This window comes from Dasypus novemcinctus, chromosome 26 (genome assembly GCF_030445035.2).
Source record: "Dasypus novemcinctus isolate mDasNov1 chromosome 26, mDasNov1.1.hap2, whole genome shotgun sequence".
Lineage (NCBI taxonomy): Eukaryota > Metazoa > Chordata > Mammalia > Cingulata > Dasypodidae > Dasypus > Dasypus novemcinctus.
In genome coordinates this window covers 13,051,645-13,181,432 of record NC_080698.1, presented here as the reverse complement: position 1 = coordinate 13,181,432, position 129,788 = coordinate 13,051,645, and the positions used below count along the sequence as shown (strand labels likewise).

Here is a 129,788-nt window from a genome sequence, read left to right as displayed (position 1 = left end):
CAGCCCCCCAAGGCCACAGGCTTGGTCCTTAATGTGTGCTCTTAACATGCTACCTTCCTCCCACAGAGGACACTGCCCCCCGTGCCCAGGCCGCTCTCGGGCTTCAGGTCCATACTCTTCCTCTCTCTCCCTCCTTCCTTTCTGGGACTCAGGCCTTCTCTGTCCTCAGCCACGGGGCTCAAGGAGCCCTCCTTCTCCCCGGGGCCCTACACCCTGCCTGCCCTCCCAGGTGGGGGTCTCTGGGGCACCTCTGTCCTCCTATGGGGCCCAGGTGGGGCTGGGGTAGAGGCGGCCCTGCTCTCCAGTTCTGTTTTTCTTGATCCCACTCCCTGCTTAATCCCAAATGTCTTTGGGGGAAGGTCTGGGTTGCCGTCCTCCTCCAGGAGGGGCTAGTGTGCCCACAGTCACCCCCAACGCAGTCACCCTCAGTCCCCTGGGGTCATGCCCAGCCTCCACACAGCATCAGTGCGTGATGCCCAGCCAGGCCAAGGCCACCTCTTCCTCTCCTGCCCGAACCTGGGAAGGTGGGAGGGCCGGCCCAGCCCTAGGGGGCTGCTTGAACTTGCCCTGCCTCCGGACCAGCCTGCTGCAAACCTTTAGTTTTTCCAAAAGGAGGTGAGTGGGACCTCTGACCTGGGGCTTCATGGGCACCCAAGAAGCAAGAAGCCGCGGGCGAGGTGAGCAGCTGTGACAGCAGGCACCGCCACAGCGCGGGATGTCGGCGCTGTGGCACGGCTTTCCCGGAGCTCGCAGGCCAAGTGAGTGAGGGGCGAGGAGGCCACAGGAGTTAGCCCTGCTGTGTGCAGGCTCTGGCCAGGTGCACGCCACCTGTGAGGAGGGGAGAGTCTCCCCATTTGTCACTATAAGAATTAGGGCAGTAAGCCCGAGAACTCAGCTGCAGTCCAGCCGGCGTGAGGTGCAGGGAGGGCTGGAGGCCAGGTGGGAGCCCTGCGGGGGCTTGCGGGGTCAGCCCTCGTGGTCCTGCAGGAGCAGCTGGCGGGAGTGTTGCCCGGGCCCGCTGCACCCTGCAGCTTTGCTGCAGCCTCCGGCTGTGCCCGGAATTCCAAAGCTGAGCCGCAGCATCTGCCTGCCCAGAGCCCGTGGGGACTGCAGGTGTGGCCGGGGCACAGCATCTGCTGCAGCCTCGGGGAGCCCTGTACAGAGAGGAGGGGAAGGTGGGCAGCTGCGGCCACCGGCTCCTGCCCCCGCCCCGCCAGCTCCAGAACCTGGGGCTCAGCCCTTCCCACAGGCTGGAGCTGCCCAGCTTGCCCAGGCGCGCCTGAGCCTGGTGGGGACGGCGCCGGCGCCCTGGGATGCGGCACAGGGAGCCCTGGGCAAACCACGCCGGTGGGCACAGATGCCCTCTGGGCATGAGCCCCAGCTCTGCCCCTGCAGCTGTGTGACCTTGGGCATGTGGCTGACCTCGCTAAGCTCCAGATTCCTGGTCGGGAAAATGGGGAGCGTCAGACCAGCGCCTCGGGGTTTTCCATGGGGGCAGGGCGAGGCCTGGCACGATCACGAGGAGGCCCCCCGTCCGTGCAGCCGTGCGCACAAAAGCCTCGCTCACCTGGGCATCACCGCCCTTCGTCTCACAAGGAGAAGCTGAGGCTCAGCTGGGCGGAGACGCACCCTGTTGCCAAGAGGACGTGATGAGGGTGGGGGTGTGAGAGAAGGGCACCTGGGGCCGCCCGCGGGAGCCTCGGCCCGGAGCGGGATGTGGAGGGGAGAGGGGGCCGGGGGCCTGGCCTGCGGCCCTGAGGGAGAAGGAGGGCCCCGAGCAGGGCAGGCCTCGGGCCAGCTTGTGCAGGGCCCAGAGGGGGCTGGCTCTGGACGCCCAGTGGAGGTGGCGCGCGCAGGCGCTGAGGCCCCGGGCTGTCAGCAGACGCTCCTCTTCGGCGTCCCCCCGTGGGCCCCCTGACCCTCACTGCTCATCAGCGCAGCTCAGCCTGCTCAGACCTGACACAGGCGTGACCACCCCTCGGGAGGCTGCAGGCCGACCCTTGGTTACCCCGGGGGCACCGCTGCAGCCCCCACCCCGCCCCCCTGTCTCAGCCCAACAGCTTTTCACTGGCCTGCACACTGGAGCTGGCCGGGCTGCCAGGGAAGCCACCGGACACGAGTGACTCCTTGTTCCTTTGTCCCCGTCCTCCCCAGCCCAGCAAGTGGAAAACAGCCCTCCTCCTGGGTTGTCTCCTAGATTAACCCCGGCAGCCTCCACTTAGAGAGTGGGCACCGACTCCAGCTTGGAGATCCCGACCAGAGGGCCAGCCTCACCCTGTCTCCCCCATACCCTACCAGGAAGAGTCCTGAGTGAAGGCTCAGAGAAGGCCCACACTTGCTTCCTACCCCCAACCCTTCTGATTTTCCAACCAGGAGGCACCCTCTTGGGTGCTTAGGCCAGCCGCAGCCTAGAGCCCCATCCTCAGGCACCCCAGGGGCCCCTTGTACGACAGGTGGCAGGGTTCTGGGTGCCTGAAGAGGGAGCAGTCAGGGGGGCTTCTAGGAGGAGGGTCTGGAAGGATGTGACCAGCCTCAGTTAGGGAAGGGAGGCTAACAGTAGCTCAGCCCAGCAAAGACGTGGGGGACACGTGGGGGGCGATGGGGTCTCAGCCTTTGGGGGTGCCGCTGGGACAGAGTGGTGGAGGAGGCTCAGGGGGCTGATGGGCAGCCAGGCCTCAGCAGGCTCCGTGTGAGTTTGATCATCTCCTGCGGCACCCCGAGCTGGGAGGTGCAGTCCAGCTCTGAGCATGGTGGGCCGGGCGGACACGCAGGCGGGCACGTGGGGGCTCCTCTGGCTGGCGCAGGGTTCAGGTGGCACTGACCTTGGGCCAGAGTCCGGCAGCATCTTCCTCTGCTCACCCCACAGGTTGCCCGAGAGAGGCCCCCAGCTCAAATCCTGGCACCAGCCTTCCCTGGCCGGGTGGCTTGGGGCAGGTCAGCTTTCCTCTCTGGGCCTCAGTTTCCACATCTGTCAAATGAGGGAGAAGATCAATAGTGAAAGTGTGTGTAAGGGAGGGAGACAAGGACGGGGGAGCCTGCAGTCGGTGGTAGTTGTCTGCTTGGCTCCTGATAGGTACCTGGGCCTATCACCTGCTCCCCTCACCAGTATCACCCAGCTGTTAAATGGAGCGACTGGGCCTGGCTTAAGAAAACAGAAAGCCTGTGCCAGGAGCTGCCTGACTTGCCCCCTCTGTTACAGGGATTGCAGGGCAGAGCCCAAGCCCCAGGCGCTGGGCCAGGGGCGGGGGGGGGGGAGGGGGCGCCCAGAAGCCAGCCCTGCCCCCGCTTCACCCCTTCCTCCCTTGCCCTCTCCAGCCTCGCACCCTCTCCGTCCTCTGGCGCCACGCCCGCCCTGGGCACCCCCACCGCCCCAGGAGCCTCCCTCTTGCCCCACAGCTCAACCGGGCCCCGGGCTGCTGCGGGGGGTGGGGAGGTGGAGACGCCAAGGCCAGCGGCTCCTGTTCCATCCGGCTCAAGTTCAGCCCAAGCCAGCGGAAGCAGAGCTTGAGTGGGCTGTGGCCACTGCAGGGTCAGCCTGACCCCAGGCCGGCCCGGAGGCGATGTGGGCCTCTGGGGCGTCCCGTGGGAGCGGGGGAGCGGGATGTGCCAGGTGCGGTTCACCAAGGGCTCCTGTGAGGTGAGGGGGAGGCGGGAACAAGCGAGAGAAATGGGAGAGAGAGGGAGGAAGGGTGGCAGAGAGGGGGAGAGGGAGCTACTGAGGTGGGGCCCCCGGGCAGCCCTGCCCAGGCCCGGCCCCCACTCTGTACCCCAGCCCTGGAGCCGCAGAGAGGACCCCTGCTCTGGACCTGGGCCCAGGCACCTGCAGCCCCCTCTGTCCCAGGCAGAAAGAGGGGGAGCTCGAGGGGCTCCTTGGAGGGGTCGTTCCGTGCAGGGACTGAGAGACACAGTGCAGTGGCATCCTCAGGCCCTGTGGTGGGAACCTAACAGTCTGTGTGCAGTGGACTGTCCCATCTGATGCCACCCCAGCCTCTGTATGTCCTACATAAACGGATCGAGCTGCACTGGCTATCACTACCTGCCCCTGGCCCCAGGCCTGGGACCGAGGTGTAGGCCAGCTCCCCCATCTGCCCACTGGGGTCCTGGGCCAGGCGCTCCACCCATGGCTGGGCTGGGAGCTCCGGCCCCATCCCTGAGAGCTGGGCATTTCAGGCCACCCAGTGACCCACCAGGGAGGGTTCTGCCATCACAGACCCCCTTGTGGGATGTGCACTCATGCAGGAAGGGCCAGCCCGGGAGAGTGTCCCGGCGCCCCCGTGAAGGTGTGTGCGTGGGCCGTTCAGATCCTGGTGCCAGGAAGTCACGCTCAGCCCAGGGTCTGGGGAAGCAAAGGCTCAGTGGTGTTACAACGGGGCCTCTTTCATGGTTGACCTTACGTCCCGGGCCTGGTCCATGCCAGGGGCTGCGCCTGTGAGGACGGCCCATGTGGGGTGCAGCGGTCGGCAGTGGCCGGCCCCCACCCCAGGGTGGCTTCTGGGGACGGCCAGCCGGGGCCAATCTCCGCTGGCTCAAGGGGGCAGCCAGGCCTTACCTCCTGAGGATTGGCTGCCCGGATCTCCGCTGGGGTGACCACGGGGTGACTCAGCCGTGTTCTGTGCCCACGGTCCAATAAGTGCCGCCTCGGACACAGGCCCCAGCCAGATTCCAGGGAGGGGGCCTCGGGGGCGGGGGGCGTGGACGGTGTAGGGTGGGCATGGGGGGCAGCCCCCGCAGGGCTCCCCGACACACCCCAGTGGGCTGCTTGGTGAATAGCTGTCATGCCCACTGCCCCCTTCCTTGCCATGGAGCCTGCCCTGCCCAGCCCTGACCCCGTCCCCATCCAGCCTGATCTGGGCTGAAGAGCCCTGCAGTGCCCTTGAAGGTGGCCATGGGCAGAGGCCCCAAGCCCCCCAGAAGCCACCTGGGCTCCTCCCCACCGCCACCAGATGAATTCTGAGGCTCCTGGGACCCCCGCCAGCGTCTCACCAGGAACAGAAGGGTGTGTGGCTGGCCCTGGGCCAAGCCGTCTGTCCTGAATGTGGAGGCAGGGAGGGCCAAACCGGGGAGCCGCGGAGCCAGGCCCACTCGGGGTCCCGCCGACCGGCCTTCTCCACCGCCCGGCACAGCAGCCCTTAGAGACCCTGGGGCTGCCGCGGGCCCGAGTCAGCTCCCAGCCGGGCCCCAAGGCCTGGCCTCTCCTCCCCACTCCCAGGGGCGCCCTGTCTTCTCTGAAGGGGCCTCTGTAGGGATCCAGGCAAGGAGGGGCCCGCACAGGTGCGCCCAGCCCCGGGCCAGGGCCTGGCCGAGCCCGGGGCTCGTAAAGGGGCAGCTCTGTCATTATACATGCCACGTACCTGCTCGTTATGAATTATTCATTTGTTCTGAGTGTTTATGGAGCCCTGCCGAGTACTGAGTGGGGAGTGAGAGCGGGGGCAGGGTGGCCTGGGGGCATTCTGACCGGTGCTGGGTGCAGGCCCCAGGGCTGCCCTCTACCCAGTGGGTGGATCCCAGGTCCTCCCAGGCACCTGAGACCCCTCCAGGGAGGCAGGGGCGGACCGTGGTCAGCTCAGCCGCTGGACACAGCTCTGAGGGGCCTGAGGTCTAGCCCTGGGGGGACCACTTCCAGGGGCCGCGGCCTTGGACTGGTGACTCACCAGTCCATCTGGAAAAGAGGACGAAGCCACGCAAGGTCCACAGGGTAGTGGGGACACAACGGAGGGGGTGCACGGCAGGTCCCTCTGCTTGCTCCCTCTGAAAGCAGCAGCCCCAAGCCCACCGCCTGGGCCTCAGTTTCTCCATCTGTAAGTATGTGAGGCAGAGACATACGGGTCCTACACAGAACATGAAGAAAAAAACCCTGCTGTGCCTGATGGCCGCATGATCTCCTTGTTCACCACGGACGCCGGGACGGCACGGGGAGTTTTCCTTGGGGTGGGACAGATGTGCATGGCCAGAGGGCATGGGGGCGGGTTGTAGAGCAGGTGGCCCCAGCCTGCCGGTGCCCTCAGAGCGACCCCAGGTTATCTGCTCCAGACAGCGCCTTCTGCCTGCTCTGCCTTCGGGCACTGCTTATCTCCCTGATAAACGGCACCACTGTCCTGACACAGGAAGGGCTGTCCATGTCGTTTGGAGCCCTCCCTGCCTGGGCAGGGCACAGCGGGCGAGGACGCCGGCCCCGGCACGTCCGCACGGCGGCTGAAGCTCCCAGGCCGCCTGCCCGAGCTTCTTGTCGGGTGGGGACGGGGACTCTGGCCCCCGGGAGGCTGGCTGTCTCCCTGCCGGTCACCTTCCTGGCTAAGATCCTTGGGGACTCTGGTCTGAAGGAGACAAGGCCTCGTGCTAGGGTGTCTGAGGGAGGAGGCACAGGCCTGCTGCGGGGACTCTGAGGGGGAAGCCAGGACTTCTTCTCAAAGAGCACTTGCCTTTTCCTCCCAGAGACAGCCCAGAGCCCCCAGGCCCCTTCCCCCACCACACACACACAGCCCTCGGTCACCGGGACACACCGAGCCATGAGCTGGCAGCAGCGAGGGGCTGCTTTGAGCTGCAACCTGTGCGAGACCCGAGCCTAACGCTGGGCAGAGGTGAGCCGGGGGCGGGTCCCAGGTGTAGAAGCCTGGGCTTGCTGGGGAGGTACGTGGCAGGGAAGGCCACGAGCCGCTCTCTGTGGGGCCTTTGGGCTCAGCTGCTTGGACCCTGGCCCCAGAGCCTCCGGGAGAAGCACGGCAGCCTCCAGGGCCCCAGGCTGGACTGGCCTCGGTTGGGCCTGCAGGATGGAATCGGTCTTTGCCTCTTTGCAGACAGCAGCTCTGCCCTGAAATCCCATGTCCGTTCCCTTGGGTCAGAGGGTCGAGGGTCAGGCCCACCGATCCTGTTTCTCTCCCTGGCTTCAGCCCGACGCCGATACGGGCAAAGGCAGCGTCTGCCTGCCCATGGCTGAACCCTCAGTGCCCAGCCAGCCCCTGGCACAGAGTTGGCGCTGAAGAAGCAGCTGCTGACGAATGAATCTTGGCCCCACGTACTTCGATACCCCATAGGATTCTTGCATCCAAATACAATGTTTCAATGAAAAAGTTCCTCAACATTTGGGGCTAAATTGGCTCCCAACACAGGGCCAGGCTCTCTGTGTTGATGTTAAATCACGGCTGCCCCAAACCTTCTAATTAATAGAAACACTGTGGGTTTTACATTCATTTATTCAACACTCACATTAGTTGACGAGGCCTGTGCTCTGAGCTGGCCTAAGAGCGAGGCGATGGGGTGCAGCAGCAAGCAAGGGCGACACGGCCGCTCTCTCCATAGCAGGCCAGGAAATGGGTGGGTAGCAGCTGACCCCGGATCTAAGCACAAGCTTCGTGCGTGCTCTAAGCTGGGAAGGGGGGGTGGCGAGCGACAGGCCTGGGCGCCGGGGCCCTGCCAGGGGCTAGGGCAGCTGCCCGGGACGGGGCTGGGAGGCTGGCTCTGAAGGAGGTGTAGGAGTAGCAGGTGAAACAAAGGGGAACCTGTTCCGGGCTGGGGGGGCAGCCTGAGTGCAGGTCAGGTGACTGGAGGGGCCAATCAGTGCAGGGGGAGGGAGGGAGGGAGCGGGGCTCCAGGGGACAGGCTGGAGGCTAGAGGGCCCACTGGGCCTTGGGGGCCGGCAGTGGGGAGCCACGGCAGTTCAGCCTGAGGGGCAGGAGCCCGTGGGTGATTTCAAGAGGGCCCCCTGGCCGCCTGCTGGAAGATGGATGCGGCAATTTAATATTATTTATGAATTCCCAAAAGAGATATTGATTAAGTTTGTGAACTGGTCTGTTCCTCTGGGCGTGGAACCCCTTTGCTTGTATTGAATTGAGAGGTTTCACGTTCACTTTTAAAAATCAAGATTGGGGCTTTTGATTCGACCACATCATTGGGGCGTGCAGGGTTGGGCCCCTGTCCCCTTGGTGGGCTATTTAAACGGACGCTAAATCGAGAACAAGAGGTGGATACAAGAGAAGAACACAGGGGAGAGACACCTCCATGGAAGGCCAGAGGCCCCGGGAAGAGAGATGCGCATGAGAGCTGGCAGCCGAGAAGCCCCGAGCCCAGCCGTGTGCCGCCTACAGCTGAGGGCCGAAGAAGCTGGGCCCACGGAGCTGAAGAGGAGGAGGAAGGCTGGACCCTCCCAGACCTCACCTGCCGTCTTGCTCCAACGTGGGGCAAATGACGTTGGTGAGAAATTACCTCTTACGGTACCTTGAGTTGAACCCTTAAGGCCTTGTGACTGTAAGCTTCCACTGCAAATAAACACCCTTTATAAAATCTAACAGATTTCCGGTACTTTACACCAGCACCCCAATCCCACAATGGGTTGGGTACGATTTCATTCCCCAAAGTCCAGAGCTGAGCCTGCTGGTATGGCCAGGGACACAGGCTTTTCGCTGTTTCCTGTCCCCTTCCCCAAGCCTGTCCCGACCACAGGCCCACAAGGGCACGGCTGGGGTCTGCGGCTTGTTCACGCATGAGGGTCCAGACCCCCGCCAGCGTGCTGAGGACGGGCGCGCACTGATTGGGCGTCTGCCATGCCCACGGAGCGGCTGCCTCTACTCTCCGTCGTGTCCTGAGCCAGGCCGGGCTGGGCCGAGCCAGGCAGGCCTGCAGGAAGCAGCCCCCGCGCCTCTGCTCACGCTCGCTCGCTGCCCGCCGGCTGGGGGGCTCTGGCCTGGAGACCCTCCCAGCTTCCAGGAACAGATCGCGGGCACCACCCACCGGGACAACTCAGATGGGCAACCAGGGCCATGCAGACCATCTCACCGTGGAGGGTGAGGCCAAAGGGGCGCGGGAGGCAGGGTGCAGAGGGCCTTGGGTGGGCTTGGAGGGGAGCGATGGCCTATCCAGGAAGGACCACCCAGGAAAAGTCACCACCAGCCACTGGGGGAGCAGTGAGCTCCCTGTCCCAGGAGATGTGCAAGTGAGATCAGAAGCTCCAGGTCCTGCTCCCCCCCACCCTCAGGAGAGCCCTCCACCCAGCACCCTCTAGCCCATTTGAGCCCTAAAAGCCAGCCCTCTCCTGGACCTGGGGACAATGGTGGCAGCTGTGTGGCCTTCACAGGTGCCTCCCCTTCTGACCTGACTCGCCTCTTCATAACAGGGGAGTGGGTGAGCTCAGCGAGGTGCTTTTCTTCTATTCTCTGCACTCGTGGTTGCATTTCTTCAGAAAACACAGCCCCAAACCAATTAGCTAAGACATGTGAAGGCACGTATTTAATTTCAGGACGCAAAGAAATAAAGTCATGCTGCCGTGTTTTCCTGACAGTAAACTGGATTATTTCTCCCAAGGCCAGCAGCCACCTGGAAAGGGTCTGAGGAAGGCCAACGCAGAAGGTCCCAAGATCCCCAGCTCTGCCCCCGAGTCCCCTTGTCACTTGCCAGGAGCCCTCAGGGCACGGCTCTAGGGCCAGCTCTTCTGCACACTGTACCCCCATCCTCCTCCACTCCCCTGCTCACTTCCCTCCTCCCCTCTTGTCCTCCTGATGGACAAAGCTCTAGGGTCTGGACAAACCAGTGGCCCCACCTGTTTCTTCATGCCCAGCCCCTCATCTCTGCTCCAGACCCAGGGAATTCTCTGGGCTCTGCACTCACTGGTCTTTCCTCCTGAAACCGTCTTCCCTTCTCTTCCTTGGGTAAAGGAACATTCACCGTCTGGGTCTCAGTTTATATGCCCCATCCGCTAGGAAGCCCTGATTCATCAAGAGCTTCCACGGGCCCTTGAGCTCTCCCTGCCACAGCCCTGCTCACTCTGTCCTGTACCCGCCTGATCACGCATCTGTCCCCTCCATTGCACTAGAAGTTTCACGTGACCCAGGGTTAGGGCCCCCGAGGGCCCAGCACAGTGCCTGCCACAGAGAATGTCCCAGGAAGTGTTTGCTGAGTGAATGAAGAACCCCCAAATGCCCTCAGAACTCTGGGCTGGCCTTGGCTGGACCTACTGGCTCCAAGTTCATTGTCAAACCCCATGAGGGCACAGCCATCCCCTGAGCCTTGGATAGTGGTCTGGGACCTGGGACCCAGGGATCCCGAGGGTGGGAGGGTCTGTGTGCCCAGAATTCTTTCTGAATGTAGTCCTGTTTTTGAGGATGGCTCAACCAAGGGCCCCCTGCGAGCAGGAAGCAGGGAGGAGAGCCGGGCCTCCGTTCTCCCACTCGATCCCCAATTTGGAGGAAATGCAGCCTGTAATTTGGAAGGCTAATTCGGTCTGGAGCGAGGAGGGAGCGAGGAGGGAGCACGCTGCGCGGTGGAGGAGGCCATGCTCTCCGGAAAAGGAAGCATCCTGTTCCATCCTCGGCGACCAGACCCCTTCTCTCAGCCACAGGCCATGCTTTCCAGCATCCCCCTGAGGGCTGGACACCCCGCCCTAAGAAAGGGGGTGGCGGGAGCGAGACATCCGGGGCCCAACCTCCTAGGCCCCCAGACAGGGGCTCTCTTGAAGACATCAAAACAGCGGAGGGTCCCAAGGCCTGGGGCTGTGGCCAACAGCACCCCAGGGGGCCTCAGCAGTAGGCCGTGGCCTCGCACCTGCTCCCGGACGTGGCAACAACCTGGACCGGGGATCCTCGACCCGACCCCCGGCACCCCACCCCTCCCGACTCCTGCTGTGCCCGGAGCCCAGCCACCCTGAGCCACCCAGCATCTCTCGAAGCGACAGCCGCCGTCACCGTCGTGCTGCTCCCAGCCTTTGAGCGCTTCACCCCTGCGTGCGTCTCCTCCCCTGGGAAGCCCTCTATGACCCCAGGCTGCGTGGCCCGTCGTGGGCCTGGGCACGCTGCCTCGCAGGTGCCTGGTTGTCTTCCTGTTTGCTGCCCCTCTGTGAGAGCGGGTGTGGTTGCTGTCACCTCAGGGGCCCGGATCCCTCCCAGCTGGAGCTGGTGATGGCAGAACAGGCAGAGCGGCTGCTCTACTCATCTGTGTGACCTCGGGCCAGGCCCTGCACGTCTCTGAGCCTCGGTTCACTGTCAGTGGGCCAGGCACACAGCAGTGGTTCAGAATCTGATGAACAGATGAATAAATGAATGAATGAATGCATGTGCACTTGGACTAGATGGGGTCCAAATCCCTGGCAGCACAAACCTTCGACGGTTTGTCTCTTCTCATCTGAGCTGCAAGACTCTGTGCCCGGGGTCCCGCCTGCAGGGCCTGGGGCTGGCGTGAGGGAGGGGGGCCATCGGGGCAGCCCATGCTGCGGGGTAGCTGAGAAGCTGGGGTGGGGACACCAGGACTCCCCAGGGTGAGGGGTGAAGGACGCTGTCTGAGCCTGATGGTCAAGGCCCCCACATGCCACCACCCCAGCTCACCTACACCCCAGCACCTCCTCCCGAAACTCTTGCTCTGCTCTGACAGTCTGTCGCTGGGGCTGGTGATTCACACGCTCCACTCTTCTTTCCTCTTCCCAACTAATTATAGCTCCTGCGTGTTTTTCCCTTGGAAAAATGTCTTAAAAGGAAAAAAAAAAAAAATATATATATATATATATATATATATATATATATATATACCGAAGCCAGCAGGAATTAATTGGGCGAGCACTGCTGTGCACAATTCAGGCTGACTCTGGGGACAGGGAGGTCCTAGGTGGGAGGGTGCCTGCTGTCCAGTGGAGGAGGGGTGGATGTGGGACATGGGGTAGGAGTGGGGACACTTGGGACAGGCTCGTCCATGCCCCACTCCCCCCATCATGGCTCTGGAGATCCTGGGAAATGGCGGTCATGGCAGCAGTGCAGGGGCTGATGACGGCACTGATGACGGCAGAGAGCCATGCAGGGTACAGCCAGCCCGCCGCGTTGCCTCCGGTGTTGGCCCCACTCTGCAGGAGAAGACTGAGGTTCAGGAACCTGCGCAGAGGCTCCCAGCGGTCAGGGGGCCCTAGCCGTGACCCCCGTGGCGCTGGGAGTTGGGAGCCTAGGCAGGGGCCACTAGGGCCTCCAAGGCCAGGCCAGCACACGACCCCTGGGCTCGCGCGCCCTTGCCTGCCCTCTGGGAGTTTCCTGGCCACGGGGCCAGAGTTGAGGCCACCAGTGTTGGCTGAGCTCATCGGGGGGGCCCAGGAGCCCTGGCCAGGCAGGGAGGGAAGATGCCACCAGGGGAGGGTGCAGAGAAACAGTGAGAGAGAGAGGGGCAGAGGGGGAGACAGAGACAGGGCCACCAGACCCGAGGCAGAGGCCCAGCGAAGACAGATGACCCCAGAGAGATGAGACAAAGGGGCAGGACAGAGGGCTGAGCAGGGGGCACAGCCCAGTCCCTGCGGCGTGGAGGGCGGCTGAGGTGGGGAGAGCCTGGTGGGGCAGAGGGGCTGTTGCAGAGACCTGGAGGTCTGGGGCCTGGGGCAGGCAAGGAGCATGGAGAGGAAAGCGGGAGGAGAGACACAGCCGCCCAAAGCCTTCTCGGGCTGGGCTCCGGTTCCACTGGCGGAGGCTGCAGGCCTGCTCCAGGGGGCGGGAGCATGTCCCTCCGCCCTCATCAGTCCAGGAAGACCACCGGGGGAGGGGGCCGCAGAGCAGCCAGGAGCTGGACATAGGGGCGAGGGAGCAGGTGGGAGGTGGCAGCAGCCCCGGGCATCCTGGGAGAGGGTGCCCCGGAACCCGAGGCCGGCCGTCCCCTGCCCTATTGCTGAGGCAAGGACCCTTCCCGGCACCCGGGGAAATTCCAGGCAGGGCCCAAGCCATCTTTCCATTTCCTGGGTGGAGAAGTTAAGTCTGGAGGCTGTTCAGGGGTCCCTCCGAGGCCAGAGGGCTCCTGCCTTGCCCCGTAGAGCCCCCCACCTCTCCGCTAAGGGGGAAGACACAAGCGGGGGCAGGTCCGGAGCTGCCCTCCCAGTCCATGCCAGTCGGCAGCCTCCCCTGTTGCCCGGCGGGGGCCCCACCAGCTGTCAAGAAGTATACCCTCTCCTGGTCCCCGAGACCTCGGGCTCGCCACCCTCAGCTTCCTTGGGCAGCGCCTGGGCTCTCTCCTGGGACAGGACGAGCCTATCCCTCTTGGGGCCCTCCAGGACAAGGCAGCGCTCCCGCCCCCCGGCCCGCTCGGCCTTGGCGGCCAGGTAGGTGCTGACAGCCTCGCTAACCGCAGGCAGGACCCTGGCACTGGCCATGACCTCCCCGAATCCTCTGGACACCTGGCACGGCCACCGCCTGTCCCGGGCACCCGGCCCTGGGAGCCGGGCAGCTGTCAGGACTTCCGGGGCAGGGCCTCGGGCTGAAGCCCTCTCAAGCACTTTCTCGCAGGGAATCTCCTGGCCACTGGCCACGCCTGCGCCCTTCTGGGGTCTATGTCAGGGCCCTGGAGCCTGTTGTGCAAAGGGAGGGGGCCACAGCCCTGACCAGGCAGGGAGCAAGTGGCCTCGAGTGGCCTGAAGGCCAGAAGACCCCCAGCAGTGGGGAGGAAGGCGGTGCGTGCTCCTCGGTCTTGCCAGGCCTGGGACCCTGCGGGGGCTTTTTTTTCCATAGTGACTTATCACAGGGTAGGGTTTGGAGTGGGACGAACGGTCCGCCCATCTCGGCCTCATTGTCCCCATCCATCGCCTCCTTCCTCGTCGAGCGTTGTGAACAGAGGAGATTTCGCACATGACACTGACCACGAACGGCGCTGCTCCAGGACCCTTGGTCCTCCAAACGTCTCCCCGTGGCCCGCTGTAGGCCCCTCCTGGCAGCCCCTGGCCCCCTCCCAGCCCAGGGTGGGTCACACGGAGGCCTGGGAGGCCTGGGGAGGGCCAAGGACCAGGAGACCCAGGTGGAGCCCCTCCTGCCGGGACCACCAGCCAGCCCCTCCCTCAGGCCACGCCAGGGCTCAGCCAGCCTCTGCACCCCCACCCTGGCCGGGCCCCCTCCCAGGCCGGCCTGGCTATTGGTCCCAGCTCCTCCAACAAGAAGAGAGGGAGGCGAGCTGGCCCAGCCCCATCTCAGACCTTTTTTAGCCCCCGAGGAACTCGGCGTCCTCCCAGCGGGGGTGCGTGGGTCGTGGCTGGTATTAATAGCCCAGCTGGAGGAGGGGCCAGGACTTTCACGGCCAGAACGAGAGGCCCGTCCCCCTGGGTGGGCAGGCCAGCCCTGTCACCCACCACTCCCCTGCTGGCTATAAACCCCACCGTTCCTGTCTCCCAGGGGTCCCCCCACCCCGCTCCCGGCCCTTCACACGTACCTGGTCCCCTCCTGGGTTGGAACCTCCTCTGGTCCTCCGGGGAGGGGGGCACCTCCTCGGCCAGGGCCCCAATGGTGGGTGGGTGGCCTGAGGCTGGCCTCTGCCCAGGGCCCGTGGGAGACGAGAACAGAGGGGCCTGTGACGGGGCTGCCCCCGGCCCCTTCTCCTCTGTCCACGGCCTCTCGTTCCTGCCTGCCCCACCCTGGCTCCCCCGCTGGCGGCCGTGGGGGCTTGTCCCCAAAATACTTGCCCATGCTGGAGCCAGCAAGGGGAAGAGGTGGGAAAATGCAGCCGGGAGAATGGAGGCCTGGGAAAGGGGCCCTGGACAGAGCAACCTGCACACATTTCAGGTGGGACAGCTGCGGCCTGAGGGGCTGCGGAGCCATGTGGTGGGGGAAGCTTGGGAAGTGACGGAACCCCGGGCTGTGACTGGAGCCCACGGCCCCGGCCCGGGTCTGCCCCTGAGCCCACGGAGGCAGGGAATGGGCACGGATCTGCACTGGGCTTCTCGCCTCAGCCTCGAACACGCAGCCTCATGACATTAGCTCATCGCCGCCCCCCTCCCCCCCGCCGCTACCCCGGAGCCCACAGTCTCTAGGGGAGAACTAGGCGGTGCTGACGGAGCACGGCCAGCGTGAAGCTGGGGCTCTGACCACACCTCGGAAGTGAGCGGCTGGCTCCTGGCCTGAAGGGTGTCCTGAGGGCAGGGGCCTGGGCCTGGAGGCCGGCCCCCTACCCCAGGCTTGCTGTGGCAGCTCTGGGCACAAGGTCTGGTCCCCGCGCTTTCACAGTCACCGTCAAACCCCAGCCACCCCGTCTTGTTTATCATGGCACTGCACACGCATTTACGGTCCCACTCAGGGGGCTCCAGGGGACAATTCTGCAGTCGGGGCGGCCTTTGGTCCTAGCTGACCTCTGACCCACCCCCAGCCTATTTCCTGACCCTGATCCCAGCCTGCGCTTGGAGCCCCATCCCCATCGAGTTCTGAGCCTTTGAACCTGACCCCAAGCCGAGTCTGGGCCTCTAACACTAGCCAAGACTGAAGCCCAAACCCCTGATCGCGGCTCATTTCAGACTCACCCCTGAACCCCAGGGCGAACCTGGGTCACCAATCTCTGGCTTCCGCCCTAGGCTGCACCCCCAACCCAGCTCCAGGCCCAGGGACACCGGTCCCCACTTCCCCTCCTAAGCTCCTGCCCTGGGCTCCCCCGGGCTCCCCGGCTCCCAGCTCCTCCACCCAGAGGAGCCCCTGTGTGCCCCTTGCCCTAGCTCAGCCACCCCCAGCCGTGTTTTTGAAGCAAGCTGACATGGAGACTAGGACGAGCAGAGGCTGGAAACATGCTATTTCTGGGCTGGATCTTGTTGGTTTGGGTGTGGGGGGAGGCAGAGCCCACAGCGCAAAGAAGGCAGCAGGGGCGGGTGAATCGACCCTCCCACACGCAGACTTCGGGGGGGTGCTGGGGTACAGGGACCTCCCGGGGCCAAGAGCCCACCAACGATGGTGATGGGAACTGGGGTGCAGGTCCCAGCTGGCCTCCTTACAGGCCATGAGATGCGGGGTGGTGCTCAGCCTCACCTGGCTGCAGCAGCCTCACCTGGATGGGGGGAAAGCGGTGCCCCCTTTCCCTGGGGCTTTTATGAGGGCACGATGTGCCTGCGGAGGTGGAGACCCTGTGCGCGCCTGGCACACGGGCAGGGCTGGCCGAGAGCGTTGAGACCATTTTATCAGAGCTCAAAGCAGAGCTGCTCCCGACGGGGTAGGCAGGAGCCCGCTGCCGCATCCCCACCTGACTCCTGGGGAGCAGTGTGGAAACCCTCGACCTAGATCCTGGGCTGGCAGCAGGACTGAAGCCGCGCCCGCTGCCGATTCCAGGGGCTGGTGCATCAAGGAATTAGGTCACAGCCTTCTTCATAAGCAGGCATCACAGAGGCCCCCAAAACACAGCAGCCCAGAGCTCTTGGCAAGACTGGCATGAAGGACGAAGAATGGGCAGTGCTGGATGGCGAAACGTGGGAATTCCCAGGGTGGCTGGGCGTGGCCGCGAGGGGGGGGCCCTGGGGCTCACCACGCCCACCGAGACTCCGTGTCCTGGGCCATTCCGCTTCCCTCACCCCTGCCCGGCTCAGGTGTCCCCTAGACTCTAAGAACAACCCCCCCCCAGTGGGTGCCCCCCACATCCCTTCCCAGGAATCCCCGCCTGGCTGATGAGGGCTCCTCACACGGGGACCTCAGGTCCTACCCCCCGGTTGGCACCGACTGGGAGCAGCCTGTGTGCTGGGCCCTACTGCCCACAGGTGTTGTACTTCCAGTGTCTCTGGTCCAGGACACTGAGGCTCAGACCGGGGCGCACAAGCCCAAGGCCACCCAGCGGGCAAAGGCTTTGGCCCCGAGAGGAGAGGCGCACCACGGGGCCGAGCTGTCAGGCGACACTCCTCGACGGGCAGCCGCGGAGACCACAGCCAGCGCAGCCCGCACCCCCAAGCTGGGGGGCAGCCCGGCTCCGCCACGACTGGCCAAGCCACACCCCCTGGCGCCAGTCCCACGCGGCCTTTCCGGGTGGCTGATGAGGCCCCCCCCCGGCACCGCTCAGTAATTGGCCTCATTAGGCAGCGGGGGCTGCCAGGGGATGGGGCGGCGGAGGCTCGGCCTGTGGGGACGGGCCAGACAGCCGCCCGTTAATTACCTGAAAAATCAGACAATTAAGTCTCCTGCCACCCGCCTGCCCACGTCCTGCTGGCCCCTAATTACCGAGCGGCTGCCAAGCCGGCCGGGAGTGACCTGGATTTCGACGGGGGACCAGCCACGGCTTTCGTTCCCCAGCCCCTGTTCCCAGCACAGGCCGCAGGACAGAGCTGGGGTGGGGTGTGCCTTTCGGGGGGGCTGGGCCCTTCCTCCTCTGAGAGAGGCAGCCCCAGAGGGAAGTCCGGCCCGAAGCGCTGGTGGCCCTCTCGGCAATGAAATGATGGGTGGGCTGCTGGGCTGCTGGGGGAGGGGCAAAGACCCGGGGGCGTCCGAGAGCTGGGGAGATGACGTGGCTGATCTCCCCCTTCTGTCTGGCTCCTCCAGAAAGAAGGCAGTCAAGTGGCAGAGGAGTGGCAGAGAAGAGAACTGGGAGCTCCCCCAGGGCCCTGGTCCAGGCTGGGGAACTTGGGGGAGCTGGGCCTGCCACGGGGAGTCCCCCACCCGGAAGGAGAGACAGACCTGGACAAAGCATGGCCAGCACGCCCACTGCAGTGGAGAGAGGGTCCAGGCCTGGCTGGCGGGTGGGGGGACTGGGCAGGCCCCCGGAGGCCTGTAGGCTGAGCTGGGTGGAGGGGGCGCTGGTCCAGGCAGGCATGAGCGTCTGGGGGTGGCTCCACCCCATCTGAAGGTGGGGAGATGGAGAGTGCGGGCCCCCTCCACGGGGGCTGGCGGGGTGCGCAGGGGAGCCGCGATGGGTGCGTGGAGCCCAGAGTGAGGCCCGGCGGGGTGGGCAGAGGCCGACGGGCCGCCCCTCCCTGAGTGTGCTGGGGCCACCTCCTCTTCAGGCAGGACCTCAAGGAGAAGGTCTGACCCGCGGCGTGGGGCCTCGCCCCGTGCGGGTCCCTGGCAGCCCGAGCCAGCCCAGCCTGGCATGTGTGCTGGGCTGGAAAGTCCCCTCACTCGTCTCCCTAGGAGTCTTCAAGGTCCAAAAGTGCCCGCTGCTCCGAGGGGCACCCCCAGCCCAGAGAGGCCGAAGGGGCAAGCTGAGGCCGCCCAGCCCGCTGGCGCGGTGGCTCTCGGCGAGGCCTTCGCCCTGCTCTTCCGGCGAGGCCCGGCCCAGCCAGGGATGGGGCCGTGCAGCAGGGAAGGAGAGGGCCCGGAAGGAGCGCGCTCCCAGCATTCCAGAGCTCCTTTCTCTGCGCGCCAAAATCCATGCCCGTCCCTTCCTCGCAAGCCTAACTTCAGGCCCTGTAGCCTCCAGCCCATCCCTTCCCCTGCGACACCCCTAGGAAGGAGGCGGGGGGATGAGACCAGAAGCCCAAAGAGACCCTGGCCTCGAGGGCTCCCAGCAGAGGGGGACGGGGCTCTGTGTGGCCTGCCTCCCCCCCGGCCGCTGTGAGAGGGGGTGGTGCCACGGGGAGACCCTCGGGCCTGAAGGCAGGCAGGGGTAACAGGTTCGGATTGTCCAAGCGCTCCTCCACAGAGGATCATCAGCTCCGGGCGCCACCTCTCAGAGCCTCAGTTTCCTCATCTGTGAAATGGGGCTAGGGAACACACCGGCACGCGCTCTGGGCCGGTGGAGAGTGGCTGCGCAGCTGCTCGTGGTTCGGCCCGTCTCCCCACCTGTGGAAGGGGCCTGTGGCAGTTTGAGATTATTTATGAATCCCCAAAAGAGAGATTGTTTGTCAACTGGCCTGTTCCTCTGGGTGTGATACCCTTCATTTCCATTAAATTCAAAGGTTTTTCAGTTTATTTAATAAGATCGACTTAGGGCCTTTGATTTGACCACGTGCCCCCTTGGTGGGCTGATATAAAGGGCCTCATTCAAGGAGATGCACACGGAAGAGGTCAGAAAAAGAGAGAGAGCTCCACAGGTGGCAGAGGAGAGAAGGCTCAAACAGCTAACGCCCCGGGAAGAGAGGGAGACCAGGCCGAGGGCCGCCATCTTGCTTCAGCGCGTGGCAAGAGCCTCGGGTGAGGAAGCAGCGTTGGGACGGACTTCGGGGCCTTGTAGCTATGAGCTCCCTCCCCAAATAGATACCCTTCATAAAAGCCAACCGATGGGCGCGGGGGGCGGGGAGTGGGTTATATGGGAACCACTTATGGTTTTTTAACGTAACGTTCTGTGTGATCTATTAACTTTAATTTTTTAAAAAATGTATTAAAAAAGCCAACCAAACTCTGGCACTTTACATCAGCACTCCTTTGACTAATACAGGGCCCCACAGCCCCAGAAGGTCAGAAACAACCTCCATTTCCAATGTTCTGTCTTTCTGTCCCTGGGCATCATTAAAATGTGCCAGAAATTCCAAAGTCTGGTCTTCCAAATGGCACCTCCCCGGCCGCCTGGCACCCGAGGACGTGGTGAGAGGACTCCACGAGCCCTGGGCCAGGTTTGTGGGTCAGACCGAGCCTGGCCGCAGTGGCGGAGGAGGAGGGCAGGGAGAGGCAGGGAGGGTCGTGGAGCAGAAGCGCGTGTGCGTGTGTGGCCGTGTGAGCACATGCGTGCAAGGCTTGGGGTCAGAGTGAGCTTGGGGTGGGGGGTCAGGGACAGCCGGGAGAGGGTCCCTGCAGGCGGCAAGCGGGACTTGGGCCGGCGAAGGGCACTCCTGGGGGAGGGAGCTGTGGGCAGTCGGGAAGGCAGGAAGGAAGCTGCTGTGGCCGTCACTGGCTGGAAAGCCTCCTGGCTGCCGTGGACAAGGTGACCTGACCGCCTGGGGAGAGGAGGCTGGGCGGCGGGCAGGGGTGGGGGAGCAGGAAACGACGGAGCATTGTAAGAGCGGCACGACGGGGCCGCTCTGGGCTGGGTGCTTGCACCAACGTGCGGAGTCCTCCCTGGAACCTGGGTGGCAGGTCCTGCTACTGTCCCACTTCACAGACGTGGTGGCCGAGGCTCCGCCAGACGGTCACCTCTCTGAGGCTCCACAGGGGAAGCGGCAGAGCTGGGGTTTCACTGTCCTGGGACCAGGCCCTGGGGACAAGGAGATAATCAAGGAGTCCCTGGGCTCGGCCCTCATGGAGCTCACCCTCCCGGGTGGTGTGGGCTTTGCCCGGACTTGCTGCCACCATCACCTTATGGAGGAGGCACCAGGCCTCGAACCCGGGTCTCCTGACTCCCTGGGCAGTGCTCCTTCTCCCACACCCCATGCTGAGTCTGGAGGGAAGCTGTTTTCCAAGCCAGGGAAATGGGGTTAGGCTCACTATCCAGGGCGCCCTCGGAGACAAACCCGGGTTGGGGCCAGAGGTGCTCCTTCCAGACAGGTGTCCTGGGCAGCCGCTGCCCTGAGCCCTGGCTTCCCCAACTCCTCCCTGGGGTTGTCGCGGAAGCCCCGGAGCAGTGGCCAGGCAGATTCTGTGAGCCGGAAGAGGCTTCTTTACCGTGAGCACTGGACCTTGAAACGCAATGTGGCCCGAGCCCAGAAGCCGGGGCAGGCGGGTGGAGCCTGGGAGGCAGTGTGGCCCAGCCCCCCTCCTCTCCACTGGCCTGTGCTTGCTGGCAGCCACCAGTGCAATTATCCCGCACTCCACCAGCCCCGACCGCCACGGCCACTCAAGTTTTCCTGCCAAACACATTAGTTCGCTGTGTGCCGATTACTGCAGAGATGTGGGGCCTCCAGACTCCTGCCAACTGCTCCCCAGAGGGTCAGAGCCCTGCGACACACACACACACACACACACACACCTGTAGCCCTGACCGCCTGGCCACCGCTGGGCCCAGCTCTGCCGCGTCGCCACTGTTTGGGGTCTTATTGTACAGTAGAGCAGGGTGTGCCTTGCACAACTCCAGGGGCCCCTGCTCCCACAGGCACAAGCTTCAGTGCCCTAGGGGCAGCCTGCTCATTACCTTTCTGTTCTGGTTAAATTTGGCTCCTGTTTGCACCTTTCCAAGACCCCAGGACAGGCCTGGGCCTCGCTCATTTTCACACCCGCATGGTGCCTGCCCTGGAGACCGACACAGAGCGTGCCCTCTAAATGCGTGTTGGAATGATAGGGCTGGGTAGATGGACAAACGGACAGATGAGTGACTTGTCGGAGGTCCCTTTAGCCAGTCGGTAGTGGATGTAGGACTTGAACCCGGGGCCTGGGCTCCAGCCTGCTGCCTGTCTTATCCCGGGCCCAGCCCAATCCCCCAGGCAGGACCTGCTTGGGGAGGTCAGGGTGTCTGCACAGCTAACACCGCTCTGTGCCGCAGGGCGGCAGGGGTCACCACCCCAGGCAGGCCTGGACTCTGCCCCTGCATCCTGGGAAGTGCTGCAAGTCTGAGAAAAAAGATGGCCTTGCTGGGCCGGGAGAATTCCACCATTGGATCCTGGGGTCCAGCATTGAGCAGGGAACGTGGCTGCAAGGGGAAGAGGGTAGAGCAGGGGGCTCCTCCCATCTCAACACCCCCAAGACCCAGTGAGGGAAAAACGAGTAACTGGACTTGGCGGGCAGCATTGGAAGCCAGCTTCTGAGTGAGGACGGCTGGTCCAGGGGAGGAGGGGCTGTGACCGCACAGACAAAACTGCACAGTGGTCTCCAAGCCCGAAGGCCTCCTCCCCCAGCTCAGCTCCCCTGCAGGTCAGCTGGACCAGGGGACAGCTGCCGCCCTGGTGCAGCCACTCTGTGTCCGGGCAACCTGCTTCCTCCCAAGGCCTCCATTTACCCGTCTGGAATCAGGTTAATGTTGAATGTAAAAAGCTCCTGGGCAAGCAGACGTGACTCAATGGATAGAGCATCCACCTACCATATGGAGGGTCCAGGGTTCAAACCCAGGGCCTCCTGACCCGTGTGATGAGCTGGCCCACGCCCAGTGCTGATGCGCGCAAGGAGTGCCATGCCACGCAGGGGTGTCCCTGCATAGGGGAGTCCCATGTGTAAGGGGTACACCCTGCAAGGAAAGTCACCCCATGTGAAAAAAGCGCAGCCCACCCGGGAGTGGCACTGAACACACAGAGAACTGACGCAGCAAGATGATGCAACAAAAAAGAGACACAGTTTCCCAGAGCCACCTGACAATGCAAGCAGATGCAGAAAAACACACAGTGAATGGACACAGAGAGCAGACAATGGGGGAGAAGGGGAAAGGAAAAAAAAAAAGCTCCCTGGGCACTGTGCTGGGCATTGTAGGTGGTCCAGACATGGTGGCTCCTGGGCACTGCCCCATTTTCCAGAAGGGGAAACTGAGGTTTTGGGAGGCAAATTGGCACCCAGGGACAATGGCAGGGCCAGGACAGGCACGCAGTCCCCTGACATATGGCATCCCATGGCAGGTGGCATCCTAGCCACACTGGCCCCTGGGTGGAAAGACCCTGCCCATTTGGCTGTGGACTGTTGGGTCTAAAATTCCACTCGGAGCCCTTTCTCACTGCCCCTTCTCAGGGTTTGCCCAGCGCCGCCTCCTCACCACTCCTGGTGGGGCCGGCCGCCCAGGAAGCTGTCCTGGCCGCGCTCTTGGCCTGAAAGTCTGGACATGGCCAGACACATGTCCTGCCTGTGAGGAGGCCGGGGCGGGGTAGCAGCACCTGGGGCTCTTTCTCAGAGCCATGCCAAAGTATAGGCTATTCCGGGAAATTGAGATGTGAGCCAGGCCTGGGGGCCTGTGCCCACGGCCCTTGGGGTTCTGGGCAGCCCTTGCCCAGGAACTGCAGGCCCCCCCTGTGATCAGACTCCACAGGGCCACAGCTGGGCATGTGGAGGCCTGGGCCCAGGACAGACCTGGAGACGGGTCCTCTCCTGGCAGAGGGACTGAGTACCAGCAATGCCACCCCTCACTTCGAAGCGCCACATTGACCATGTGCATATCACTTTAGAATTTGCAAAGAGTAGCAGGTTGGCATCTCCCAGGTGGTAGGGGAGGGCAGGTTCCTGCCTGCCAGGGCCCGTGCAGGGTGGTCTTGGGTGTTAGCTTTCCTGATCTTGACTCTATTCTGGAGGATGGGCTATCGTCATCCCCAGGTGAGGGCATAACCCTCAAAGTGGGGCAGTCCCTCGCCTGAGATCACATGGCCCTACGTGGACGGTCCAGGTCAGCCTGACCCTCGAGCTGGTGTTCCTCACTGCTGCCCAGAATGTAGAAGTCACGGCTCTTCCCAACTGATGGGGCAGAGGCTGCAGAGTGGGCTAGAGAGGACCTCAGAGGGCCAGGGCTCTGCAGAGGGGGTGGCAGTATGAACCTTGTGCTAGAAAGCCAGAGGTAGAAGTCGCCAAGCAGGGGACCATTCGGGGGCTGTGGACGAGCCAGCAAAGGGCAGTGGCCCCCAGAGGGCAGCCTGCAGGTGAGAGGCTGGCTACAGAGACCCCGGCTGTCCCACAGAGCTCCCTGTCCTGTTCCTGCCCCCAACAGCCTCTGAACGTGGGTACTCCCAGAAATCTTCCCAAAGGCCTTGTGTTCCACTATCCCAGTGCCCAGGACCTGGATTAAAACCCCGTGTCCCTCTCCCTCAATGGATGGGGAGCTCCAGGACCGTGGCGATTGTTCTCTTTCACTGCCTGGCTGATGACACAGAGGAGACACTCAACAAATATCTGTTTAATGGATGGATGATTAGTTGGATAGACAGACACATGGATAGACAATGGAATGGGATGTTAAATTCCTGTTGCAGTTGCAACAAATAACTACAAACTTAATGGCTTAAGACAAGTCAAGTTTATTATCTGACAGTTCTAGAGGTCAGAAATCCAAACCGGGTCTGGCTGGGTTAACTTCCGGGTGTCAGCAGGGCTGTGCTCCTTCGGGAGGCACTAAGAGAGAAGCCGCTTCCTTGCCTTTTCCAGCGTCATGAGGCTGTCCACATTCCTTGGCTTGTGGATGCATTCCTTCAGCTTCAAAGCCAGCCACGCCAGACTGCGTCCTTCTCAAGCTGCCATCTCTCCAGGTCTCTCTTCCGACAGCCTCTTCTACTTTTAAGAAGATTTGTAATTACATGGGGCCCACCCAGCTAATGGAGGATGACCTCTCTATTTTAAATTCAGCTGATGAGCAGCCTTAATTCCACCTGTAACCTTAATTTTCTTTTGCCAAATTAAGTAACACACTCACAGTTCTGGAAATGAAGGATAGCATCTTTTGGGAGTCATTATCCTGTTTATCCTTACCATAAGAAATGGTTGGAGGGATGGATGGATGGTTGGTAGGCTGGTAGGTAGGTAGGTAGGTAGGTTGGTAGGTTGGTTGGTTGGTTGGTTGGACAGACATTGCTGGATGGGTGGGTGGGCAGGCAGATGGATGGATGGATGGATGGATGGATGAACAGCACACCAAGCTCCCTGCATCCTCTTCCTCTATTAATGCAGTGCAAGAGCCTTGGGCCAGGAGAGGGATCTTTGCTAGGCCCTGCATTTCTGCCCATTGGGTTTTTTTTGTTTTTAAAAATTTATTCTTTATTTATTTCTCTCCTCTTCCCCCCCCAGCCCCCTCCCCCCCGTTGTCTGTTTTCTGTGTCCATTTGCTGTGTGTTCTTTTTTGTTTTTGTCCGCTTCTGTTGTCAGCGGCATGGGAATCTGTGTTTCTTTTTGTTGCGTCATCTTGTTGTGTCAGCTCTCCATGTGTGCAGCACCATTCTTGGGCAGGCTGCACTTTCTTTCGCGCTGGGCGGCTCTCCTTATGGAGCGCATTCCTTGTGCATGGGGCTCCCCTATTCAGGGGACACCCCTGCACGGCACAGCACTCCTTGCGCGCATCAGCGCTGCGCGTGGGCCAGCTCCATATGGGTCAAGGAGGCCCGGGGTTTGAACCGCAGACCTCCCATGTGGTAGGCGGACGCCCTACCACTGGGCCAAGTCTGCTTCCCTGCTCATTGGGTTTTATCACCCCATCTGGTCTCATGCTTCCAGAGGCAGGGTACTCTGTCCCACCTACCAGCCTGGCATGCCAAGCTTATTTGACCATTGCCTGCTGATGAATGAGAGACACCGTCCAGGTGAAATGTGACAGAAAATCAGTGAAGTTTGGGTGGGAGAGAAGCTCACCCACTTGGGAGGTTTTTTTTTTTTTCCTGCAAGACAGGTCAATTAACTTTTGGTTTATTCCTTATTTATCTGTTTAAATATAAGATTTGATTTAAATGAATAATCTGTATGTGACAATGCATAATAATGTAGGGTCACCCACCACCCACCATCCAACACGAGAAGAGGACTAAGAGCTTGCCCTGTGAGACTGTAAGCTCCAGGGGCCAGGGACTCATGTCTGTATCCCCCCAGCCCTGAATCCTGCCTGGCACCCTTGGGCCACAAGAGGTGTTCATTGGTGACTCCCCTACCCAATCCCTTCCTCCCCAGAGTTACCATTTCCTGGCCTTTTTGTAAATACTTCTATCACGTTCATATGACCCCCTAAGACCATAATGTTTTAGTTTGACTTGGCAGCGTGGGGGGCTTTGTAAAAATGGCTCTGAACGAAATGTGGGCTTCTGCAATTTGCTTTCCTCCCTCCTCCTTATGCTTTGGGATTCACCCGTGTCGCTGTGGGGGCTGCAGCTGATTTCTCAGTCTCCTGCCTCTGGGTATTCGTGCTGTTCTAGTGTCTTCTTAGGAACAGCGCTGCTAAAAATGTCCCCGGGTTGGAGGGGATTTCGTTATCGTTATTGTTATTACTTGTCTCGTTCGCGTCCAGGCAGAGCCACCACTCCCTCCTCTTCCCCCAGCCCACTGCACACACAGGCACGTCCCCGGATGCTGATGCCTCTGAAAGAGGCTCCCCGCGACCTGAGCCAACCCCGGGGGCAGCTGCAGGGGCCCCATCCCGCTCCCATGTGGACCCACACCATGCCCCCCCACCTTGAGTCACCCTCATAGGCCCATCTGGGGCTCTGCTCGGAGCAGGCAGAATGAATGGGCTCAGACGCTGCAGGTGGGCAGTCCTGAGTTCAGACGCCCAGTTCCCCAGGAAAGCTCTGTGACTGTGGACAAGCCGTTGCTCTCTGTCACAAGCACTGTGCGTTTGGGACTGGTTTGTTCACCTTTGTCCTCCCATTCCTCACGTGTGAAGCGGGGCCGAGCGTCTTCATAAGCCCGGCCTCACAAAGCCACCGGAGCATTACCAAGAGCACAGGGGGCGGTCAGGGAAGGGGAGGGGGCGCTGCTGTGGTGGTCGTCGTTGCTTTCCCTGCTCCTATCTTGGCATCTTCTACTCTCCATCCAGCCCCAGATGCTGTCAGGGGCTCTAGATCCCTGTTCTACAGATGAGGAAACTGAGGCACAGAGTTGGGAAGGCTCCTAGCCAGGTCTCGACCTGCTGTCCCTCCACCCCGGCTGCAGCTGTACGTGTCCCACTGCCTCCGCGGGGTCTGTGTGTGCTGGCCCCCTTGGCCGTGTGGCCCTGGAAGTGCCCTTGCGTCTCTTGCCGTGCCCTTCCCATGCTCTGCCCTGGCCCTGGGGCATGACGCTGGAGATGGCAGAGGGGCCGCACTGGCAGGCTGACCATCACTGGACCAGGGCCAGCGGCTTACCTGCAACCTGACCCCAGTGTCCTGCCTGGGTCCAGCAGTTACCTTCCATCCTCCCACGGTCACGGGAGCCCCCGCCCTCCCTGAGCAGCCCCCTCTGTCCTGCTTGGGTGCGGGCCTCCCCACCCCTGACACCTGGCTCTAAAGGGTGGTCGTGGGATGGGACTGCTCAGGACGGCACCAGTGGGCATGGGCCATGACAGAAAGATGAGGACACTTCCCCCGGACTGGGGGAGGCGGGAGCCGCTTCACTTGCAGCTGCACCCTGTGTTCAGAAGAGGAAGCTGGAGAGGCAGGGAAGAGAGCGAGAGGAACAAGGGCCCGGATCTGCCTCCTCTGCCTGGTTTGGCTGCGCTCAGGCCCCAGGTGGGGACCGGGTGAAGGGGGCGCCTGCCCTGAGCTGGGGGTGGGGGCTTCCCCAAATGCAGACTTAGTGCTGGAAGGAGCCCACCGCTCCCACTCTGGTCACCCTCGGTAATGCAAGTCCAGGGGTCTGGACCGGTCAGACTGCCCTGTCACCCCACTGCCCCTGCCACACGTGGGGGTGGAGCCTCCAGAGGGAGTCCTCGGGGGGTCAAGCCTGCGAGAGACGGGCGAGGAGGAGCCCGCGCCCCCGCCCAGGGCCCCCCGCTCACTTTCCCCCCATCCCCCGGCAGGGAACCCCTCCTCCAGGCTGCCGCAGCGTCCCCCCCCTGCGCCCGCGCCCGCGGCCCCCCAGGCCCCTCCTCCGCGCCGGGGTGGGAGCGCAGTAACTCGAGTTATTTTTAGCCAAGCCGCATCCTCAGGAGAAGCCAGTCAAGGGGAAGCCGCCCCCGCGCCTCCAGGAGCTGCCTGCGGAAAGCGGTCGATGGAAACCAGCGCCGCGAGGGCCGCGCGCCAGGCGGGCGGCAGGCACGAGGCCGGGCCGCGCCAGCACCGTGCGCCTCGCGGGCGCTGCCTCCCGCGCCGCGGGGCCCGTGGGACGCCGGGGTCCCCGCCGGCTCCTCGCCGTCCGCGCGCGGCTCCCGCCCCGCAGCCCGCCCTCTCCCGCCTCCCACAGGGGGGCGCGCCATCTCGGGCCACCCCCGCTGCCCTCCCCTCTCCTCCTCGGAGGGCCCCTTGGGGGTGGGCAGCCCCCACGCTACCGGGGGAGATTTGGGGACGCCCGGTTCCAGCCTTGGCGCAGGAGGCCGCTGGCTGAGGGAGACGCCCTGACCGCCACCACCTGGCCTTGAGGAGCGAAGGGCAAGCCCGGGCTGAAGGAGCACGAGGTGCGGGAGCAGGGGGGACATAGGGACTCCCGCAGAGACGGATGCAGAGCTCCTGGCTCCGGCCCACCGGCAGGGGGCGCTCTTCCCCGCCTGGCCCGGGGATTTAAGGCTGTGCTGCGGGTCCGCTCTGGGAGACCCGCTCTCAGGGAGCAGCGTCACAGGGCTGGGGGCGGGGGCAATGCCAGCCTTCGCCCTCCCCAGCCTGCCATGTCCTCCCCACCCCTCCTCACCTCTGCCTGATTTTATAGGCTCTGCCTTCCAGCCCCAGTTGCATGCTTCCTCTCCCAGGAAGCCTTCCAGGTCTTCCTCTAACTCCCTCGGGCCTGGCCCTGGTGGATCACTCTCCGCTCTACGTCTCGGGGCGCTGTGCCTGCTCCTTTCTCCCCTCCCGGGCCCCCAGGCTCTGCACACAATAGGCGCTCAGCAAATGCTGGGCCGGCCAGTGGACATGAACTAGCGTCCCGGTGACCATGGCAGGGGCCCTGGCCTGGCAGACACGAGGGGTTTCGAGCTCGGGGCCCCCACAGATCTGCTGGTGGGGCCAGGGGTCACGCGTCGTGTGACATCACAAGACTCTCCCCCAGCCTGTGTGGCTGTCTCTGCTTTCCGCCAGAGGGGGAGAGGCAGGTGACTCAGGCCCCCGGAAGGGGAGGGACTTGCTCAGTGACACACAGCTGGGTTGGGTCAGCGCTTGGGCCGGAGCCCACTGCTTGTGGCCACAAGTCCTTCCCACTCAGGAGACATCTGATGGGATCTTTGAGGTCCCCAGCCCTCCCGATCACACAGCCCTCCCGCCTCCCAGCTCCCCTCTGCTCTATCCGGTGCCCCTGGTGCCTCCCAAGTGGGGCTGGCCCTCGTTCTCTTTCACGTGACCCGTCGTGCGCTGGGGCCTGGGGGTACCGCAGACTAAATGGGAACCCAGGAAGGCCAGTGGTGGGAAGCAGGCACCTCTCAGGACGCCGCAGGCCAAGGGCCTTCCTGGGAGCCCTGGGAGGGACACCCGCAGGGCCCTGTGGGGGGCGGCCCCCGGCCCTCAGTGCCCGGCCATCCCTCAGCTCAGCAGTAGCTGTGGGGCCACCCCCACCCTGGCCCTGGAGTCTCTGGTTCCCTCCCTGGCTTTGCCCCTACTCCCTGTGTGCCCCTGGGCAAGCCTCAGTTTCCCCACCTATACCCGTGGAGAGGGGAACTAGATGATCTTAAAGGCGAGGCCCCGGGGACCCTCTAAACTCTGCCGGGGGCTCCTGGGTGGCAGGCTCTGTCTCCTGGGAGGGGAGGGCTCAGGACGAGGAGGGCGCAGTGAATGGGGGGGCCGGTGAAGGGGGGGCCAGGGGCTCGAGATCCTCTGGAGATGAGGACCCTGTGTTTATACAGGAGGATTTTCCCAAAGGTCCCGTCATCCCACCTTTTCCCTCCCTTGGAGAGTCCCCCAGCTGAGCCCCAGGGAGGAGCAGCCCCACCTGGCCAGGACTTTAGCCCCAGGGCTGGCCAGGGGAGAAGACCCCCTCCCCACCCCCAGCCTCTCCTAGGCCTGGGCCAGGAGGGAGAGGGAGGAGGAGGATGAAGCCAGCAGGGCATGCCAACAGGATGGGGGGGGGGGAGAAAGGGGGGCTGGGAAGGGCTGCGGGTGCCCGGGCAGCGAGCTGGAGCCTTTGGGAGCTGCGGGAGGAGGGGGAGGGCGGCCCCGGCCCTCACTTCGTTCCTCCTTTCCACACACTCGGCCTTAAACAGGAGTTGCCTCAGCCTTGTCTTGAGTTCTCCTCCTCAGGGGCTGGGAGCGGGAAAGGGGGAAGCCCTGGCCAGCTCGCCGCCCACCAGCTCCATCTCTTCCTCTTCCTCTTCCCAGTCAGGGGGCAGTTCGCTGCCCTGGCTTGTCCTCTGTCCTCTCCTGGACCGTCCCTGAGGTCCCTGCCCACCTCCCAGAGACGCTGGCTCCCCATTCCCCTTTCTAGGGCGGGGCGGGAGGGTCGGAGCAGAGGCAGGGGCTGCTCCCAGGTCGCCTGGCAGCTGGTGTCCCTGGGGTCCCCGCATGGCCTCCCTGGGTGTGCCTGTCCCCGCTCCTCGGGTCGCAGCAGACACTGCCCCGCGGTCGCTCTTCGTTTTGGTGGGACCTCTAGCGGGTCAGGGCCCAGGCCCCGGCTCCCCGGCTCCCCAGCTGGGAGGTGAGGCGTTGAGAACCCGCCCGGGTGCCCCCCACGGCTGCCGCGAGGTCCCGGGAGCAGAGCCCCAGGCCTTGGGAGTGCCAGCCCTGCCCCCGGCGTTTCAGACGGGGAGACTGAGGCTCGGAGAGGGGGAGTGGTAGCCAAGAGCGAGGGCCGGGGGCACTGGAACCCCAGCCTGTCTGATGCCCGGGGGTGAGGCAGGGCCCCGGGTGACTCCGAGGCGGGCTGGGAGCGTCTGATCACAGGGGTGTCACAGGCTTGGAATTCTCTGCCCTGAGCTCTCTGGGCGGGGGGGAGGCAGGGCTGGTCTGGCAGGGGGCGCGGCGGGGGGCACGCGGCAGGGAGGCAGGAGGCCTGGGAGGCTCAAAGCCCTGGGGGGCGCCGGAAGGGGGCCCGGGCCGGCCAAGGCAGGCGGCTCCGTCCGCGGTCCCACGCTGCCCCCGTGTGGGCGACGGGCTGGCGTTCCCCGTTAGGGTGCCCGATCAGCCCTGGGCCAGGGGACCCCAGAGGGAAGATGAGCGGCCTGAACTGTCCTCTCTCTTCCCGACAGCTCCTGCGCTCCAGCGGAGGGGCCCCTTTCCTTCTCCCAAGTCCTTCCAGTCCCAGACTCCGGGAGGCAAGGGAGCTCGAGCGGTCATGTCTAACCCTCCACCCCATGCTCCAACCCCAGTCCTTTAACCACTGCTTGCATACTCCTCACAGCAGGGAGCTCACCACTGCTGGGAGCCGCTCAGGATTTGAAGGGAAAAAAAATTTTTTTTTTGAGGTACCGGGGTTGGGTATTGAACCCCTGACCTCGTATGTGGGAGCCGGTGCTCAACCGCTGAGCCACATCAGCTTCCCTGAGTTGTGTTTTTTTTTCATTTGTTTATTGCTTGTTGTTTTTGTTTTGTTTTTAGGAAGCAGCGGACCGAACCTGGGACCTCCCACGTGGAAGCAGGCACTTAGCCATTTGAAGCACATCTGCTCCCCAGTAATTTGAAGGAAATTCTCGTCCATGGAGGCGGCGTTTTCCTCCCTCAGTCCTAGGTGTGCCTTCTGGGGCCACAGAACTGGGTGGCCCCTCAGTTGTGGATTTCTAAGCAGTTCCAAGACCCTATCCAGGGCTTCGGGGACTCCTCGGCCCCCGTCTTCTCTCCTGTGGACGAAACATCCTGGTTCTGATAACTGCACAGCTGCTCTTGTCTGGATACACTGGTGTGCCCTGTCCCTCTGCCCCTGCGGGGACCAAGGGGCCAGTACTCCCCCAAACGGTCACCCCCTCTCTCCTGCCCTCCTCCTTCCCACAGCCGTGGCTCCCACGTACTACTGACCTTCTTTCCCTAACCTTGCTCCCCTCCCTGAGGCCTCGTGGAAGAGAGGAACGGATGCACTAACAATGATTGGGCTCCTACTGTTTACTGGGCACAGTTTTCTGCTTTACCGGAATTGGCCAGTTTAACTCTGGGGGCAACTACTATTTTACCCGTGTTACACTGAGAACAGGCTTAGGCTGCAGGGCTCTGGACCCGTAGAAGGTCGGGCTCTTCCCTCCGAGACTTCATTCACGCAGCCGTCATCCGGGGACATCGTTCCCTGCTCATGACAATCTTGTGTAACACTTTCCAAAGAGTATTTTGTTTAACACACCTGAAAACTTATCCTGAGAAGAGTCCATGGACATCATCAGGTCCACTGGGCGATAGGCTTGCATTCCCGGTTGGGGCAGAGTCTCTGGTACAAAAAAGGTGAGAATATAATGCCTAATGCTTCCTCTAATAACACACTCCCACCATCTGTGATGAGGAAAGCTTCTCCCATCTCCAGTCCATGTGGAGGCCTGGGTGCGCTCTGTCCTCTGTGGTGTGGAAAGTGTGTATATAATAAGTTTCCATTTAGAAAGAAAGAGAGAGAGAAAGAGGGAGGGAAAGAGGGAGGAGGGAAAGAAAGAAGGAAAGAAAGAGAACGTGAGGGGAAGGGAGGGAGAGAGAGAAAGAAAGAAAGGGAAAATTATCTCTAAACACATAGCTGGCCTCAGCATCCTTCCCGCTTTACAGAGCACAGCAGGCTAGAGGCTCCAGACCATAGCCCTCTCTGGCCCTCAGACAAGTCCCTTTGGATCACAAAGACCCTCATTCTTGTCGTTGCTTTCCCCCTTGCCTGGAAGCTGGGATTTCACCCTGGGCCTATCCCGGTCACAGCCCCAGCAGTACTGAATGGTCATCGCCCATCTCTGAATCTGCCTCCCCTAACAGACTGTGGCCCTCTCTGCTCACCGCTTGCTCTGCCATTGTCATAACAACTTGGCAAAACGGGGCCCTGGCAGGTGTCACCGCTCACTGTTGAGGAGTTGCAGGAGCCACTGCCCTGGCTAGAGGGCCACATGGCTGGGCAGCCTGGTTCCTTCTGAAGGTGCCTCAGCCTCCTCTACCACTCCCTACTCTGCTGGCTTCTTTGTCTCAAGGAGGCACAGTCACACCTTCTCTTCCCCGTCCCAAGCTCTTACTCCACCTCTCCCGCTCGCCAGGCATGGAGCACGTCATTTGAGTCTGGGAAAGTGCTGTGAAGGAAGCAAACAGAATGAGAGGACATGGAGTAATTGGGAAGATGGGGCAGAGGGGTCTCTGTTTTGGATGAGGCAGTTCAGAGAGTCCTCTCCAAGAAAGAGGACACCATCCAAAGAGCAGGGGCAAAGGCTTGTCCAGGTGGAGGGCCCTGAGGTGGTAACAAGCAAGCAGGCCCTGGGTTTGGGGTGGCTACTAGGGTCAGGGGAGGCAAAGAATTTGTCTTTAATGCAAGGGAAGTCCTTGGAGACTTTAAGTGACAGGATCTGTTTTGTGTTTTTAAAAGAGCCCTTGAGGGAGCTGGTGTAGCTTAAGCGGTTGAGTGCTGGCATACCACATATGAGGTCCTGGGTTCAATTCCCAGCCCCAGGACTAAAAAATGAAAAAAAGAAAGAAAAAAAGGGAAATGGATGTGGTTCAACTAATAGAGCGTCTGTCTACCGTATGGAGGCGTATGGAGGGTCCAGGGTCAATCCCCAGGGCCTCCTGACTCGCGTGGTAAGTTAGCCCACACACAGTGCTGCCGCGCGCAAGGAGTGCCGTGCCACGCAGGGGTGCCCCCATGTAGGGGTGTCCCACATGGAAACAGTGTGCCCCGCAAGGAGAACCGCCCCTTGTGAAAAAAGCACAGCCTGCCCAGGAATGGTGCTGCAGACACAGAGAGATGACACAGCAAGATGATGCAACAAAAAAGAGACGCGGTTTCCCAGTGCTGCCGGATAATGCAAGCGGATGCAGAAGAACACACAGCGAATGGACACAGAGAGCAGACAACAGGGGAAAGGGGAGAGAAATAAATAAAATAAATCTTAAAATAAATAAATATAAAAAGAGCCCTCGGGCTACAGAGAAGAGTGTCAGAGAGGGCGACAGAGCTGTTAGGAAGCAACACGTACTCAATCTGGATGTCCAGTGGGCACCTCAAATTTAGTGCATCTCAAAAGAAACACCTGGATCATCGCCCCCTCAAAACAAAACTCCCAAAAATCCCCCTCCCCTCCCCCAATTTCCCATCTCTATAAACAGCAACACCATTCAGCCAGATGTTCAAGCCAAAAACTTGCCCCCACTCCACCTTCCAAGGCCAACCTACTCTCTTTCCTTTTCTCTCCATCTCCACTACCCCAAATAGGGCCAAGGCAGTCATCACCCTCCCATGGACTTGGTTTCATTAATAATTACTTTTTAATTGCGGTAAAACACACATAACCATTTTAAGTGTCTTTGACATTAAGTACATTGACAATATTGTGTAACTTTCACCTCTATTGCCAGACTATTATTTTCATCATATCAAACCAGAACCTATACTTACAGTAATAACTCCCCATGCCCCAAACTCCCACGCCTGGTAACCACTTTTACTTTCTGTCTTTCTAAATTTGCTTCTTTTCAGTACTTCATATTTTAAAAATCATACAGTATTTGTCCTTTTGGGCCCGGCTTATTTCACCCAAAATGATGCCCTCATGCCTGCAGCAAATGCCCTCTGCCAGCTTGGGGGTCAACTCCTCCATGCCCCTTTACCCTGAGAAGTCAGAGAGCAATGGTTCCAGGCCACGGCAGGGTCCAGCTGGTAGATTTCACCCACACAGGAGACTCTGGGATCAGGCCAAGCCAGAGAACTGGGCTCCCAAGTGCCCTCAGGAGGATGCATTCAACTCCCAGCCTTTGATTCCATGGTGGAGGAAGACCTCCAGCCCCCAAAGCCTCTCGCTCAGGTCTGGCAGGCCAAGCGGCTCCTCCTGCCCCTCACCTCCTTTCTGCCTGGAGAGATCTATGTGCAGAGCTGGCTGTGAGGTGCTGCTCCTTTTCATTTCATTTCATTTCATTTCATTTCATTTCATTTCATTTCATTTCATTTCATTTCTATGTCCCCATCTGCAAATCATCAGCTCATGCCCCTATTCCCACACGGTTCCAGGGCTTTAGGAACTCAGAGTTTACAGGTAGCCTGAGCCACTTTGGAACTGGTTTTTCTGTTCAGAGCCTGACAGATAAAGGCCCCAGCTTCCAGGAGCTTCTGGAGGTTTACACCCTGCAGTGCCATCAGGGTGTTGGCCAGGGCTTGTCCATAGGTGTCATGGCAGTGGACAGCCAGGGCCGCCAAAGGCACCTCATGCATGACAGCAGATAGCATGTCCTTCATGACCCCTGGGGTGCCCACGCCGATGGTGTCCCCCAGGGAGATCTCGTAGCAGCCCATCGAGTACAACTTCTTGGCAACCTCCGCTACTTTAGCCGGGGAGATCTTTCCTTCATAGGGGCATCCCAGCACGCAGGACACATACCTACCCTCGCACGGAAATCCCGGCGGCCTGAGCTGCCTTCAAGATTTCGTCAAACCGCTGCAAACTCTCATCGATGGAGCAATTGATGTTCTTCTTGGTGAAACGCTCCGAGGCAGCTCCGAAGATGGACACTTCCTTGGCACCAGCAGCAACCGCTGCCTCGAAACCTTTGAGATTTGGGGTCAGGACTGGGTAGTTGATGCCAGGAAACTTCTGAATGCCCTTCAAGACTTCAGCATGGTCAGCCATCTGGGGAACCCACTTGGGAGACACAAAGCTGGTGGCTTCTATAACAGGGAGTCCTGCTTCAGAAAGCATATCTATCAGCTTGATTTTCACTGGAGTCGGTACGATATTCTTTTCATTCTGCAGTCCGTCCCGGGGACCAACTTCCACAATTTTCACCTGCTTTGGGATTGTGTCCACAGATGAAATGCTGAACTTAGGCTGGCCGATGAAAAGAATAATCTGACGGGATATGACTACTCAGCAGCTGAAAACACTAAAAAAATAAAATTAAAAAGCCTGAGTCTCCTCCCCACCAAGTAACAGATGCTTCTTTGCCCTATTTCCTCTAGTCATCTTAATTCTACAATTCTTCCACCCATCGCTTTTATTTGGCATATTTTCCCCACAAACCATTCTATTATTATCTCATTGTAGTTTTAAATTGCATTTCTCTAATGGCTAGTATGTGGAGCATCTTTTCATATACTTCTTGACCATTTGAATATCTTCTTTGGAGAAATGTCTATTCAAATCTTTGGCCCATTTTTTGTTTAGATTGTCTTTTTGCTGTTGAGTTGTAGTTCTTTATGTATTTCGGATATTACATCTCATCAGATATATGGTTTAGAAGCATTTTCTCTTTTTATAGGTTGTCTTTTCACTTTCTTGATTTCTTTTTTTTTTTTTTTTTTTTTTTAGGGGGTACCGGAGATTGAATCCTGCACCTGGTACATGCGAAGTAGGCACTCAAGCACTGAGCTATACCCACTCCTGATAACGTCTTTTATGGCACAAAAGTTTTAAAAATTGATGAAGTCCATCTCCCATGGACGTTTGCACCATCCTCCTCACAGCTTCTTCTCCTCTGCCCCCTACAGTCCATTCTCCATGCAGTAGCCAGGGTACTTTTAAAAAGTCACTCTGCCGAACAGCCCTCAAGGACTCCCTTCCTTCTCAGGACCGCTAATAAGACCAAGGCCCTTTGAGCCAGGTTGGCAGCCCGGAGAGGGTGGGTCTGGCCGGTAGCACCGCCTCTCGTTCCGGCTTAAGCCCGCGTTGTTCTCGGAACTTTCCTTTCCGGCGCGTGGGGTGCCGGGGGGACTCTTACAGTAGCACCTTCCGGCCTCATCGACCGTATTTCCCGTGCTGCACCGCAGGCTCCTTTCTCTTCCGGTCCCAGGCGCTCCGGGAGCTACTGGCGCGGGTGAGAGCTGTCTGCACGGCATCCAGCGCCATCCGCGGCCCCGGGGTGGGGTGGTGGGTGCATGGGTGGCCTATCACGTGGCTGTGGGAACACAGGCCGCAGGGTGGGGAGTGGTGCCCGCCGTTCCTAATGGCATGAGGGGGAGGCGGGAGAACTCGGATTTGGGGAGGGAGGCAAATTCCGGGGGTGGGGGGGGCCTGCAGGGAGGTTTCGGACACCGTACCTGGGTTTGGGAGGCGGGTACCCGCGCTGTTCCGTGCAGAGTGAGTCGGGGCGGCGGGTGGGGGTCGCAGATCCAGCTGTCTGCTGCAGTCTCTTGGCTTCTACCTTCATTCTCTCCCAAGTCGGGGAGCAGAAGGAGGCCCAGCCCAACGAGCAGCCAGACCTGATGTCTCCTCTCATTGTCCAGGTGCAGACATGGCCAAGTCCAAGAACCACACCACGCACAACCAATGTAAGTTTTCCTGCCCCAGCCTCCAGGTCCAGGTCCCAGATCCTGGCCAGATGGAATTAGGGATGCTGGGGGTTGGGGTGTCTACAAAGGGGGGTGTTTCCACCCAGGGCCCGGAGCCGGTTTTGTTTTCAGCCAGTATTATCTTTGGGATTCTTATTTTAAAGCCAGGGATCCATTCGAGGTACCCACCATGCTTTGCATTTAGTGGTAGGGGTTACCCAGAGCTCAAGAAGACCTCCTCTGGGAAAGAGGGGGTCTCCTAGGCTTGCCATCTGTGATGGTGCATAGTCTTATCAGAGTGAATCTCCTTTGTGGTCCTAATTCCTCTTTTTCCCTGCAGCTCGAAAATGGCACAGAAATGGCATCAAGAAGCCCAGATCACAAAGATATGAATCTCTTAAAGGGGTGAGTGTGTGCGCTGAATCAAATTGAAGCTTTTCCCTTCTCACTTCCAGTTGTACAATCAGGTCCTTTCGTGGGACCTTTTTCCAGCTACTGTCTCTGGTCTTACCTGGCTTTTCACAGCCCACAATTCTTTTCTCTACCTAGGCAGCTTTTACCTTTATGTCAAGTCCTTCTCTGTCCATAATGAAGCTTTGTCTGTACACAGCACCTTTTTGACTTTTCATTCTATATTGTCCAGCCTTATCCCTTTGATCTGACCCGGTGCTGGGCTTGGGAACAGCTCCCGTCTATCAGGGTGTTCTAAGAATAAGCTGAGATCGGTGAGGCTGTAGGGCCAGGGGGAGAAAGCCTTCGCCATGGGTGAGAAGAGCTGAGTTGTTCCCAGCCTGCTCCTCCCCTGTACCTTTGCGCTCTGATCCATGGAGTGGATTGCTGGACTGCTGGGTCTCAGTTTCTCCATCTTGATCTCTCATTCTCCCTCATCTCTTGTCAGTGTGTTACACCAGACATAGTATTCATCTTACACTCCGAGGGGGTTTCAGAGAAAATGAGGCTGATACCCTTCTGTAAGAAGGTCGAGCCCTGGCAGGGAGGGCAGCTTTGTTCCTTCCTTCGGCATGCGTGTTTAACTCGGCTGTGCGTCGGATGTGGCCCTGAAATACGGTCTGTGTGCAGTATTAGCAGGGTGGAGCATGGGTTCCCTGGGGTATTCTTAACATCTTTTTCTGGAGAGAATCTCTAAAGGTTGAATGTTTGTTTGTATTTAAGGTTGACTTTTTTTTTTTAAAGATTTTATTTCTCCCGTTCTCCTGCCATTGTCCTGTGTCCATTTGCTGTGTGTTCTGTGTCTGCTTGTATTCCCATTAGGCAGCTCCGGAAACTGATCCTGGGACCTTCCAGAGTGAGAGAGAGGCAGTCATTCTCTTGCACCACCTCAGCTCCCTGGTCTGCTGTGTCTCTTATTATCTCTCCTCTGTGTCTCTCTTTTTGTTGCGGCAGTACTCCTGTGCGGGGCAGCACTCCACGTGGGCCAGCTTGCCACACGGGTCAACTTGCTCTCACCAGGAGGCCCTGGGCCTGGGCATTGAACCTTGGACCTCCTGTATGGTAGACGGGAGCCCAGTTGCTTGAGCCACATCCGCTTACCAAGGTTGACTCTTCATGCTGTCTTTAGAATGCTGAGCCTTCAGCAGACCTTGACTGGGGCCTGATTTTCTCCTGGGCATCACTGGAGAGGGATACCAGGGGTGACTTGGGGACATCCACGTCCTGCACTGAAACCCTGTATTTTTCTTGTCTTCCAGGTGGACCCCAAGTTCTTGAGGAACATGCGCTTTGCCAAGAAGCACAATAAGAAGGGCCTGAAGAAGATGCAGGCCAACAATGCCAAGGCCATGAGTGCACGTGCAGAGGCCATCAAGGCCCTCGTAAAGCCCAAGGAGGTCAAGCCCAAGATCCCAAAGAGTGGCAGCCGCAAGCTCAATCGACTTGCCTACATTGCCCACCCTAAGCTTGGGAAGCGTGCTCGTGCCCGCATTGCCAAGGGTCTCAGACTCTCCCGACCAAAGTCCAAGGCCAAGGATCAAACCAAGGCCCAGGCTGCGGCTCCAGCTCAGGCTACTGCTCCTGGTCAGGCTCCCAAAGGTGCCCAGGCCCCCACGAAGGCGCCTGAGTAGAGCCTTCTGTCTACCAGGGCGAGAGGATGGAAGGACTGGTGTGACCCCTGGGCTGCCATCTGCATGGGGCTGGGGTCCTCCTGTGCTGTTTGTACAAATAAACTTGAGGCAGGAGCTGTCAGTCTGCCTGTGTCTACAATCCTGGGGTGTAGGAGGCTCTCAAATGTTGGTTCCTCCATATATGTGGGGAGAAGAGTTGAGCTTTCTTTGATTGGGTGGTGGGTCATGGGTGGGAATCGGGAAACGGGGCCCTGGTGTTCAAGAGGGGCCCTAGTACATGGGAAGCAGTTGCCAGCTGCCCGTTTTAGGTCTGATAGTCCTCCTGCGAGGAGGGGTGTGCGTGTGTTGGAGAGCTGCACTGTGGCCCAGGGTGTTCCAGGCCGCGCTGGTCCCAGTGCTCCTGGCCAACATCTGTTGCTCTGGGTTATGCTGATCCTCCCTGAGTGCCAGGGACCCTAAAGACAGGACAGTGCTGGCCCTGCCTAACTGGGCCCAGGAGAGGCCCACAGGCATGCTCATGAAATACTGCAGAGGATAGGAGAAACCCTGCTGTACCCCCTGGACCAGCTGTGTCATCTCAGTGCAGCTGTGGGGTAGTGGGCTCTTCCATATAATCCTTAAGCCAGCCTTTGAGTCTAAAACGTGGGCACTTGGGAGGCTCAAATGGGGTGCTGTTATGCTGGTGAATAGGCACAGGTGAGGAAAAATATTCAAGGTCACATTGCTACTAAAAGTTGGAGTTAGCATTTGAACTTGGCCCATGGGGCCCAGGAGGTTTAAGGAGATCACCCAGCCAGGGCTGGGGCTGCAGTTTTGCTAGCGTTTGATTGCAATCCTGGCATACTCTGATCAACTGCCCCTCCCCAGGGGGTGTCAAATGAGGGTGGGTCTTGGAAGAGGGATGGCTTTGTTCTCTGGACGTGGCCTGGTCCACTGGCTGTTCTGGACAGCCAGAGGGAGACAGGCCTTCCTTGGCGTAGCCCTAGGTCCCCAGGCTGGGCTGGCTTCCAGAGCCAGGCCCATGTTGCGGCACCTTGGACGGGGTGTGAAGGCAGCGCTTCACAAGGCATCCTGCCCTAGGGAGGAGCGAGCCCTGTCAGGAAGCTCCGCTGTGAGTGAGGGGAGGCTAGGCCCTGGCCCCACACTCAGGGGCTTCGGCTAGGCATTCTTAAGGTCACAGCCAGCCACTGCCCTCACATCCTCCCCTGTGATGCTCGTGGATCCACTCGGGGCAGGCTTTCTGGAGGCAGGTGCCGAGATGGAGCCTGCCCTGGGTGAAGATAGGATTTTAAATTGTTTCTCAAATGCTTGAGGCTCAACCTTGATTCCTTCACTTCCAAGGTGTGTAGCCTTGGTAAGCTGTAGCTCAGCTTCAGTTTCTGCTTCTGTCAAATGGGTCAGAACCAGTGGAACCTGCTTCATTGTGCAGTTCTGAGGGCTCAGGAAAAATGAAGCCCTTGACAGGCCTGGTTTAGCAGAAGTCCATGAGCAGGGAGCGGGGAATAGTGCTGAGAGTGTTATACTAAGCCTGCAGGGCACAGGTGGCTGGCCCTGGATTTCCCCCCGGCCACCACTGGTGACTTCAAAAGCCAGCCCTCCCTGTCTCCTCTGCCCCGAGTTCATATGGAGGTCCAGACCAGCTAGAGGAGCAGGTTTGGCTCCTGGGGCCCGGCTGGCTCTTAGCACTGCCTGGGGCCCATATGCACACACTGACCCATTACCCCTGGCCTATTAGACCTCTGCCTCACTGTCGCCTGCTCTCCCAACACCAGGGCAGGGGCCACATCCCTTTTCTGTCAGCCTGAGGATTTGACAAGTGCTTGCAGTCCTGCCTTGCCAGCTGCCCTTGGTGTGTCCCACATCTGCCACAGGCCTAGCTTGGCCCCCACTTCTGTTCCTTTTGTCTCCAGGTCCTGAATGTGTCCCATGAAGCCAGGAGGGGCGCCCTCTCTAAAATGGGGATGGTATTCCTGACTTTGGGTCAGATGTGGGTCTGACGGCCGCTGAGAACAGCCCCTTGTTGCTGGTGGTACTGGATAGACGTGGTATGTTAGGGGGCCCAGAGCAGTGTGGGGTGGTGGGGCAGGACTGTTAGTCCCTCAGAGGCGGCCCTTGTCCACTCAGACTTTATTGTCGCAGAGACAGAAAGGGCATCCTTGGCACCGGTCGGTGTGGAAGCTCCAGGCTGGAGGTCAGGAAGCGTGCGGCTCAGCTGTCGCTGGGCAGGGCAGGCACGCTGGCCAGGGCACGCAGCAGGCGTGTGTATATGTCAACCCCACGGAGGAACACGGCCTCATGCAGCCGCTCGTCGTGGTCGTGCAGCAGCACGGGAGTGCGGTTCATGGGCGAGAAGCCCAAGGCTGGGACCCCTACCTGCAGGGGGCGAGGAGGAGAGCCATCAGGGGAGGGCTGGATTCAGGCCCACCCCTCTGCCCCACCCCCACCGCTTTGGCTGCGGTGCGCGGGACCCACTGCGCGCAGATAGCGGCTGTCGGTGGCAGCAGGGAAGATTTCAGGCTCCAGAGTGAGGTTCCTGTGGGGAGAAGAGCCTGTGAATGAGGGGAGATGGGGGAGGGTGGGAGCGGGCACAGAAGGGTCAGGAGCTGAGCTGGGTGAGGAGGGCACAGGTGCCAGTGCACTCACATGTCCTTGCAGACCCCGCTGAACGCGGCCCACCAGGGGTCTGAGGCATCTGTAGATGTCACTCGGGACTCCGTCCACTTCTGTGGGGAGGAAAAGGTCGAAAGGATCAGGACAGGGGCCTGGGCGTCTTGCCCTGCTCATCATGGGGCCCCAGATGGCCAGTCCAGCGCCAGGCCCTCAAAGGCCCCAGGCCTGGGACCCTCCCATGCCCTCCCATCTACTTACCTCCCGTCACCCTTCAGAACTAGCCCTGGCGCCCCTCAAGACGGGCTCTCCCAGATCCCTCTGACTTCCACTTCCAGGCTCTTGGGGGATGGGGTCACACCCTTTTCTGGACCATGTATTTGCTGTATTTTATCTAAATATTTGACTATGTCTACCTCCGCCCTTCAGGCTGTAAGGAGCACGAGGGCAAGAGCTGCGGTGCCCCTCACTTCCCACAGTATCCCCTGGCTCTCAGCCGTGCCTCCACAGCTAGGCTAGGAGCAGCAAATGTGTCTCTCATAGCTAAAGAAACACCAAGACCCGTGTGGACACATTAAGCACACACTCCTACTGTGTCACACGTGGCGAGCCAGCCCCCCAGGCTCCCTGAAGTACCCCATCCCCAGTTCTAAGCCGATACCTGAGCAAACTCGAAGGTGACCCCTTTGCCAGCCGCCTGGCACCAGCCCCGCAGCTGCTCCTCGAAAGCCTAAGAAGAGAGAGATACGCTGACCCCTCAGGCTCTCCCGAGCCTCCGGGACAGGACTGAAGACTGGGGCTCCCTCCTCCAAACCCGGGTGCGGTGGCACCTTCAGGTCCACATCAGGTGCCACGCGGAAGTCGAAGCTGGCGCTCATGGTGGCAGGTACCACATTATAGGCCACACCGCCCTCCAGCTTGGTCAGGTTCACGGAAGTCACAGCCCCCTGGGTCAGGTGGGGGTTTGACTGCAGCCTGCGGTGCGGGACGGGGGAGGAGCAGCAAGGGGTGAGCCAGGGGGAAGAAAGGGGCTCAGCCGCCCTCGTCACCTGCATAGCCTCCCCGAGCTCCCCTTTCCCAGGCTGCCTCACCTCTGCCTCTCCTTCTCCCGAAATGCCAAGATCAAGCTCACGACCTTGTGCTAGGAGAGGGTGAGCGTCGATGTGAGGGGTCCCCGATAGGGCTTCCAAATCCCCCACCCCCTTCCCGTGCCACGCACCAGCTTCTCTGCTGCCGTGTCCTCGATGAAGCGTGAGCCATGGCCCGGCTGCCCGGTGCTTGTGACCCGCACCCCTGGGGAGGTGAGGGGGCGGTCCTTCAGGCCGGGGAGGCACAGCAGCCCTGGGAGGGCCTCGGTTTCCCTCTCATCCCAAGCTCCTCTGGCAGGGCAGAGCCCCCTCAGGGCCATCAGTGGAGAGCTAGTTCTGCTTACAGTCAGGGCCTCCCTTCCAAGAAGCTCGTGACCGAGGAATCAGGAAGGAGAAACCCAGACAGGAAGGAGGCAGAGGCCCTGGGTTCAAGGCCGGCGCAGGCTCCGGCTCGCTTCGTGGCCCTCGGCAGGTCCCTCTTGCTCTGGCCTCGTCTCCCATTTGTATAGTGACCCCCCCCCCCCAGCCCATACTCACACCAGGGGCTCCGCTCGCTGTAGAAGACAGTGAAGGCGTCGGTGGGGTTGGCCAGGCCTGAGGAGGGAATGGGGGTCAGTGGGCAGAGCGGCCTGGTCTCCCAGAGCAGCCTCCTGACGTCCTGCCTGGCCTCAGCGCTGCTCACCTTCATCCAGGGCAAAGCCAGCCCTCAGCGCCTGGAACTCCGGCCGCTGCACGAACAACTCCATGCCTCGGTGACCCCCGATCTCCTCATCTGTGGAGAAGGCGGGGGCACGAGAGGGAAGGCCCTCCCCCCAACACACCCTCTGCGCTTCCTCCAGGTACCCTTCCCCCCTCCCCAAGTCACTCTTACCTGGCACAAAGGTCATATGGATGGTTCTGGGGAAACAGTGGCCCTCGTCCTTCAGCCTCCTCACAGCCTCCAGGTACCTGGGTGGGCAGTGAAGGGGACGCAGAGCCAGGTGCTGGGGGGCTGACAGGTGTTCCAGTTCACCCAGCAGGTGGCACTCCGGGCCCTGGACCCTGCTCTGCCACATCCTGGCAGGGGACTCTGGGAAGTCCCAGCCCCTATCTGGACCTCAGTGCCCCCACCCACGCAGTGGTCAGGGCAGTAATTCCTGCCCAAGGTAAGAGGTCAAGGTATACCCCAGGCCCTGGGTGGATCTCTTGGGCTGACAGTCGTTGTTGGGGACTGGGAGTGGGAGACACTCACTGGATGCTGACACACTTCATGTCCTGGGCACCCCTGGCGTAGATGTAGCCCTCAGCGTCCTTGAAGGCCTCAAAGGGGTCATGACTCCAGGACTCCTGGGGGTAGGGGTGCGAGGAGAGCCCCAAGCCCCAGATTTACTCACTGACCCACTCTGGTCAACTGTGGCTCTGCCCTAAGAGCCCACTGTAGGGGAAGGGTGACGTGCAGGGGCTGGGGGCGTAGCTGCCCCCTGCCTTCACCCCCATCCCGGGCACTGAATCGCTGCTGAGGGCAGGCAGCTTGCGTGGAGAAACGTGGGCACTCTGAGGGTGTCTGGCCGCCTCCATCCCCAGAGCCTGCACGCACACCCCGCACGTACCTCAAAGACGGGCACCACATCTGTGTGGGAGTTGAGCAGGAGGGAGGAGAGCGCGGGGTCGGTGCCTGGCCAGGTCAGCACGGTCACCACACGGCCAGGTGCCACCTGAGGAGGGTCAGGAGGGGGTGATCCGTGCAGTGAGAGGGTACTGCAGACTCCCTCCCCTCCCCGCTCGGGGCCCCAGGCTCACCTCCACTTTCTGACAGCCCAGCCCCATCTGGTGGGCTCTCTCCTCCAGGAAGGCCACGGCCGCCCCTGGGAACAGAGTCTTAGAAGAGCTAAGGGCTTCTCCTGCCCACCCATGGACCCCACAGGCCCAGGACGAACTGGGGGATGGGGGGTGGGAGGGGCACACTCAGAGGTGGGAGCAGTCCCAGCCCCAGGCTGCCACTCCCCAACACAGCTCCACATGCTTTCTGTCCCCAAGGAAGAGGAGTTTTTTGGCCAGCCAAGTGACCTTCTGTGGAAGGCCAAGCAAGAAGTCCAGGGCTGGACTTCCTTTAAAGATGGGGAAACTGAGGCAGAGAGACAACATCTGCCAGCTGGGAAATCACAGAGCAGGGATTTGGACCCATATACCAAATTCCCCGCCACCAAGCTTGATTCCCTAAGGCCTCCAGGGGCTTCTCTTTCCCTCCTTCCTGCACTATCTCCCATCTGGGAAGTGAGGTGATGAGGCTGTTCTTTAACCAACAACCAGGAGAAACTTCTGGAGCAGCACAGCCTCTGGGGAAAGGGGGGCTGCTGCAGTCCCTGGAGAAGTGGGGAGGAGTCATGTGCGGCAGAAGAGAGGGGCTCAGCTGGGTGACCCGCCTGGAGGTGGCCCTGGCTCCTCACGCCCTCACTGCAGGCTCTGGAACCACCGCGCTCTCACCATAGTCGGGCTCGGGCTGGACGGTGCGGATGCGCAGGTACTGGCGGAAGAGTGTCACAGCCGGGTGCTCGTCCTGGGGCCCCTTGCCGGCCATGCTGCTGTGCACGCGGTGAGCTGGGGACAAAGCCAGCGGCTGCCGACCCCTCCCGGGGATGTGCACCCAGCCCCTCCCCAGGGCGGGTCCCTGTAACAGCCACAGGACGAGGGCACTCTGGTATGGAGCCCCCGTTCTGTTTCAAGGGCTCTGCGGGCTGCTTTCAACACATTTTCTTGTTTAATTCCCCCCGCCTCCCCCAAAGTTGCTGCCATTTTACAGAGGAGAAAACTGAGCCTCAGAGCTTCCAGGAGAGCTAGAGAGTAGCTGAGGCAGGTTTGAACACAGACATCGAGACCCGCGCCCTCCTCAAAATCTTCCTGGCTTTTCATGCCAGGGCGCCCCAGATCCCTCTACCTTTTTCCAGGGCCCCCCCCCCCCGCCTCGCTCGGTCCGGGTCCGGAGGCCGCGCCCTCCTCTCAGCGCCCGCGAGGCCTGTGGCCCGCGCTCGGGGCCGGCGAGGTCAAGGGCTCAGGCCCGCCCAGGCCCGCCCAAGCCCGCCCACCACGTGGCCAGGCACGGGCCCGGGAGGCGGAGACCCAGGACGGCGACCAGGCCCTCCCGCGTCGGCGGGCCCCGCCCCGTCCCCGGCCAGCCGCGTTACCCGAGGCTCGGACTCCAGACCCCGCCACTCGGCCGCCGCCGCCGCCGCCAGCTCGGCCCCACGCTCCAGGGCGAGGGCGGCGGGCCCCGCCCCCTGCAGGCCCCGCCCCGCCCCCGCCCCGCCCCCTGCAGGTCCCCCTTGGGCCCCGCCGCCAGTTCGGCCACTCCCAGAGGGCGCCGTCCACGGGAGCCATCCCCTGCCTCTCCCCTCCCCCCGCCCCCGCGAGTTCCCCCCTTTTCCTGCCTCACCGCCTTAGGGAGATTCTCCCTGCCAACTCGCAGGGTTCTTCTGCCCCCATCCTGGCACAGAGCAGGTGCCCCGACAACGTGCCAGAGACGAAGACTCCAAGTCGGAAGGGAGCATATGCGACCGCGTGTGATCGAGTGAAGTGCCACTGCGTGGGCAAAACTAAGTGCATATCAGTGGATACGGCCCTGTGTGTGACAGCATGTGACAGGGTGCGTGGTGTGATGGCAGCCGTGGGACCAAGGCTGTCTCGGTGAAAGGAGGTAATCGTGACACTGTGAGAGGTGGAGTGGAGCAGGAAAACATGCACATGGCCCAGTTCACGCTTGGCTGGCCCTGTGCCAGGCTGGCTCTTCTGCAGCCACCGGAGAGGGAAGATAAACAGAGGCTCAGGTGTCCCGGGGGCAGGCCAGCAGGGGTTCAAGAGGCTGCCCGCAGCTGTGACCGCTCAACTGTGTGCCCGCTGCCCTTTGTACCCCCAGCCAGTTATGCCCTCTGCTCCAGGGGCTGAGTCAGCTTGGGGAGGTGGGTGGGTCTAAGACTTCAACCTCTGGGTCCAGGGTGGGTGAGCTGGGAGGACAGTGGACGGGGCATTCCAACCACCCGGGGATCGGCCACCCACTCATGCCCAGGGCGCAAGCAGGCTTGGGGGTTTCCTCACAGTGCTGCGTTAGTTTTTAAGCCACGTTTGCTGCCCCCACCTCTACACACCCTGCTTCCTTCAGCCAAGGTCCTGCAGTCCTGGCTCACCCAACTCAGCCAGCCAGACTTGGATTTCCCACCAATCCCACTGGCCTGGCAGCAGCAGGCACCCCCACCCCAACTCCCCTCACTCGGTCTCATCCAAATCTCACCCAGCCTCTGAGCTAGGTATTACCATCACGCCCATTTTGCAGATGAGAAAACCGAGCACCCCTTCGATCCCACGTCCCAAGCAGTCCCAGACTTGTGTCCCACTCCCGCCCCACCCTCGGTATGCCAGGAAACGGCACCTGTCACTCCCCAGGCAAGACAAACGCTTTTTTATTGTGCCCGTGAGTTGAAACAAGAGGTCCTGATGGGACCTGGCCCCTCAAACTCTGCCCTCTGGTTCCAGACCCTCCAAGTTCAGGGCAGGCCTGGGGCCTGAGCAGTCCGTGAGCTCAAGGCAGGTGGTCGAGGAAGGCAAGAAGGACGAGGTGGAAGTCCTGGGGCTTGTGGAGGTAGCAGGCATGGCCTGCGTCGCGCAGCTTCACCACGGAGTGGTTGGGCAGGTGGCGGAGCTGCCGCAGCGACTCCCATGCCAAGCTGTGATCCAGCTCCCCGTACAGGATGAGGGTCGGGGTCTGCAGGGTGGCGCAAGGGGCGATGAACCCTGGGAGCTGATGGGGACCTGACCCCCCCAAGCCAGCTCCTCAGGGAGCCTTCCCCAAACACCCCACCTCTTCCATCCAAGAACAGGGACGGGGCTCTACTCCAAGTGAGAGCTGAGCCCTGTCCCCCCTGCCCCCAGGACCCAAGCTGGGGGGGAGGGGGAGCCAGAATGTTTGGAGACCCTCCTCCCAGTACCTTCACGGCCCAGAATTGCTCCTGGGTGTAGTTCTGGGTAGAGGTGGGCGCAATGGGCACGAAGCCGTGCAGCTGATGGTGACCTCGCATCACGAAGGGCAGGGCGTAGCGGCCGCTCAGCGAGGGACTCACCAGCACAGCGTTCTGTACCTCCAGGTCTCGCAGCACCCGCCCCAGCAGCGCCGCCCGCCCTGCCTCGGTGCTTGCCTCCTGCGAGGGTGCCGAGTGCCCGAAACCTGGAGATGGCAGCAGGCACCAGCTGAGGGGCTGGAAGGGGCCAAGGCCGGCGGAGGGGGACGGGGAGCAGTGGCCCATGGCACAAATTATCCCACATTTCCCAGAGAGGAGTTAGTTTTTGTAATGTGATAGGCCTGCTAGAAAAACATGGCATCTTTCATTCATCATGTTGACAAAGCTAAAAAGAAGGGTAATACTCAAAGCCAGGGATGATGTGGGAAAATGAGCACTTTCATACCTGACAGATGGGAAGATAAATCCAGACAGCTTTTTGGAGAATAAGGTAATATTTATCAATTTTTAAGAAAAAAGTGCCAGGGGGGTAGGTGGAGGCACTCAAGGTTTTAAAGGGTAGTGTTTAGTTTTGGGTGGTGTTAATACCTGCTTTTCAACCTGAGTGGTGAGCACACGGGTTTTGTTCATGTGTTATATATAGCCCTTTTGTGTTTGTGATGCAATCCAATTCCAAACAAATGGAAGGCAACCTGCCTCGCATGAAAGGCAGGAAACAAACAAAAGCATGTGTCTCTTTTGACTCATCAACTGTCCTTAGTAAGAAATTCTAAAGGAATTCTTGCCCACATGCTCAAAGAAGCATGTCCAAAGTTGCTTCTGAGCCAACACTCACACATTTCAACTGACAATGAAAACCGAAACAATCTACATATCCACCAGTAGAGGAATGGGTGGCTAACACCTGTCCACCCTCCTCTGGCACCCACAACAGCTCTTGAGGGAGGCTTGCAGGGACTGGCATAATGTGAGACACAAGGCAGGAGGGAGAAAACCAAATCACAGGTGGATTTGCTTAGCAGGACATGTTCACGTTTATAGTTCCACTACACCATCCCCAGTGCTACCTGTATCTATGTATGGAAATGCCCGGAAAAGAAAGAGGTAAAAGGGAGAGAAACGCAGCAGCACAGGTTTCTGGGGCCTTCACTATTGTTTGATTTATTGTTTGATTTTTTTTTTTTTGAGGTACCGGGGCCAGGGATTGAACCCCCCAGACCTTGTATGTGGGAAGCCAGCGCTCAACCACTGAGCCACACTGGCTCCCTGTTTGATTTTGAATGACAAGAATGTTTGCCCAAGTCGTTTGCATAGTTAATAGAAGGTATCACTGTTTGTTAAAAAAATCCCAGTGAGCTGCACCCATGCAATCACAAATGCGAGTCACATTTGTATTTGCTCTGTGACATGCGAAACTCCACTATAGTTTTTTTTCAGGAGGTCCTCATACGTGACAAGCAGGTGCTCGACACTGAGCTACATCCATTCCCCAATGAGAGTTGGATTTTTCATTTGTTTTTAGGAGGTACCGGGGATCAAACTCAGGACCTCATATGTGGTAAGCAGCGCTCGTCCACTTGAGCTACATCTGCTCCCTCCACCCTAGTTTTCAAGGCAGAAAATAAAAACCTTTTTGTAGAGCCATCTTGTGTTGTGACCTGCCACTGCCTGTCCACACGCTGGGGTCCATATGCTCCCCCAGCCATACCTTAGGGCTTTCTTACCCCTCCAAGTCCCTTCTCTGGGAAGCTTCCCTCTGCACCCTGGACTCAGGGGTGGGGGCTCTCACCTGGGAGGTCAAGGGCCACAGCCCGGTAGCCCCTCTGTGACAGCAGCTGCAGTGTGCCCAGCTGCTCCCACGTGTGGGAGTTAAAAGCCTTTCCATGGAGCAGCACCACCTGCACCCTGCAGGCACACAGAGGAGGGGGGGTGTGATTTGGGGGGTAGGGGCTGGGGAAGCCCACCCTTCCTTCTTCTGAGGCGTCTCATTGCCCTCCCAGGTGCTCAGCATCCTGAGTCAAAATGGGGTCCCGCACAAGGACTCCCCTTGGGCCCAGTCCCTCCACCGGATCCTGGCGTCAGCACCCACCTGCGTGCCTGGTGGAGTGGTAGCACCTCACGGTAAAAGATGGGGGAGCTGCCAGGGGTGAGACCAGCCAGGATTGTGACATTGGGGTCTCCCCAGAGCCAGGAAGTCTGCTCAGGGGGCCCCGGTAGCCCCATGTACAGAAGCAGCATGAGCAGCAGGCCCAGGCCCAGCAGGGCCGCCTGGGACTGGCTCAGGGAGGCCTGTCCCAGCGTCTGGAGGAGGAGAGGAGGGAGACGAAGCTGGGGCGGAGCCCACACCAGGCCCCCTGAACCCCATCCCAAAGCCCCACCCAGAGGCTCCCGGCAGAGGCAGTGCTCCAGCCCTTGCTCGGAGCAAGGGTCTTGGGATTCATGCCCAGTTACTCCACATTCCAGGGCAAGGGCTCAGATGCCCCCAGAGGAAGGCACATCTGAGCTGTGCCCCAGCACCCTGCAGCCTCACTGACCACCGTCATCATGCCAGCTGAAACCACTTCCGTTCATGGAGCGCTTAGGGAGCCAGGCTCTGTGCTGGGCCCCTCACACACAGATGCTCACAGGACACTGGGGGGCCGCTGTGACTCTAGCTGCCTTCAGAGGAGGAAACCAAGGCCGAGTTCTCTTGCTCACAGCTGCAGAGTGGCTAGTGGGAGACCTGGGAGCTGAACCCACGGTGGGGTTCCTAAGCATCAGGCAACACTCCCGCTCACCAAGGAGGAAGCTGTGGGGCCGAGGGGTGATGGGTGAAAGGGAAACTTGCTGGTGGACAGGGCGGCAGGGGCTGCTGAAAGGAGAGCCCATGTGCACATCTACTCTCACAGGGAGTGATGGAAATGGGACTTTTATCACATTGAATGTAATGCTGCTAAAATCAGACTGGGGTTTACATCTGATGGGAATATTTAATACGTTCCCCCAGTTGTGAAATGGGAAGGAGCTCATGGAGAAATGTAGATGGAGGAAGTGCTGGGGCATGAAGGGGACATGGAGAGCGCAGGAGCGAGACTGGAGAGACGAGCGCTCCTCCCTGTCGGCTTCGTGACAAATGACCTGCCTTGTGGGCTCCTCCAGTGCTGCTGGGTCCTTTGCCAGTCCAGGGCTCTGACCGCTGGACCCCTGACCCAGACAGGGCCAGGAGCCCTTGCTTTGACATGGGGCTCCACCACTTCTTGGTCGTGTGCCTTCAGTTCGTGGGTAAAAAAAAAATGGGAAAAGGACAACCCTGTGGCTGCTCTCCCAAACCTCTGGTAAGACAAATAAGACAATGGCCTTGACTCTGGGGCTTTCTGGGTCATCATTTCTTGGGCCCAGGATGAGCACACCTGCCTCATTCCTGTACAGTCTATTTCCTGCACATACAAGTAGCCTCTCTGCACACACACTGACTCGTGTGCAATCGATCCCTTGCATATACACAAAATCACACACATACACACCGAAAAAATACACATGTAGGTATAGGAAGGCAGAAAAACGGATGTATACACACATTTTTAAAGTCACGGACTCAGGAATACACAGGCATCCACGCAACCATCCAATTATACAGGCAGGCATAGAAACACACACATTCACTGGCAGATGGGCAGACATAACACACCCTCAAAACCTACAGGCACACAATTTGAAAGACACACACCGATCCACGCACGCGGACACACCAACAGATCTCGCCACACACGCACTGGGACACACACCCCAGACAGACGAGTGGCCGTACAGACATAGGCAGGCACACCCAGACTCGCAAGGACAAGCCGTTGCGCGCGTACACACAAAGCACGCAACGGTCCACTCGAAGCTCGCCGGTCCAGCGGTGGCGCCCCCGGCAGGACTCTGCCTTCGGGCGCCAGGGCGGGGGCGGGGCAAGAAGGGCCCGCCCCCGGGTCCCCCGCGGCCCGTCTCCCAGGGGACACTCACCGGGCCGACCGGGTCGACCGGGCCGGCCACTGGGGGGCGGACCCCGCCCACGCGGAACCAGCAGCCAAACACCGCCCGCACCATGGCGCTGCCTCCGCCGCTCTGCGGGCCGCCGCGGGCACGGCGCCGCCGGGAGCGCGGCCCTCGAGGCGCGCCTGCGCACTGCGCAGGCCCGGCGCCCAGTTACCACGGCGCCCCCGCGGCGGGCGGCAGGGGGCGCTGTCCCAAAGCGCGGGGGCCCGCCCCCGCCAGGCTTTCTGGGATCTTCTCGGCGGGTGGAAAGGGTGCAAGGCCGCTCGGATTCTTCCCACCAGGCGGTTTTCACGCTCGCCCTTAGAAGCCCTTCCTGTCTGGAAGCCGCGGGTCTCCCGTCTGTGCCACGGGGCTAAGAGCCACCGCACGGTGCTGTCCTGCGGCCTGCAGGCCTCAGAAGTGCCTGCAGAGGCCTCGCCGCGGAAGGCCGGGCACGGCGACCACTGTGGTGGCTTTGCCGCCGCAGGTCTCGGCCCAGACTACTTCCGTCACCCCTTCGCGCGCGCGCGCACACACACACACACACACACACACACACGCCCGGCCGGAGCCTGGGGCGTCCGCGCTCCTTCACGTCTCCCATCCCGCTTGGCGGTGCGCCGCTTCACCCACGTCCTGCAAGGCGGGCGACATCACGCCTCTTCTCCAGGCTCGGAGACGGGCTTGGAGGCGTCGGGAAAACGATCAAGTCCACCTGGCTGGACCTTAGCGGAGCCTCGCACTCAGAGCTCAACTCCGGGCCAGACGCACCCCTCTGAGCCCAGGCGGTGGTGGCTGGGGGCGACGAGGGCTGGAGGAGGCCGCTCGTTGACACTGCGGCTCCCTGTAGAAACCCTCGTCTCCAGGCCGCGCGCCGGCCGATAGGGGTCTTAGGACCGCGCCCAGGACCGCGTTTGGGGTACGTGGGCCAAGGAACTTGGGGAAACTGAGGCGCAGTCGTTAGAAAGGTGAGGGGTTCGGTGGCTTGACGAGCCCGGCGGCGGCTGGTGGCCACCAGAGGGCGTCCCAGAACGCCCCGCCGGAGCCCGGCCCCTTCCCAGTTTTCCCGCCCCCTCAGGGACCCGCCGCCCGCACTCGGCTGCCTCCGTCTGCGCGAACGCACGCAGGCCCGCAGGTACCCGCCCCGAGCCCCCCACCCTCCTCTCTCCAGTCAGTGCCCCCTTCACCCGCTCCGAATCTCGCTCCGTCCCACCTCGGCTCTCCAGGTTCCCGCTCTCGGGTCTGCCCCACCCCTCCCCCGTGTGCCCTGCGAGGTCCGGGAACCCCAAATCGCTGTCCGCGGAGGAGGCGGAACGCACCGTGGCGGCGCCCTTGACCATGGCGTCTGGGTGTTGGTCCCCCGCGTCCATTTCGGGCCGGAACTCTAAAGCCCTTCCCCGCCCAGCGCTCCTGCTTCTGCCAGCTGATAATGGACTTTTCACTCCATTCCAGGCCCGTGCGGGCCGCGGTGCCAGCCACGACAGTGCCTTGGGGATGAAGGGGTTGATGAGCAAAATAGTCAGCTACCTACAGCTGGTTGAGCGCTGGTTGGTTATTAAGGCACCCAGTGTTTTGCTTGGGTGGTCTCAGTCAGGCACCTATGAGCGAGGTATCCGTATCCCCCTTTGCAGAAAAGGGAACAATAACTAATTGGGGTCCCATGTATTGAGTTCTTACCACGGGCAGGCACTGTCATTCGTTATTTCTTGAGCTAGACTTTATTGTAACCCATATTCCAGATGAAGAAACCGAGGCCTGAGGCCACACAATTAAGTGAGTGGCAGAAGCAGAAATAACACCAATGTCTTCATGACCCCAAATCATGCCCCTAGAGTTCTGGGGCGCCCTCTTGGACTCCTTGCTGCTCCCTGCCTAGCCCGCTGACCCCGCCCTCCCTGCGCCAGTGGCCACCCTCCACCTGGGCGGAGCGTTATGTGGCTCCGCGGACCCTGCCCTTCACCAGGCTGGCCTTGACCCTCAGGTGCCTCACCAGCTCTACAGTACAGTATGGCAGGCGTGGAGCAGCGTGAGAGCACCATCCAGGTGCAGGGCCAGAGCCTCTTCTTCCGGGAGGCCAGGCCGGGTGCCGGGCAGACCCCCCGCCTCTCCGTGCTGTTGCTGCATGGCATCCGCTTCTCGTCGGAGACCTGGCAGAACCTGGGCACGCTGCACAAGCTGGCCCAGGCTGGCTACCGGGCCGTGGCCATTGACCTGCCAGGTATTTAAGGGAGTGGGTTTCCCAGCAGGGGCTGGGCGGGGGCCCTCATCGGGACCGGACCCCTCTGTGTGAAGGCTGGAGGCTGCCAGCCTGAGAAGGTCCAGCTGGGCCCAGAGTGCTGTGCACACTGCAGGGACGTTTGCACCTCTCCTCCCCTTGGTCCGATGTGGTCCAGACACTGCCGCTGCTCTTCGCTGTGTGACCTCAGGCAGTGTCTCCGTGTCTCTGAGCCTCTACTTCCTTTTCTGTAACTGGAGAAAACCATACTCAATTTCAGGGTTGGCTGGGTGGAATGAGATAATCCACCTGAGTATGAGGCCAGTTCCTGATACAGAATAATCCATGCTCAGCAAGTGGGAAGTGAAATATTTTGAGAAAGCCCTAACCACAGCCCACAGGGGAGTCAGGCTAAGTGTCCTGGTGCCTTGGGGGCAGGGCCTGGTTATTGGCTGGGTGCCAGCCTTGATCCCACTTGCAAAGCCCCAACGTGGGCTCCGGGAGACAGGTGCAGCCCCCAGGCTGATGGTCACAACCCAGACTCCCAGCCTGCAGCCCCCAGTGCCCAGTCTGGAAGGGGCACAGGGCTGACCTCATCCCCCTGCGGGCCATGGCTAGTGTGGTTTCAGGCCAGAGCAGGGTGAGTTGGCCCTGGGGACAAGGTCTTGAGCAAATTATGCTGGGGAAGGTGGGGACTGACTGGAGGGGGAGGTGCTTGTGCAGAGCTGGCCCCCTAAGCCAGTGCCCTTGAGGCACCCACCCTGTGCCAGTCTACCACCAGGTGCCCCTTAGCTACTCACTGAATTTCACAGCCATCTAAAGTGGCACGTACTTTGGTTATCCCCTTTTAACAGATAGGGAGACCGAGGAGCAGAGAGAGCGAGCTCAGGCGACTTCCCCCAAGGGCACGGACATGGAGAACTGGGATTGGGACTCAGCCCTTTCACACTTCAGAGCCTGATCCTTTCCAGGACACTGAACTGCTGGGGGAGATGGGGCACAAACATGGAGGGAAAGGTGTCACGCTTGCCATGGATGTGCCAGATTTAGGCTGCTGTGGAGATGAACTCGGCCACACTGGGTGTTGCAGGAAACTGGACACAGTGGCACCGACCGAGGAGGGCTTCCTGGAGGAGGGGACCATCTCTTCTGGCTTTCTGGCTCACTGCCCTTGTCTCTCCCACACCCAAATCTCCGCAGGCCTGGGGCACTCCAAGGAAGCAGCAGCCCCCGTGCCAGTTGGGGAGCTGGCTCCTGGCAGCTTCCTGGCGGCCGTGGTGGCTGCCTTGGAGCTGGGTGCCCCGGTTGTGGTCAGCCCATCGCTGAGCGGCATGTACTCGCTGCCCTTCCTTACGGCTCCCGGCTCCCAGCTCCGGGGCTACGTGCCGGTGGCCCCCATCTGCACAGACAAAATCAGTGCCGCCGACTACGCCCGTGTGCAGGTACTCCTGGGTGGGAGGCTGAGAAGTGCCTGCAGGAGCAAGGATGGGCCTATCCTGGGCCCTTTTCTGATCTGGGGCTGAGTACTCAAGGGGTGGCTTCTTGGGGGGAGCTGAACCACCAAATGCCACCCTTTGTGCTCATTTAGCGGTGGATTATTGCCTCAAGTCCTGTGTTAGGCTGTGTGTGGGGGCAGACACACATCCACAGCCCTGCTCCTTGGGAGCTGGGGCCTCTTCCTTCAACCACTGGCCCAGTCCCCTGGAAGGGACCGAAGCGGTGGGGAGGTCTGGAGCTGAACTCCAGGACGTGGGCCTGGTGTGGGCAGGTTCCTGTTGACTCTGGCCCCCTCTCCTTTCTCAGACCCCGGCTTTGATTGTCTATGGAGACCAAGACCCCATGGGCCATACCTCCCTCGAGCACCTGAAGCAGCTGCCCCACCACCGGGTGCTGGTCATGGAGGGGGCGGGGCACCCTTGCTACCTGGACAAGCCCGAGGAGTGGCATAAGGGGCTGCTTGAGTTCCTGCAGGGCCTGGCATGAGGCCCAGCCCAGCTCGTGGGGGTGGGCTACCCGCCTGCCTTGGGGTCTGTCTCTCTCCTTCAGGGACGTTGGCTCATCATGCACATGCAGCAGGTGTGTGTGTGTCTGTCTGTCTACCTGTATTCTTGTCTATTGGGGTCTGTCTTTTTCTCTTCCTCTTTATCTTGCAGTGATGGACCAAGAGAAAACAAGAGAAAAAAGCTTGGGCATCGAGGGATGTAATCTGGTGGAGGGTAATCCTTTAGATCTCCTGCTTTCCTCCTTCCTCTGCTCTGCCAAGTCTCCCCCTCCCCGCTCCTCCCGTGGCAGCCCTGCAGGCCAGTCACCCCCAGGTCTTAGGCCATAGATTCACACGGCCCCACATACATGCTCACACATTTAGGGCGATCCCTGTGCCCAAGCACTGCCTTCACTTGGGAGCAACCACGCAGGTACATGCAGCTCCAGACAGACACGCTTGTTCTCATGTGCACACATACACATACATACACATACGCGTGCATACATGCGCCTCCGCACAAGCACTTGCCAGGCACATGTACGCTCCCAATTGTGCAGCACCCCACTGTCTGAAAGGATGGGACCCCAGGGGCCAGCCCTGGCAGGAAACTCTCTACTGGGTATGAAATATGGGGGGCCCTGAACTCCACTCACCCACAGGTCGCAGCTGGCTCCAACCCAGAATTGTCCCCCCAAAAGAGGAGGCCCCCCCAGATCTCCCCGCCTTTCCCCTTCTTCTGGGTTCTCCCCCCTCCCCCAGTTTATCAGGCCTGGGCCCTACGGCCCCGCCGGTTTCCTGCTCAGAGGTTTGGGGGAGGGGAGATGGCGAGTGGAGGTCGTTAGTTAGGGAAATAAAGTGATGCAATTAGACCCCACAGGCTCCTGTCGTCTCCACCGCGCCGCCCCTCCCCCACCCTGGCGGGACCAGATGGTCGCCCTGCCCTTTGTCCTCCAGGCCAGATGGAAGGGAAGGGAGGTTGGATTCTCCTCCCCACCCACACGCACCCAGGTGCCAAGAGACTCAGCTGTGGGGGGAGGTGGCGGTCAGTGGGACCGGGCTGAGCCGATTACTGAGAAGAGGAAGATTTGCTGGGGTGGGGTGGGAGGGGGCGCAGGGTGGAGGGTGGGATCAACTCAGCTCCTCCCCCAACTCTTGCCCCTTCCGCCGAAGGCTGCGCCCCATCCCTTGTTGCCCTCGTCCCCAAAGGATTTTGGGTGGGGGGGTATTGGGTAGCTTTGGGGGCATCACGGCGCTTGGTGCGCACGGGTCGCCCCGCGCTCGGGCCCCTCCCCCGGCCGGCCCGGTCACCTGTCCTAAGCCTTGGGCAAGGGCCGGGCCTCGCTTTAGTTGTGGGTGGCCGAGGGGTTCTGGGCCGGGTGGGCGGGAGCCCCGCGCGGGGGCTGGCGCAGGAGCGAGGAGGGCCGGACGCAGGGGCCGGCCCGGGAGCGAGGCGGGGCAGGGGCCGAGATGCGGGGTGCAGGGGGCTCGGCGGAGGCGCGGGGCGACGGGCCCGGGCCGGAGGGAGCGGCGGGCCGGGTGCGCGCGGGGAGGCTCGCGCCGAGGGAGGGCGCTACGGGCCGGCCTCCCCCCACGCCCGCCCCCGGGGGGCCCGGGGCGCCGCCGGGGGCAGGGTCGCCCGAGCCCTCCCGGAAGCGGCCGCCGCTCCGGGCGCGCCGCGGCGCGCGGGGCGGGGCGGGCGGCTGCGGCACTGGGGCGGCTGGGGCGGGCCCGCCGCGCTGTAATCGGATCCGGGGAGGGGGCGGGGAGGGGCCGCGCCGGGCCGGGGGGCGGGGGGGGGTGCGCGGAGCCGGGCTCCGGGCCGGCCGGGCTCGGCGCCTGTCAAACCCCTCATTGTTCGCAGCTGATGTCACTCGCAGTTGTGAGCGGACGCCTCTCCCGGGGACAATGTGGGACTGAGCGGCCCAGCCGCCGCGCCGCCGCCGCCGCCGCCGCAGGACAGCCCCAGCGAGGTAGGGCGCGGGCCGGGCGGGGCACAGCCGGCCGCGAAGTTTGGGGGTTCGGCCTGGGGGCGGGGAGCCCGCAGGCGGGTCCAAGGCCCGGGGTCCCGGCTTTGGGTGGTTGGGAGACAGGGAGGAACATGCTCACTGACCCACACGGCCGAGGCCTGAGCAAGTGGGGGGCGCTGGTCTTCCAGAGGTGCTCCCAGCATCAGGGAGGGGCTGCCTGGCGCTCAGACCCCAGACCCAAGGCCCCCATCCCAGGCGCTTCTGTCCTTTGGGCATGCTCTGCTCTTGACCTGCCCGGGCCTCTGGTTCTGCCCACCCTGCCCCATCTGTCACTCCTTGCCAGCCCCCTGGTTTGACTCATCTCCTCCTCCCATTCTCTGCAGTTCTTGGGGTTCAGACCCAGATCTCCAGGCCAGGGGCGTATGGAGATGGTCTTTGGGGGCTTGGAGTGGTCCACCGTGCCCTAGGGCTCTCCAGCCCCTCAGCTTGACCTAGCTCCTGGCCAGGAGAGGAGATGCCCGCCTCCTCACTGCCCGCCATCTTGAGACCTGTGGCACCCAGTGCCCCGCCTGGCCCCAGCACCCTGGGGAGGGGTCTTTAAGGGGATGCAGCTGGTGCCGGTTGCATCCCCTCCTCCCAGATTGCGGGACTCTGGGTCCCCACCCAGCCCAGGATGACCACCTTCATGCTAGACCAACAGAGCATGTTCTCCAGGGGTTCTCCTTCCCCCACAAAGGGCTCTCAGACCCCAGGCTCGCTCCTAGTAGCCTAAACCTGCTTCGGCCCTTGCAGTTCCCTGGGGTCACCCTCACTGCCCCAAGACCAGTGCCTGGGACCCTGTCCTCTCCCCATCTGAAGGTCCCCCAAGCCCTGAAAACCCTTCAGCCTCCAGGGTGCCCCATCCCAGCCCCCAGCCCCCAGCCTTCATCAGCATGCAGGCTCAGACTGCCCAAACACAAGGGGATTGTTCTCCTTGCATGCTCGGGGTGGGGGGCTGGGAGCAGGCGGCCCACACACCCTGGCAGGCCCAGGCCATGGTGAGGCCGGCTTGCCCCACCCTGTGTCCCCAGACAGGCGCTGTCCACCCTCCCTACTTCCATCACTCCCCTCCCCCGCAGCTTCCATCCTCATTGCCCAGCGGTGCAGTGTCCTGAGGACAGAGCCCTGAGCTGGACAAGTGGACTGCTGGGTTCTCCAGGCTCTGCCAGTTGCTTGCCAAGAGGTCTTACAAACAAGCCCCTTCCCCTCTAGGCCTCAGTTTCCCCTCTTGTTCTGAGTCCCTTCCAGCTCTGACAGGCTGAGCCTGACTGAAATCTCTGCCACTCCAGCTCTTTTTCCACAGAGACTTTCTCCAAAGAGAGACCCACCCAGCCCCCTGGAGGCCTGAAAGTACAGCCACCATCACCCTCCCCAGTGACATCCCCAGGGAGCCCCTGGACCCTGAGAACCTGCAGGAGCAGGGGCTGGGAGTGCCGAGGAAGGAGCCAGGAGCCCTGTGCAGGCAGGTCCCAGCTAGGCCCCTGTGGCTGGCCTACAACATGGGTCTTCCCACCCCATCCTCACTGCCCCTCGGGGACCCCCTAATGTCCAGAGGCCCTGTGAGCCCTATTTCTTCCCTCTGCTCACTGAGTGGGGACCTGGCTCAGACTTCCTGCCCTCTGGAGCTTTCTGAGTGGAAAGGACAGGCTCAGAAATGCCCAGGCGGGGCCTCTTTGAGGCATATCTTTGGAGGCACAGAGGCCCGAGTGATGACATCTGACTCGGAAGGTCGGGAGGGGTCCACAGAGGAGAGGGCACTTGAGAAGTTTTTTTTTTTTGATGGGTATTTCAAGCTGGGAAAAGCCTGGGCAGGGGCCTAGGGGTGCTAGGCATGCTCTGCAGTCTGCGGAGTGCAGGGGATGAGGTAGTGATGAGGTGAGAAGTTGGCAAGGGTGGATCTGGAAAGGTCTTGAGTGCCCATCTTTGGAGATGGGGCTTTATCCCTCTGGCACTGGGGAGCCACCGATGACCGTTGTGCTGCAAAGTGGCCCAGTCTTCAGCATGGAGAATGGAAACCAGATAACCTTTCTCAATTTGGGTGAGGCAGTAAGGGGGTAGGGACCAGTGGGTGGGCTGTCCCATGAGGCTTTGGGCTTTCTCCCGGCCCCCAGTCTGGCCTGGGCCTGCCTCGGTTTCCATTGGCGGTGAGGAGAAAGAAGGCAGTTGGGCAGAGGACGGATGATGTTCCAAGGAGGCTGAAGCGTCTTAGGCCCCCCTTCCTGCCGGCACTGAGTCTGAGACAGAGCTGGGTTGAGAAACCAGGGCTGGAGCTGGGGGACCCCAGGCTGCTCCCCTGCAGGCCACCCTTACCCCCAGACCAGGAACTGGGTATGGGCTGGGCACCTGGGAGGCTGGGCACCTGGCTCAGGATGCTGGGGAGACCTTGTGGGAGGCCTGGCTAGTCCGGAAGGGTGGAGGAGGGGGTGGGGAGGAAGTCAGGAGGCCTCAGTGCTGACACCCCACCCGGCGCCTGGCATCTGCCCCCTCTGCCACGCCCTGCCTTTCCTGATGCCCCGAGCCATTCCCCAGCATCACTGGGTGTGGCCAGCAGGGCTGCTTTGGGATGGAAAGTTGGAGAAGGAGCTGCTGACGGGGATGCTGGGGGATATGAGGAAGGGGGTGAAACTAAAGACTGGACCCTCCTCTCTCCTCAGCCCAGGTGCTCCCACAGACTCTGGCTGGTCCAGCCGCGCTGGCTACAGGGCTGAGGGAATCCCCCAAGGGGCGGGCCGGTCCACTGGAGTTGCCTAGCCCCAGGAGCCCTCCCTGCCCGGATTGTTCTTGCTCTAGAACAAAGCCAGGGTGGACACTTGATCCTTGCATGGGGGGGAGGGGGACGGGCTGACTAAGCCCCCGGCCCTTTGATTGGACAGCTGTCCTGGAAGAGAGACAGCTGGGGGAGAGGGGTGGGGAGGGGGCGGCCACCATAGCTTACACAGCTGTCACCCCCCCCCCCGCCCCCTCCAGCCTGTATGGCAGGAAGCCAGGGACAGAAGGAGTGGGCACTGGGTCTGGGGAGGGGCCTTGGGAACAGGAGGGGACGCCACAGGTCAGAGGCTGGCCCGAGCCTGCTGTGTTCTGCCAGGGAGTCCTGCTGGCCGGAGGGGGCTGGGCTCCCCCAGAGGTGAGCTGGAGGTCAGTGTGGCATGTCACGTGGCTGCCACGTGGGTGGCCCAGTAGGGACCCAGGACCCACCAGCCTGGAGCAGCATATAACTCAGACCCTGGCGAGGGTGGGGGTGGGGGACAGCAATGCTTAATGGGGCTGCTTGTGCTAGGGCACCTGGGAAAAGAATTTCGGGGGCTTGTGTCAGGACCCCTCATTCTTTCCCAGAGGGTCCCTCAGAACAGCAAGGGCACAGAGAGGTAAGCACCCCCCCACACACATACACATATATACATAGTACAAGTGGGTACACCGAGGTCCAGGGCAGCTGAGGTCACCCACTGAATTGGGGCATGAGGTCCTGCTGCAGCCTCGGGTGTCTTTTGGGGCAGAAGCCCCAATTCCGGTCACACTGCAGCCCTCCTGTCCTCTTTTTCTTGGAGCCTCATGCCCATAAAAGGCAATGTGGAGATGACGTGGGGACAATGTCGGGTGTCCCGCAGGTCTCCAGAACACTCTGCTGTTTGAGACTGCACCTTTGGGTACGCTGTCCTTTCCACACACGACCTTTGCCTGCTCCTGGCCAGACGGGGCCTCCAAACCCGGGGCTGCCCCCGAGGAAAGGACTGACAGGCAGGGTCTGTGACAAAACCCTGACCGGCAGCAGGCAGGACCCCGGGGTTCTTGTCCCACCAGGCCCCCTCTCCGTGTGACCCTGGGCAGGCTTCAGACCCTGCCTCCGCCCAGGCTCCCCCTCAGGGCTGTGACGCCTGCTGCTCATCCTGCCCGTGTGTTCCGAGCGCCTTTCCCGCCGGGCCCTGGTCGAGCCCCGGGAACACAAGGAGAAGGCGGCAGCCTTGGCTCCTGCTCTAAGGGGCTCCTGGGCTTGGCTGGCCCGGGAGACAGCAACCAAACACATCACCACCAGCGCTTTGATGGGGGAAGTGCAGGCAGCTGCGGGAGTGTCCAGAAAGGGCAGCCAGCACGAAGCTGGCCCGGATGCTCAGGGCGCACAGTCCCCACACCCACTGCTGACCTCTGACCTCTGGAGAACCTGTGACCAGAACACGAATGGAAGGAGGAGCAGGTGTCTAGGGAGGCAGCGTCGCTGTGTGCTTGGAGGCCCCAACCCCCCGCTGGACCTATAGATGAGGAAGCACGCTGCCCGCCACGCAGTGGGCTTGCTCTTTACTAAGAAAGGCAGGCTGCGAGCGCTTCTTCCCGCCCCAGGCCCGTGCTCTGCCTGGCAAGGGGGGCTCCTTGGAGAGCTTGGGACACAGCTTCCTGCCCCTGATCCTCAGGTCAGGATGGGGCCAGGGGAGGGGGGCAGCCGGTGGCCTCCGGAGTCCACAGAGCCGAGCCCAGTGCACTGGGCCATGGGCCCAACGCCCTCCGGGCAAAAGGAATTTGCAGGGTTAGGGCTTGGTCTAGGCGCAGGTTTGGCACCAGTTGGTCCCACTCTCTGTGCTCCTCGGTCGGGTCCCCCCGCGAGCTCCCCATCAAGGCCGAGCCTTGGCAGGAGGCAGCCGCTGGAGGAGGGATTTCCAAACAGGATTAAGGTTCAGGATTAAGTCGGGGCATGAAAAGGGGTCGGGCGGGGAGAGCTGGCTGCTGGGTTAATCCGGGTGGCTAATCTCTGGCTCTGCCTTCCTCCACGCAATTAACAGCCTTGACATTCCTGCAAGGCCCCCAGCTCCTTTTCTTGCTCATCACCTATCTCCCAGCCCCGGGGTGGGGGGAGGAATTCCCTCCATTTTATGGGGGGAGGAAGTGGAGACTTGGCCCACGTGCCTTGTTTCTGGGGACAACAGAAAGTGCTCCAGGCTTGGGAATGTGGCCAGTCTACACAGGAGAGAGGCTGGAAGCATCACCGTGCAGACTGCCAGTCTCCTACCACCTTCCTGCCCCCACCCCCTCCAGCCCCGTGGATGAGAAGAGCCTCTGAAGGTGGGGCTCTCAGGCCCCTAAGTCTTTGCCAGGAGGGGGAAGACAGGAGCAAGAGGGCCCTCCTAGAGCCTCACCACCTTCACTGCCATCCTCCCTTTAAGACCTCCCATGGCTCCCGATGGCTGCCCCAGTTTCCTCTCCAGGTGTTCCGCATACTCTTGTAGTCGGTGGAGGCTCTGGCCTCTTGTTTGAGATAACCTTTGAACCTTACTCAACCATTGAGTTCTAATCCACAGGGGCAGAGGGGACGCCCCATCTCCACCTTCCATAGGTCTCCTAGTTATTTCTTTCTTCTAAGAAAGAAGGAAAGTGAAGGATATCTGTGGAGACTGGGTACCCGCCACGTAGGTGCTTGTCTCAATTTTCATAGTCCTTTGGGGGAGGGGATTGGTGTAGCCCCCTTTGACAGATGGGGAAGCTGAGCCACAGAAGGATTCATGACCCGTCAAGGGTCACACAGGTAGTGAGTCGCACGTCAGCCCACAGCTCAGTGGGGCGTTTGGAATTCAGGGCCCACGCCATCTCTCCTCGCTGGACGTTCTGGCTGAGGGCCGGGAGCCCAGTGCCAGGGCTGCCAGGGCAGGAGAGCGGGGCTCCTCTGACACATCTTCCGCTGCTCCCCCAGAGCCCATCAGGCCGCACCGTGGACGCCCTCCCAGGCCGCTGTGGCCCCGGCCCCGCCTGACAGGATGAGCGGCTCAGACGCGGGGCTGGAGGAGGAGCCAGAGCTCAGCATCACCCTCACGCTGCGGATGCTGATGCACGGGAAGGTGAGCAGGTGCCGGGTGCGGGGCAGGTGGCGGGGCACGGGGCAGGTGGGGGCCTGGGGCAGGTGGCGAGGTGGGTAGGTGGGGGCGTGGGACAGGTGGCAGGATGTGGGGCAGGTGGCAGGACCTGGGACAGGTGGTGGAGCACAGGGCAGGTGGCGGGGCCTGGGACAGGTGGGGGCCTGGGGCAGGTGGCGGGCATGGGGCAGGTGGCGGGGCACGGGGCTGGTGGCGGGGCACGGGGCAGGTGATGGGGTGGGCAAGTGGGGGTGTGGGGCTGTTGGCGGGGCGCGGGGCACAAGGCGGGGCCTAGGGCAGATGGCGGGACCTGGGACAGGTGGCGGGGTGAAGGGTAGATGGTGGGCTGCAGGGCAGGTAGCGGGGTGTGGGGCAGGTGACAGGACCTGGGGCAGGTGGTGGGGCGCAGGGCAGGTGGCAGGGCCTGGGACAGGTGGAGGCCTGGGGCAGGTGGCGGGCGCGGGGCAGGTGGCAGGGCGCGGGGCAGGTGGCGGGGCCTGGGGCAGATGGCGGGGTCTAGGGCAGGTGGCAGGGCCTAGGGCAGGTGGTGGGACCTGGGACAGGTGGCAGGTGCGGGGCAGGTGGCAGGGCACAGGGCAGGTGGTGGGCGCAGGGCAGGTGGCAGGGCCTGGGGCAGGTGGCAGGGCCTGGGGCAGGTGGCGGCTCCTGAGAGGCCAGCCAGAGCTTGAGCGTGGGTGTCCCTTCTGCAGAGCACCTGCCCCGCCTGGGGGGTGGGCAGGTCCTGGGCCATTGGTACCCCTCTGACTCTGCTCTTGTCCTGTCTGCAGGAAGTGGGCAGTATCATCGGGAAGGTAGGTGCCTGGCGCTGCTCTGTGTGTACCCCCCAATCTGAGGCCTCAGCCCGGGGAAGGAGGCAGCGACTGCTCAGGCTAAGCGTGATTCTCTCTTGTCTCTCACAGAAGGGAGAGACGGTGAAGCGAATCCGGGAGCAGGTGAGGACAGAGTTGGGGCGAGGAGCCCAGGGGACCAGGGGTGGAGGGGAGGGATGAAGTCCCACCCACCTTCTCCCCGGCATGGTGGCGGTTCCCAGCCTTGGCTGGGGCTCAGTGAGTGGGTGGGCAGCCAGATTCCGGGTGAGGGAGTGGAGAAGGTGTCTCCACTGCCCGATGCTCGCCCCGCACCTGCAGAGCAGTGCCCGGATCACCATCTCGGAGGGCTCCTGCCCCGAGCGCATCACCACCATCACGGGGTCCACGGCGGCAGTCTTCCACGCAGTCTCCATGATCGCCTTCAAGCTGGACGAGGTCCGGAACAGCCCGGGGTGGGCGGCCAGGGGGGGTCCCCGGGGAGGAGCGTGACTGGGAGCACCGACAGTGGCTCCGGGTGGGGAGGGGAGGCTGGGGAAGGGCTCCCTCTGGAATCCCTCAGCTTGAAGGTGCTTGAGGGGTGGGGGGACAGCAGGGACGTGCCTGGCCGACCCACTGTCTCTCTACCCCAGGACCTTTGCGCAGCCCCTGCAAATGGTGGGAATGTCTCCAGGCCTCCGGTGACCCTACGCCTTGTCATCCCTGCCAGTCAGTGCGGCTCGCTGATCGGGAAGGCTGGCACCAAGATCAAGGAGATTCGGGAGGTGAGGGGAAAGGGATACCGTAGCCTGTGGGGAGGGCTCACGGCCCCCTGGAGCGCTCTGCACCTGGGCAGCCATCCTCCGGCCTGGACAAGCAGCAGAAGTTTCCTCTGTTCTTTGCCTGCAGACCACAGGTGCCCAGGTGCAGGTGGCGGGGGACCTGCTCCCCAATTCTACAGAGCGTGCGGTCACCGTGTCCGGGGTGCCTGACGCCATCATCCTGTGTGTGCGCCAGATCTGTGCTGTTATCCTGGAGGTGCTGCTCCTGGGGAGGGAGGTGGGGGCAGGAGCTGGGCCCGGGCCGGCCTTGCCGTGTGATGCGAGGTGGGCGCAGGGAAGACCCGGCAGGAGCAAGGTGGAGCTGCGGGGATGGATTGTCAGCTCCAGGGCGTTGGGGCGCATTTTCCTGGAGGACAGGGGGAAGGCCTTGGAGCCAGAGGGGCTTTGGGGAGTGTGGGGAGCCAGGGAGGGTGCCTCAGCCTCCGCATTTGTGCCTTCCAGTCCCCACCCAAAGGAGCCACTATCCCGTATCACCCGAGTCTCTCTCTAGGCACTGTCCTTCTCTCCGCCAACCAGGTGAGCCAGCACGGGGAGGGGGCAGAGAGCGCTGCTGCTGGAGGACAGGACGGAGGAGGAAGAGGAAGGGGACTGAGATGGGGGAGGGGATGGAAGAAGGAATTGGGGGTCCAGAAGAGATGGGAGGAGTGCCTGTGGCTGAGTTGCCCTGACCTGTCTCGGGAACCTTTTCACTCACTTTGTCTCACCAGGGCTTCTCTGTCCAGGGCCAGTATGGGGCCGTGACTCCAGCTGAGGTGAGTGACTTGCAGCCCAAGGCTTCCCCTTCCTGAGCCAAGCCCCCTCTGACCTCTGACCCCACTTCTCTGGCACAGGTCACCAAGCTTCAGCAGCTCTCGGGCCACACGGTCCCCTTTGCCTCGCCCAGTGTGGTGCCAGGTGAGCGCCTGCTGCAGGAGGTGGGGGGGGGGGAGACAGGGAGATGGGGGGGCGGGCGCCCCCTGGAGGGGATGGGTGGCCAGGGAAGGCCCTGGGCCATGCCCAGTAGCCCTTCTTCTCCCCTCAGGCCTGGACCCCGGTGCACAGACCAGCTCGCAGGAGTTCTTGGTTCCCAACGACGTGAGCGGGGGATGGGACTGTGGGGGTGGGTCGTGGGGCCCGGGGTCTGGGCCTCGCCAGGGTTGAATTCCGCCTTCCCCCCAGCTGATTGGCTGCGTGATCGGGCGCCAGGGCAGCAAGATCAGTGAGATCCGGCAGATGTCAGGGGCCCATATCAAGATCGGGAACCAAGCGGAGGGTGCCGGTGAGCGGCATGTGACCATCACCGGCTCGCCGGTCTCCATCGCCCTGGCCCAGTACCTCATCACTGCCTGGTGAGTGCGCTGGCCCTAAACCCATCCATGTCCCCATGGCCCTCGGCCTCCCTCCCGCCCCCCACGTCCTCCTGTCCTCTCCCCCCATCCCTGCCCCTTCGCTGGGTCTTTGGCCTTCCCATCACTCCCCTCACCCCATACTACCTACATCTGCTTGTGCTTTCGTCCCAGCCTCTCCGCCCCCCTTCTTCCGCCTTTCCCATCTTCCCCCCCGCACATCCGCCCCGTGTCACTCTTCTCCCCTCAGTTCCTGTCTCCTCCAGCCTCTCCCCCAGCATGTGCCCTCACAGCCCTTCTCTCCCACCCTTCCTTTCACCTACCCCCGTACTTCTCTCTCCAGTCTAGAGACGGCCAAGTCTACCTCTGGGGGGACACCCAGCTCGGCCCCCACAGACCTGCCCGCCCCCTTCTCACCGCCCCTGACGGCCCTGCCCACGGCACCCCCGGGCCTGCTGGGCACGCCCTATGCCATCTCCCTCTCCAACTTCATCGGCCTCAAGCCCATGCCCTTCTTGGCTCTGCCGCCCGCCTCCCCAGGGCCGCCGCCGGGCCTGGCGGCCTACACCGCCAAGATGGCAGCGGCCAATGGGAGCAAGAAAGCCGAGCGGCAGAAATTCTCCCCCTACTGAGGCTGGCTGAGGCACGGGCGGGGGCAGGCAGGACCACCGGGCACGGGGCTGCCTCTGCACCCTACCTGACTGAGGAGACTCCACCCTGGAGCCCCCCAAAGCCGCTGATGCCCAGACGCATGGATGTACCCCCCCCACCCTGGTCTGTGGGAGTTCCTCCTTCAGAGTAGGGGCCAATTTCTGGCCTGGGGTTCTGGGAGCTGCGGCAACCCCAGGGCAGGGGGCCCCGTCCCCCTCGGCTCTGTGCTGGGATGCAGGGAGCAGCCAGGGTCCTCCTTTAGTGCCCCTACTGGAGGGGGTGTCACTCAGGCACTCCTTGTCCCCTAGAGCTTCCAGCCTCCTGCCCGCCTGTAGGGACCGGGGAGGAGGGCTGGGGGAGGGTGCTGGGAGCTGTGCTTCTCTCCCTGCAGTCCCGCTGCTCCCACTCACGCCCTTTTGACTGGAATGGACTGGCTGGGCTTGGCAGGGGGGAACTCAGAAGCGTTCTGAGGAGCTGGGGGAGTGGAGCGGGGAGAGGGGCCGAGTTCTCAGCAGCCGACACTCTGTACAGTTTTTTCAGTCCCTGTTTTTGAATAAATATTCTGTGACCAGGAAGCTGTGAAACACTGTGGGGCTTGGGGAAGTAACACCTTCAGAGAAGGGGTGCGGTCAGGGCCCCCGAGGACCCCCGAGTGTGAATCCACCCGCCGCAGCCGGACCTCAGCGCCTTCTGCACGCCAGCTCTGGGGCTTCCGGGCTCTTTGGGGTCAAGTCCCCCAGCCTGCTGTCTCTGGCACCACACTGTTCCAGTTGTTCTCTGGGCATCTTAGAAGGTGACAGAGGAGTTTGCGTAGCTTTGTCCAGCCTCTTGCAAGTGCCTGGGAAGTCCTTTTAAGTGTCTTTCCACCGCTGCTTCCTCCTGAGGCTGTAACCCAGGCCGTCCAGTCCCTTGGGCTGTGAGCCCCCAGGGCCCTCTTTTCTTCTCTTGGCCTGGTCTGATACCCTGCCCACCTCCCTTAGTCTGGGGACCTTTCACGAGCCTCACGGACCACCTAAGGGCTGGAGGCGCCCTTGGAGATGGCCCAGGGTACAGGTGGGGGGCGTGCACAAGGCCGTGAGAGTGCGTCCCAGAACCAGGGTGCCTGGCTCCCAGAAGCCACCGCCAGGCATGCTTTTTCCTCCCGTTCCAGAACCGGAGGTCCAGGCAGGGCACTGCCACGGCCTGCGCAGGGGGCTGGGTGGGCCCCTCTGATGCTGCCCTCCTTTCTCTAGTCCCAGTTCCGCTTGGGAAGGAGAGAAAGGTCTTCTCAAGTAGCCTCTGCGGTGCCGAGGTCCCCCTCTCCTGTCAACTGGGGGGCCTGTTCTTGGGTCTCAGGATGGCCCAGGGCGGGGCCCTTCCGTGGGCCCTGGAGGTGCTGAAGGAGTGCCGCCAGGTGCCAGGTCTGCGGAGCGCGGGCCCGCGGCAGCCGCGGCAGCACGCGGCGGGCAAGGCGGCCTAGTGCCCGGCGCACTGGGCGTTGCATCAGGCCGTACAGGAAGGGGTGAGCCGCGAAGGCCGAGTAGGCCACCCAGGTGACGGCCGCCTCGGCCGCCGCGGCGCGCGCCGCGGGCGCCAGGCACGCGCAGCCGTAGGGCAGCCAGCAGGCTGCGAACTGGCCCACGGCCAGCGCGGGGGCCAGGGCCGCCTTGCCCCCGGGCAGGCGAGGCCGCAGCGGCGGCAGGATGGAGAGGCGGCTGTCCAAGGAGTCGGAGCGCGGCCGGGCCCCGCTTGCCGGCCGCAGGGGCCGCGGGGGCCGCAGGGCGGCCCGGCGCGCCACCCGGAAGATGCTGCCGTAGGCGCCGAGCAGGAGCAGGGCGGGCAGCGCGAAGGCCAGCAGCGCCCAGAGCGGCCGGAAGGGCGCCAGGCCCCCGGCCAGGACCGAGCAGAGCGCGGGGGCCGGCGGCGGCGCGGGCGGCGGCCCGAGCAGCGAGAGCGCGCCCAGCAGCCCGGCGGCGGCCCACACGGCGGCGAGCACGAGGGCGGGCGGCGGGCGCGCGCCGGGCCGCAGCGGGTGCACGATGAGGCGGTAGCGCGCCAGGCCGAGCGCGGCCACGCCGAGCGTGCAGGCGGGCAGCAGCGCGGCCGAGAGGAAGCGCGCGGCGCGGCACGGCGCGGGGCCCAGGCGCACGGGGCCCAGGCCCGGCGGCGGCGCGGCCACCAGGCTCAGCGGCATGATGGAGGCGGCCGCCAGCAGGTCCACGACGCACAGGTGAGCCAGGTAGCGCGCGTCGCGCAGGCCTGGCGTGCGCAGCACCACGGCCAACAGCGTGCCGTTGCCCAGCAGCGCCACAGCTTCCACGACGGCCGCCAGGACCAACCCCACCGAGCCTGCGACTTTTGTAGGGTTTGCCTCGGTTGTGTTGGCCATTCGAGCGCTCAGGAGTCACCCTGTACTGGGATGCAGAGAGCAAAATGGAGCCCCTGGCTCTGAAATTCCCATCACCCACCTGTGTCTTCTCTGGCCCCTCACCTCATAGGCTGCCCAGGAGGCCCTGGCTCCGATGCCCAGACCGCCGACCTCTTGGGGACTTGGCCAGCCCCATGGTGGATGTAAGGCTGGGCCTGCCGGCTCTTGCCCCCGCCCCAGCTCAGCTCCAGCAACCCAGCCCCTGTCGGGGATGGTACTGGCTGTCACTCTGGTGCCCTTTAGAGACACACAGAGCCTGGGAAGGAGGGGCAGGGCCTGGCACTATCTCCCTGGGTCCTAGCAGCTGTCAGCTGGAGACCCAAGGCTCTGTTGCAGAAGTGCCTTGGGGTGCCGCTGGAGGGGGTACCAGAGCAGGCCCAGGCCTAGAGTCTAGACAGAGGAGGACAGAGTATGGGCTTAGATGCAGCCAGATCCTGTTGGCCAACAAGCCTCCTTCTGGTAAGAGCACCCCGAGTTTTCTTGAAGAAACCACTCTCCCCAACTCCCAGGATGTGGTTTGGCCGAGCACTCTCCATTCTCCTGATTAGGCATATAATCCAGGTCTGGCCAATCAGTGTACAGCAGCCCCCCCTCCCCACCCAGGTGGCTGGCTCAGGAAAAGTCATCTGGCTCCATGGGGCTTCTGCCCCGGATGAAGGCTCCCAGCCCCATGACAAACCCTATCTGTGTCCTGATGGGGCTTGCATTTCTATCTGAAGTTCCTTCCTGGCCTCTGAACCCTATACTTGGGTGTCCATCGCTGCCTCATCATTTCCCCTAGTACCTTGACTAGGAGGCATCTCAAGCTTATGTTCACAACAGAACCGTGACCCTTGCCCGGTCCCCAACCTGCTCCTCCCAGAGTTTCCCCCATCTTAGTAAACTCCATCTCAGGAGTCTTCTTTGACGCTGCCCTTTCCCCACATCGAATCCATCAACATATCCAGCATCCAACCTTTTCTCACCACTGCCACTGTGCTGGTCCCAGCCGCCACCACCTCTCACCTGGACAGCACCATGTGCTGGTCATTTGCCTGTTTGCCCTCAGATCCATTCTCCACTGTTCCCCAGTGCTGCTCCTTCTTCCAGGGAACTATACTTCCCAGGCTCCTTTGCCAACCAGCTTTCGGGTATGTTTAGCCAATGGAAGCTACTGGCAGAAGACTGGAGGGTGGGAGGAGAGAAGAGGCCAGGGAGTTTCTCCTCGCATGCTTAGCCTGGGTTTCTGGGTCTACCTTGGTGGAAGAGCACCTCTCTCTCCATAGCCCTAGGTCCCTTCAGGTAACACCCCCCCCCCCACTTCTGTAATTTTGGCTTCTACAGGGTAACCCTGGCCTGAGGGCATCAGAGCGCCATTTCCTTCCACTATTCCTCCAGCCAGCTCCTGCTTGGTGGGTCAGTGCCTTCCTGGGTCAAACCCCCCTGTCTGAAATACCTAAAGTGATCTGTCCTACCTGCTGGATCCTACTGACACACCCTACAATCCACCCCCCACACTGAATCAAATCAGGGAGTAGGTGTAGCTCAGTGGTTGAGCACCTGCTTCCCATGTGCAAGGTCCCCAGTTCAATCCTTGGTACCTCCTAAGAGCATCAAATCAGGTCATGACCTGCTCCAAGCCCTCCAGGAGCATCCATCATCAGAAGAGCATCTCAGTTACGAACTGCGCCCCCCCCTCCCCCCCACCGAAGCTGCCTTCTCCTCACCTCTCGGACTTCACCCTCTGCCCCCCTCCGCCACTTCCAGCCTGTCCCCACCTCAGGTTCCTGGTCCTGCTGTTCCCTCCGTGGGACACATTTCCTTCTCATCTGCCCATGGCTTGTTCCCTCACTTAAGTCTCTGCTCCAGAGAAACCTTCCCTGACCATCTTTTCTAAAATCTTTCCATCTTCCCATCACCCTCTTACCCTGCTTAATTTTTTTAAACCCCCACCTTGCGGTTTTTTGTTTTTTTGTTTTTTGCGTGCTGTCTGCTCTGTGTCCATTCGCTGTGCATTCTTCTGTGTCTGTGATTTATTTTTTATTTAGTCCCCGCCCCCTTGCAGCTTGTTTGCTGTCTGCTCTCTGTGTCCATTCGCTGTGTGCTCTTCTGCATTTTTGCATGACTCCCTTTTTGGTGGGTCATCTTGCTGAGTAGGCTCTCCGTGGTGCTTGCCGGCCAGGGGCTCTCCACAGTACGTGGGCGAGCCTGCCTTCACAAGGAGGCCCCCGGGATGCGAACCCAAGGCCTCCCATATGGTAGAGGGGAGCCCAGCTGATTGAGCCACAGCCACTTCCCTGCCTGCTTGATTTGAATCCCAGCACTCCCCCTACCCAGGGTTACGTTCTCATCTTCACGCGGCTCGATGCGCGCTCGCTGGAGCGGAAGCCGTGACCGCAGGAGGCCGCCGCGGGCCAACGCTCAGCGCCGCACAGACGCTCGCGGAGCAGGCGGGGCCGCGGGGCCCTTTCCTGCTGGAACTGGAAGGGCCCCGGGCCAGCTTTCCACCGTTCAGGTGAGAAACCAGGCCCTGAGAGGGGAGGAGTCCCGGGTGACACAGCTGAGCCGCGGCGACCTGCTCCCTAGCGCCCTCGCGGGGCGTGGCCACAGCCTGCTGCCGGCGTCGGCCTCTAGGGGGTGGAGCGGGATCTTGTGAGGACTTTGTTCAGAAGACAGATGACCGACTCCTTCCTGTCTCCCTGCCCAGCCACGAGTGTGGCCCGAGGGAGCAGCACGCGACGTGAGGAGAGTGGACTGGGAGCCACCGGGAGCGACGGACCTGGGGGGAGGGGCGGGGGGGGCACACGCTGCCCCCGAAATCTCTCCAGTAAACACGAAAACACTGGGGAGGGGGTGGGGTGGAGGGAAATAAATAAATCTTAAAAAAACAAACAACCCCCCCCCCAAACCCACTTTGTAGTATATCTTTTGGTTTTGTTTTTGCAAAAAGAAACACGGGGAGGATAAGCCAGAAACAAATGAAATTGGCTCCCTCCAGGGGGTGGGAACCCAGTAAAAGGGTCGGGAGGAGGGCGGGTCCTCTGCTAAACACACGTTTTAATATCGTTTAAACCTTTTAGGAATATGTTAATGTCTACATATTTTTAAAAAGTACATCATCGAAGACAGGAAAATCTCTTATTCGTGAATTTAAGCAGAAACAAATGAACCTACCTATATGCAGAGTGACTAACAGAGCCCCACTGAGACATAAAGACCTGTGTGCAAACGGTTACTCTGACCACTGACTTTCAGTCTGAAGACAAAAAAATCCACGAGTAAATCTTGAGCTTTGCTTAGAAAGTTTATTTTTCACAATGATATGGGGATAGCAAGTCCGAAACTTCTCTTTGTGTAGGCTTTAGCAAATCAGTACATTTATTGATGTTGATGGAGCTTCTTACAGTCAGAAAAGAGAGAGATAAATATGGAATTGAGGACCGATGGGAGAACCCGGTGGTGTTGGACTGGAATTCGAGAACTAGAGGGAGGTGTGTGTGCTTATTGTTTACATGTGCATATTTCCCAGCTCTCTTTGCTGCAGTAAAGCAGTGACACTTCAGTGCCAAGGAAGTCAGGAACATACTGACTGCCCAGATCTTGGATTCTAAATACATTTCTTGCTCCTAGGAACCAGGGCTCCTTAGAGAAATGGCTGAGTTCAGGTTTGTGCAAGGTGAGCCTGGAACATATTGTTATGCCAGACAGGTCCTCGAAATATGACAGGGACAGAAACCTGCTTGAAGGAGCATCTACTGGCAAAATCTGGGCCATTGTGAAGATCAAAATAAATGACAGTAAGGATTATAATCCAATGAATAAAATAAGAAGCCATGAATCCATCCTAAATCCATATATCATAAGTAGATAGATAAGGATACTAATGAATAAATGGAAAAGAAATGATGGAGTTAGGTAACCATTATTTGCAAACATCTTGGTAAAAATTGATTCAGGTAACTGCAGGTAAAATCAGCAGTAGGTGTTAAAGGCAGTAGGGGCAAGTCTGATGAGGAATGGGATGTACACACACTCAAAATACTTTCCCATAGATTACTGAGAAATTACAAAGGAGAGAAAGGGTAAGTTTACAGTGGAGAAACTTGGTGGGCCACCTTCATGAACCGGACACGTCCCTCCTGATATAATGCCCCGAGGACACGTCATCTAGGTAGTATTCCTGTCTAAACTGCGATATCTGAACTCGATCATGAGGAAGCATCAGACAAATCCAAAGTGAGAGACATTCTACAGAAAAACTGGCCTGCACTGCCCAAGAGTGTTAAATGATGAAGTGATGAAGAGGGAAGACTAGGCTGAGGAACGTTCCAGATTAAAGGAGACTAAAGGCACCTGGGACTAAACGCAAATGTGTGATCCTGGACTGGACCTGGCCGGCCTCCAGCACCTGCCCCTGGCTTGTGGAAGGGCTGCTGAGTGAAGGCTGGGCTGCCCGCTGGCTGTGGAGTCCCGGCACAGCCTCCGTTCATGCCTGCAGAGCCGGGCACCACCCCTGTGCCCCCCGCCATGTGCTCAACTGGTTTATGATACTCAGAAGAGTATGGATGTCTGGCACCAAGGCAGGACCAAGCGCCTGCTTCTCCTGGCAACGGGCAGGAGTGTCTATCACAGAAGGCCATGGGCCCAGGAGAAGAAGCCACGAATCGCCAGGTGGGGCCCAAATGAAGAACAGCTCTGAGCTGACGGGGAGGGTCCTCTCTGAAGGCTCCATTACTAGAGAAGGCAGGTGGTTCTGGGGATGGACACAGACGGTGGCATCAACCCCGGCGAGGGCTCGCCCTTGGGCATGGGGCCGGGGCGGCCGCCTGGTCAGTCACCAGGGAGGGATGGGAAGCCAAGGCTGATGCCGCTGTAGCACAGACAAGCGGAGGCCGGTGGTGAGAGAACACAGCGTTTAGTAAACCCCTGTGCGCGGCCGAAGGATCGCCTGCCTCCCGGGTGCTCGGCCGGGGCCTGGCGGGCAGCCTACGGGGAGGCGGGCTCTGGCCCACTCTCGGCCTGTGCCCCTCAAACCGCAAGGCCTTGGATAGACTGCTGTGTCGGTGCCCAGGTGGTGACGCCAAGCGCCCCGCCACGCCCACAGGAGACTCCAGGCCACGAGCCAGGTAACAGGACAGAGGGAAGGGGCGGGGACCACTGAGCTGGGCAGGAAGATTGAAGAGCACGGTCTACCCCCCAGCAGGGCCTCGGGGGCAGCTCAGAGTCGCAGCTGCAGCAAGTAGCGCAGGTGGCACTGGCTCTCGCTGTAGATGAGGTACTCGCTCTGGGAGAAGCTGGAGCTGCTGAACTCCGGGCAGGGGACAGGCTGGCCCTGGGGCACTGCCACCCGCTGCCCATCCAGCTCCAGCTCTGTGTCCTGAGTTGGATCTGTAGGGCAGAGCAGGGGCCATGGGTGACCTAAGAGTCACTGATTCTTGGTCCTATCAGAGACAGGCAGGCTGAGGGAAGGCCCAGGGCCAGTCCTGTCCCCTTTGCTCCCCAATTCTGCTGCAGAGGACGCCTGCTCGGTCCCACCTCACCCACCGCCAAGCCGTTGCACAGGCTGGGCCTTCTGCTTGGAGTATCCTGCTCCACTTCTCTGCTAAGTAACTCCTCATTCATCAACACTCAGTGACACCCCTCCTTTGAAGGCCTCCAGGATGTCCCTCAGTGAGTGTCTGTTGAATGAGTATGTGAGTAACTGCAGGGAGGAAGCCTGCTTCTTAACTTTGTCCCTCCCCACAGTCCCTTCCCTACTCGCCTCCTCTCTGGCAGTGCCCCGGGGACCCCTATCCCAAGCCTCCCTCTGCCCTCAGGCCTGTCCAGCTCCCGGGGACTCACCAGGCTCTGTGTGGCCTCGGGCGATGACGCTGTGGAATCCAGGGGGCGGCGTCTTCAAGCTGGGCTCGTCCACGGTGATGTGGTGCTCCCGGCCCAGGGCCACCTCGCCCAGGAACATGTAGCCGATGTGGTCGGTCCCGCAGGACATGCCAGTGACTGGGGGACATGGGGAGGCTCAGAGGTGGGCGGCTCGGCCCCCCTGCCCGCCTCCCCGCTGTGCTGTCACCTCCTCCTGTGTCCGCAGCCCAGGACAGTGCTCGCCGTCCCTCCAGCCCTAAGGACAGGCCCTGCCCGGCTGTGCCCCGTCCCACCTCTCTCCCTCACTCCTCACCTCTGCAGGCAGGCCTCTGCCCCCACTGCTGCCCTCACCAAGGTCTGCCGTGGCCAAACCCGGGCCTTTATCGCCCTGGCCCGCTCTGCTGCCTTTCCCATTGGCGTCCTCTGCCCCCCTACCCTGAGACTCCCTCGCACTGGCTCTCCTGCCACCCCCGAGCCACCTCTTAGGCTCTTCCTCCTCTGCCCTCCTTGTGGCCCCCTTGGCCTGGGGCAACTCTGGCCACCCCGGGCCTTCCCCCCACCAGCCCTTGGATGATCCTGTTCTCTTGGCCAGGTGGGTGGACTGGGGATCTGGGTTGGGGGAGCACCTCAGTGAGCGTCCTCTTGGTGAGAAACCTGGGGCTCACCAGCGACACCTCCGGCCCTTTCCCACCTGCTGCCGTCCCACCTTGCCCCGCCCTGGGCTGGCCCCCCGCAGCTGGCTGGGGGCGAGCACAGCCTCCTTGCAGCCTCTGCTCTGACCCTCTTCCACCCTCCCCACCGCGGCAGCCATCGAGACCTGCTTTGCGCAGTCCACCCGGGCTCCCCACGGCTCCCTGGATAAGGCTCCCTCGATCCTCCCAGGCCCGGGGCCCCCTGCCCCTGCCAGGCGTTGGCTCCAAGCTTCGGGGTCAGGGCCCTCCCACCCTCTGTGCCTGTCCCCACTGCTGCTCTGCCATGAAGGCTCTGCACCCTGCCAGGTCTGGTTGACTCGCTCATCCTGACTGCATCGCCTCTTCCAGGAGGCCACCCTTGACCACCAGGCACGCCTTCTGAGTCCCGCCAAACTCCAGAAGGCCCCCTGAGCACTCCCGTCCGTGGAGAACGTGGTCGCACGCCAGGTTCCCAGAGGCGAGGACTGGGCCCGCTGACCTGAGTGTCTCCACCCCCGGTCCCCGGGCTGGCCCCAGGCCCACCTACCATCCCAGGCCCACCACTCCAGCCTGGAGCGGGCCCGAGGACCGCCCACCACCCCCGGCCTGGGGCCGGCCTGAGGACCGCCTACCACGGCTGGCCCACCAGGTGTTCTCCGAGGCGAAGTAGATGCCCTTGCCGACGCGGCCGCCAGAGTGTGGCATGATGCGGAGCCCGCTGGTGAAGATGGCGGCCACCGCGGCCATGTTGGTGCTGTGCCACAGCAGCTGCCGATTACCCAGCTTGGAGTGGGCCCGGAACCTGTCTCCCTGCGAGGGAGAGGGGCCAGGAGAGTTACCCCATCCCAGGGCTTGGGCGCCTCTGCCTGCTGCTCAGAGACCGAGGCCTGGTGGCATGTGGTCAGAGCTGCTGAGCAGGCTGGCCAAGGGGCGGACGAGCCGAGGTCACCTCCTGGGGACGGCGTGGAGGGGGGTGTGGGTCGGCGAGGTGCTCCCTTACCTCCCCTTCTCGGTTCACTTTCCAAACATGCTGAAGAACCGGGCACCTGTAGCTGTTGCCAGTCTGTTCTAAGTAGGTCTGAATCACCTGTGGGGACAGTGGCAGCTGGGGCCAAGGCTAGGGGACCCCTGAACTAAGTCCTCCCAGCCCCCCAGGTCCTAGAGACGGGGGGAGAGGTCCCGGGTAAGGGACTGCGCTGGGCACGGCGGGGGCGGGTGGGCAGAAGACAGTGCCTGCTCCTGGCTCTTGGCGGGGCCGCCCACCTTGTACTCGCGGGCCTCCGAGTCCAGCAGCTGGAGCTGGCACTTGAGGAGCTGGTAGTCTCGGTCCAGCGGGTGTGGCACCACCTCCTCCACTGTCTCCTCCTCCTCCTCAGGCGCCGCCTGCAGGGTCTGGGCCAGCTCGATGTCCGCCAGCACCTGGGATGACAGGCCCAGGCAGCGTGCCTGCCGCTAGACCCCAGGGCCCTCTCCCCTCCTGCCGACCCCCCCTCCGTCTGACCTTCCCCTCCCCTGCCTTCCGGCCTGCCCCGTGCAGTCCATCTGTCCAGGCCTCCTGGGCCCCCTACCCTCGTCTCCCTTGCCAAGTCTGCCCGCCTGCCCTCCTGCCAGCCCTCACCAGCAGCATGTCCTTCTTGGCCTGCAGAAGCTCGGGGGTGTCGATTGGGAAAGGCCGGCTGCGGCCGAAGTTGTGGGGGATGACGGTGTAGAAGCGGGAGGCCAGCTCCTCCAGGCTGCGGCCGCTCGCCGCGGGGGCGCTCAGGGCCGCCTCCAGCGCCTCCAGGGCCTCGAAGCCCCGGGCGATCTGCTGCTTGCTCAGCTTTCCCAGGGGCATCTTCTTCACATCTGGGGAACGGGCGAGCGTGACGGGCGAGCGTGGGGTCAGCCCAGCGGCCCTGCCCCCCAAGGCCCCTGCCTGGGCCTGGCCCCTCACCCAGGTGCATGAGGGCCATGGCGTTCTGGAACATCTCCTTGCTGAAGATGTTGGTGATGAGCTTCTGCGTGGCCGGGTCCAGGGAGCAGGGCAGCACCTTGAGAGCCACGGTCTTGGGTGGGCCTGCGTCCACCTGTGGCAGAGGGCGCAGGCCAGAGAGCGGGTGCCTGAGGCGCGGCTGGGCAGGGGCACAGCCCTATCAGCTCAGGGCCCCCGAGGAGCCCTCACCCTTGGCCCAGGGCTCCCCGGCCTCCCGCCACTTCACCTTCACCACGGCTTCCTGGGCCTCTTCCTCTCCCTGCACCTCGATAAGTGTGTACTTGCTGGGGTGGGCCACGAAACGGTCCTGCTCGGCCCAGCTGTTCTTGGTCTTTTCCCGAAACTTCTTCTCAAAGTCCTTCTTTGCATCCTCCAGCGACGTGAAGGGGCTGAGCTTTGACTGGCCCACCTCTCCCTGCAAGCGAGAGCCCTCAGCGGTGCACCACCACATGCCCACCATGAGCCCCGGGGCCGCGCGCCCCCGTCAGTCGGGGAGTGGGGGGACAGGCGGCAGCCCGGGCCTTGAGGCCTGGTCGACTGCGTGGACCTGGCGAGAGGAGCCACGCGCCAAGGGGGCAGCGGTGGGGGTGAGGCGGGCACGGGCGGCGCTCACCACGCGGCCCCAGCGGTTCCAGCAGCTGAAGCGGTCGTCCCCTTCCAGCAGCTGGATGATGTAGAACTTGTTGTTGTTGCTGCCGATGTTGGTCTGGTTCAGGGTGCAGTCGTAGTCCTCGTGCACCTGGCGAGGGCGTGGGGGAGCACGCTGCCTGGGCCGCCCACCGGCAGGGCGGGGCGCCCCGCTGCCACCCAGGGTGTAGCAGTTTCATGTAATTGATGGATTCCAAAAAGAACTATTGCATTATACTTGTAATCTGGTCTGTACCTGGGCATGATTGAGTGATGATTAGGGCACAGATAAAAGGCGTGGCAGAGGAGAGAGATGAGGGCTTTTAATGTTGGAGTTTTGATCTTGAAAGTTTGATGCTGAAGACTTAAGCTGGAGCCCCAGCAAGTAGGCTCCCAGAGGAAAGAGAAGCCAGCCCCAGGAAGGAAGGACCCTTGAACCCAGAGAAAAGCCAGCCCCAGGAATGTAGGAACCCGGGAAGCCTGACCCCTCGCAGACGTCGGCAGCCATCTTGCTCCAAATAGACTTCGGTGAGGGAAGTAACTTATGCTTTATGGCCTGGTATCTGTAAGCTCCTACCCAAATAAATACCCTTTAAACCAACCGATTTCTGGTATTTTGCATCAGCACCCCTTTGGCTGACTAATACAGAGGGTCTGACTGCACCAGGGTCCAAGGAGGCCCCGTCTTGGAAGGCTTGAGAGCCCAGGGCTGTGCCCGAGGGCCACAGTCTGAGGGGACGTGGCTACAAGCTGGCATAGGGTAGGGGCAGGCGCTGGGAGGATGGGCTCGACCCTGGGCGGGGGAAGCTGAGGTTTGGGGTTCTGGACAGGACACAGCCCTGTCCTGGGAGGCTTGAGGGGGCCATGGCCCTACTCTGTGGGGCTAGTTTGAGGGGACGTGGGCGAGTGCTGGGATCTGAAGGGCAGAATGGCCCACCTGGGTCTGACAGGATACTGTCCCGCCTTCGGGGTTCTGGGGAAAACACGGCCTTGATGGGGAGCTTGTAGGAACCTTGAGCTACTGGGCCAGAGGGGAGCCCCAAGGGTGTGTCTGCACCTGTGCAGAGGCAGGCTCTGGCCTGACAGCGCTGCGGGCTCACCTGGGCACCCACACAGGTCCACGCAGATTATGCGCTTCTCTGGGAGCGCGGCCTTGAGGGCCTCTGCCGTGGAGCGGAAGATGTCCTCCTCCTCCACCCCCTGCTGCCCCCTCTTCTTCTGAGGGCCCCCACTCTGCACTGCAGCCTTGCGCTTTGGAGCCATGGCTGTCCTGGGGCACAGAGGGGGCTCTCAGCCTCCACGGCCTCCACACCCCACCTGCCCCACCTGGGCCCCACTGGTGGTCTCCCACTGCTTCAGCTGCCCCCATTTCCAGTCCTGGGCAAAACCTTGCTCACTGCACCCCAGATCTACTCTCTCCATTGTCCCATGAGGTAGGGAAGTGAGAGGAGACTCTCCCCCTCCTACTTCGGGGCTCCTCCCTTCAGAGCGCTGGCTGGGCACTTGTGCCGGTCCCTCCCCTTTTCCCAGCTAGGTCAGACATGGCATGGTTGTTGGGCTGTCACCAGAGATGGGGGAGGGTGGCGCTGGAGGGGCAGCAGCTCCCAGGGAGCCAGAGCTGCCCCCTCTCCCCCACCCCGGGGCAGAGAGCCAGCATACAGCAGCCCTTCCCAACTGGCCCACGAGTGTTGGGGTGCTGCCCAAGGTCTCAGACCAGTAGCCTTGGACTCTCAGAAGGCAGGGGCCAGCCCCACCCGCCCTGCCCTGCCCTGCCCTGCCCAGGCTGTAAGCGGGGCCATAGGGCACTCACCTAAGAGAAGCAGGGAGCTGGGAGAGGTGGCTGCCACCAGGCCTGGTATCAGAACTGCTGTGTGAGCCTCCCAGGGCAGAACCAGGTCCCTTGCTCCTGCTGGCCGCTCTTTGTGAGTCTTAGGCGTGACTTAGGGAGGGACTTCCCGGCAGTCGCCAGAGGCGGGGAAGAGCTGGGTGGGAGGGCGACGTGGTGGGGGGGGGGGTGGGGGGAATAGATTCCAGGCACCAGAGTCAGCGGGCCACGCCTGCCCCGTGGGTAGGTGGACACTTTATCGCGACACAGCAAAGGCCCGGGGACTGCCGTGCCATTAGCGCTGTTGGTCTGGTCTGGGGCACGGGGCATCGGATGCCCAGTGACCTTGGGCCGGGGTGCAGGGCACCGCCTTCCTCTCCTCGAGGCTGCCTGAATTTCCCCGATTCCAGTGCCAGGCTGGTTGAACCCGGCGTCCCAGCTCCAGACCCGGAGGAGTCACACCCCGAAAGGCGGAACCCACCTCTCTGCCGCCCCCCAGCGGCCAAGGGACGCGACCACAGCAGAGGACCTCCTGGTTCCACCCGCATTAGACCTCAGCCAGCGGCAGTGCGCACGCGCCTCGGTCGCCCTCCGAAAGCGCCTGGGAGAGGCCGGCTTCCCCGGCGGGGCTGGCGCGGCAGCCTATGGGAGCCCTCGGAGGGGCCGGCCCGGGCGCCTGCCCAATGGGCGCGCGGGGGCGTGGCAGCCTGCGGAAGCGGCCGCGCGCTCCGGGGGCGGGGCCCGCCGGGGTGGCAGCCTATCAGGGCCCGAGGCTGGCGGGCCCGCGGGGGGCTCAGTCGCCACGTGAGTACCGGGCTGCTGCTGCTGAACGTTCCCGGGCCTCATGTCGGCGACAGCGGCCGCTCGAAAGCGGGGGAAGCCGGCCTCGGGGGCCGGGGCCGGGGCGGGAGCCAGCAAGCGGCGGCGAAAGGTAAGCGTGGCGCTCCCGCGGGTCGGGGCCAGTTCCGCTGCCGGGACCGCGGTCTCCCCGTGCGGAGCCCCCGGACCCCCGGCCGGTAAGCCCGGCCCAACTGGCGGGTCTCTCCGCCGGCCAAGGCCTGGTTTAAGGCCTTACTCTTGAGCCGGGGCTACCGTCTCTTCCAGTCCCGGGGCGCTCGAAGGTTCGGCAGGGGCTCTTGGCCAATGCCGTGGCGGTCGGGACCCTTGACCGAGGAAAGGATCATGTAATTCCCAGGCCGACTCTTCTGGGGACAGGAGCAAGGCCAAGGGTGGCGGCAAGATGAACGAGGAGATCTCCAGCGACTCTGAGAGCGAGAGGTGAGCTGTTGTCCGTCCCCTCGTGGCAGGGAAACCAGGCTCACGGCACTCGTGCATACTCAGTCGTAGGGCCCTAGAACTAGTTCATGACTCTTTCCTTCAGTTTCTGGCTCCGAGGATTTTATTCTCCTGTGTCTGTGGGATCTCCGTGTGAGGAGGACCCCCGACCCCAGGGAGAGGCCACTGAGACCTGCAATGAAGGGCGTGGGGTGCTTTGCAGGATTCCAAATGGGGAGACTTGAGTGGGGTGGGTGGTGGGTGGAGGCTTTCATATCCAACACCAGTGAATCTTGGTGCCTTCCTTTTGAGTTGATTTCAGAAATTCTATTAATTAAATTGAGTTTGTGTTAGTCTTATTCTGCTCACAGAAACACGTATAATTAATTGCCTTTTTTTGTATGTACAGTTGTGAGTTTTGACAAACACATGGTTTTTTACCTGCACAATAAAGAAACAGAATGGTTCCATCACCACCGCCCCACCCCCAATTCCTCTGTGTTCTTGTGGTCAGCCTCCCTCCCCAGTCCCCCGGTTACCACTGTCCCTAGAATTTTTGCCTTATCCCAGAATGTTGTCTGACCAGAGTCATACATTGCATATATTCCTTGCTGTTCTCGAGAGTTCTGTTTCTTCTGTGTGAATGCTAGGTGATAGATTGGTTATTTGAGATAAATTTTGTAGACGTTTCAACTGAAGGTTGATGACTGAAGGTTTGATGGACACAGGGCTTCCAGTGTCCATCTCTGGGGCATGGTATGGCCTTGGCTTCCTGAGACTTTTCAAGGCTCCTTCTGAGAACTCATGGGCAAGGTCATGAGAGTCCTGGGAAACACAGTTGGGGCAGGGACTGGATACTGCAGGCATGTGTTCAGAGGGAGCAGGCTGCCCTGGCTTTCTTGCTTCTGAGAGCTGGTGACTTACCTCCAGCTCCCAGGAAAAGGTCCAAGCAGGACTCCTTGGAGTGAAGTGAGAGCCCTCAGCTGATTCAGGATGTGGGGCGTGGAGGGGAAAGCAAGAACTTCACCAGCACAATGTCAGGCCAAGACAGTTAAGATTCTCTCTGCTCCCTGCCCCGGGGGGTAAAGGATGGTGCTGGGGCAGCAGGGGTGGAGGCGGTGACAGCCCTAAATGTGTCTGCCTCTTGGGTCCTTGGATAGGCTCTGGACTGGCTGCTGTCCGTGTCTGAGGCCAGCTCTCATCCCATGATCTGTCTTCTCTCCTCTCTCTATTGGATTTTCTCTTTCCTGTTCCTAGATCACCTTGTTTGGTGAGCACATCGTCCATCTTTCTTGAAGGAGGGGAGGACTAATCTTGTGACATCTTGCACATCTGACAGCATTTTCATTCCTCATTGATGGCATAATGGGGTAGGGCGTTCCAGGGGCTAGCATTTTCTTCCGAGTTTCACGTGTAGGGCTCCTTCGTCGTCTTCGTTCTCAGTGTTGCAGTTGAGTTGTCTGAAGCCATTTGATTCCTGAGCCTTTGTTTTGTGACCTGATTTTTCTCTGGAAGGCTGTATAATCCGTGCTCTCCCCCAGTTGAGAGAGTTGACGGTGATCGCTTTGGATGTTGGCACAGTTCTCACCTTCTGCTGGGTACTGGGCAGCCCTTTCACTTTGGTAACTCACGTCCTCCAGTTTCCTGCATGTGGAATCGTTGGCAAGGACGCTGGGCAGGGATGGGGAGGGGAGCATCCGATGGCAGGGAGGGCACTGAAGAGCATGGTCTGGTGCCTCACACCAGCCCCTCCCGCCCACAGCCTGGCTCCAAGAAAGACTGAGGAAGAGGAGGAGGAGGAGCTGGAGGAGACTGCACAGGAGAAGAAGCTGCGCTTGGCCAAGCTCTACCTTGAGCAGCTGAGGCAGCAGGGTGAGCCCCTCGGTGGGGAGGGAGGGCAGGGCCTGGGCCTACGCTCGCCTGCCGCCCCGCCACCTTACGGGTGAGGGTGCAGGTCCCTGGGGCTGCGAGGCTTGGTGGTGCTGGCTGCCCTGCGGGGGCTGGCCAGGAGCTCTGAGGGGCTTCCTGGGGTGGCCAGATCTGTGGGGACGGACTTGGGACAGTAGTCTGCGGGCAGGAGACCCTCCAGCCTGCCCTCCCTGCTGCCTGAGGTAGCCCGAACTTCCCACAGAACACAGCCAAGAGTGTGGGGCTCAGCTTTGGGGTGCGGCAGAGTGGGGTTGGGAGGAGCACAGTGGGGTCTCCGCCCCGGTTTACGTGGCCCTGTCTGTCGTGGACAGAGGAGGAGAAGGCCGAGGCCCTCGCATTCGAGGAGGACCAGGTGGCGGGACGGCTGAAGGAAGATGTGGTGAGTGTGGAGAGAGGGTGTGGGGGCCGGGGCGGGGGCTCGGCCTGCTCCCGGCTCTCACCCCTCTCTCCTCCGTGCAGCTCGAGCAGAGGGGCAAGCTGCAGAAGTCGGTGGCAAAGGAGGTAGGTGGGCGGGGCACTGGGGTAAGGCTGGAGGGCCGGGGCCGCTCCTGGGTAGGTGGATACACGGCGGGCACCTGGGCAGGTGGGGCCGGGAAAGGGCCTCCCAACCTCGGGTCCAGTTTTCCTTCTGGCCAGCATGGGTGGGGAAGGATGGCGCGGGGTTGCCTTCACGCCCCCACGCCAGTGACCCGGCCCCTGCGCACCCAGATCCAGGCCCCGGCCCCGGCCGACGTGTGCGTCTTGCGGGGCCACCAGCTCTCCATCACCTGCTTGGTCATCACCCCTGACGACTTGGCCATCTTCTCTGCCGCCAAGGACTGCACCATCATTAAGTGTGAGCGCGCCTGGGTGGGGTGTAGCCCCTAGGGGTCTCCCAGAGGGGCTTTTCCAGGGAGGAGAGGGTGGCCAGGGTAAGAGCCTCGACTGGGGAAGGTTTATTTCCAAAGCGGGAGACGCCTTCCGGGTGACAGTGGAGGCTTCTGCCCGGCAGTGTTGTCCTTGAGCTCCCGCCTCCAGGAGGGCTGAGCAGAGGTGGGCAGTTGCTTTGGTGGGAATTGGCACTGTAGGTGGGTGGTCAGCCTGGCGGACATTTGGGACCCTGCACAGTCCTGGGGCAGACTTCCTGCTCCTCCTGGGTCCCCTCCATCTGGAAGCACTTCCCTTGTCCTCCCACGAGAGTAGCAGTAAGAACTCACACCATCCGTCCCCAAGGCATTTTTTTTTTTTTTTTAATTTATTCTGTTTATTTCTCTCTTCTTCCCATCCCCGGTTGTTGTCTGCTCTCTTTTGTCCATTCGCTATGTACTCTTCTGTGTCTTCTTGCATTCTCAGCAGCTCCGGGAATCTGTGTCTCTCTTTTTGTTGTTGTGTCATCTTGCTACGTCAGTTCTCCAGGTGTACAGCCCCACTCCTGGATGGGCTACACTTTTTTTGCACGGGGCGGCTCTCTTTGCGTGGCAGCCTCCTTGTGCGTGGCACACTCCTTGTGCGTGGGGCTCCCCTACGTAGGGACATGGCACTCCTTGTGCGCGGCAGCACTGCACGTGGGCTAGCTCACCACATGGGCCAGGAGGCCCTGGGTGTGAACCCTGGACCTCCTGCATGGTAGGCGGACGCTCTATCAGTTGAGCCGCATCTCCTTGCCTAAGGCACTTTCATGCCACTTCTCTTCCTGGAGCTGCGCCGCTGCCCTGTGGGTGTTGACTTCACTTAATAGATGAGAAAACCGAGGCCGCTTGTCCAGGGACTCACAGTGGCCAGGCCGGGTCCCTGACCCGAGTCTGGGACGTTTTCTGTGGCCCCAAGCTGCACCTTGAGGGGGTGCTACCAGCCAGCCCCCTCCCTCCATCACACCAGCCTCTCCCCTCTCCTGGCGGCAGGGAGCGTCGAGAACCACCGGAAGCTGCACGTGATCCCGCGAGCCAAGAAGGGTGCTGAGGGGCAGCCCCCCGGCCACAGCAGCCATGTCCTCTGCATGGCCATCTCCTCCGACGGCAAGTACCTCGTAAGGCAGGCTTGGCCCTGGGGCAGGCGGGGGGCCTGGCGCGCAGCGGGCGCCCGTGGCCGCCATCCCCTGTCCTCATCCTGCAGGCCTCGGGCGACTGCAGCAAGCTCATCCTCATCTGGGAGGCCGAGAGCTGCCGGCACCTGTACACCTTCACGGGACACCGCGACGCCGTGTCGGTGAGGAGCTGGGCCTCCCCCCGCGGGTATTAAGCCAGCGCCTCCAGAGTGGGCCCATTTGATGTGGGCCCCGGGGAGCGAGGCGACAGCCTGGTGCAGCGAGAGGTGGTGACCTGCTGTAGGGAGGGGTGCTGTGTAGGAAGGAGGCGGGGGGGAGAGACGGGAAGAGCCCAGGGCTCTGGAGGGCCCGAGAAGGCGCAACTGGGGGACCCTGCTGCCCCACGGAAGCCCCCCGCGGAAACCCCCCCGCGGCCCCTCTGGGGGTGCTGGCCCCCTGTGCTGCGCGGCTCGTGTTACAGAAGCCCTCTCTGGCCCGGCCCCTCTGCCTGCCCTCGCCCAGGCCCCCTTCTGCTCTGTCTCCACGCTTCCTCAGGGGCTGGCGTTCCGCAGAGGCACCCACCAGCTCTACAGCACATCCCGCGACCGCTCTGTGAAGGTGTGGAATGTGGCGGAGAACTCCTACGTGGAGACGCTGTGAGTGCGCGGGGCGAGGGCGCGCGGCTGCCCGCACATGCCATGCGTGACCCCGCTCTACCTCACTGTCCCGTTCTGCCCCCCAGTTTCGGGCACCAGGACGCCGTGGCCGCCATGGACGCGCTGAGCCGGGAGTGCTGTGTGACAGCCGGGGGCCGGGACGGGACTGTCCGCGTGTGGAAGATCCCGGAAGAGTCCCAGCTTGTCTTCTACGGCCACCAGTAAGGGCATGCCAGGCTGGGTGGGGGCTCCACGGGCCAGGCCCCACCCCTCACCGCCCCTTTCTCCAGGGGCTCCATCGACTGCGTGCAGCTCATCAACGAGGAGCACATGGTGTCGGGCGCAGACGACGGGTAAGCGCTCCTGTGCCATGCGCGCGCCGCCTCCCCGAGCCAGCACGGGAGCCGATGCCTCCCCTTTCCCAGAGGAGGACCCGGGCCCGCGGTCTCGGGTGACCTTGTCCTCGTCCTGTGGCGGGCACGCACGTGATCGCTCCCTGCCGCGTGGCCCTTCTGCCTGCCCCGAGCCGCCCAGCTGACTGCGCTTCCTGCCCCCAGCTCCGTGGCCTTGTGGGGCCTCTCCAAGAAGCGGCCGCTGGCCCTGCAGCGTGAGGCCCATGGGCTGCGGGGGGAGCCGGGCCTGGAGCAGCCCTTCTGGGTGTCGTCGGTGGCGGCCCTGCTCAACACGGACCTCGTGGCCACAGGTGGGGGCCCTGCGCGGCCGGGGCGAGGGGGTCACGGGCGGTGCGGGGGTGCCCACCTTCTCCCTGTCCCCCAGGCTCCCACAGCTCCTGCGTGCGGCTCTGGCAGTGCGGCGAGGGCTTCCGGAGGCTTGACCATCTCTGCGACATCCCCCTGGTAAGTGGGGCTTCCCCGCTCGGCCTGCCCTTGTGCTCCACCACCTCTGGCCTCTGGAGCTCCTGGCCCCTCTTGCCAGACAGGAGCCTGCTCAGGGTGGGGCGGCCAGGACTTCCTTTTTAGCCCCACGTCTAGCACAGGGCCTGCGGAGCCCTCTTCCCTCCCCCCTTTCCCCCTCCCTTCCCTCCTCCCTCCCTCTCCCTCCTCCCTCACCTCCCTCCTCCCTCTTCCCCTCCGTCCTCCCTTCCCTCCTCCCTCCCCCTCCCTCTTCCCTCTTCCCTTCCATCCTCCCTTCTCTCCTCCCTTCCCTCCTCCCTCCCCCCTGTCCCTGTGCTCAGGTAGCTGAGCGTGGCTGGTGGTCTGTGGCATGCCAGGCTAGGGCTCCACGCTGGGTGCCCTGGGGGAGAGCATGACACCATCAGAGGATGTCCGCTGCGAGTGCAGGATCTTGGTTGCGGGGTCTCCGAGGAGACTCCCCGGGAGCCAGGCCCCGGCCTCATCCCTGACCCGGCGGACGTGCACAGCAGCCCCCACGCACTCCCCACAAGGGTGGTGCTCTCCTTACCCCCATCTCCTGGGTGGCCCCCAGGGGCAAAGAGCCGGCCCAGGGAACCAGGTGGCAGGAGGCGAGCAGGCCTGGCCAGGCGTCGTGGGGACTCGTCCTCACCTCCTTCCCCCTGCGCCTCCCTCTCCCCAGGTGGGCTTCATCAACAGCCTCAAGTTCTCCAGCACTGGGGACTTCCTGGTGGCCGGGGTGGGCCAGGAGCACAGGTACGTGGTGCTCCCTGAGGAGTGAGGGTGTGGGGCAAGGTGGTAGTGGGGGTGGGAGCCCGGTGGGGAGAAGGGAGGGGCCAGGCCGGCCTCAGTTGCTCCTCTTATCGTCATCCCCCCGCTGCAGGCTTGGCCGATGGTGGCGCATCAAAGAGGCGCGGAACTCTGTGTGCATCATCCCCCTCCGCAGAGCCCCCGGGCCCCCCGCTGCCGGCTCCTGACCCGCTTCCTCCCCTTATTTAAGTCCTTCCTGGTGTGCCCCATCCTCTTTGTATAAAAGTCTCCCCCTTCGAGCCTGTCTCCTGCAGCTTCTTGGGGGTGGCGGGGACCAGGGGTTGGGGAGGGACAGGGCTCCAATCGCCCCTGCCCCGCGCTGGCCCGAGGGCTTTTATCTTTTCCCAGGAACTTGGGGCCGGAGACCTCAGCTGACTCCTGGTCCCCGAGTACCTCTTGTGGTCTCGTCAGGCCAGCTGCCCACCCACCTTCCTGGGCCGCCGAGGGGAGCGGCTCATCCCCCAACCAAGAACTCGCGGGTGTCCAGATTTGTGTGGGGCTCAGCTCTGGGGCCCGAGAACTGAACGGACGGCAGCCGGGTCTGCGGGGGCAGGCTCCCCCCAGGTGGGCTCTGGAGCGGGGAGGGTCCTTGTGCTGGGGGGTGACTGCCTGGGTCAGAGCTGGAGAGAGCGCTGCCCTCTGGCTAGATGACAGAGCCGGCTGCAGCACCTGTCATGGCAGTGACCCCGCCTGGCCCACGTGGCAAATGTCCCCTCTGATTCCACCTCCTGGACAGTTCACTCCTGCTCCACAAAGCCGGCGAGGCAGGGAGGAGCCTGGACAGCAGTGCGTGACGTCCTCTGCTCTCGGTCTTAGGCTCTCCCAACCATTGGGCCTAACAGCCGAGCCACGGGGGTCCCTTCTGCTCCCTGCTCGCGAGGCCCCCCTTAGGCTCCCCTGCTTCTGCTTTCATCCTCCTGGAGCCGGAGGGCTCAGGTTAAGATGGAGCCCCCAAAAATCCTGAAACGGACGAGAGGGTGTTGAAGTTCACTCTCTGTCCTGCTTCAGGTAGGGCCCAGCCGTGTTGTTTCCTGTAGATCCCCAAGATGATCCCTTAGGCCAGCGATGGCATGAAAATAGCCCCTCAGTAACCGGAAGCCGTGCTGAGTGCCCCTCTGTACGTTCCCAGTGAGGAATCAAAGTCCAGAAATGAGCACCCTTGGGGTTGGGACGGAACATGACTTCTTCCCTGGCTGCTGTTCTGCTCAGCCTCGGTCAGCCGGGGCGTCCTTAGTGGAGCAGGGTGCTCGAGCAGCAGCTGCAGCAGCAAACCTGGTGCCTTGGGCCAAATCGGGCTGCTCCGTGAGGACACGAGAGCTTCCCGCCAGCTCTCTGCTGGGAGATGTCCTGTCTCCATCGCTTACTTCCTGCAGTGAAACCACGCTGGTAGATAGTGGCTGAGAACCGGTGTTGCTCACGGGCCTCTGGGTCAGCTGGGTCTCCTCTGGGCTCAGCTGAGCTCGTGCTTCTGCAGTCAGCTGTGGGGTGGGACAACTGGATTCCCCGTGTGGCTTCTCATCCTCCTGCAGCCTAGTCCAGGCTTGTTTGTACCTGGACAGGTTTCAGGAGAGCTAGTGGAAGTGTGCAAGGCGTCTAGAGGCCCTGGCTTGGGTCTGGCACGTTCTGCTGGCCAAAGCGAGTCACAGGTAGGGCCAGATCCAAGGGAGAGTCTCCACCTCTTGATGGGAGGAGCTGCAGAGTCAGGCTGCAAGGGGACAGAAGCGAGCTGTTTCTGCAGTCGTCCCCATCTACTGCCTGGTCCAGAGCATGGCCTCTCTGGCCAGAGCTGCAGTCTTGCTCCTGGGCAGGTGGAGAACCTGCTGGAGGCAATGTCAAACTCTGACGGCCTCGGAGGAAGAGGCAGGGATGGAGTGACCAGAGCCATGTGGTCTGGTTTACGGCGAAACCCCCGAGCACCTGTGGCCGCTGTGTGGGGAGATGACTGGGTGGAGGGGCTGGGGTGCAGGGGGCCGTTAGGAAGCTGTAGTAGTAGCAGCTAAGTAACGGCGAGGGAAGTGGGGAGACCAGGCCGCGTTTGGAGGGTGGGCTGGGGCCTTGCTGACGGCTGGGTGTGGGAGGAAAGGGAAAGGGCCGGCATGGTGGACAGCGGGGACTTGTACCGGACAGTAAGGCCTGGCCCGCCAGAGCAGGTGGGAGGCGGGAGCGCAGCTGCGGGTGCGTCACGCTTGCCACGTCTGGTAGACAGGCTGAGCGGGCCTTGCGCTCACTGCTGCATGGCTTTTGTTGTGTTTTTAGATATAGGCACCAGAGAGACCATTCTGATCCATTTATTTCATTTTTATGAATTATAAAAAAGTTGCAAAAATGGTGTGTGGTGATAGAAAGCAGAACAGGCTGCATGTGTATGGAGCAGGTATGGATGTCATTGAAGGTACAGGAGGTGTTTTCTGGATTAATGGAAATGAATGGTTCATGTCTTGGCAGGGTTGTTGGACTCTGGGCGGTACGGGAGAGTGGAAAGGTTTTACGAATTGAAGGGCATGCCCGTGTGTTTTTATATGTGCTTTCCAACACGGCTGTGAAGCCCTCTGACCCTGGAGTGCCAACTACACCCTGTCCAGGGTGGGCGGGGCCCTGGCCCGGCTGTTGTACCACCTTTCCAGAACCGCAGGGATCATTTCCGGGGAGGGCACATGGATCTGGTTAGGCCAGCTGGACTCCATCTGGGGACTTTGTTCAGAACCTTGGGGAGAAGCAGCTCTGAAGACGAGGTGGGAACGGCTGGCGTCCATGCTGCCAGCACGGGGCTGGGGCAGGATCTTCTGGGCAGAGAGCCAACAGGCAGCCACAGCTGGCGAGCGAGCGAGAAGCCCCCGGCGCTGGGGTCTGAGCCTCTGCGGCCCCCTGTGCTGTGCCGGCCGGCCTCCCCTCCTAAGCCAGTTTTCTGTCACGTGCGGCAGAGTGGTGCCCGACGAATAATAGGCTAACAGGAATATGGTACTTAATTGGAAGGTTAAGTCAGGACACAGGGAGAGAGGGAGAGTGGAGCTAGACTCTAAATAAGCCACATAGCCCACGAGTGTAAGAGCCTCTAAAAGTCACTCCATCCACGGCCACAAAGGAGAGCTCTGAGGCCCAGGAGGTGCCAGCATGTCCCTTGAGGCAGGCCTCTTCACTGGTGGGCACACTCGGTCACCCAGGGCTGGGGCAGCACCAGGACGAGGCTTTTGGGGGAAGCCACCACTCGTGGTCCTGGGGTCCAGGGCCCACCTGGGGCTCTTCCTCTGAGGTCTACCTCCCCGTGCCTCCCGACTGGAGACGTGGGGGAAGAGGACGACAGCAGGGGCACAGGCAGGCTCCCGCGCTGCCTGCCCACCCCGTGGCCCACCACGGCTCCATCCCGTTTACCACATTCCCTGGCTCTGTCCGCCCTGCTTCCCTGCGTCGCCCTTGTCCTGGCAGCTGTCACCCTCCTCCCCGCAGAGCCCCCTCAGTCCCACCCCAGGCCCTTCCCGTTCACTCCCACGCCCCCGACGGGGCCGCTGGGCGCAGGGAGACCTGTCCCTGGGAACGGAGGCAAGGGCCAGCGGCCTGAGCGCTTTGGGTCTCCCTGGAGAAGCTAGTTACAGATACAGGCACCAATTCCCTTCACTCACTCGCTCACCGAGGGTTTATTTAGCACCTGCTGTGTGCCTGCACTGCTCAGCATCCGGGCACACCTTCCCCGGGGAGGGAAGAGGCAGCTCACGGGAATGCGTGGAATCAGAAGGACTGCAGTGGACACCCGCGGAAGGGCCGTGGTTTTCCCCAGGAGGCGGCATATGCCACGTCAACCCCCGGGATCCTGCGGGGAGGGCACCTGTGCCAGGGTCTGCTGTGGAGGCCACGTGCCTGGAGTCAGGTGGGCCTGCTGCTGCAGAAATGCCCGAGGCAGGGCCGATGGGGAGGGCCGTCTCGGCACAGCCCGCCCCAGGAGCCCTGCGCTCCCTCCTCTGCAGGGTTGGGGGGGTATTCAGAGTGCTGATCCGACCCCTCCCTCCCACCCCTTCCTGAAGGAGCGGGGAACTCTGGAGAGGGGTGGAGAGTGGGGAGAGGCCCGGAACGCTGGCACCTCTGCATCGGGCCAGCCAGGAGCCTGCGGGGCCCGTGCCTCCTGTATCCCTGCGCTGTGCCCTTGCCCGGCTCCGCGAGGCTCAGCCCCTCACGCAGCTCCTTACCCCTGGTCGTTTTTCTAATTCTAGTTTTTCTTCTTTTTTTTTTTATTAAAGATTTATTTATTTATTTAATTCCCCTCCCCTCCCCCGGTTGTCTGTTTTCTGTGTCTTTTTGCTGCGTCTTGTTTCTTTGTCCGCTTCTGTTGTCATCAGCGGCACAGGAAGTGTGGGCGGCGCCATTCCTGGGCAGGCTGCTCCCTCCTTCGCGCTGGGCGGCTCTCCTTATGGGGCGCACTCCTTGCGCGTGGGGCTCCCCTACGCGGGGGACACCCTGCGTGGCACGGCACTCCTTGCGTGCATCAGCGCTGCGCATGGCCAGCTCCACACGGGTCAAGGAGGCCCGGGGCTTGAACCGCAGACCTCCCATGAGGTAGACGGACGCCCTAACCACTGGGCCAAAGTCCGTTTCCCTAGTTTTTCTGATTTAAGAAGCCATTCCAGCTTTATTTTGATTAGTGCTTGCATGGCATATCTTTTACTTTTTTTCTAGAATTTTATATAAGTGAAATAATACAGTATATTCTTTTTGCTTGGCTTCTTTCATATGGCAAATTTATTTTGAGATTCATTCATGTTGTTGCATTTATCAAGAGTGTATGCCTGGGAAGTGGATTTGGCTCAACTGATAGCATGTCTGCCTACCACATGGGAGGTTCGCAGTTCAAACCCTGGGCCTCCTTGACCCGTGTGGAGCTGGCCCACGTGCAATGCTGATGCGCGCAAGAAGTGCCGTGCCACGCAGGGGTGCACCCGCGTAGGGGAGCCCCACGCACAGGGACTGTGCCCCATAAGGAGAGCCGCCCCATGCGAAAAAAGCGCAGCCTGCCCAAGAATGGCACCACACACTCTGAGAGCTGGCGCAGCAAGATGATGCAACAAAAAAGACAAGATATTCTTGCTACTGATGAGAATATAAGCGGACACAGAAGAACACACAGCAAATGGACACAGAGCAGACAACTGGAGGTGGGGAAGAGAAGGGGAGAGAAACTGAAAAAAAAAAAAAGTATGCCTTTTTCTTGCGGAATAGAATTCCATAAATGTATAGTTTCAGAGTACTTTTTTACACAGCATAGATAACCAACACATGGGGACTGAGATGCAGTTTTGGGCACAGCATAGATTCCTGGTCCCTGAATCTCAGTCAAATTAATGTGTTCTTTTTAAAACCAAGGATATTCAGGTGTAGTTAGACATACAATGAAATGCACATAATTGAAGTGCACACGTTTATATATACCTCCAAGATGATGCACACATTCATCACTCCAAAGTGTTTCCTCCAGTCCCTGCATAATCCTTTTTTCCCACTCCTCCTGCATCTCCCACCCCATCCCAGGCAACCACTGATCTTTCTGTCACTATTGATTACGTTATTGGCAATTGATAGTATGCCACTGTTTTGTTTGTTCATTCATTTTTGAGTTTGTTTAAAGGTTCTGGCTATTGCAAATAAAGGTGCCCTGAGCATCAGTGCTGGAGTCTTTACATGGACAGATGCTTTCACTTCTCTTGGGTCAACACTTGGGAGTGGAGAAGCAGGGTCTTGTGGTAGGTAAGTGAAATGTTTTAAGAAACTATCATTTTAAAAAAGACAATAAATTTGCTAAAAAAAAAAAAAAGAAACTATCTGTTTTCCAAGGTGGTTGTACCCTTTCATTCTCATGAATGGTACATAAGAGTTCAAGATACTGTGCATCCCCAGAACACTTGGTACACCTGAGTTGTCTCAGTTTTAGGCATGTGTGTTGTGGTATCTAATTGAGGTTTTAATCAGCATTTCCCTTTTGCTAAGAATTTTGACCTTCTTTTTCATTCTCATATTTTACCTCTTTGTATCTTCTTTAGCTCTCCCTTCCAGCGCAATTGCCTGGCAACTCTCCAGGCAGTGAGCTGTGGCAACATAGGGTTCACCTTGTTTGTTTCTCATCTCATGGGAATCACTCTTCTTTGAAAACCATTGTTTTCTGTGTTTTGTCCAGTTTTTAGTTGTTTCAGGTGGGAAGGTAAACCAGTCATTGTTACTCCATCTTGGGTGGAAGTGGATATTCCATCCTTTTTTAAAAAAAAAAATTTTTTTTATTGGAGAAGTTGTGAGCTTACAAAACAATCATGCATTAGTAAGGGCAGAAATTGTAATAGTGAATGTGGAGAGGGTGGCCACGGTGGCTACTGATGGTAGGGAAATGGAAGAAGACATACAGTGTGGGGGCATTTTCAGGATATGGAGTTGTCCTGGGTGGCGCTGCAGGGCTGGATGCTGGATGTTGTGTGTCCTGCTGTGGCCCACTGGGTGGACTGGGGGAGAGTGTGGACTACAATGTAGATCATTGACCATGTGGTGCAGTGGTGCTCCAGAATGTATTCACGAGGTGCAGTGGATGTGCTATGATGATGGAAGAGGTTATTGATGTGGGAGGGGTGGGGTGGGTGGGATGGAGATATATGGGGACCTCATGTTTTTTTAATGTAACATTTAAAAGAAAATGAAGAAGAACAAAACAAAACAAAAACAATCATGCAGAATGTGCAGAATTCCCATATATCAGCCCTCCACCCACACCTTACACATTGTTATGGAATATATGGTATAGATTACAGAAGAACATCATCAGACTATTACCATCTAACTATGGTCCATAGCTTACATTTAGTATAGTTTTTCCATATACTCCCTATTGTTAACACCCTGTATTAGTATGGTGTGTTTGTTATAGGTCATGAGAAATGTTCACTTATTTGTCTTGTTAGCCACAGTCCATCATCTATCACAGGATTCACTGTATTATACAGTCCCATGCCTTGAATAATTCAAAGTGTACACTCAGTGGCTCTCAGTTTCATCATAGAGTTGTGCTGTCATCACCTTAGTTAATTTTAGAACGTTTTCGTTACTCCAAAGGGAATACTCCTTATACGCCATTGTTGACCCTTAGAATTGATATAGTATCTTCTTTGTCATTGCTGCAAAAGTTATTACAGTATTACTGTTAACTGTAGTCCATAAGTTACATTAGTTGTATTTTTTTCCATGCATCACTTTTTTTTTGTTTTAGGAGGTACTGTGGCTTGAACCCGGGACCTTATACATGGTAAGCAGGCACTCAATCACTGAGCTATACCTGCTCCCCTCACCATATTCTTAATACCTTGTAATAGAAGAACATTCTTTTATTTGTACTATGAACCACAGTCTTCATCCACCACCAGAATCACTATGTTATACGGTCCCTAGATTATCCTCTAGCTTCCTTTCAAATATCTGTCTTTTAATTGGCATATTTAGGCTGTTTACACTTAAGGTAATTATTGATTTAAGCCTACATTTTATTCATTTTTTGTGAGTTTTCTCTGTCTCCTCCCGCCCCCCGCCCCCAGTTCCCCATTCTGGCCTTCTTTTGGACTATTTGAGTATATTTTAGTGTTCCATTTTGATTTATCTTTTGGATTTTTGACTATGTCTATTTGTATTATTATTTTTAATGTTTGCTTTAGGGATTACAATATTATGTATATATTTGACTTTTCACAATTTACTTAGAGTTAGTGTATTACCACTTTAAGTAAAATGTAGAAAATTAACAACCATATAGGTTCCTTTACCCCCCTTATGTAATAGTTGTCAAATGCTATTTGTTGAAAACCACACTAGACAATGCCATAAAAACAATCAAACATAATTTAAAGAACTTAAGAGAAGAAAAGTAAAATATATTTCATCTGGGATCTTCCCTTAGCATTTCTTGTAATATGCATCCACTGGTGATAAATTATCTCAGCTTATTTGAAAATGTCTTTATTTCACCTTATTCATAGAAAAAATGTATAACTTATATACAGTGTAATGAAGAGCTCTTAAGTGTGCAGTTAAATGAGTTTTGACAAATGCATATATCCCGTAATCCAAACCCCATCAAGATATAGAACACTTCTTTTTTTTTTTTTTGTTAACCAGGAGGCCCCAGGGATCAAACCTGGGTCCTCCCATACGGTAGGCGGCAGCCCAATCACTTAAGCCACATCCACTTCCCAAGATATAGAACATTTCTACTAAAATTTCAAATCAGTCTTCCTCTCCCGTCCTCCACCTCAAAGGCAACTACTGCTCTGATTTCTGTTATTATAATTAGTTTTACCTGTTTAAAAACTTCATATAAATGGAATTAGATGTTACATTTTGTGTTTACCTTTTTCGCTCAACATAATATCTGCAATATTTATCCACATGTAACATTAGTTCTTTGCATTTTATTGCCAGAGTATTTTATTTTATGAGCATTCTGTAATTTGTTTACCTATTCTCCTGTTTATAGACATTTGAATTGTTTCCAGTGTTCAGCTATTGTGAATATAATGCTATGAGCATCCATGTTCAAGTCTCTTTGTGAACACTTCTGTTTTCATTTCTCTTGTGTAAACATCTAGAAGTGAACTGCTGGGACATAGGGATGTGTAGGTGTATGTTTAATTTTATAAGAAACAGTGAAACTAATTTATAAATTGGTTGTACCATCAGAAGTATATGAATTTCATTTACTCTACATCCTTGACAACATTTGTTCTTTGTTGTTGTTTTCTTTTCACTTTAGCCTTTCTAATGTGTGTGTAAAGCACTGTGTTTTGTTGAGCCACATCCGCTTCCCTAAAGTGGTGTTTGAATTTTGCCTTTCCCTAATGACTAATGATGCTGAGCAGTTTTTCATGGCCTTAGTGGCCAGGCATATAGTTTCTTTTAGAAAGTATTAGTTTAAGCCTTTTGTCTGCTTTTGTTGGTTGCTTGTCTTTTTATTAGTGAGTTGTAGAACCTCTTTATATTCTGGATATGAGTCCTTTGTCAGATATATGTGTTGTAAATATTTTCTCCCAGTTTATGACTTTTTTTTTTTAAAGGTTTATTTTATTTTTTATTTCTCCCCACCACCTCATTGTTTTTGCACTGGCTGTGTGCTTGTTTTCCTTTTTTTAGGAGGCACCAGGAACTGACCCTGAAACCTTCCATGTGGGAGGGAGGCACCTAATCTCTTGAGCCACCTCTACTCGCAACTTTGTCATGTCTTATTACGTTTTCCTCCTTGTGTCTTTTGTTGTGTCAGCTTGCTGCACCAGCCCATTGTATCAGCTCGCTGTCTTGCTTGTCTTCTTTAGGAGGCACCAGAAACTGAACCCAGGGCATCCCATGTGGTAGGCGGGAGCTCAGTCATTTGAGCCACATCTGCTTCCCAGTTTATGGCATTTTAAAGTGGTGCAGAGTAAAGGATTTGGCTCACCTGATAGAGCGTCCGTCTACCACATGGGAGGTCCAGGGTTCAAACCTAGGGCCTCCTGACCAGTGTGGAGCTGTCCCATGCGCAGTGCTGATGTGTGCAAGGAGTGCTGTGCCACACAGGGGTGTCCCTGGCGTAGAGGAGCACCATGTGCACAGAGTGCGCCCCGCAAGGAGAGCTGCCCTGCATGAAAAAAGTGAAGCCTGCCCAGGAGTGGCGCTGCACACGTGGAGAACTGATGCAGCAAGATGATGCAACAAAAGAGAGATGCAGTTTCCCACTGCCGCTGACAAGGATCCAAGCGGACACAGAACACACAGCGAATGGACGCAGAGAACAGACAACTGGCAGGGGTGGGGAGAAGAGGAGAGAAAAAAATAAATCTTGAAAAAAAAAAATAAAGTGGTGCATTTTGATGAACAGAAAATTTTAATTTTGACAAACTCTGATTTATCACTTCTTTATACTTAGTGCTTTCTGTGTCCTAATTGCTAACTTTGTCAACTCCAAGGTCAAAAAATTATTCTCATAGGTTTTCTTTGAGAAGCTTTTATAGTTTTCACTCTTGTGTTTAGGTCATCTTGCATTAATTTTTTATCTATGATGTTAGATAAAAGTGAAGATTCTATTTTTTTTGATGGAAAAATGCATTTCCTTTTTGCATCAAATTATTTTGGTACATTAAAAAAATCAATAGACTGTATAAGTGTGCATCTATTTCTGGACTTTCTAGACTTTTCATTGATCTGTTTGCTGCTTCTTACACTAAAGCCACACTGCCCTGATTACTGTAACTTTATAGTAAGTCTTGAAATGAGAGCATGTCAGTCCTTCAATTTTGCACTTCTGTTTCAAGAATAGTTTGGCTATTCTAGGTCCTTCACATTTCCATATAATTTTAGATATAGCTTGCCATTTTCAACAAAAAAACCTGCTGGGGTTTTGATTTGGATTATATTAAATCTAAAAGAGCAATTTGGGGTGAATCGCTAGCTTAATGATGAGTCTTCCCAGCCACTACCATGGTGTTTATTTAGGTCTTCTTTAATTTTCCTCAGCAACATTTTGTAGATTTTGGTGTAGAGGTCTTGCCCGTTTTTTTGTTTGTTATTCCAAGACACTTTGTTTTTCCTATGATTATGTATTTAAAAAATTTTTTTTTCCCAACTGTTCATTTTTATAAAGAAAAATAGCTGATTTTTATATATTGCCCTTGTATCTTGCAGTCTGGATACATTTCCTTATAAGTTCTAGTAATTTTTTTCTTTTTGTAGATTTCTTTGAAAATTTTTATCTATATAATCATGTTGTCTGTGAATAACAGTTTTATTTCTTTAAAAATCTTAAGGATTTTATTTCATATTTTTGTTTTCTTGCTCTGGCTGGGACTATCACTACCTTACTAAACAGAAGTGGTGAGAGCAGACCTTTTTGCCTTTTTTATGTATCTTTGTTTTTGAAGGATATTTTCTCTGGGTATAGAACTTTAGACTGACTTTCATTTATCTTTCGGTACTCTATAGTGTCATTCCATTTTCTTTTGGCTTACGTTTGTTTCTAATGAAAAGTCAGCTGTAATTTTTATTTTTCTCCCCCTAAACGTAATGTGACCTCTTTCTTTGGCTTCTTTGTTAAGATTTTCTCTTTATCGTTGGTTTTCAACAATTTGGCTATGTTTGTGCCTATATATGTTTTATTTGTATTTTTCATGTTAGTGTAATTTTTGAACTGTCTTTGAATTGAACAGTCCTTTCTTTTGTTACCTTTTCCAGTAAATGATTTATTTTGGATATTGTATATTTCTGTTTTAGAATTTCCACATATTCCACTTATTTCTTCTATTTGGTTTTGTTTTTTTGAGTTTCTATTTGTCCTCCATATATTCACCCATTTTGTCTACTTTTTCCTCTACAGTCATTATCCACATGTATATTTGTTATTTTATAGTTTTTGCCTGCTAATTCCAGCATATGAATCATCTGTGTGTCTGCTTCTATTGATTTTAAAAAATTTATTTATTTATTTATATTTTACATGTACTGGGTATATAAAAATTCTTTTCTTCCCCCTCTCCGCTCCCCTGCTGTTTTTGCTGTCTGTGTCCATTCACTGTGTGATCTTCTGTATATATTTCACTTTTTGTCTTCTCAACTTTTTCCTCTAGAATTCACTGAGATTCGATCCTGGAGACCTCTGATGTGGAGAAAGATTCCCTGCCAATTCTGCCACCTTGGTTCCTGGTTTCCGTTGTGCTTCACCTTGATTCTCCCCTTCGTCTCTTTTTTTTGTGGTGTCATCATCTTTCCGCATGACTCACTTGTGCAGGCACTGGCTCATTGTGCAGGCACTCATGTGGACACTTGACTTGCCATATAGGCAGTTGCCTGGGCACTCAGCTCACCGTCTGGGCACTTGGCTCACCATACAGGCGCTTGGCTCACCATGTGGGCACTGGCTCGCCACGCAGGCACGCTTTCTCTTCTTTTTTTTTTTTTCACCAGGAGGCCCCAGGGATCAAACCCTGGTCCTCCCATATAGTAGGTGGAGGCCTCATCACTTGAACCACATCTGCTTCCCTATGAATTTTTTTGAATCATACAATATGTTATGCAATATATTTGGTTCATAGTAATGCAATCATACAGTATTTGTCCTTTTGAGTCTGGCTTGTTTTGCTCAATATAATGTCTTCCAGGTTCATCCTTTTTCTTACTTTTTATTGTGAAAATATAATATAATGAAAGTTGCCATTTTAACCATTATAAGTGTATAATTCAGTGGCATTAATTACACTTACAATGTTGTGTTGCCATCACCACTATACATTGCCAAAACTTTTCCTCTAGCCCAAATGAAAACTGTACCCATTAAGCAGTAATTCCCCATTCTCCCTCCTCCCAGCCTGGGGTAACCTCTAATATACTTTATGTCTCTATGAATTTGCTTATTCTAGATATTTCAAAGAAGTGGAATCATGCAACATATGTTACTTTGTGTCTGACATATTTCACCTAGCATACTGTTTTCAAGGTTCTACTATGTTGTAGCATGCATCAGAACCTCATTCCTTTCTGTGGCTAAATAGTAGTTCATCATTGGATATACCATATTTTGCTCATCCAGTCATCTGTCAATGGATATTTGGATTGGCTCCACTTTTTGGCCATTGTATTTAGTGCTATTGTGAACATTGGCGTACATGTATCTGTTTGAGTTCCTGCTTTCAGTTCTTTTGGGAATATGCCTAGGAGTAGGATTGCTGGTATCATGTGGTATTCCTATGTTTAACTTTTTTGAGGAACTGCCAAACTGTTTTCCATAGCGGCTGAACCATTTTACATTCTCATTAGCCTTACACAAAGGTTCCAATTTCTCCACATCCTTATCAACAATTGTTATTTATTATCATATTATCTTTTCATGTGCTTATTGGCCATTTGTATTTCTTCTCTGGAGAAATGTCTATGCAAGCCCTTTGCCCATTTTCAGTTGGGTTATTTGTCTCCAGTTTATTAGTTGTAAGAGTTCTTTGTATTCTGGATATTAAACCCTTATCAGATATATGATTTGCAACTATTTTCTCCCAACCAGTAGTTTGTCTTTTCACTTACTTGATAATGTCCTATGATGCACAAATGTTTTTAATTTTGACAAAATTAATTTTATCTAGTTTTTCTTTTATTTCCCATGCTTTTGGTGTCATCTAAGAATCCATTGGCAAGTACAAGGTATTGAAGATTTCCCCCTGTCTTCTTACAAGAGTTTTTTGGCTTTAGCTATGTTTATGTTGATTCATTTTTAGTTCATTTTTGTATATGGGGTGAGTAGAGGATCTAATTTCTTTCTTTACATGTGAATATCCAGTTTTCCCAGCACCATTTATTGAAAAGACTATTCTTTTCCCATTGAGTGAACTTGTCACCCTTGCCAAAAATCAATTGGTCATAGATGTGTCGGTTTATCTCTGGATTCTCAATTCCATTTCCTTGGTCTATATATGTATCCTTATACTAGTACTACACTATTTTGATTACTGTAGCTTTGTAGTAAGATTTGAAATTCCCTAGAATTTGCTTCTTTTTCCCTCTTCTTGTTGGAGGCTGTAGGCGTCTTTTTCATTTGATTTCTTCCTGAGCATGCGTCTTCCCTCCATAGACACACTCCAGTACTCCACTCGCCCCAGGAAATTCTCTGCAGCCTTTCTCCCTGGGCTCCAAGTCTTCTCTTGTGTGTCTCTACCATGCCATCTTTTGCCCCAGGTGGCTGTTTGTTTTCTCGCAGTGTTTCAGTGGCCACGCCTGCTGTTTCATCATCCAGAGTGAGTTCTGGGACAGATGACATGGAGAGGAGTGTCTTGGATCAGTCCTTCAGACTGCCTGGTGGCAGGCTGAGCCAGTGCTCACTCAGTGTGTGGATGAGTGTGCTCTTCTCTCCCAGAGATCCCCAGGAAAGAATGAGCTGCCGTTGCCCTAAACCAGGGAGCGGGTGGTGGAAGAGCTAGTAAAAGCATCCCAAGACTTTACTGCCATTTTTAAATTGCCAATTTCTGGTTCAAGCATTCACTTGGTTGCTGTAAGCCTTTGTTTTCCAGAGTTCTGAGAAAGTTGGTTCTGCCAATTTCTGCTTGTTTTGCGATATTTCTGTGGGAAGATGGGACTTTGAACTTTCTTTCTCTGCATCTTGCTCGATTTTCTTTCTTTTGATTACAGGTCAGATTTTCCTGCTTCTTCACGCTTCATTTTTTAAATTGTATGCTGAACACTGTGGAGAAAAGCAATAGAGACTGAGGTAAGTAGTTTTCAACCAATCAGGAGCTCCTTTGGGCTGGGAGGGGGTTACCAAGTTAGTTTCTGTCCATCTCAGTTCAAATGTCTTTTTTTTTTTTTCTTAAAGTACTAGGGGCTAGAGATTGAACCCGGGACCTTGTATGTGGGAAGGCTGCACTCAACCACTGGGCCGTGGGTTTTTCTTTTGTTTTGCTTGTTGTTTGTTTGTTTGTTTTCTAGGTGGCAATGGGAACCGAACCCAGGACCTCCCACGTGGGAAGCAGGCGCTGAACCACTTGAGCCACAAGTGCTCCCCTCGGTTCAAATGCCTTGGTGGGAGCAGACCCCCCTCTGCAGCAGAACCGTGGAGTCGCAGCGCTCTGAGGCTGGAGCTGTCTCTCTGCTCTCAGGCTGGCCCCAGCTTCCAGGAGGGAGGACTGTGGTGGCAGAGGACTTCCCCTCAGTGTGGGACTTCTCCCGATTCCAGTCAGCTCCGCAGCTCGTTTGCAGCCATTCTCAGTTCTGGCTTCTCCTCGATCTAGCAAAATCCCGGTGCATGTGGCAGGCTCATTCCTCCACGTTTCTGTGTCTAGAGACTCAGTAAATATCCATCGGCATGAAAGAAGCTACTAATCTCTGTGCAACTAGAAAAAGGCAGTCCCACTCTGGAATTTAGTTCATTTGGATTTCTCTGTATCCACGGCTCTTTAATGAATTTAAAGGCAGCTTTAATTAGTTTTTTTTAGTATTACTTCTGGCAGCAGACTTGGCCCAGTGGTTAGGGCGTCCGTCTACCACATGGGAGGTCCGCAGTTCAAACCCCGGGCCTCCTTGACCCATGTGGAGCTGGCCCATGAGCAGTGCTGATGTGTACAAGGAGTGCTGTGCCACACAGGGGTGTCCCCCGTGTAGGGGAGCCCCATGTGCAAGGAGTGCGCCCCGTAAGGAGAGCCACCCAGTGCGAAAGAAAGTGCAGCCTGCTCAGGAATGGTGCAGCACACACGGAGAGCTGACACAACAAGATGACGCAACAAAGAGAGACACAGATTCCTGTGCTGCTGACAACAGAAGCGGACAAAGAAGACGCAGCAAACAGACACAGAGAACAGACAACGGGGCGGGGGGGGGGGGAAGGGGAGGGGAGAGAAATAAATAAACAAAATAAATCTTTAAAAAAATATATTACTTTTATTTCTTCATTAAGCTTATTCAGTTTTCTTATTGCTATGAGGTATAGCAATAGATTTTTGTGATCTTACCCATCCTGACAGGAACTGGAACTCTCTGCTATTCTCAGGAAGTGGCGTCTCTCCCTCTTTCCTGAGTCTTCCTGAGGGAAACCCTTCTTTACCTTGACCTGCTGTGCTGCTCTCATGTTTGCTCTCTCGACGGTGCCAGGTCGTCTTGGTCCTCGTGGGATGTGAGGCTCCTCCACATATTCTGATGAGTAATCAGTTTTGGATCTAACCTCTCAGCAAGCTGCTGCCTGCCATTTAGGGGTTGTCCTTCCAGGTCAGGCTTTCGTTGAGTGTTCGTGGAGGTTCACAAACAGATTAGTCTTGGGAAGCAGACATGGCTCAACTGATAGAGTGTCCGTCTACCATATGGAGGGTCCAGGGTTCGATGCCCAGGGCCTCCTGACCCATGTGGTGAGCTGGCCCACGCGCAGCGCTGATGTATGTAAGGAGTGCCATGCCTCACAGGGGTGCCCCACGCACAAGGAGTGTGCCCCAAAAAGAGAGCCACCACTCGTGAAAAAAGCACAGTCTGTCCAGGAGTGGTGCCACACATGTGGAGAGCTGACGCAGCAAGATGATGTAACAAAAAGAGACAAATTTTCCCAGTGCTGCCGGATAATGCAAGCGGACACAGAAAAACACGGAGCGAAGGGACACAGAGAGCAGACAATGGGGAGGAAGGGGAGAGAAAGAAATAAAATAAATCTTAAAACAGCTTAGTCTTGCCACAGGAGCCTGCACGTCATCATCACGCTCAAACGCACACAGCTGCCGCTGTCAGGCCTTCCCTGTCGCTTACTGCACTGCACTCCCCTTTTCCCTGCATTCTTCTCGCAGCCCCACCCTGGCCTCCCCTGGACTCGCTCTACACAATGAGTGACCCCGGGGACATGGCTCTGACAGGAGACCGTGGCCTCAGACTGACCCCCGGGTCTCAGCTGGCGGCCTTTCAGCACTGACCTGGCGGCTCCTGGGGCTCAGAGGCCAGGAGCAGGCAGAGTGGGCCCGGCACCCATTCCTGCCTGTGGCCTTGGCCCTGGGGAGGCCGTTTGAACCTGCGAAGGGGCCAGGCTGGTCCTGGGGGCGTCCCGGGTTCCCGGTCACTCTGGATGAGTCCTGCACAGGTCAGCAATTCAAGTCTCCTCTTTACATGTAATTGGTGGTAGCATTTTGTTATATCTACCTTTTCTTATATGCATTTAGAACATCTGTGTGTAATTATGTAGCCAGTTTTATTTATGTAAATTTATTTACATAAATGGGATCATAGTGCTCTTCACATTTTCCACTTACATCTTGGATACATTTCCTCATCAGTACATAGAAATTTTTTTATTTTTTAAAGATTTATTTTTAAAATTTATTTCTTGCTCCTTCCCTTCCCCAGTTGTCTGCTCTCTGTGTCCATTCGCTGTGTGTTCTTCTGTGTCCGCTTATGTCAGCAGCACCTGGAATCTGTGTTTCTTTTTGTTGCGTTGTCTTGTTGTGTCAGCTCTCCCTGTGTGCAGCGCCATTCCTGGGCAGGCTGCACTTTTTTCGCACTGGGCGACTCTCCTTACGGGGGTCACTCCTTGTGTTTGGGACTCCCCTATGTGGGGGACACCCCTGCATGGCAGGGCACTCCTTGCACACATCAGCACTGTGCGTGGGCCAGCTCACCACATGTGTCAGGAGGCCCTGGGTTTGAACCCTGGACCTTCCATGTGGTAGGCAGATGCTCTATCCATTGAGGCAACTCCACTTCCCAGTACACAGAAATTAAATTCATTATCTTCAACAGCTATGTTGTTAGTGTGGACTGTAAAGCATCTCATAAATCCCATATTGCAATTTTTAAAAAAGATTTTAAAAAAAATTTCTCCCTACCCCCACACTGTTTGCACTCACTGTGTCTGTTCATCTTCCTTGTTTCTTGCAAGGGAACCAGGAGCTGAACCGAGAACCTCTGATGTGGGAGGGAGGTGCCTGATTGCTTGAGCAATTTCCACCCCTTGCTTTGTTGTGTCACTCGTGTTTTCCCTCGCTGTGTTTCTTGTTGCTTCATCTTGTGTTACCTTGCTGCTCCTGCCTTTTTTGTCAGCTTGTTGTCTTCTTTAGAAGGCACTGAGAACCTCTGCTCCCTGCTTTGTTGTGTCTCCTTATGTTTTTTCTTCTTGTGTCTCTTGTTGTGTCATCTTGTTGTGTCAGCTTGCCGCACCTGTCGTTTGCCCTAGCTCGCTGTCTTCTGTAGGAGGCACCAGGAACCAAACCAGGGACCTCCCATGTGGTAGGCGGGAGCTCAATCGCTTGAGCCACATCTGCTTCCCTCATATTACAATTTAACGTTATTGCCAATGGCAGGACTACCTTTGCCCACCTTTGCACCAGTGGGCTGGTGTTTCTGCTCTTTGTGACCAGGGCCTTGGTCACTTCTGGCAGCAGTTTTGTCTTTTCCCTAGAGGGAGTGCCACTCTGGGGAGTCGTCCTGGGGCCCGAGTCATAGGTCCCCTGTGACATCACAGGCCTCCCGCCCCCCCTCTGCCTGCCCGGGTCATGGCCACGCACACAGGCCAGAGGGGGTTTGTACCATCTACACCCACCCATGTGTGAACGATGGTGAGGAAGAGGAAACCAGGCTGGTTGGGGATGCCCCTCCCAGGACCAAGGGCCTCCCTGCGGCTGGAGACTGGGAAGGCCAGGAGCCATGGGTGGGGTAGGGGCTGGGGTTCTGACTCGAGGGGGTTCAGCCTCACTCATGCCTGTGCCCTAAATGCTGATTATAGGAGGAAGAGCAGCCTGAAAGTATGACTGAGCAGCCTGCCCAAGGCCAGCCTCAGCGGGCAGGGCAGCTGCCCGGTGCACCTGCAGTGCACCTGACCGTGGAGGAAAAGGCCGAGGTGGGGGCGCCCGGTCTCGGATGACACGGGCCTCTTGGTCCTGCTGTGTGGCTGGTGTGTTTTGTAGGGGCCAGAGCCAAGGACGGGGATCAACTCATCCTTGTCTGCTCTCTCCTCCTGCTTCCTTTCAGGCTGAAGATGTCGACCTGGTTGAGACGCAGATGTTAATAGATAAGAAATTCAGAAAAGTACGGCCCCCGATCCCACAGGGCTGGGGCTGGGGGTGGGTGCTGTGCTTGTGGACTGGAACAGCCAGGGTTTGGGCAATGGGGCTGGGTGAAAATTGTGTGAGTGTGCTTTGGAGCCGGTGTGTAGAGATTGGCTTATTAACCGCAAAAGTCAGGACAATGAAGGCGGGGAAGAGCTAAGAAAGGTGTCAGACGCAATGAGGGGGGGAGACTTTTAAAACCACCATGGGACAGACAGAGAGTGGGTGGTGGATGTGAGCTGGAGCCTGGGAAGAGAGGGCAGGCAGGACAAAGGATGCCGCTTCCCAGCAGGTGGTGGGGGCGGAGGGGAAGCGGCTGGGTCCCCAGGGGTAACCCTTTTGTCCTAGCCTGTCCTTCCTAAAACGTAAACCTGGGCGTGGCAGCAAGTGCTGGGGTACACGTTTTACAGATGTGGACACCACAGCTTGGGGGGCAGGAGGATGTGTGCCTCTGCCTTAACCAGAGAGCGGCAGAGACAGGACACCGTCCGGGCTTCTGGCTCCAGCCAGTGCACTGGCCAGCGCGCCCCCCGGGGAGGAACGGGCAGTCGTTGACAGAAGGACCAGGAGCCCTGCCTGGCGCACCCTGGGGCAGAGACGGGTGGGAAACAGCCCTTGAGTGTCCTTCCTCGGCCTGCAGCTCATCAGAAGAAGAGACAAGCCCCCTGGGGATGCTGCTCTGCAAGTCGTAAAGATCCAGGCCTGGTGGCGCGGCACCCGGGTGCGCCGCACGCTGCTGCACGCCGCCCTCAGCGCCTGGGTCATCCAGAGCTGGTGGAGGGAGAAGCCGCTGCGGGAGCTGGAGGAGCGGCGGCGCGCGGCGCTCTAGACCTTCCTGCGCCGGGAACAGGCGGCGGCGCGGCTGCAGGCCTGGGTGCGCACGTGGCGCGTCCCCGGCGCTCCTGCCACTTGCTCCGCGCGGGGCGCGTCCCCCAGGCCCACTGGCGCGGCCACTCCTGTGCCTGCCGCGGTTTCCTGAAGGGCCACTACAAAGTCACAGCTAACCACCTGCACCTCGAGCTGGAGGTGTTGCTGGGCTCGGGGCCGTGCATCGTGACCGAGTGCATTCCCCGCCCAGTAAAGCGGCGATGTGCCTCCGCCGCCGGCTGTCCCGCGAGCTCAGGGGGTCGGGGCGCTGACGGCAGATCCTCGGCGTCGCGCGTGCGGGCGCTGAGGCTTCCAGCGGGCCTTGCGTGGAGCTGGATCCTAAGCGACCGACGAGCAGCGTCTGCGTGGGCAGGAGAGCTGGGGCAGAGGGGCGCCCGGGGCCTGCTCAGGGGGCCTCTTTGTGAATGGTGGCCTGGGGGGCTGCATAGATAGACTCCGAGGGGAGGGGGTGGTGGCGCTGATGGCACTGGAAGCGCATTTGTCACCCGGGTTCAGGTGCTTGGGCCCTTTTCCCACCCCCACCCCAGTCGTGTCGTCCTGGGTCTTTGCCCGTCTGGGGCCCCGTCTCACGCTCGCCTCCAGATGGGAATCTGGGAGCCAGAGAGGAAGCTGGCAAGGCGCGAGTCCACATTGCCACCTCAGACTCCTGCCCTCGCCCTTCGCGCCGCGGAGGCTGGCCTCTTCCTCCTCCAGACCTGGCCAGGGGAGGGCGGGCTCCTCGGGGCGGGGCGGGGCGACCAGGCACCCCCTGCTGGGCGGGACCCTCGTGGGAGTCACGAAGGCCGCGGCTTTGCCCGCCCCTTGCCCAGGCTCTACAAGGGCTGGCCCGCCCGCCTGGCTCCTCTGACGGGGTCTTCCTGTGGAAAGCTGCCCTGGCTGGGGCTGGGGCGCCGTGACGATAAGGGGCACAAAGAGCTCAAGGCTAGGCTGTCCCTCTGTCCATCCGGACTCTGCAGTCCCATGGCTCCTGCTGAGGGCGGGGTCCGGGATCTTGGGGTACTCCCCGTCAAGGCTGCGCGCTCAGGAGCTGGCGCCCCAGCCCCCCTCGTCTCCCTGCCTGTGCCTGCGCCCCGCGTGAGCTCCGTTCCTGGCTCTGCTCCTCGGTTCCCGCCCTGTGATTGGGGCTCTCGCCCTTCCGCTCTGCAGGGTTCTTCTCTTCTCCCCTGGTCTGTCTGGCGTTGGGTGTGTCAAGCAGACAGCAAGGGCTTTGGAGCCAGGTGGCCGAGGTCAGAACCCTGGAGCTGCGGCCACCGCGGTGGGGTGAGGAGGAGCAGTGCCCCTGCTGAGCCCGTTTCCTGAGCTGTGACCTGGGGCTAATGATCCCCTCCTTCCAGGGCGAAAGCCAAGCACCATCAAAATTCAGCACCAGCAACAAGACCGAGAAAGCCGCCTACCAAACTGGCAGCTGAGCGGAGCAGGTGGAGCTCAGGGGTTGAGCGCATGCTTCACGTGTACTAGGTCCCGTGTTCAGTCACCCGCACCTCCTAAAAATCAAACAAAAGCAACCCCCCCCCCCTCCAATCGGCAGTAGAGCTAAAAACAACACATTTGCTGGGTTGAGTGGGGGGCCCACCTGATCACAACGAGGTCCCAGGCCCTCTTAGCCGACAGAGTGAGGGAATATATGCTCGTGTACACACAAGTAAACACATTCATATCTGTATTTAATTCTACTTATGAGTGCACACTCCAATCCCCATTGAAAATCAGTTCATTCTAGTTTCCTCCTCTCCATATGTCTAATTTCTGTTTCTGAGAGTGAATGGCTGGTTCCCATTATCCTTAATGCATTTTCTTACTGGCGCTTCCGTATATGTAGCCCATCTCCCACGCCCCCGCCGGCCTCTCCCCCACGTGGACACGGTCTCCACCCTGCTTGGGCTCAGACCCCGGCTGGGCCATTCCCCTCCGGAGGCCCAGGCTGCAGCTCCCCACAGTGGCCTGTGGGTTAGTCAGGATTCTCTAGAGAAACAGATCCAACCGGAGAGCGCTGTAAATAGTGTGAGGTTTTTAAAAATTCTCTCCCGCGACCGTAGGAACGCCCACGCCCAGATTCTGCAAGGCAGGCTGCAGACAGGGGCGCAGCCGAAGGTCCCTGATGTGTTCCCAGGAGATGCTGGCCCTTTGAGGTAGAGAAGGGGATTCTCTCTGAATGCTGAAACCACTTCCCATTTTTAAGGCCTTTAGCTACTTGGATGAGACATCACTGACGGCTGACGACAGTCTCAGCTGATTGTAGACGTAACCAGCCACCTGTGCAATCAACTCACTGATGACTGAAGTCCATGAAATGCCCTTGGATTGCAGGGAGCCCATGCTTGCTTGACTGGACAGCTGGGCACCATCACCTGGCTGAGCTGACACAGCCTGGCCATCACACCTGCCATCCATGTCACTGCCGCCGCCTCCCCAGCATGGGCCTGCATGAGATGTCAGGCCGCCCTCTAGGTGGATATCTTCTTTGTTGAGCTTCTGCTGGCCTCCACCACCTGTCACGCTCTCTTGTCCTGCTCGAGGCAGGAACCCACTATCCGCGTGAACTTGACCCCCTGTGTGGCCTCCGTTCTCCCCCTGCCGGGGTCCCTCGCTGGGCAGCCTCCGTCACCAACGCCCTCCCCGGCCCGCCTGGGGTCGGTAACCGCGCCTCTCCTCCCTCAGGCAGCCCTGCCCGGCACTGCCCACCCTCACGACTTTAGGACTGCGTTATTCAGGGAGGAAGGAAAGGGAAGGACAAGAGGAAACTAATTTTCCATTTTTGTAAAAATAGACTCGCCAACTGCTGAGAGAGAAAGCCCCAGATGGCGTAGCTGGAAGCTGAGGGCAAAGGAGCCTGGAGGAGGCAGAGCCGGGCAGATGCTGCAGCTCGCCTCGCCGTGCGCCCTGCCGGGCGCCAGAGGGACCCGGGACCCCGGGGAAAAGCATCACCTGCTGAGGCTTGATTTGGGCGTTTTCACGCCTCAGAACTGTAAGCTTGCAACCTAATAGCCCCCCATTGTAAAAGCCAACCCATTTGCTTTGGCAGCCTTCAGCAATCTGAAACACTAGAGCACTGACAAAGACTTGTTAGAAATGTGCAGTAACTAACAAGCTGTAGCTCAGTTTCCCCTGATATGCACTAGGGAAAGGCTACCCCCCTCCCCCATAAGCCTACATGCCTAAGGGCACGGCACTTCCCCACAGGTTAAATAAGAAACCTCGTAGAGACAGGAGTAAAGGGAAATGGAAACCTTCCCTACCTGCACATCAGAGGGAGATAAAATTCCTACAGAGCAAAGAAACATCTGCTCCTGCAGCAGTCCAAGAAATCATAACTCCCTAACCCACTATCTTCTAGTCACTATCAGGGAAGTTTTCACTCTAGGGCTTCCTACTGGCCCTTGCCCCTCACTCGGACCCTCAACCCCCTCCCACCAACTATTCTTTCCTCGCCTAGGAAAGTTCTGTATAAGTTCAAATCCCCCCTTCCAGGAGGGGGCTAAAGTTTCAACCTCCTGGTTGAAATCTGTTCTTTAAACCCCCTGCATTGGAAAAGCTTCCCAATGAATTCTTTCTCTGCCTGTGGTCGATCAGCCTCTGTGTCCCGGTAAGCGCCGGTTTTTCTCCAACAGGACTTGTATCCGTAGTACATAAAGGATTCTCAAAAGTCATCAGAAAGAAAACACAGCCCAGTTAGACTATGTCAAAACCCTAGAGACATGTTACTAAAGAGGATATATGGGTGGCAAATAAGCACATGAGAAGATGTTCAACATCATTAACCATTAGGGAAATGCAGTCGGCAAACTTTCCCACTAAAGGGCCAGATAGTATTTTAGGCTTTGTGGGCCAAGAGGCAGAAGCAATGATATTTTGTGTAGGTAGTTATATAACAGAGGAAACAAACTTCTGCAAAATTTTTATTGGTGAAGTTAATATATAGTATTAATAATTGAGTACAACTTTTTTTTGTAAATGCATGTCTACTAATGAGAAGAATGCAGTTTGAAGGTCTGTGTATGTGAACAATGTGTTGCTCAGCTGGGGCTGAACGTGGTCTCTATCATCAAAATCACAGGGAGAGGATGTGGCTTAAGCAGTTGAGGACCTGCTTCCTACATACGAGGTTCTGGGTTCAATCTCTGGCCACTGGGACCTCAAAAAAAAAAATTCAGTTGCCGGGGAGTAGAAGTAGCTCAAGGAGTTGAGCGCCTGCTTCCCATGTACAAGGTCCTGGGTTCAATTCCTGGTACCTTCTAAAATAAAATCAATTGCAGATGTTAATCTATTAATGCTGATCTGTAATGAGATCTTACATATTTTATCTTTGAAAATGCTTTTTCACAATAGCTACTGTGTGAAATATTTGATATCGCCAAATAATGACATTGATCCAGGAGCACATGCATTTAATTACCCATATTTGTCACGTGGAAGGCATTTATAGAGTTCCATAAGCATATTGTTACATTACAGATTAATTGCTTTGAGCTCCGCAATTGTGTAGCTAATAGATTTAAAAACATGGAAATTCCCTTTGTACTTGCACAGAGGTCCAGAAAGTGCTGTTGATACTATAGTTTGAACTCAGAAAATGCATCCACTGTAAATCTGGGAAAGGCAATCTCATTTCTTGTGTTAATTTTGATAGTTTGGAAAGTATATTAACCAGCTTGACATCACTTATGATTTAAACTTACTTGTCAAAATGACTGTACTACTGCATAAGTTTCACATATAAGCATTGATTTGCCCTTTAATTTCAGGTTTAATTCATTATGAGCTATAAAGTCTGAAGCAATAGCTTATTTCCAAGGTCATTCAGTGTTTGATAATAATAATTGAAGGCAATTCTTCTCATTCAGAAAAATTTCAACATTGACCCTGAGCTAAAAAAAAATCTCCATAAGACTTTATCGCAGCTAAGCCTTTGAACTACTGTGTGGTTGGGTAGTCAGAGCATTCACCTCTATAACTGACCAAAATTTTTAGAACTGATGCTGGTTAATCCACAATGGCAAGTGAAGTTTACCATTGACACTTCTGGTTCAGTAATACCGTAAATACAAATATTTTCCACAAAGTATCAGATAGATGAAAAGTACAATAAATAACTGTAGAGGCTTAAGTACCTTACATTTTCACAAATTTGGAAATTTGTCCAACTAAACATTTTTTCTGATACATATGTTTTCACCCTCTCAGTTGTATCACATCTTATCAGTTTCACTTAAATTTGTACTAAATTAGTGTTCTTAACTTTGAAAATGTTGTCACATGTATGTTGTCTTTTTTTACATAAAATATTCTGAGGCTAATGTCTCAGTTACTTCAAACTTGGCATATACCCCTCAAATAAACTGATATTTGTATTGGCAACATCTTTCAACACATCAAGAGTGAGGAAAAACATGCAAAATCATTTGCCTTGTTTTGAACTTGACTGTCGATGCTGTTCCCAATGTCCTCCACTCCCTTAGCAGTTAATTTCATTGGGCCTCACTGAAAGGCTAATAGTCTTAAAGAAGTTTATTTTCTCTGAACACGTCTTTGGCTGCTTTAATCTAACAAGATGTAATAAACTCACTACTGCTAAACAACTTTCCTTGCTTGGCTAACAAGGGAGCTGACTGGAAACTTACTTTGCTCTTGGCTTCATTTTCTTGTTTTCTTTTTTCTTTTTGTGAATAAATGTTGCTGTGATGAGCTATTCCATTCATAAATTTCTCTGAGTTTTCTCGTCATTAGTTCCCTGGGAGTTAGGAGTACTGTGGATTGCTGTGTCTGATAATGTCAGTGCATAACATTGTATCGCACAGCTGTAATGTCTTTGCCTAATAAACACAATGCATTGCCATTTAATTCAGCTAAATAATCCACATATGACAGTCTCTTAAAAGTATGCTGTTTAGGGGGAGTGAAAAGTAAGCAGTTGAGTGCCAGCCTCCCAAATACGAGGTCCTGGGTTCAATCCCCTGTCCCGGTACCTCGGGGGAGAAAAAAAAAGGATATGACATTGAAAGGCCACTTTTTTCTTCCTTTCTTTTTAAAGATTTATTTTTTATTTATTTCTCTCCCCTTTCCTTGCCCCTCCCTGCTCTCTGTGTCCATTTGCTGTGTGTTCTGTGTCTGCTTGTATTCTTGTCAGCGGCACTAGGAAACTGCGTCTCTTTTTTTGTTGCAGCATCTTGACGTGTCAGCTCTCCGTACGTGCGATGTCACTCCTGGGCAGGCTGCACTTTTTCTTTTTTTCGCACTGGGCAGCTCTTCTTAAGGGGTGCACTCCTTGCATGTGGGGGTCCCCTACGTGGGGACACCCCTGCATGGCACGGCACTCCTTGTGCACATCAGCACTGCGCATGGGCCAGCTCACCTTACGGGTCAGGAGGCCCTGGGTTTGAACTCTGGACCTCCCATGTGGTAGGTGGATGCTCTATCAGTTGAGTCCAATCTGCTTCCCTCTTTCTTTCTTTTGGCATGATGGATATGCACTGTTAAAAAAAAAGCTACAGTATGGCGATATGTGTGGCTCTCAAAACACTGCTGAGTTATTACTGTGCCTCTGTGATTTGTTGTGCACAGAGCAGCAGTGGACATGATGAGGGTCCCCCATGCAGTCTCTGTCACAACCATTCAACTCTGCCATTGTAGCGCGAATGCAGCTCTAGACAATTCACAAGCAAATCAATGTGGTTGTGAAACTTTAAGGAAACCGAAATTTGAATTTCATCTAATTTTTGTCCCATGAAATATTATTCGTAAGAATTTTTTCAACCATTAAAAAATGTAAAAACAATTCTTAGTTCATGGGATGTACACGAGCAGGCCACAGGCTGTATGTGGCCTGTGGGCTGCAGCGTGCCAACCCGTGCCCAGGTCGGTGCCGTCCCACACCGCCGAGTCCCTCCTGGGCAGAATGGAGACGTCTGGGCGTCTGTCGTGGAGTTGCAGGGGTCCCGCTTACCACCCCTCCCCGGTGCCCACTGGGGGAAGCTGTGCTTCTGTCTCTGCCACTTGAGGCTCCGTCTAACCGCAGGGCCCGAGTCTAGGAAGGGAAGACGCTCACCAGGGATCCCTTCTGGGCTGTGACCTGGGCACTCAGAGGCCTTGTGCCAGGAGACCAGCAGCCATGGGAGAGCCCGGCAAGAGCATCAGGAGAAGGTGGGGCAGCCGCCCCACCAGGGCAGTGGAGACTGGGAAGGCAGCTCGGGTGATTCTCTGGGACCCCTGGGGGCACCCCCTGCCCAGGTGTAACTAAATTAAAAAGTAGAGCAATCACAGCCGGCCTGAGCAGTACACGGTGGCCAGGGGCTTCGAGCCCTCAGAGGGGAGGGCTGGGTTGCGCCCCTGCCCTTCCTGCTGCTGCGCCCACAGAGGTGCTGCCCAAGGACAGGGGAGTTTGGAAAGGGGCTGGAGGAAGGGGAAACCGAGTGCGAGCGATGGTCTCAGGACCGGCTGCCGCAGTGGGGGCTGTGGTTTGGCCCTCTGACCCTTCTCTTCCTTTTTAAAAAATAAAGTTTTCTATTTAGGTTTTTAAAAAAATTATTTGGAAAGAATTTCAAACTTAATAGGAAAGTTGCAAAAACACCAGCCTAGACAGAAAATTCCCAGATACCCAGATTCACCTTCTTTTAAGAATTTTTCGGGAAACGGACTTTGGCCCAGTGGTTAGGGCGTCCATCTACCACATGGGAGGTCCGCGGTTCAAACCCCGGGCCTCCTTGACCCGTGTGGAGCTGGCCATGCGCAGTGCTGATACGCGCAAGGAGTGCTGTGCCACACAGGGGTGTCCCCCGTGTAGGGGAGCCCCACGCGCAAGGGGTGCGCCCATAAGGAGAGCCGCCCAGCGCGAAGGAGGGAGCAGCCTGCCCAGGAATGGCGCTGCCCACACTTCCCATGCCGCTGACGACAACAGAAGCGGACAAAGAAACAAGACGCAGCAAAAAGACACAGAAAACAGACAACCGGGGGAGGGGAGGGGAATTAAATAAATAAAAATAAATCTTTAAAAAAAAAATAGAATTTTTCCACATTTGCCACATTATCTGTTTATATCTATCATCTGTCTACATCTATCTCTGTCCATCTCTTTTTTTTAAGATTTATTTTTTTAATTTCTCTCCCCTTTCCCCCCGTTGTCTGTTCCTTCTGTCCATTTGCTGTGTGTTCTTCTGTGTCTGCTTGCATTATCAAGGAGCACCGAGAAACTGCATCTCTTTTTTGCTGCATCAATTCTCTGTGTGTGCGACTCCACTCCTGGGCAGGCTGCGCTTTTTTCATGTGGGGCAGCTCTCCTTGCAGGGCGCACTCCTTGCATGTGGGGCTCCAGCAGGGGTGCCCCTGCGTGGCATGGCACTCCTTGCACGCGGCAGCACTGCACGTGGGCCAGCTCCACACGGGTCAGGAGGCCCGGGTTTGAACCCTGGACCCTCCGTATGGTCGGCTGATGCTCTATCAGTTGAGCCACATCCACTTCCCTCTGTCCATCTCTTTACCTATTTTTTAAGCCTTTGAGAGTACATTGTATACATCATGCTCCTTGAACATAATACTTCCATGTACATTTTTTCAGAACAAGGAGAGTCACTTAAGAAACCACTTTATGTACAAGTATTAAGTCCAAGAATTGAATCTTGAGATAAAGCAGATTCTACAGTCCACTTTTTTTCATATGTCCTAATACGAAGCATCTTCTCCTCCGTTATTAGATGCGGTCTGGGTATATTGTCTTTAGTTGTTATTGTCTCTTGAATTTCTCTCTCTCTCTCTTTTTAAACTGTGGAAACATATATACAAAACGAACTTTCCCATTTCAACCACTTCCAAGCACAGAATTCAGTGGGATAAATCACATTCACAGTGCTGTGTTACCCTCACCACATTTGTTACCAGAACTTTCCCATTACCCCAAACAGAAACCCTGTGCCCATTATGCATTAACTATCCCTTTCCCTCTTTTGACATCCTAATTCTATAATAATGCCATTTGTTTTGTTAACACCTTAACTTCAACAGCATACATGCAACTATGTTCCTATACCCCTTGGTCGCCCCACTTTGTGTAGTTCTTGTTAAAATTACATATTTATACATTAGCAATCCCAAGCCATTGGTTTATCATTACTTTGTTTTGTTAGAGACCTTGTAGGTTTCCAGAAAAACCATGTATGAAATACAGTGTTCCCATATGCCACCCTATTAACACCTTCATCAGTGTGGTACACTTGTTGCAATTTATGAAGTTGCATTTTTTAAATGATTGTACTATTAACTATAGCCAATGGTTTACTTTAACATATATACATATATACAACCTAAAACTTCCATTTTAACCACATTCAAATATGTATTTCAGTGCTGTTATTTTATGTTCACAATGTTGTGTGTACCGTCACCACCATCCATTTCCAAAACTTTTTCATCATTCCAAATAGAAACTGCAATTTAAACATTAACTTCCTATCCCTACCCCAACACTTGGTAAAATAAATTCTAGTTTCTGACTTTATGATTACGCTTATTCTAAATATTTCTTATCAGTCAGATCAAACAATATTTGCCCTTTGTGTCTGGCTTATTTCAACGTCATGTCTTCAAGGGTCATCCGTGTTGTCACAGGTATCAGAACTTCAGTCTTTTTTTATGGGTGAATAGTATTCCATTGTGTATATATACCACATTTGTTTATCCATTAACTGGTTGATGGACACTTGGGTTGCTCCCACCTTTTTTTTTTTTTTTTTTTACTGTTTTTTTTTTTTTTATTGACTTTGTAATAATATTACATCAAAAATATATATGTGAGGTCCCATTCAACCCCACTCCCCCACCCCCCCCTCTCCCCCCAAAAACACTCGTTCCCATCATCATGACACATCCATTGGATTTGGTAAGTACATCTTTGGGCACCTCTGCACCTCATAGTCAATGGTCCACATCATGGCCCATACTCTCCTCCATTCCATCCAGTGGGCCCTGTGAGGATTTACAATGTCCGGTGATTGCCTCTGAAGCACCATCCAGGGCAGCTCCATGTCCCAAAGACACCTCTACCTCTCATCTCTTCCTGCCTTTCCCCATACCCATCGTCCACCATGTCCACTTTTCTCAATCCAATACCACCTCTTCTATGTGGACATTGGATTGGTTGTGTCCATTGCACCTCTATGTCAAGAGGAGGCTCAAATTCCACATGGATGCTGGATGCAATCCTCCCATTTTCAGTTGTAATCACTCTAGGCTCCATGGTGTGGTGATTGTCCTTCTTCAACTCCATCTTAGCTGAGTGTGGTAAGTCCAATAAATCAGATTGTAGGTGCTGGAGTCTGTTGCTCCCACCTTTTGACACTTGTAAATAATGCCATTATGAATATCAGCGTGCAAATATATTTTGTGATTTTAAAAAAAGTATTTTTTTAGGAGGTACCGAGGATTGAACCCAGGCCTTGTACATGTGAAACAGGTGCTCAACCACTTGAGCGACATCTGTTCCATGCAAGTACTTTTTGATATTTGAGTCCCAGCTTTCAATTCTTGGTGTATATATCTAGAAGTGATATTGCCCACTGTAGCAGTATGATATGGTTATGAGTTCCAAAAATAGATATTGGATTATGTTTGTAATCTGGTCTGTACCTGGGCATGATTAAATTATGATTAGGGCTTTGATTGGACCATGTTCATTAGGGCCATGTCACCAAGGGGTGGGGAATCACAGATAAAAAGCATGGCAAAGGACAGAGTTGAGGGTTTTTGATATTGGAGTTTTGATGTTGGAGTTGGATGTTGAAGCCTTAAGCTGGAGCCCTGGGAAGTAAGTTCACAGAGGAAACAGAAGCAAACCCCAGGAAGAGAGGAACCCTGAGCCCAGGAAGAAGCAAGCCCTGGGAAAAGAGGAACCCTGAACCCAGAGGGAAGCAAGACCCTGGAAGGGAAGAACCCAGGAAGCCTGAACCCTCGCAGACATTGGCAGCCATTTTGCCCTAACATGTGAAAATAGACTTTGGTGAGGGAAGTAACTTACGCCTTATGACCTGGTACCTATAAACTCCTACCCCAAATAAATAGCCTTTATAAAAACCAACCAATTTCTGGTATTTTGCATCAGCACCCCTTTGGCTGACTAATACAGCCACTTATATGTTAATTCTATATTTACCTTTCTGAGGAGCTGCCAAAATGTTTTCCACAGTGACTGCACCATTTTACATTCCCACCAGCAATGAACGAGTGGTCCTATTTCTCCACATCCTCTCAAACACTTGTTATTTTCCTTTTTAAAAGATTGTAGCCATTCTATAGGGTGTGAAACGGTATCTCATTGTGGTTTTGATTTGCATTTCCTTGATGGCTAATGATTTTGAGGATTTTTTCATGTGATTTTTTGTCTTTTGTATATCTTCTTTGAAGAAATGTTTATATAGGTTTTTTTGGTCCATTTTTAATTGGGTTGTCTTTTTGTTGTTGACTTGTAGGATTTCTTTATGTATTTTGGAAATTAAACCCAATGGGATATGTGGTTTCCAAATATTTTCTCCCATATGTAGATTGTCATTTTATGTTCATGATGAAGTCCTTTAATGAACAGACATTTTACATTTTGATTTATCAATTTTTTCTTTTCTTGCTTGTGCTTTGGGTGTAAAGACTAAGAAGCTATTAACTAACACAAGGTCCTGAAGATGCTTCCCTGTGTTTTCTTCTAGGAGTTTTAGATCCTGGTTCTTATATTTAGGTCTTTGATCCATCTTTTTTTTTAATTTAAAAAAATTAAAAAATTTTTAAATTTTTTAAAAAATATTTTTTATTTACTTTTAAAAGATACATAAATTATATAAAATAATACATAAAAAATATAGAGGATTCTCATATGCCCTAATCCCCACAACTTCCACTTTTCCCTACATTAATGACTTTCATTAGTGTGGTACATTAATTGCAATTGATGAACACATTTTGGAGTATTGCCACTGAGCATGGATTATGATTTACATTATAGCTTACTTTTTTTTTTTAATAATTATTTATTTATTTTTAAAAATTACATTAAAAAAATATGAGGTCCCATTTAACCCCATCGCCCCCACCCCCCACTCCCCCCACAGCAACACTCGCTCCCATCATCGTGACACATCCATTGCACCTGGTAAGTACATCTGTGAGCATCACTGCACCCCATAGTCGATGATCCACATCATAGCCCACACTCTCCCACGTTCCATCCGGTGGGCCCTGGGGGGATCTACAATGTCCCGTAATTGTCCGTGAAGCACCACCCAGGACAACTCGAGGTCCCGAAACCGGCTCCACATCTCATCTCTTCCTCCCATTCCCCAAACCCAGCTGCCACCATGGCTACCCTTCCCACACCCATTCCACATTTTCTCTGTGGACATTGGATTAGTTGTGTCCATTGCACATCTATGTCAAGAGGAGGCTTAGATTCCACATGGATACTGGATGCACTCCTCCTGCTTTCAGTTGTAGGCACTCTAGGCTCCATGGTGTGGTGGTTGACCTTCTTCAACTCCATGTTAGCTGAGTGGGGTAAGTCCAATAAATCAAAGTGTAGGAGCTGAAGTCTGTTGAGGCTCTGGGCCTGGGTGTCATATTATCAGTCCAGAGATTCAAATCCCCTAAATATATCTTAAACCCCAGCACCTATTACAATTCCAATAAAGTAGCAAGGAAGTCTTGTGAAAATAGTTTACTTTCTTTCCCACTCTTTTTTTTTTTTTTTAAAGATTTATTTATTTATTTAATTCCCCCCTCCCCTGGTTGTCTGTTCTCTGTGTCTATTTGCTGTGTCTTGTTTCTTTGTCCGCTTCTGTTGTCGTCAGCGGCACAGGAAGTGTGCGCGGCGCCATTCCTGGGCAGGCTGCTCTTTCTTTTCACGCTGGGCGGCTCTCCTCACGGGCGCACTCCTTGCGTGTGGGGCTCCCCCACGCGGGGGACACCCTTGCGTGGCACGGCACTCCTTGCGCGCATCAGCACTGCGCATGGCCAGCTCCACACGGGTCAAGGAGGCCCGGGGTTTGAACCGCGGACCTCCCATATGGTAGACGGACGCCCTAACCACTGGGCCAAAGTCCGTTTCCCTAAGTACTTTACATACTTAGATATAGGCTTAGATATTTGATTCTTTTAGTTACTATTGTAAATGGAATTTTTTCTTGATTTCTTCCTCCAGCTGTTCATTATTGGTGTATAGAAACGCTATTACTTTTTTTATGTTGATCATGCACCAACTACTTTGCTGAATTAATTTATTAGCTCTAGGAGCTTTGTTGTGGATTTTTTGGGATTTTCTGTACGTAGGATCATTTCATCTGCAAATAGGGAAAGTTTTGCCTCTTCTTTTTCAATTTGGATGTCTTTTGTTTTGTTATCTTGCCTAATTTCTCTGACTAGAACTTCAACTACAATGTCGAACAACAGTGTTGACAATGGACATTCTTGTCTTGTTCCAGATCTTAGAGGGAAGCTTTTAGTCTTTCATCGTTAGTTATGATGTTAGCTGTGTGTTTTTCATATATGCCCTTTATCATGTTGAGAAAATTTTCTTCTCTTCCTATTTTTCTAAGTGTTTTTATCAAGAATTTTGGATTTTGCCAAATGCCTTTTTTTGTGTGTCAATTGGGATGATTATGTGTCTCCCTTCCCCCCCCCCCTTCAGTCTGTTAATGTGGTGTATGACATATCTTTATTTTCTTATGTTGAACCACCCTTGCATACCTGGGATAATACCCACTTATCATGGCGTATAATTACTTTAATGTGCTGTTGGATTTGGTTTGCTAGTATTTTGTTGAGGACTTTTGCATCTGCATTCATAAGAGAAATTGGACTGTAATTTTCTTTTCTTGTATCTTTATCTGGTTTTGGAATGCCAGTGATGTTGGCCTCATGGAATCAGTTAGGAAGTGTTCTCGTTGCTTTGATTTTTTTTTTTAAGTTTGAGCAGGATTGGCATTAGTTCTTCTGGACTGTTTGATAAAATTTCCCTGTGAAGCCATTTGGTCCTGGGCTTATCTTTGTCGGGAGGTTTTTGATTACTGATTCAATCTCTTTACTAGTTATTGGTTTGCTGAAATCTTCTATTCCTTCTTGACAGTATACATAGTTTGTATTTCTAGGAATTTCTCCATTTCATCTAAATTATCTAGTTTGTAGGTATATGGTTATTTGTAATATTCTCTTATGGCCCTTTTTATTTCTCTGGGGTTGACAGTAATAACCCCTTTTTCATTTATGATTTTAGTTATTTGTGTCCTCACTTTTTTTCCCCTTTGTCGGTCTAGCTAAAGTTTAGTCAATTTTATTTATCTTTTCACAGAACCAACTTTTGGTTTTGTTGGTCCTCTCCATTTTAAAAAAAATTCTCTATTTCATTTATCGCCATTCTAATCTTCGTTATTTCCTTCCTACTGCTCACTTTAGGTATAATTTGCTCTTCTTTTTCTAGATTTTTCAGTTTTGAGGTTGGTTCTCTGATTCAACATCTTTTTTACACTGTTCTAGTTGTCTAAAGGGGAACTCTATGAAGAGCTTAGGACCACAGGGCTTGGGAAGGAGCCGTGAAGAAGGGTTTTATTTCACGTTCTTCCTGGGGTGCGGGTTGTTGGCGTGCTTGCATTTCTTCTTGTGGCAATTGACAGCACCGGAGTGTAGGCAAGCGTAACACTTGCGGCAGATCATCTTCTCACAATTGTACTTCTGGGGGAGTGGTGGAGGGAAAACTCAACGATGCTGCCCCAGAGATGGAGTAGGGGTGCAGGGTGGACTCCTGGATGTTGTATTCCGGTAGAGTACAGCTGTTTTCTAGTTGTTTGTCTGCAGCAGTGAGAAGCTGCAGGTCAGGCGAGTGCCTTTCTGGTCTTGGATTTTGTCCTCAGCTTTCTCAGTGGTATCCTTGGGCTTAATCCCAAGGGTAATGTCTTGCCCATTAGGGTCTTCAGGAAGATCTGCGTCTCTGCACCTGCCTCTTGGCTAGCGTGTTAAAGAGAAAGAGCGTTCTTATTTTTCAATGTATGCAGTTAGAGGTATAAATTTCCCCCTCAGCACTGCTTTTGCTGCAGTCCCATAAGTTTTGATGTTGTGTTTTCATTTTGTTGCCTCAAGATATTTCTCATTTCCCTTGTGACTTCTTTGACTCATTGGTTGTTTATGAGGACATTGTTTAATTTCCACATATTTGTGAATTTTCATTTCTGTTATTGATTTCTACTTCCATTGCATTGTATTTGGAGGAGATACATCATATGATTTCAATAATGTTGAATTTATTGAGACTTGTTTTGTGACTTAAGATGTGGCCTATCCTGGAGAATGATCCATGTGCACTAGAGAAGAATGTGTATTCTGCTGCTGTTGGAAGAAATGTTCTATATATTTCTATTAGGTCTAGTTTTGGTTTAGAGTATCAGTCAAGTCTATTTTCTTCTCAATCTTCTGTCTAGATGTTCTATTATTGAAAATAGCATATAAATGAATCCTACTATTAATGTAGAACAATCTATTTCTCCCTTCAAATCTGTCAATATTTGCTTCATGTATTTTGGAGCTCTGCTGTTAGGTGCATATATATAACATATTGTTATGTCTTCTTGTTGAATTGACACCTTTATCAGAATATAATGATCTTCTTTGTCCCTTGTAACAGTTTTTGAGTTAAAGTCTACTTTAAAAAAATCCAAATAATTTTACTTTTTATTTTTCTCAGGTATGGAAAACTTTTTATTGAAACATTGCATATATGCTGCAAAGTTCAGATTTCAAGCATGAAGCCTGATTTTTACAAAAGTAACCACTACCCATATCAAAATATAAAATGTTATCAGTATCTCAGAAACCTAAAGCAAATGCATGTTTTTTTTAAAAAATTAAGTTCCATTAGAGAAGTTGTAAGTTAACAGAAATATCATGCAGAAAATAGACTTCCCATATACCTGCCCCCATTTTTAACATTTTGCCATATGTGACAAAGTCTGTTTCATCTATTATCAGCAAGTTACCTCAGCTTTCTTTTGTTTACTAGTTTCATGGAACATATAGATTTTTTTTTCATTCTTTCACTTTTAGCCTATCTGTGAAATCACTTGTAGGGAAGCAGATGTGGCTCAACTGATAGAGCATCTTCCTACCATATGGGAGGTCCAGGGTCCGATACCCAGGGCCTTCTGGTCTGTGTGGTGAGCTGGCCCATGCACAGTGCTGCTGTGGGCAAGGAGTGTTGTGCCATGTGGGGATGCCCCCTGCGTAAGGGTGCCCCAAGTGCAAGGAGTGCACCCCGCAAGGAGAGCCGCCCTGCATGGGAAGCGCAGCTCCCCATGAGTGGCACTGCACACACAGAGAGCTGATGCCTCAAGATGACACAATAAAAAGAGACACAGATTCCCTGTGCAGCCTGACAAGAATGCAAGCAGACACAGAAAAACATGCAGTGAATTGACACAGAGAGCAGACGGGGGCGGGGGGTGGGGGCAGGGGGAAGGGTAGAGAAATAAATAAAAAATAAAAATAAAGTGAATCACTGAATCACTTGTAAGCAGCATATAACTGTGTCATACTTAAAAAAAAAAAATCCATTCTGCCAACCTCTGCCTTTTAAACTAGAGTTAAGTCATTTCATTTAAAGTAACTACTGATAATTCAGGACTTTCTTTTGCCATTTGGCTATTTAGTCTTTTTAAGTCTTATACATTTTTTGACCCTCAACTCTTCCACTAATGTCATTATTTCTTTTCAAATTCCTTCTGCTCCTTTCTCTCCTTCCTCTCCCTCTGGGACTCCCATAGCTGCATATACTGGCACACTTGATGGTGTCCCATAGGGTCCTCAGGCTACCTGTACTTTTTCTAATTCTCCCTTCCTCTGGGCTTCAGCCTGACTCATTTTCATTGTTTTGTCTTCGGGTTTCCTGATTCTTGCTTCTGCCAGCTTCTATCTGTTTTTGAAACCTCCTGTGAGTTTTTCATTTCAGTTATTGTGCTCTTCAACTCCAGTATATCTGTTTGGTCCTTTTAAAAACCTCCATCTCAGGGAAACGGACTTGGCCCAGTGGTTAGGGCGTCCGTCTACCACATGGGAGGTCTGCAGTTCAAACCCCGGGCCTCCTTGACCCGTGTGGAGCTGGCCCATGCACAGTGCTGATGCGCGCAAGGAGTGCCCTGCCACGCAGGGGTGTCCCCCGCATAAGGGAGCCCCATGCGCAAGGAGTGCACCCCATAAGGAGAGCCGCCCAGCGCGAAAGAAGGTGCAACCTGCCCAGGAATGGCGCTGCCCACACTTCCTGTGCCGCTGACGATAACAGAAGCGGACAAAGATACAAGACGCAGCAAATAGACACAGAGAACAGACAACCGGGGGAGGGGGGAAATTAAATAAATAAAAAATAAAATAAAATAAAATAAAAACCTCCATCTCTTTATTAAGTCTCTCATATTCATTGTTTTCTGATATCCTTTAGTTATTTCTCTGTATTTTCCTTCCTTTCCTAGAGCATTGTTGGAAACTGAGGCACAGTGGCCTCACAAGGAGAGACGTGCTGTCTCCATGGTTACGCTTGCAACCTAAGGAATGTGGTAATTAAGAGTTTCCGGCAAATGGGATGAAGCTGTTAAAGGCTGAAAGAAAAGATGAGCACATACCTTTTGTAGTGAATAGAACACTTAGACTTTATACCTTGAGATAAGATTTTTAAAAATTCCTTAGACTGTGGGTAATGCTGATCGTTAACTGCATGTTGCTGCTTGCTGTCACGTAGGCTACGTGTTCCTGCTTGTTGTCGTGTAGACTGGGGTATAAAGAGAGCCCCTTGTAAACAATAAAGTTGTCTGAGGAGTTATTACTCGCAAACCCCCTGATCCCAGCTCTCTCGTTCTTTTTCTCTCGCACTTTCTTTCTCTTTGTTTCTTTCTCCCTTCTCTCTTTCTTTCATTCCCGATACCCTTCGGGTCCAAATCTCCAACAGAGCATAGTGAAGCTCATTTTAAAAATATTTTCTGCACACCTATGTGATTATACCAAATACCATTGATTGTACACCTTGGATGATTTGCATGCTTTATTAATATGTATCAATAAAATTGATTAAAAAAAATTTAAAAAACGTTTTCATCCCACCTTAGTCACCCCTGGTCCTTGCACAGCCCCTCCACATACTTCCCCTGGGATGGTGTCACTCTGCGTCTCAGCTGCTGTGGTGGCTCCTGCCTGCCCACTGGCTTGAGTCTGAGCTGGTCTGTGACACTCAAGGCCCCAGTGCCCTCCCCGACCAGGGGCTCTCCATGTCCCCCACCACCCGGGCCCTAGAACTCCTCCCTGGGCTGGTCTCCCTCCTTCCTGGGCTCCAGCCCAGCTCCCCCGGCCTCCAGTTGTGGGACCTTCCCTGACCTTGGCAGCACTGGGAGCTCCATCCCTCCCTACACCCCAGACACAACTCAGACCCCAGGGGGAGGCGCTTGGTATTATAAGAAGATGAATATAGGGCTTTAAATAACTTTCATTGAGGTTTAATTTGCAAAAATGATAACATGTCCATTTTAGCATATGATTGATTTTTTTTTTTTTGAGCACTGCTGCACCATGTGGATAATAATTTACTCTGTAGTTCACACTCTCCCTGGTACATTCAGTAGGTTATGGCAGGATATATAATGTCCAGCATCTGACCCTGCAATATCTTTTAGACAACTCCAAAGTCCCAAAAATGCCCCCTCATCACATCTCTTCTCCCACTTCCTGCCCTCAGCAACTACTGTGGCCACTTTCTCCCCATCAATGATACCATTTTTTCTATTAGTCGTCACAAAAGTTTTATAGTAGAATATCATAAGTCCACTCTAATCCATATTTTATTCCTCCATTTTGTTTGACAGGTTTCTATACCCATGCGACCACCATCACTGTCAAATTAGAGAACAGTGCCATGGCCCACAAAGTTCCCATTTTGTTCCCGCGCCTGAGCCCAGCACCTGGGTGAGAGCTGTCCTTCCTGCTGCACACAGGCAGGTCCGCACCGTGCGTGCTCTTACGGTCTGCCTTCTCCTCCGGTAAGGACGTTACGGCCCTGGAGAGCTGGCAGTCGTCTAGAAACAACGAGCCTCAGAAGCACTGGGAGAGCATGGAGGGCTGGAGTCCGCAAGGCAAGGCTGTCCAGGGCAAAGCCTCCATGTGCGGCCGAGCTGGGACAAAGTGCCGCCCTGTGACCGGTCAGCTGTGAGACCAGGGCAAGTCACGCAGTCTTTGTGCCTTAGTTTCACCATCTGTGGGGTCAAGTTCCTGTCACCGTTGGTTACACTACGAGCAGGGAAATGGGGTCTCCAGGATGACCCTGGAGCCAGATTGCTGGAGGTGCTAAACTGCGAGGGTCTCCAGCGGCCTGACCAAGACTTCTACCTTCAAAGGGACACTGCCCGCTCCTTCCCTGACCCACATAACCACCCACCGTGTCCTCTACCCCTCCTGTCTTACCCATGTCCCCCATCCCCTTAAATTTCTACTAATGCCCCCAGGCTCAATGGTCTCCTTATTCCTACAGTTCGCCCCACTGCCCCCACCCTCATCCTACCCAACGTCACTGCTCAGCGACCACTGGGGCTGTGAGTCTGAGGGGACACCAGGGCCTCAAACTGACCCCTGGGTCTTGGCCAGTGGCCTTTCTGCTCAGCACTGACCCGGTGGCTGCAGGTGGGTCTTCAGAGGCCAGGAGCAGGCAGGGGGACCAGCTTCTGACTGGCCGCCCGCGCCCATCTGCTGGGCCTCGAGGCCCTCGGAAAGAGGAGACAGGAGAGCAGTCGGGGCCCTGGAGCCTGAGAAGGGGCCAGGCTGGGGTGGGGCCTCGTGGGTTCCCTGGCCTGCAGGGGCCCTGCTCTCCCAGGAGGCTCATCACTGGTGCTTTTGAAGGACCAGATGTGGGAGGTTCACCCACAGTGAGGGAGTTAACCCTGTCCCCAATTCCACTATCTCTGTCAGGGAGGACTGTTGTTAAAGTTCACCGCTTGTATCTTTCTAGTTCCCACGTTAAAAACAATGCATTCACATGCCTTTAAGTAGGTGCATATTCTGGGATCTCCTTGATTTGTTCAGCTTCCTGAGTCCTGGATTCCCTTCTACATCAGCACGTGGAGAGCAAACTCACTCTTCCTAACCGTCATGTTAAATGACCTGAAATCCATTTAATGAAAACCAGGCAGGTGCTGCTGCGTATTGTTATACACCTTGTGTCAAGGCTCAGTCGCTGGGGGGTGTCTTTTGAGCCAGGGCTCTGGTCACTGGCAGGAAAGACAGGACAAATCTTCTAGCTTTTCTTTAGGATGGCCTGACTCTCGGGAGCCATCCGGCGCCTGTGTCATAGCTGCCCTTGTGACATCATCGCCGGCTCCCTCCTCCCTCTCCCTGTCGGGGCCGCAGCTGGAGGCGCGCAGACCTGAGGGGCATGGAACCACCTTGCCCCTCACTATGGGTAATTCAGTAGCCGGCAGACGTGGGGATTTGAGCCTTTCATCCCAGCGCATGAGCACTCAACGCTGTGCAAGGGACGGCCAGCTGCACCCCAGCTAGCTGAGGGGGCCACCTCAAGCAGGGCCCCTCCACGTGTGCGGTCCCAGGAAGGGCCTGGAAGCTGAGTCTGTGGTGGCCTTGGCTCTGAAGGGTGGGAAGGGCACTGAGCTTCTCCCAGGCTTCTCCCAAAAAGCTTAGATTAGAGAAGGACAGAAACCCCTTTTCGAATGACTGTTGAGGGTCCTGATGAAATCACATTGATAGAGCAGAGCTTGAAGGAGGAAAGGAGAGGAGAGGAAGCGACTGCACCCCCACGCCCCACCCACACTACCATCACCACCCTCCCCTCTTCCATGGGTAGATGGGTACAGGCTCCACGGTGCTGGGGACACCTTGACCTATGACATCTCAGACCCTAGGGATCCGGGGTGGTGACTCCAGGGCCAGGGGCTACGTACGTTGTCATCCAAAAAAAGATGCTTCAGTGAGTTGAAAGGGCCACTTGTCAGACTACACCCGACCAGCAGGTGAAACTAAGGGTGTCGCAGGCAAACCAGCCGAATGTCACTACACAGCGCTGGAAGGAAGGATTGACCCCTCCTGGCTGCCGTCCGCCCGCATTTCCCTCTTAGGCCGAGCGATGTGGGTCTTGCTGAGATCTGGAGGGTGGCGAGGAGGGAGGCAGAGGCACGTGGGCCCAGACTACGTAGAGCTGGGGGCTGCGACATGGGGACTGTCCCTGGGGAAGCAAGAGCCAAGGTGTGGGAAGCCCGCGTCTAGAAGTGTGCATGTGTTTTTGCACTCTTGGGTGGGTGGATGAGTACAAGCTGCTAACAAGGCTGTGTGCGGCGGAAGCTTCTAACACTTTGGTGTGGCGGAGGGGAGGCAGCAGGTTGTGGTGTGACCTGAAGTCAGGGATGAGAGGGCAGGGGGGCAAAAGTTGCCATTACCCGGCAGGTGAGGGGGCCTGAAGGGAAGGGACTGAATCCCAGTCGGGCGCGGGCGCAGGGGTGCAGGGGTGCAGAGGTGCAGGGGCACAGGGGCGCAGGGGCGCAGGGGTGCAGGGGTGCAGGGGCGTAGGGGCGCCATCTCTAGCCCAGGGTCGTGGCGTTCTTGCACATGCAAGGCTGGCTGAGGTAGCGAGTGCTGCTGGACCCATTTTCCAGATGGGCTCACTGAGGGTCAGGGGTCAAGGTGATGTGGCCATGGCCATTAACCAGAGAGTGCCCGAGGCTGGACACCCAGAGCCCCTGGGTTCTGGAGGACGGGGGATGGTCGCTGGGGGATCAGAGCGGCTTCCCGCCCGGGCTAGAACCTGCGGGTTTCCTCGGGCCACAAGCGTCCTCTCCTTCCTTTTACAGAGCCCAAAGTGAAGACCAGAACGAAGGAGGAGGCGGTCGTGCTCCTGCAGGCCTGGTGGCGCGGCACCCTGGTGCGCAGGACGCTGCTGCACGCGGCCCTCAGCGCCTGGGTCATCCAGAGCTGGTGGCGGCAGAAGCTGGCGAGGGAGCGGGAGCGGCGGCGGCGCGCGGCGCTCGAGTTCTTCGCGCAGCAGGAGCGCGCGGCCGTGCGCCTGCAGGCCTGGGTGCGCATGTGGCGCATCCGCAGGCGCTACTGCCGCCTGCTCAGCGCCGCCCGCATCATCCAGGCCTACTGGCGCTGGCGAAACTGCCACACCCGCGGCCTTATCCAGGGCCACTACGAGCTCAAAGAGAAACAGCTCAACCTGCAGCTGGAAATCTCGCTGGGCGCCCAGGCTTGTCGGGTGACACAAAGCGTACCCCTTCCAATAAAGGAGTGACCAGGTCTGCTCTACCCCGTCTCCCAGCCTCTTCATCAGACTTGCTTTTCAGGGGGTCACTGTCCGAGCTAATGGGGACAAGTACATGGCATCACACAAGTCGGCTCTGAAGCAGCAGCAGGGGTGTTGGGAGCCCCGTGTGCAGGAGGATTTCCAGAGCCCCGTGCAGGACGAGCGGACCTGTGATTGGTCAGCCGTGTCTCCAGAGGCAGGAGGGGGTCCCGAGGGTGCACTCCAGGGAGCCTCGGCCACGCGGGGTCTATGCAGTGGCGCTCTCTGGCCTTGCGCGGCAGGAGGCCGTGCTGCCTTTGCCGAGTCCTTCCAAGGCTTCCCCTTTCCTTTAGAGCAGAGTTGAAAGCCCTCCCCGTGGTCCGCACTGCCCTGTGCTCCAGCCCTGG

The 129,788-nt window shown here is 57.3% G+C and overlaps 9 protein-coding genes, 2 long non-coding RNA genes and 1 pseudogene across 21 annotated transcripts; 6 read left to right on the top strand and 6 right to left on the bottom strand.

Annotated features, from left to right (window-relative positions):
• Positions 1 to 18,371: 18,371 nt before the first annotated feature.
• LOC131276207 (uncharacterized) lies at positions 18,372 to 20,215 on the bottom strand. The gene is made up of 2 exons (XR_009183723.2): positions 20,054 to 20,215; positions 18,372 to 19,797 (listed from the first exon to the last, which is right to left on the bottom strand). It is a non-coding gene; the product is annotated as an uncharacterized lncRNA (long non-coding RNA).
• Positions 20,216 to 34,066: 13,851 nt separating this feature from the next.
• Positions 34,067 to 34,936, bottom strand: LOC101414117 (hydroxymethylglutaryl-CoA lyase, mitochondrial pseudogene; annotated as a pseudogene).
• Positions 34,937 to 35,821: 885 nt separating this feature from the next.
• RPL29 (ribosomal protein L29) lies at positions 35,822 to 38,588 on the top strand. Its single transcript, XM_004465739.4, has 4 exons — positions 35,822 to 35,932; positions 36,342 to 36,386; positions 36,727 to 36,791; positions 38,096 to 38,588. The coding sequence occupies exons 2-4, from the start codon at positions 36,350 to 36,352 to the stop codon at positions 38,465 to 38,467; spliced, it is 474 nt and encodes a 157-aa protein (XP_004465796.1). The 5' UTR covers positions 35,822 to 35,932; positions 36,342 to 36,349; the 3' UTR covers positions 38,468 to 38,588.
• A 1,989-nt stretch (positions 38,589 to 40,577) lies between these two features.
• ACY1 (aminoacylase 1) lies at positions 40,578 to 45,387 on the bottom strand. Of its 2 annotated transcripts, none has more exons than XM_004465742.5 (15): positions 45,324 to 45,387; positions 44,626 to 44,739; positions 43,942 to 44,006; positions 43,752 to 43,856; positions 43,394 to 43,488; positions 43,034 to 43,110; positions 42,845 to 42,934; positions 42,700 to 42,756; positions 42,294 to 42,367; positions 42,166 to 42,215; positions 41,905 to 42,049; positions 41,736 to 41,804; positions 41,111 to 41,190; positions 40,940 to 41,000; positions 40,578 to 40,840 (listed from the first exon to the last, which is right to left on the bottom strand). In XM_004465742.5, exons 2-15 carry the CDS (start codon positions 44,717 to 44,719, stop codon positions 40,676 to 40,678), a joined length of 1,227 nt encoding a protein of 408 aa, XP_004465799.1. In that variant the 5' UTR covers positions 44,720 to 44,739; positions 45,324 to 45,387; the 3' UTR covers positions 40,578 to 40,675. The 2 variants fall into 2 exon arrangements, with proteins under 2 accessions (XP_004465799.1, XP_004465798.1); XM_004465741.5 differs by lacking the exon at positions 45,324 to 45,387 and adding an exon at positions 45,077 to 45,187.
• Positions 45,388 to 46,575: 1,188 nt separating this feature from the next.
• Positions 46,576 to 52,531, bottom strand: ABHD14A (abhydrolase domain containing 14A). Of its 3 annotated transcripts, none has more exons than XM_071212087.1 (5): positions 52,466 to 52,531; positions 49,237 to 49,448; positions 48,937 to 49,052; positions 47,118 to 47,353; positions 46,576 to 46,894 (listed from the first exon to the last, which is right to left on the bottom strand). In XM_071212087.1, exons 1-5 carry the CDS (start codon positions 52,514 to 52,516, stop codon positions 46,712 to 46,714), a joined length of 798 nt encoding a protein of 265 aa, XP_071068188.1. In that variant the 5' UTR covers positions 52,517 to 52,531; the 3' UTR covers positions 46,576 to 46,711. The 3 variants fall into 3 exon arrangements, with proteins under 3 accessions (XP_071068188.1, XP_071068189.1, XP_058144717.1); XM_071212088.1 differs by lacking the exon at positions 52,466 to 52,531 and adding an exon at positions 51,780 to 51,815; XM_058288734.2 differs by lacking the exon at positions 52,466 to 52,531 and adding an exon at positions 51,135 to 51,280.
• Positions 52,131 to 56,214, top strand: ABHD14B (abhydrolase domain containing 14B). Its single transcript, XM_058288735.2, has 4 exons — positions 52,131 to 52,281; positions 53,128 to 53,364; positions 54,562 to 54,803; positions 55,165 to 56,214. The coding sequence occupies exons 2-4, from the start codon at positions 53,154 to 53,156 to the stop codon at positions 55,342 to 55,344; spliced, it is 633 nt and encodes a 210-aa protein (XP_058144718.1). The 5' UTR covers positions 52,131 to 52,281; positions 53,128 to 53,153; the 3' UTR covers positions 55,345 to 56,214.
• Positions 56,215 to 57,132: 918 nt separating this feature from the next.
• On the top strand, positions 57,133 to 67,387 carry PCBP4 (poly(rC) binding protein 4). 7 transcript variants are annotated; one of them, XM_058288731.2, is made up of 14 exons: positions 57,133 to 57,315; positions 58,641 to 58,813; positions 63,029 to 63,173; positions 63,977 to 64,000; positions 64,109 to 64,141; positions 64,337 to 64,453; positions 64,648 to 64,779; positions 64,904 to 65,032; positions 65,278 to 65,352; positions 65,544 to 65,588; positions 65,667 to 65,730; positions 65,858 to 65,910; positions 65,995 to 66,164; positions 66,702 to 67,387. In XM_058288731.2, the coding sequence occupies exons 3-14, from the start codon at positions 63,093 to 63,095 to the stop codon at positions 66,961 to 66,963; spliced, it is 1,185 nt and encodes a 394-aa protein (XP_058144714.1). In that variant the 5' UTR covers positions 57,133 to 57,315; positions 58,641 to 58,813; positions 63,029 to 63,092; the 3' UTR covers positions 66,964 to 67,387. The 7 variants fall into 7 exon arrangements, with proteins under 7 accessions (XP_058144714.1, XP_058144713.1, XP_058144715.1 ...); XM_058288730.2 differs by having other exon boundaries at positions 57,134 to 57,315; positions 65,559 to 65,588; positions 66,505 to 67,387; XM_058288732.2 differs by having other exon boundaries at positions 57,134 to 57,315; positions 66,022 to 66,164; positions 66,505 to 66,925.
• A 38-nt stretch (positions 67,388 to 67,425) lies between these two features.
• On the bottom strand, positions 67,426 to 69,404 carry GPR62 (G protein-coupled receptor 62). The gene has a single exon (XM_071212086.1). The coding sequence runs from the start codon at positions 69,178 to 69,180 to the stop codon at positions 68,080 to 68,082; it is 1,101 nt and encodes a 366-aa protein (XP_071068187.1). The 5' UTR covers positions 69,181 to 69,404; the 3' UTR covers positions 67,426 to 68,079.
• Positions 69,405 to 72,489: 3,085 nt separating this feature from the next.
• LOC101415447 (protein mono-ADP-ribosyltransferase PARP3) lies at positions 72,490 to 80,525 on the bottom strand. Its single transcript, XM_058288133.2, is given in 12 exon segments — positions 72,490 to 74,586; positions 75,040 to 75,195; positions 76,361 to 76,538; positions 76,729 to 76,815; positions 76,992 to 77,147; positions 77,347 to 77,573; positions 77,662 to 77,794; positions 77,927 to 78,115; positions 78,314 to 78,439; positions 79,420 to 79,592; positions 80,138 to 80,192; positions 80,195 to 80,525. Coding segments are annotated over 12 exon segments (1,938 nt in total). The 5' UTR covers positions 80,483 to 80,525; the 3' UTR covers positions 72,490 to 74,416.
• A 381-nt stretch (positions 80,526 to 80,906) lies between these two features.
• On the top strand, positions 80,907 to 87,935 carry LOC101442464 (ribosomal RNA processing 9, U3 small nucleolar RNA binding protein). Of its 2 annotated transcripts, none has more exons than XM_058288123.2 (15): positions 80,907 to 81,083; positions 81,348 to 81,430; positions 83,190 to 83,299; positions 83,668 to 83,735; positions 83,816 to 83,857; positions 84,065 to 84,191; positions 85,237 to 85,361; positions 85,448 to 85,540; positions 85,914 to 86,014; positions 86,101 to 86,235; positions 86,305 to 86,367; positions 86,572 to 86,717; positions 86,792 to 86,871; positions 87,569 to 87,642; positions 87,770 to 87,935. In XM_058288123.2, exons 1-15 carry the CDS (start codon positions 80,997 to 80,999, stop codon positions 87,861 to 87,863), a joined length of 1,428 nt encoding a protein of 475 aa, XP_058144106.1. In that variant the 5' UTR covers positions 80,907 to 80,996; the 3' UTR covers positions 87,864 to 87,935. The 2 variants fall into 2 exon arrangements, with proteins under 2 accessions (XP_058144106.1, XP_058144107.1); XM_058288124.2 differs by having other exon boundaries at positions 80,951 to 81,083; positions 81,257 to 81,430.
• Positions 87,936 to 99,796: 11,861 nt separating this feature from the next.
• LOC111766034 (uncharacterized) lies at positions 99,797 to 103,014 on the top strand. The gene is made up of 3 exons (XR_002798199.3): positions 99,797 to 101,707; positions 101,845 to 101,923; positions 102,142 to 103,014. It is a non-coding gene; the product is annotated as an uncharacterized lncRNA (long non-coding RNA).
• A 24,455-nt stretch (positions 103,015 to 127,469) lies between these two features.
• LOC101411664 (IQ domain-containing protein F5-like) lies at positions 127,470 to 129,404 on the top strand. Its single transcript, XM_004466352.2, has 2 exons — positions 127,470 to 127,551; positions 128,951 to 129,404. The coding sequence occupies exons 1-2, from the start codon at positions 127,548 to 127,550 to the stop codon at positions 129,388 to 129,390; spliced, it is 444 nt and encodes a 147-aa protein (XP_004466409.2). The 5' UTR covers positions 127,470 to 127,547; the 3' UTR covers positions 129,391 to 129,404.
• The last annotated feature ends 384 nt before the right edge of the window (positions 129,405 to 129,788 follow it).

Bases quoted from the DNA above. Each gene is read 5' to 3' on its own strand.
- ACY1 (XM_004465742.5), bottom strand. From the start codon at position 44,719: ATGGCCGGCAAGGGGCCCCAGGACGAGCACCCGGCTGTGACACTCTTC. The intron at 41,805-41,904 runs GTGCCACCGCAC...CTCTCTTCTTAG, and splicing joins CACCTGATGTGGACCTGAAG to GCTTTCGAGGAGCAGCTGCG. The intron at 41,001-41,110 runs GTGAGTGCACTG...TTCTCCCCACAG, and splicing joins AGCGGGGTCTGCAAGGACAT to GAACCTCACTCTGGAGCCTG.
- GPR62 (XM_071212086.1), bottom strand. From the start codon at position 69,180: ATGGCCAACACAACCGAGGCAAACCCTACAAAAGTCGCAGGCTCGGTG.
- PCBP4 (XM_058288726.2), top strand. From the start codon at position 63,093: ATGAGCGGCTCAGACGCGGGGCTGGAGGAGGAGCCAGAGCTCAGCATC. The intron at 64,454-64,647 runs GTCCGGAACAGC...TCTCTACCCCAG, and splicing joins TCGCCTTCAAGCTGGACGAG to GACCTTTGCGCAGCCCCTGC. The intron at 65,033-65,277 runs GTGCTGCTCCTG...TGTGCCTTCCAG, and splicing joins TCTGTGCTGTTATCCTGGAG to TCCCCACCCAAAGGAGCCAC.
- RPL29 (XM_004465739.4), top strand. From the start codon at position 36,350: ATGGCCAAGTCCAAGAACCACACCACGCACAACCAAT. The intron at 36,387-36,726 runs GTAAGTTTTCCT...TTTTCCCTGCAG, and splicing joins CCACACCACGCACAACCAAT to CTCGAAAATGGCACAGAAAT. The intron at 36,792-38,095 runs GTGAGTGTGTGC...CTTGTCTTCCAG, and splicing joins GATATGAATCTCTTAAAGGG to GTGGACCCCAAGTTCTTGAG.
- ABHD14B (XM_058288735.2), top strand. From the start codon at position 53,154: ATGGCAGGCGTGGAGCAGCGTGAGAGCACCATCCAGGTGCAGGGCCAG. The intron at 53,365-54,561 runs GTATTTAAGGGA...AAATCTCCGCAG, and splicing joins CGTGGCCATTGACCTGCCAG to GCCTGGGGCACTCCAAGGAA. The intron at 54,804-55,164 runs GTACTCCTGGGT...CTCCTTTCTCAG, and splicing joins CCGACTACGCCCGTGTGCAG to ACCCCGGCTTTGATTGTCTA.
- LOC101442464 (XM_058288123.2), top strand. From the start codon at position 80,997: ATGTCGGCGACAGCGGCCGCTCGAAAGCGGGGGAAGCCGGCCTCGGGG. The intron at 86,368-86,571 runs GTAAGCGCTCCT...TCCTGCCCCCAG, and splicing joins GTGTCGGGCGCAGACGACGG to CTCCGTGGCCTTGTGGGGCC. The intron at 86,718-86,791 runs GTGGGGGCCCTG...CCTGTCCCCCAG, and splicing joins CACGGACCTCGTGGCCACAG to GCTCCCACAGCTCCTGCGTG.
- ABHD14A (XM_058288734.2), bottom strand. From the start codon at position 51,218: ATGGTGCGGGCGGTGTTTGGCTGCTGGTTCCGCGTGGGCGGGGTCCGC. The intron at 49,449-51,134 runs GTGAGTGTCCCC...CTCCTCCTCCAG, and splicing joins CGGTCGACCCGGTCGGCCCG to ACGCTGGGACAGGCCTCCCT. The intron at 49,053-49,236 runs GTGGGTGCTGAC...GTGTGCCTGCAG, and splicing joins CCACTCCACCAGGCACGCAG to GGTGCAGGTGGTGCTGCTCC.